Here is a 131,818-nt window from a genome sequence, read left to right as displayed (position 1 = left end):
CTGCGTGTCTTGGTGTTCTGACCCCGAAGGTCAGAGGCAACAGGTATTTATCGCCTGTGCCCCTACGCCATTCCAGCTTCCGGCCTCAGTCTATCCAATCTCTGCCCTCCCCCCTCCTCCGTACCTAATTTGATTGGCACAGGGGCAAGGGACATCTTCTGTATTCCTGGCTTGGGCTGTCAATCTAGCAGTTTTGGTTGTGGGGGCAGTATCCCACCCTCACTTGTGAGTTCTGCCTGTTGGCTCAGATGGTCACGAGATAATATTTGACCTGGAGATGGCCGGTATCCCAGGGTCACCTCGGGACACTCATCCATGAATCTGGTAACAAAAACCATGCCATCTGTTCATGAATTGAATGGAGAGATTTATGTTTGACATAAAGGAAGGAGGCCTTGGGGGAGCTGTGCCCCATGGCACCCCACAGCTTGAGGCGTGAGTCAAAGGTTCTACCGAATCCTTTTTGGAGCTATGATGGTCTGCGTGGTCAGTGTCAAGGCTACTACTGCTGGGGCTGCTGTGCTGCACTGGAGCTGCCGTGCTGCACTGCGGATGGGCCCATTTGGCCCCCTGGAAAGTGTGAATGGAACCTGCCGATCAACATGAGCCGATAAATCCGATGACTAGCACCAAAGCCCCAGAAAACCAAACTGGCTCTATTGGATGCTCCAGACTTTGCTTGCTTGATGCAATGTACAGCTAGCTCCATAATAATAATAATAATGATGGCATTTGTTAAGCTGAATAAATGCCATTAATATTATTAAGTGCTTACTATGTGCAAAGCACTGTTCTAAGCACTGAGGAGGATGCAAGGTGATCAGGTTGTCCCACAGGGGGCTCACAGTCTTAATCCCCATTTTACAGATGAGGGAACTGAGGCCCAGAGAAGTGAAGTGACTTGCCCAAAGTAACATAGCTGACAATTGGTGGAGTCAGAATTTGAACCCATGACGTCTGACTCCGAAGCTCGGGCTCTTTCCATTGAGCCACGCTGCTTCTCTCCATGAGCTTCCTTTCCCTCTAGAGTGACAGAAGGGGGATGTCCAAACAGGGTGAGCCTCTCCCAACTCGTCCCTGCCCTTCCTCGACCTGTCTGTCTCCTCCCGCACAGAGAGCATGGGCACCTCTGGCTCTTCCCGCAAGGGAGGCCCGAATGCTCCACCGGCCTTTGCTAAGAGAACCGTCACCCACACTGCCCGGTATGGTAGTGCATGGTTCACTTGGCAGCCTTCCAGAACCTGGAAGAATTGGTCCTGGGAAGCAAGGGCTGGGTGGTGGAGGCCTAGCTAGTTTTTTATTTTTTTAAAAAAATTGTACTGTTAAGCACTTACTATATGCAAAGCACTGCACTAAGCTCTTTGATAGTTACAAGGCAATCAGGTTGGACATAGTCCCTGTCCCTAACAGAGTTCATAATCTAAGTAGGAGGCAATAGGGTTTAATCTCCATTTTATAGATGATGAAATGGAGGCACAGAGAAGTTCATTGCTGTGCCCAAGGTCACACGGCAAACAAGTAGCAGAGTGGAATTAAAACCCAGGTCTTCTGACCCCCAGGCCCCTGCTCTTTCCACTAGGCCATGCTGCTTCTCAGGTTTTTTATAAAAATGATACATGGTGAGTATCTGAGCCCACTGTTGAGTTGGAACCGTCTCTATATGTTGCCAACTTGTACTTCCCAAGCGCTCAATAAATACGATTGAATGAATGAATTAATGAATGAATTAATATATTTATATATATATATATATTAAGCTTACTGTGTGCCAGGAACTGTACTACGTACTAGGATAGATTCAAGTTAATCAGCAGGTTGGACACAGTTCCTGTCCCTCGTGGGGTTCACAGTGCTCATCACCATTTTACAGATGAGGTAACTCAGGCACAGAGAAGATCCTACAGTAACTTCTGGCTGGAGCCCCTGCAGTTGGGGTGGTCGCCTCTACTATGACATTCTTCTCTGCAGCTGGGCTGGGAACAATGGGAATTGACTCTTCGAGGCCCAGGGACTGTCATCAGCCTATCAACCAATCACCCCCAGGAGGTGTCTTCTGGGTCTTAAAAGCCTCGGGTTTTTCGTTAAAGGAAGATATTCAATCAATGAGTGATATTTACTGAGTGCTTACTGTGTGCAGAACAATGTACTGAGCTGTAGGGAGAAGACAGCACAATAGAGTAGGGAAACATGAACCCTCCCTAGAGAGGGAGACAGACCTCAAAATAAATTACAGATGGAGGTGTGCAGAAGTGGGGTGGTGAGGTTGAGGTGAAAATCAAAGTGCTTGAGGAGAACAGGTCCAAGTGCATAGGTGACACAGAAGGGAGGGTTTACAGGGGAAATGAAGGCTTAGTCAGGGAAGGCCTCTTGCAGGAGATATGATTTTAGTAGAGCACCCTCAAAATTCACCCCTCATTGTGCCACCACCACTCTCCCAAAAGGAATCATTCCAGATCCAACCTGCAGTTCTGCTTGAGGGAGACTGAGAGCTTGGAAAGGTTACCCTCCCTCTCCCTCTAGTCACAACCTACCCCCTCCTCCTCCCCGGCTCATAAGGGCCTCAGCTCTCCCATTATCAGCCTCATCACCTCATCAGCCACCACTAGCACTGATATAGTACTTTTTTGCCTAAACCTTCCCTCAGTACTTCCATACATATGGGTGATTGGTGGTACAGTCAACTTATTTATTCTGTTGGGAAATAGGTTCTGAACTCTGTCTCCCCTTTTAAAGTGGAAGCTCCTGGTTGGCTGAGGAATTAGTCTTGAGCTGTAGCGGTATTTTCCCAAGAGCATAGTACAGTGAATTTGCACCCAGTGGGCGCTCAGTAAATACCTTCTCAGAGACCCCAGCTGACTGGGGAGAGAGCCTCGCCCCCTGAGGTCCTAAGCTCTGAACCCCCAAAATGGAGCTATCTTCTCCAGTTTCCTATCCAAGAGTCACTTGACCTCGAATCCTCTTACTTCTCCAGCTAGCTGACTCACTCCCCTCACTTGGCTTCAACTCTCCCTCTGATGGGCCCTGCTCCAGGTGGAGCCATCAGACAAGTAATTGGTCCTAGGGTGCATTAGTGTTCTCTTGTGGAGGAGGGACCTAGGAGTAGGTCGCTCCCTTTTCCAGAAATGCACTGCCTTCCTCGCTGAGTCAAAGTCTCTGTTTTTTTTTAAATTTATACTCTAATAGGATCGCTACTACTACTTGTTGTTCTAATTTACACCCACATCCAAACAGGCTCTGTTTACATTTTGCTATTGTATTTTTTATTTACTATTTTCTATTAATGCTTTACCGTTAACACTAAAGCAGGAAACAGTACTCTCTTCTGGGACTCACCATGCCAACTGCTCATCGGGGCACCAGTTGGTATTAGGTACCATGAACATGCGTCACGTGCAGAGTCCTGCATCAGGGACTTACTGTGGGCAGAGCACTGTCCTGGGTGCCTGTGGTGTGCAAACTACTCTCCTGGTTGCCTGCAGTGTGCAGAGCACTGCCCTGTGTGCCTGTAGCGTACAAAGCACTCTTACAGGCCTGCAGTATGCAGAGCACTGTCCTGGGTGCCTGTAGTGTGCACAGATAGCACTGTCCTGGGTGCCCGGTTTTGAACAGAGCTATTATCTTTAGGAGTTCAGGAGGGGGTACATATTGGGGGGGTGGGAGAGAGAGAGAGAGAGAGAGAGAGAGAGAGAGAGAGAGAGAGAGAGAGAGAGAGAGAGAGAGAATGAATGTGAGAAAAGACAAGATACAGTGAGTAGTAATAGACCAGTGGAACCAATCAGCAGAGAAATAGGTTCTGGCAGGGCTGTGGAGTATCCAGGAAGATAAGGGGTGGATCAAGGGAGGGGTGACCAGGATCTGAAGGAAGAAGGCGGGGTTTGGGTCTGTGAAAATAATAATAATAATAATAATAATAATAATAATAATAATAATAATAATAATAATAATAATAATAGTATTTGTTAAGCGCTTACCATGTGTCAAGCACAATTCTTAGCGCTGGGGTAGATACAACCTAATCAGGTTGGACACAGTTCCAGTCCCATATGGGGCTCACAGTCTGAATCCTCATTTTGCAGATGAGGTAGTTTAGGCATAGAGAAGTTAAGTGCCTTGCCCAAGGTAGTGTAGCAGACAAGTGGCAGAGCCGGGATTAGAACCCAGGTCCCTCTGACTCCCAGGCCCGTGTTCCATCCACTAGGTCATTCATTCATTCATTCATTCAATCGTATTTATTGACCTAAAAAGCAGCATGTTGGCAGAGCTCACCCAAGGGTTTTACATGCAAAACCCCTTGTGGCCCAAGTACCCGCAGCACAGTGCCTTCCCTGTGCCATAGCACTGGAGCACAGATAGTGTGGCCTTTTAAGTACTTGAGGGCAGGGAGTGTGTCATGCTAGGTCATGCTAGGTCATTACGAATCAAGCAAAAACTACTCACTCTAGGCTTCAAAGCTCTCCATCACCTTATCCCCTCCTACCTCACCTCCCTTCTCTCCTTCTACAGCCCAGCCCGCATCCTTCGCTCCTCTGCCACTAACCTCCTCACTGGGCCTGGTTCTCACCTGTCCTGCCGTTGGCCCCCAGCCCATGTCCTTCCCCTGGCCTGGAATGCCCTCCCTCCACACATCCACCGAGCTAGCTCTCCTCCTCCCTTCAAAGTCCTACTGAGAGCTTACTTTCCCCAGGAGCCCTTCCCACACTGAGCCCCCTTTTTCCTCTCCTCCTCCCCACCACCCCCCGCCCTACCTCCTTCCCCTCCCAACAGCACCTTTATATATATTTGTACAGATTTTTTACTCTATTTTACTAGTAGATATTTATTATTCTATTTATTTTGTTAATGATGTGCATAGAGCTTTAATTGATGATGATGGTGATGATGGCATTTATTAAGTGCTTACTATATGCAGGGCACTGTTCTAAGTGCTGGGGAGGTTACAAGGTGATCAAGCCATCCCGGGGGGGCTCACAGTCTTAATCCCCATTTAATTCTATTTGTTCTGATGATTTTGACATCTGTCTACCTGTTTTGTTTTGTTGTCTGTCTCCCCCTTCTAGACTGTGAGCCCGTTGTTGGGTAGGGACCGTCTCTATGTGTTGCCGACTTGTACTTCCCAAAAGCTTAGTACAGTGCGCTGCACACAGTAAGTCCTCAATAAATATGATTGAATGAATGAATGAATGCTGCTTTTCCATTTGGATCTGGGTAATACCATGCACAGTTGGTCATGGCTGGGGAAGTCCAGAAAGTGAGAGGGTCAGGAGTTCACAGTAGGAGGAACAAAGAGCTCGGTCGGAGCAAGAGACAATCAGGAGGCCAGTGTGGGAAGACTCTGGCTCCAACAGTGCTGACCCAGGACATGGCCCGTGTAGCTTCCCAGTCAATCCTGTTTACTATGTGCTTACTGTGTGCAGAGCATTGTACTAAGTGCTTGGTAAAGTACAATATAACAATAAAACAGACACATTCCCTGCCCATGATGAGTATTCCCTGCCCACAGTGAGTTTACAGTCTATATGGTGAGACAGATATTAATACAAATAAATTACAGTCAACACCATTGTCCCCAGCAGGTGCATGGAAGTGGTCACTGATGGATCTCCCTGCCACCCCCACCCCTCGGTCTCCATGGAAGTGATGAAGGAGTTTCCCAGCCGGGCAACAGAGGAACTGCAGCCCAGTGCTGAGACGTTGGGACGGAGACCCTGCACGGGGGAACTGGCGATGGTGCTGGTGGTTTGCGCAGCACCTCATGCCCTCCACCCAGCCCTCTGTGTTCCCACTGGGACCCAGGGTGAGGTGAGGGACTCGTGGGTGGTGGGCAGGGGAGCAGCATATTGGCAGAGTTCACCCAAGGGTTTTACATGCAAAACTTGTGGCCCAAGTACCCACAGCACAGTGCCTACCCTCTGCCATAGCACTGGAACACAGATAGTGTGGCCTTTTAAGTACCTGAGGGCAGGGAGTGTGTCTACTCAATGTACTCTATTGTACTCTACTCCCCTAAGTACTAAGTACAGTGCTTTGCACATAGTAGGTGCTCAGCAGATACTATTGATTGAATGATTTAGTACCCCCTGCAATCTTTACCACCCATGTTGGCTTGCTATTTTCAGGATTCCTGCAGGGCCTGTCACGGAGTGGGCTAGGTGGCTCTTTGGTCAGACACCTTCATCCCCAATGGCCCAGCCCCAGCAGACAATCTTGCATTTTGACTGGCTCATCCCCACCACTGAGGGGAAGGATGGGTCAGATCTTTGGGCCAATATGAACCTCCAGGATTCCAGGACTCCGAACATCTAAGCCTCCAGGCCTCCGGGCCTCTGGAGCTCTGGGCCTAGTTCTTCCCTCCCCAAAAGCTACCACCAGAGGACATTGGGGAAGAGTCTTTGGTGAAATTGCACCTGAGGTTTTGCACCTGAAATCATATCTGGGAATGCTCTTGGCTGGCTTTCCTCAGTACCACCACCCTCTACCCTCACTCATAATCATAATAACAGTAATAATTCATTCATTCAATCATATTTATTGAGTGCTTACTGTGTGCAGAGCACTGTACTAAGCGCTTGGGAAGTACAAGTTGGTAACATATAGAGACGGTCCCTATCCAATAGCGGGCTCACAGTCTAGAAGTGGGAGACAGACAACAAAACAAAACATATTAACAAAATAAAATAAATAGAATAGTAAATATGTACAAGTAAAATAGAGTAATAAGTATGTACAAACATATATACAGGTGCTGTGGGGAGCAGAAGGAGGTAGGGCAGGGGGGATGGGGAGGGGGAGAGGAAGGAGGGGGCTCAGTCCGGAAGGCCTCCTGGAGGAGGTGAGCTCTCAGTAGGGCTTCAATCATCATCATAATAATAATCATAATAATGATGGTGGCATTTGTTAAAAACTTACTCTGTGACAAGCACTGTACTAATCACTTGGGCTAGAGCCAAGTAATTAGTTGACATAGGCCATGTTCTTCATCAGGCTCACTGTCTAAACAGGAGGGAGAACAGGTATCAAATCCCCATTTTATAGGTGATAAACTAGACCCAGAGAAGTGAAGTGACTAATCAATCAATCATATTGATTGAGTGCTTACTGTGTGCAGAGTTTGGGAAAGTACAATATAATGAAGTTGGTAGACACCTTCCCTATCTACAACAAGTTTACATTCTAGAGGGAGCTGACTTGCCCAAGATCACACAGCAGGCAAGTGGTAGAGCCCGCATAAGAAGCCAGGTCCTTTGACTCCCAGGCCTGGGTCCTTTTTTTTTTCTTAATGGTATTTGTTGAGGGGTTATTATGTGTCAAATGCTGTTCTAAGCACTGGGATAGGTAGGAATTAACCAGGCTGGATACAGTCCTTGATCCCCCATAGGGTTCAGAGTCTAAGTCGAAAGGAGAATGGGTATAGGATCCCCATTTTGCAGTTGAAGAAACTGAGGCACAGAGAAATTAAGTGACTTGCCCAAGGTCACACAGGTGTTGGAGCCAGGATTAGAACTCAGATACTCTGACTCTCAGGCCAATGTTTTATCCACTAGGCCACACTGCTTTCCTTCTCTTTCCACTAGGCTACAAAACTCTGACTTCCAGGACAACATGGAGCTCTTAGTGTCCTTTCTTCCCCCTCTCCCGACCCCTGAGCCTGAGGAAGATGGGGAGATGTGGCAAAAACCAAGAACCATGCAGCCATGAAGGTAGCACCCCATTATTTTGACAGGCCCCTGGCATCAACCCTGCCAGTTGAACTCCCAGCAAGGGCATTTTCACATGAAATACTTCTTCCAAGGAATATCCACTTTTCCAATAGGCCATGAAAGGCTGTCAGGGATTAAACTGGCTCTTAGGTGGTGGAAATTGGTGGTCCCAGCTGGAATCTTCCTCCTAGGCAACAGTGCCACCTTTTGGAGGCAGTGGCAGTGGCGGCAGCAGCAGTGCCCACTCTGCAGATGCTTCTCCAGTGGGATCACCCCAAGCCCTGGTCAGATGTTGACTGGGCAGCATCCAGAACTTGGGCAGGGCTGTTCCTTGCGGTCCAAGGGAGAGGTCCAAATGGCATGTGTGTGTGCAATCAATCAATCAATCAATCAATCGTATTTATTGAGTGCTTACTGTGTGCAGAGCACTGTACTAAGCGCTTGGGAAGTACAAGTTGGCAACATATAGAGACAGTCCCTACCCAACAGTGGGCTCACAGTCTAGAAGGGGGAGACAGAGAACAAAACCAAACATACTAACAAAATAAAATAAATAGAATAGATATGTACAAGTAAAATAAATGAATAAATAAATAGAGTAATAAATATGTATAAACATATGTACATATATACAGGTGCTGTGAGGAAGGGAACGAGGTAAGATGGGGGGATGGAGAGGGAGATGAGGGGGAGAGGAAGGAGGGGGCTCAGTCTGGGAAGGCCTTCTGGAGGAGGTGAGCTCTCAGTAGGGCTTTGAAGGGAGGAAGAGAGCTAGCTTGGCGAATGGGCAGAGGGAGGGCATTCCAGGCCAGGGGGATGACGTGGGCCGGGGGTTGATGGTGGGACAGGCAAGAACAAGGCACAGTGAGGAGATTAGTGGTAGAGGAGTGGAGGGTGCGGGGTGGGCTGCAGAAGGAGAGAAGGGAGGTGAGGTAGGAGGGGGCGAGGTGATGGAGAGCCTTGAAGCCGAGGGTGAGGAGTTTCTGCCTGATGCGCAGATTGATTGGTAGCCACTGGAGATTTTTGAGGAGGGGAGTAACATGCCGAGAGCATTTCTGGGCAAAGACAATCCAGGCAGCAGCATGAAGTATGGATTGAAGTGGGGAGAGACACGAGGATGGGAGATCAGAGAGAAGGCTGATGCAGTAGTCCAGACGGGATAGGATGAGAGCTTAATCGAGCAGGGTAGCGGTTTGGATGGAGAGGAAAGGGCGGATCTTGGCAATGTTGCGGAGCTGAGACGAGCAAGTTTTGGTGACGGCTTGGATGTGAGGGGTGAATGAGAAAGCGGAGTCGAGGATGACACCAAGGTTGCGGGCTTGTGAGATGGGAAGGATGGTAGTGCCGTCAACAGAGATGGGAAAGCCAGGGAGAGGGCAAGGTTTGGGAGGGAAGACAAGGAGTTCAGTCTTGGACATGTTGAGTTTTAGGTGGCGGGCAGACATCCAGATGGATATGTCCTGAAGGCAGGAGGGGATGCGAGCCTGGAGAGAGGGGGAGAGAGCAGGGGCAGAGATGTAGATCTGGGTGTCATCAGCGTAGAGATGATAGTTGAAGCCATGGGAACGAATGAGGTCACCAAGGGAGTGAGTATAGATCGAGAACAGAAGGGGACCAAGCACTGAACCTTGGGGAACCCCTACAGTAAGGGGATGGGAGGGGGAGGAGGAACCTGCAAAAGAGACTGAGAATGAACGACTGGAGAGATAAGAGGAGAACCAGGAGAGCACGGAGTCTGTGAAGCCAAGGTTGGATAGCGAGTTGAGGAGAAGGGGGTGGTCCACAGTGTCGAAGGCAGCCGAGAGGTCGAGGAGGATTAGGATAGAGTAGGAGCTGCTGGATTTGGCAAGCAGGAGGTCATTGGTGACCTTTGAGAGGGCAGTTTCCGTGGAATGTAGGGGACTGAAGCCAGACTGGAGGGAGTCGAGGAGAGAGCTGGTGTTGAGGAATTCACGGCAGCGTGTGTAGACAACTCGTTCAAGGAGTTTGGAAAGGAATGGTAAGAGGGATATGGGCCGATAACTAGAAGGTGAGGTGGGGTCGAGAGAGGGTTTCTTTAGGATGGGAGAGACATGGGCATGTTTGAAGGCAGAGGGGAAGGAACCAGTGGAGAGTGAGAGGTTGAAGATGGAAGTTAAGGAGGGGAGAAGGGATGGAGCAAGAGATTTCATGAGATGAGAGGGAATGGGGTCAGAAGCACAGGTAGCCGGAGTAGCACTTGAGAGGAGGGAGGAGAACTCCTCTGAGGATACTGCTGGGAAGGATGGGAGAGAAGCAGAGAGTGTTGAGAGAAGGGGGGGAGAAGGGGGGGAGTGACTTTGGGGAGGTCGGACCTGATGGATTTAATTTTGTTAATGAAGTAGGAGGCCAGATCGTTGGGGGTGAGGGAAGGAGGAGGGGGAGGAATGGGGATGGCATTTGTTAATGTTAACCTTGCTCTAGGCACTACTAAGCGCTGGGGTACATGCAAGCTAGTCAGGTTGGACACAGTCTATGTCCCACAGACAAGTGCCTTCAGATATCTTCAGATACAGAGGACTGAAAGCCCATGGTGGGCAGGGAAGGTATCTACCAACTCTGTTGTATTTAACTTTCCCAATTGATTAGCCCTGTGCTCCTCACACATAGTACAAGCTCAATAAATACCATTGATGATAATGATGATGATGATAACTTCAGCTATCTTGTCTTATGCTGTCGAGTCATCTCCGACCCATAGCAGTGCCATGGACACATCTCTCCCAGAACACCCCACCTCCATCTGCAATCATTCTGGTAGTGTTTCCATAGAGTTTTCTGGTAAAAATACAGAAGTAGTTTACCATTGCCTCCTTCCACACAGTAAACTTTAGTCTCCACCCTCGACTCTCTCCCATGCCGCTCCTGCTGAACACATGGGAGTTTTGACTTGTAGCAGATTTCCTTCCATTTGCTAGCCACTGCCCAAACTAGGAATGGAATGGATTTGCAAGTGAGGGAACTGAGTCACTGAGATCTTATGCACACAGCAGGTAAATGGCAGAGCCAGGATTGGAACACAGGCCTCTGATTCCAAGGCCCATGATTTTCCCACAGGGCCAAATTGCAGGGTGAAGTAGCCATGATTCTTGTATCATTGGCCATAGTAGCAACAAATTCTATTACCATTTGCCTCTTCTTGGGTAATGCTTCTCCTCTAGTTGATCTCTTCATGTGGAGGAGAAGACGGTGGTGGAGGCAGCAGTTGTAGATGTTTTTCAACCTTCTCTTGCTGCTGTTTCTCAATTTCTTGTTGGACTTCCCAAAAGCTCTCACCTCTTCCAAGAGCTGAGCAAGAAGTGGAGTAGCAGTGGCAGGAGTTGGTAGGAAAATAAACTGCTTCTTCCACTGCCGGCACCATTGAGGCTGCCATTACAAGGTAATGTACCTTTTTTAGGGCCTGGAAGGGAATGCACTCCGCATACTGGGTGGTCCTGTTTCATATATATTTGCATCCAGAAGTAGGAAGCAGCATGCCCTAGTGGATAGAGCATGGGCCTGGGGGTCAGAAGGTCATGGGTTCTAATCCTGGATCTACCACTAGTCTGCTGTGTGACCTTGGGTAAGTCACTTAACTTTTCTGTACCTCAGTTACCTCATCTGTAAAATGGGGATTAGGACTGTGAACCCCATGTAGAATATGGGCTGTGTCCAACCAGATTAGCTTGTGTCTATCCCAGAACCTTGTATGGTGCCTGGCACTTAGTAAGCACTTAACAAATACCATAAAAAAGGGAGCATATATGGATTTATTAAAAGAATGGACCTGATAAATTGGATTTTAGATTATTTGATCTGGCTAGGGAAGGTGAGACTAGTCTCGGAAGACTTTGTGAAGGAGGTGAGTTTTATTGATGATAACGATGATGGTATTTGTTAAGTGCTTACTCTGTGCCAAGTACTGTTTTAAGCACTGGGGTAGATAAAAGGTAATCATGTTGGACACAGTCCCTGTCCCTCATGGGGCTCACAGTCTTAATCTCCCTTTTATAGATGAGGTAACTGAGGCACAGAGAAGATGTGACTTGCCCAAGATCACACAGCGGACAAGTGGCAGAGCTGGGACCAGAACCTAGGTCCTTCTAACTCCCAGGCCCGTGCTCTATCTACTAGTCCACACTGCTTCCCTAAGTAGAGACTTGAGTAGAGACTGAAGGAGTTGAGAGTTATAATTTAGTGATGAGGACAAGAGAGGTGTACCAGAAGTTAGGTGCAATAGTGGGAAGCAGCATGGCTTAGGGGCAAGAGCAGAGGCTTAGGAGTCAGAAGTCGTGGGTTCTAATCCCAGCTCCGCCACTTGACAGCTGTGTGACTTTGGACAAGTCACTTAATTTCTCTGTGCCTGTTACCTCATCGATAAAATGGAGATTAAGACTGTGAACCCCACGTGGGACAGCCTTATAACCTTGTATTTACCCCAGTACTTAGAACAGCACTGGGCACATAGTAAGTGCTTAACAAATACCATTATTATTATAACTGGTTATGAGGACCAGAAAATACTTTGCTCAGATAGATTGGACTGAATAGAGAGGGGCAGGGATGGAGGGCTAGATTTTGCAGAAGTGGTCTAATTTATAGCAAAACCCTCTGGCATCTTCACCAATGTGAGAGTGCGGCTTGAGAACCCCATTCATCTCCACGATTAGTCCCATGCTCAAAACTGACGGTGACACACCAGCAGTGAGTAGCCTGAAAAGGCCAATGCAAGACACACCATCCCACCTATACCACGAGCCTATAAAGACTGTTCCTGGTTGTGCCGTTCTGTTGATGTTTTGCAACACCTGGCACCATTTATCTTCGTCTCATTCTTATGATATTTCTGCTTGAAAAAAGCCACTTCTTTCTTAATCGCCGGGCATCATGCTGGTTCCTCTGTGGCACTGACGCCCAGATCTAAGATGGAATGATGATGATGGCATTTGTTAAGCACTTACTATGTGCAAGGCACTGTTCTATGCACTGGGGAGGATACAAGGTGATCAGGTTATCCCACGTGGGGCTCACAGTCTTAATCCCCATTCTACAGATGTGGTAACTGAGACACAGAGAAATTAAGTGACTTGCCCAAAGTCACAGCTGACAAGCGGTGGAGCAGGGATTAGAACCCATGACCTCTGACTCCCAAGCCTGTGCTCTTTCCATTGAGCCACGCTGCATTGTCTGAGGCTCTGTTTGACTTTTTGCTGGAGAAGCAGCGTGGCTTAGTGGAAAGAGCCCAGGCTTGGGAGTCAGAGGTTATGGGTTCTAATCCCACTTCTGCCACTTGTCAGCAGGCAAGTCACTTAACTTCTCTGGGCCTAAAATGGGATGAAGTCTGTGAGCCCTATACGGGACACCCTGATTACCTTGTACCTACCCCAGAGCTTAGAACAGTACTTTGCTCATAGTAAGTGCTTAACAAATGCCATCATCATTATTATTATATGCCTCTGCTTGACTCTCCCTCCCATAGTTGAGACTGGTAGAGTCCTGGAATCTCCAGGTGCTACCCTTAGAACAGCATTGTTCTCTGTCCAGAGAACTGAAATGTTGTCTGCAACTCCAAGATTTGGTAACAGAACAACATATTCATGATTTGCTTCTAGCTCTTTGAGGTCAGAGATCATGTCCACTTACTCTATTGTACTCTCCCAAGTGCTCAGTAAAGTGCTCTGTCCACAGCACTCGATAAATACCATTGAACAATTATTGTGAAACCAGATGGGTGGGGGCTAAAACATAGAGAGTTGTATATGAATATATTGATGGCTAGAACTGTTTATTTCTAGTGGCAATGTATGGATCTGAAAGCTGGACAGTGAAAAAACAGGATAGAAAGAACATTGATTCTTTTGAAATGTAATGTTGGAGAAGGTTTTTGCGAATACAGTGGACTGCTCATAAGATAAACAAATGGATTCTAGAGCAAATTAGACCAAAGTGGTCTTTGGAAGGCCAAATGACTCGACTTAGATCAGCATATTTTGGACATATAATCAGGAGGACTAATTCTCTGGAGAAGATACTAATGCTAGGAAAAGTCCAGGGAAAATGTGGAAGAGATAGACCAGTGGCTAGATGGTTAGAGATCATAACAATGATAATGGAAGAACCATTAGAAAGGTTACGGATTATGGCAGAGGACAGGATGTTCCAGAGAAACTATATCATGGAATCGCTATGAATTGGAAATGACTCGACAGCACTTAATAATAATTGTTTATAGACATATATAGATATATGTCATTCAATCAATGATATTTATTGAGTACTTACTGTGTTCAGAGCACTATAATGAGCTCCTGGGAGAATGCAATATAATAGAGTTGGTAAACGCACTTCCTGCCCCTTGGGAACTTATGGTTTAATGGATGGACAGCTATGGATGTACATCTATGTGAATTGATCCGTATGCTGGGGCTCAAACCTGTTTCTGACTGGTCTCCAGGAGAGGTTGAAATTATTCCTGGAATTGATGCTGATGGAATCTCCTCTTTCCTTGTTTCCCCTCCCTGTGCCCCTGACCCCCAGTCAATTATCCACATTGTAACACGTAACTATGATGGGAAACCAGGCAAAACATTGAATTGGCTTTCGAAAGAAAGTTTATGTTGGAAAATATTTGAGCTCTATCCATCGTTGTGGGTTTCTTTTGTCTAATTCAAACATTCCTTTAAAATTTGTTCTTCCCAATATGCCATTACTCAAAAAGCACTTAACAGCATTGTTCTCTGTCCAGAGAACTGAAATGTTGCCTGCAACTCCAAGGTTTGGTAACAAAAAAACATATTCATGATTTGCTTCTAGCTCCTTGAGGTCAGAGATCATGTCCACTTACACTATTGTACTCTCTCAAGTGCTCAGTACACTGCTTTGTCCACAGCACTTGATAAATACAACTGAACGATTATTGTGGAAGCAGCTGGGTGGGGGCTAAAACCTGACTTTCTCTTGCCTGAATGAGGGGTCTCTTCCCTTCCTGCAGTGTCAGTGCTGGTTATAACCCAGGAACTGTTTGTCTTATTCTTTGTCCATTGGGGGCAAAGTGAGAATGAGGGAGGAGGAGGGGAAGGAGGAAGAGGAGACAGTGCGAGGATCTCTGCACCCTCTGTGAGTCTGCACCTCCCAAAATAGGACCCTGTGATCGGATGGCACTCAGTCTGTCTGTCTGTCTGTCTCTCTCCCTCCTCAGCCCCTGGGCCAGTCTGCTGGGGCACTGGGCACAGTGTCTGAACAGTCCTGACAACCCTGGAAGGTTGTGAGCACTTGTCTTGAGGTTAAAGCCTGGTCTTTCCCTATGGATGGGGAGGGACCTCTACTATGCCCCCCGCCCCCCACTCCCACTAGCTAGACACCCTCTCCTGGAGAGGACATTAAGGAGGAGGCAGTGGTCACTCCTGGCTGCATCCTGGTCGGAGGCCCTGGACAGGCCCAGGAGAGGGACCTACTCCTTGAATCTCTACAAGGGGAGGAAGCCACACTTCTGAAGCCTGGCTGGTGCTTCAGGGTCAAAGCCTCTGCCAGCTCTGTCTGGCCTACACTTCACTTGCATTTGGGGACTCATTTTCCAGGAACAGATTTTAAAGCTTAGTCCTTGGACAAGTCACCTCACTTCTCTGTGCCTCAATTACTTTATCTGCAAAATGGGGATAAGAGTATGAGTCCCATGTGGGACAGGGACTGTGTTAAACCTGATTAACTTGTATCTACTCCAGTGCTTAGAACAGTGCTTGGCACAGGGTAAGTGCTTAACAAGTACCATTATTATTATTATATTTGTTTTTGGAGGGTCTATTTGCTATTCTGTGAACTCTGCATCCAGAGGTGTGGCCTTGGAATGTTTGGTCATGGTAGAGACAGATGGGAAACTCTCACCATACATTGCTAAACAAACTGGCGCTCGTGCGCATACCGCCTGGCCGCTGTGGTCGCGGCCATCTTCGTGGTTTTCACAGTCACTGTTATTGTGATAATTGTTGTCTCATGTTGTGGTTGTAGTCACGGTCGTCATGGTCACGGTTTTTATGGTTGCAGTCATTAGGATCGTTGTGGTTTTACAATCTGGTCGTCATGGTTGTGGTATTCGTCATCATGATTTTTGTGATCACAGATGTTGTGATCATTGTAGCCATATTACCTGGTCATCGTGGTTGTGGTCATCATGATCACAGTCATCATTATCACGGTTTTCACTGTCACAGTCATCACGACCGTTGTAGTCAAAGTACCGGTTGTTGTGGTCATTGTTGTCACGGTTTTCAAGGTCATAGCCATTTCAATCATTATGGTCCTACTACCTGGTCATCATGGTCACTACCTGGTCATCATGGTGGCGGTCGTCGTCATGGTTTTCACGGTTGCAGTCATCATGGTCACTGTGGTCGAAGTTTTGATCATTGTCACAGTCATCATTGGGGTCACTGTTGTTGCTCCACTGTGAATAGCCCCTAGCCGCAGGGGTGGGGGTGGTTGTCTTAATCATCATTGTCGTTTTTGTGGTCAGTGCTGCTGTTTAGTGAGCACCTACTAGGACAGAGCACTGGACTGAGTGCTGGGGAGAGAATGCAATGGAAAGAAGAGAACGGGCTCTGCCTTCAGGGGGCCTGCAATCTAATGAAGGAACAGGTAGAAAAAAATAATTTACCAACAGCTGGAACAGGAGGAAGCAAGAGAGATCCAGTTGATAAAGATCAAAGTTTGGAAAGATACTATGTGCTTGACACACAGTAGCGCTTAACTAATACCATTAAAAAAGAAGTAATTGATTAAATAAGTGATTTAAATTCAGAGTCCGTGGATTGCTACGTGTGAAAGTGCTAAGGTTGGATGTCGGATGGAGCTGATCTGGGGTGTGGGGAAATAATTAGGGAGGACGTGCCAGACAAGGTGGGTCCTTGTGGTCTGATGGCATTCTTTGGCTTCATGTGATCATTCAGCAGAGATCAAAGTCACTGTGCCACACTGCGCTGGCCCCCATCCCCTATTGACTGCCCAGGCGGCCCATATCCCTACTGCACTGGGCTGCCCCGGTCCCTATCCCCACTGTGCTGACTGCCCCAGGACCCTTCCCTGTGGCACTGGGCTGCCCCAACTCCTATCCATCCCACCCCAATGCCAAGCTGCCCTGACCCCTATTGCCGCCGCTCCGGGCTGCCCTGGCCCCCATCTCAGCAGTGCCCCCCCATCACTCCCATGCCAGGCTGCCCTGGTCCCCATCCCCGCTACACTAGGATGCCCCGGCCCCTACCTGCACTGTGTTGGCTCTCCTGGCCCTAGGCCTGGATGGAGCTGGGCAGGTGGATGAATTCTGGCTCAATCCCGGCTTGCTCCAGAAAATGAGGCTTTCCTCCAGCTGCACCTAGGTACCTGAATGGTGGGTGCACCTGTTCAGCAGCAGCACACACGGGTGCACCAATAATAATAATAATAATAAGAGCATTTGTTAAGCACTTACTACATCCCAAGCACTGTTGTAAGTGCTGGAGTAGATACAAGGTAATCAGGTTGCCCCAGGTAGGGCTCCCAGTGTTAATCCCCATTTTACAGATGAGGGAACCAAGGCACAGAGACGTTAAGTGGCTTGTCCAAGTTCACACAACAGACAAGTGGAGGAGCAGAATTAGAACGCACGTCCTCTGACACCCAAGCCCATGCCCTTTCCGCTAAGCACCCCCACAATCATACATGTGAAGGTGAGCACACACACAGTCCAGTTTTCCAGGACCCGTGAAAACTTACTCCTTTAGGGTCTTCTGGTTGCATCGCTGCCTGCAAGCCCCTCCCCTCGGGGGGGAATGACTCCACCTCTAGGTGCATTTGGACACAGTGAATTGTTCCGAGGAGAACTATCTCCTGGAGTGGGAGCAGGAATTTGTAAAGTGTTTACTAGATACAGAGTACCTGGTTAAGCATTGGGAAAAAAATATACAGTTGAAAATTAAACATGGCCTCTGGCCCCAAAGGAGCCACCATCCCAGGAAAGCTCCCCTCCCCGGCTGGCCAGTGTGAGTAGACTGGCTGCAGGCTCTCGCAGCCGCTGCTCTCTCATCCTCTGGCTGGAGAACATTTGGCCATCCTGGTGGCCTAGAAGCTGTAGATCAATGCCACGGCTGCCAAGATACTGTAGCAGCCTGCACCTGGAAAGACAGATCCCCATCCAAAATTGCACCCTGAGCTTCATGCTGTTCCAGAAGTCTGTGTGACCAAAGCAGTACCTAACCAATGATGTCATGATAGCTCTCAGAGAAGCAGCATGGCTTAGTGGAGAGAGCATGGGCTTGGGAGTAAGAGGTTGTGGGTTCTAATCATGGCTCTGCTATTTATCAGCTGCGTGACTTTGGGCAAGTCACTTAATTTTTCTGTGCCTCAGTTACCTTATCTGTAAAATGAGGATTAAGACTGAGCCCTACATGGGACAACTTGATGACCTTGTATCTTGTACCCAGTGCTTAGAACAGTGCTTTGCACATAGTAAGTGCTAAACAAATACCATCATTATTATCATTATTGTAGGAGGAAACCGAGTCCAGAAGGCCAGCATATCCTGTGGGAGCTGGTCAGAGGGTCTGACAGTCAGGCAGAGTGTGGCATAAGGCCCTGGGCCAAAGTGCAGGTGTGTAAAGTGGTGGTGGCACTTTCTGACCTCCTCCCTGGTGCTCAAACCTGGTCCCACCTTGGGGACCATGTCCGGCTCCTCCAGCAGCTTTGTCAGCATCACATGCGGGCTGGATTTAACATCAGATGGCCGGGGGAGGGAAGGTGGCTCTCAGGGTCAGGGACTTCATTCCTCGCCTGGGGATGGGGGTCCAGCCCCATTGCAGGGAGGATGAGGGGAGGGAATGAAGTGGACTGACTCTTTCCCTACCGTGCCCCGAGCCCTGCCCCCACCTGGCTGCAGAACGGTACAGGCCGGGCCAGACCAGGCCAGGCCAGGCAGTGGTCAGAATCCAAGGGGAAAATTCTAGGGGGCTTTCCTCAGTCTTCTGCTCCAACCCACCTGCTCTCTGCTCAACCGGAGCTTCCAAGCGCCGGAGCCTAAGTGGCCCAGAGAGGAACGCAAATGTGACCTTACATGGGGCCCAGTCCCCATTTAATGCTCCACATTGGCCACAGATCCTGCCCCTGTGAACCCCCCCCCCCCCAACTCTCCCTCCCCTGACAGTAGCCCCCCAACCTGGCGGTAGCCGCCCTTCCCCCAGCTCCACCCCACCCTCTGGTGGCAGTTCCCCTCGTGCCCCCCATCTGGGTCCTTTCTGGGCTTGTTCATAGTCGCTCTCTTCCCCACCCTGCTCAGCCCCTGCATGATGGAGCTGGAGGCAGCAGCAGAGATGCTGGGTGGTAGGGGTTGAACTTACAGCAGGTTTTGCTGTTTGTTCCACCAGCCCCCATCCCCCCTTACCCCAACTCCACTCTGGGCTCCAGTTGCACCTAGTCTCTGCCTATGGCCAGCCCCCTCCTGTGCCCTGTCCCCACTCATGACTGGCACCCACCCACACCCTGCCCCTGCCCCTTCCTGTGCCCGGCCCCTGCCCTCGGGGTTCACCCTCGGACAGTGGACCTACTGCAGTCATGCTTGTTGCTGAAGAACTGCCTCATCAGTGACCTGGGCCCTTGCCCTTGAAGAAGCAGTGTTGCCTAGAGGAAAGAGCCCTGGGGGTAGTCAGAGGACCTGGGGTCTAATCCTGGATCTGCCACTTGCCTGCTGAGTGTGACACTGGGTAAATCACTTACTTTCTCAGTGCCTCAGTTTCCTCATCCATAAAATGAGGATTCAATACCTGTTCTTCCAGCCCCTTAAACTGTGAGATTCATGTGGCACAGGGACTGTGTCCAACCTGATTGTCTCATATCTACCCTAATAGTACAGTTTTTGACTTATAGCAAACATGTAACAAGTACCATTATTATTATTATCATTGTCAATATTATTATTCCTTAACTATAAGCTCATTGTGAGCAGGGAGCATGTCTGCTGATTCTATTGTAATGTACTCTCCCAAGCACTTAGTACAGTACTCTGCACATAAGCGCTAAAAAAAACCCCATTGTTTGTTAGTATTAGTATTATCATTATAGACTGTAAGCTCATTATGGGCAGGGAACATGTCTGCTAATTATCTTGTACTTTCCTAAAGGCTTAGTACAGTGCTCTGCACATAATAAACACTCAATAAATATGACTGATTATCATGACAATTCCTCTCTCCACCTTCACAGCCTTATTGAAGGCATATCTCCTCCAAGAGGCCTGCCCTGACAAAGCCCTCATGTTTTTGTTTTCCAGTCTCTTCCGCATCACCCTGACCTTGCTCTCTTTATTCATCTTCCCCATCCCAGCCCCATAGCACTAAGGTCCATTTGTAATGTATTCATTTATATTAATGTCTATCTCCCCCTCCTCATTGTAGTCACACAGTCTGCTGTGAGACCTTGGGCAAGTCACTTAACTTCTCTGAGCCTCAGTGACCTCATCTGTAAAAATGGGGATTAAGACTGTGAGCCCCACGTGGGACAACTTGATCACACTGTATCCCCCCCAGCGCTTAGAACAGTGCTTTGCACATAGAAAGCGCTTAATAAATGCCATTATTATTATTATTATTATTATTATTATTGTAAGCCCGTTGTGGGCAGGGAATGTGTCCATTACATTGTTGTGTTGTACTCTCCCTAGCATTTAGTACTGTGCCTTGCAAATAGTAAGCACTCAATAAATACGATTGATTGATTGATTATAACACACTCTAAGTTTGGAGACCGGACCCCTTGGCAGAGGCAGGAAGTCCACTGGCATGCTGTCCTGGGGCTGTTTACTGGCCACTGAGCCCAGAGGGTTTTATGGCAGGTGAAGGGCCTTCATCTTTGGGGAACCGACGGGGTGACTGATTCCCGACACTGCCGTGAGCCAAGATGCAGCCCTGGGCTCTCCTGGGAGTGAGCAGCTCTCTTCCCTCCCTGCCCCAGCTCCCTTCCTGGGGCTCTGCCTTCCCCTTTATCGTCCCTTTGTAGAAGGGGAGGGAGCAGGAGCAGTCCTCCTCCTCCCCCTCATAGCAGGGGAAGGAGCAGGGGCAGGCACAGGGCCTGAGATGTCTCCCCACTATAGCAGCGAAAGGTGCAGGCACAGGTGCTGGGCCTGGGACTGCCAGACTGCTGGGCTGGAGCTTGGACATATGAGAGTTAGGTGACCGTTGGCTGTGGTTCCAGGTCTGGTTCTGGTTTGCAGAGTCGAGATATCAGGATCTTGTCCGATTTGAGGTGGGCTGAGACGGCAGACCTGGGGCCCAGGGAGGAGAGTCCACCCTTCCTTTCCCAAAGGCCAGAGTCTGACCATGCCCAGGAGGCTCTCCAGTGAGTTTCATTCACACAGGCCTGGGCAGCCATAGAAAGATTGAAATGATGGGTCTGAGCAATGACTCTGCAGGAAGTGGTTCTTGGGAATCCAGATTATTCATTTGTCCTTGGCTGGCTGGATGCTATCTTGTCTATGGCTGAAATTGCCAAAGAGCCAACGTCAACCTTCAATGCAGAGTGGGGCTTCCTTGTTGGTGGTAAACGGTGACTCACTTTCCCGTGCCCCGAGGGTGAGGGGTAAAGCTCGAGGCTATCGGGTGACTATTGAAGCCGGAGCCACTCTGGTCCCTTGGGTACTCCAGACAGACGGAACTGTCCTCCCCGCCCCTGTACCCCAGGCTCCCAGGGCAGTCCCGCTGGAGACAGTGGTCTGCACAGTCCCCAGCCCCCCACCCCCACCTCTGGCACTCCTTCTGCAGGACTGAGACAGGCAGGCAGGAGGACAACTGGATCAGTGGCAGAACTGAGGGTCTTTCCTGGCAACAGACATGTGGCTCACCATGAAACTCCCCAGTGCTTCAGCAAGTTTTTATTGGTGCAAAATGTGGAATTAACAAATGATAAAACCCTTTACAAACGTGATTGGGCCCCTTACAAAAAGGCTTCTTGATAAGAAATGGACACAAACGGCTCATGTAAACAGTTCTAAGGTCCCCCCAAACTCCAGTGAACCTAGAAAAAACAGGTCACACCCAAACTGCCCCCCTGCTCTGCACTAGACAACAGCCCTCATGTGATCTAGACTGCAGCCCCTCTCCTTTCTAGTCCCCTACCTCTTTTGGATATAGACATCCTCACTTCTGCTCTAGATCCCTGTCCCCTGTTTTGCTCCAGCCCCCAGCCCCCCAACTCTGGATCCCTAATCTGCCCCCATCCCTTTCTGCCCCGTGCTCCAGACTCCCTGCCTCCTCCTCCAGAGCTCCAACCTCCCCCAGCTCTAGATCCTAGCTCACCCCCACCACTTCTGACCCCCCAGCCCCAGCTGCTCCTAGAAGAAAGAAGCAGGGCCCACCCCCAACCCCATCGTGGTGTTTCTAGCTCTCCACTCCCTCTCAGGGTGAGATCAGCAGCTTAGGCCTCCCTGGGTTGCAGGGAAGGGGGGTAAGGGAGAGAGGCACTTCAGGGAGCAAATGCCCAGCCCTAAACTCAGTGACAGATCACTGCACCTTTGCAAACCACCAACCATGCAGTTCAGTTGACTTGGGCCTCACAGCTTCACCAAGTGCTCATGGATAACACTGGTGGCTGCGTCTGGAGTTTTTTTGCGCAGATTTTCAATCCAGCTCGGGCCATTATGCAGCGTCTTTCCCAGCCCTGATGAGGCAGGCAGCATCGTCACACGCATGTTCTTTCCAGATGTGATCAGTTCCCCGAAGCCCTCTTGGTGTGCAAAAGCATATCCTGACCGCCGGGAGCTAGACCTCCGGGCCTGACCAGCATTCTTCGGACGGGGTCCAGCCCTCTTCCTGGCTCTCTGCAGGCGTCGGACCTGGGATCATAGGTAGGATGGACAGATCAGCAGATGGGCAGGGGGAGCCCCAACCTCACCACCGGAAGGCCTGGAGGGAGAAACTCAGGCTCCCGCCGCCCACCAAACATCCGCAGCTGAAAGACCATTCGTTCCCCATCCACACCAAGCGCTCGGCCAGCACCCTGGATTATAGAGGACTTTGGAAGGCAGACCTCATCATCACCTCTGGGACAGAGACGCCCCTTTCTGGCCCCCCCTCGCCACCCCACCCACCACCTCCTGTCTCCCCGCCAACCCTGGATAAATAGGATCATGTTTGGTGGGAAACAATGGCTCTGACACTCCTCGTCTGCTGTCTGTCAGGTGGGCAGGGCCAGGGGACTACAGGCTGAGCCATTTCAAGGGAGCACCCGAGGGGACAAATAGTCCAAACCCCTACCCTGGGAAGGTGGGTTTGGAACCTTCAGATACAGCTTTAGAGAGAAAGCTCAGAAACACCATTGTTGATTCTTTCCCCTCTGTCCACAGAATGTGCCATGGCAGCAGCAGCCAAAACAACCAATGGATTCCAGCTGCCACCAGGACAGGAGAGAGGGATGCAAGGAGAGGCTTTGTCTGGACCTCATGTGCAAATCTGATGTCCCCACATCTGGAACACTGGATACTGCATGTCCCCTAGTCACTACAGCCCAACAGGGTGATCGATGGGATGTAGAAACTTCTGTATAAAGATAATACTTATGGTACTTGTTAAGCACTTGTGCCATGCGCTGTTCTAAACATTGGGGTAGATACCAGTTAATCAGGTTGGACACATTTTCTGTCTCACATGGGGCTCACACCCTTATCCCCATTTTACAAATGAGGTAACTGAGACACAAATAAGTTAAGTGGTTTGCCCAAGGTCACACAACAGACATGTGGCAGAGCCGGGACTAGAACCCAGGTCCTTCTGATTCCCAGGCCTGTGCTCTGTCCATTAGGCCACGTTGGGGTCAGGGCTCCACAGGCTGAACAGATGCAGGCTGGGAGGGGGCAGGGCTGGAGCTCACAGAGCCAGGAAGTGGGTGGGCAGGACAGACACAGAATTTATTCCCCAAACCCCACCACACCCTGCCCCCAGGGCAGTGGGCCCCCACTGGAGTTGGAAGGCGGCAGGGTGAGAGCACACAGTAGGGGGTGACCATGGGGAATCCATTCCCATGGTGAGCTGTGCACCAGAAACCCCAGCCGGTCCAGAGGGACTTAGACAGCTCTGTGGTTGAGAAGATGATGGTGAGAGAAAGGGGAGAAGGAAGTGGGGGATGTGGCGAGGGAGGATGGGGTCAGGGGTAGCCAAGGCTACAGCTGTGCTGGGTCTTGGAGAAGGACAAGCAGGTCCAGGGGCCAAGGAGTCACCCTGGAGCCATGGTCACGTCTTCAGATGGCCGCGGGACTCACTTGGTCACTCAGTGTTGGATTCAAATCCATCTTCAGAAACCGGAACACCACCACCGGCATTGCCGAGACCACCGTGGTGAGGCCTATGACCAGCCAAACACTCTTCTGGGCCAGGGACTGGCGGGCGTTTCCTGGGGAATTGAACACCAAAGACAGAGGTCAGGGAGAAAGGCTTAATGCTAACCACCAACCCACCAATCAGTTAGTAATTTGGCCCATATCCTCAGGCTCAGCACAGTCCCCTCTGCAGTGTCCTCCCACAAGGAAATCCAGAAGAGTCCTGGGTTCTAGGCCTGGCTCCACCACCTGCCTATTGCATAACTTTGGGCAAGTCATTTAATGTCTCTTTGACTCAGTTTCCTCATCTGTAAAATGGGGATTTAATATGTTCTCCCTCCTTCTTAGACTGTTAGCCCCATAATAATAATAATAATGATAATAATGGCATTTATTAAGCGCTTACTATGTGCAAAGCACTGTGCTAAGCGCTGGGGAGGTTACAAGGTGATCAGGTTGTCCCACAAGGGGCTCACAGTCTTAATCCCCATTTTACAGATGAGGGAACTGAGGCCCAGAGAAGTGAAGTGACTTGCCCAAAGTCACACAGCTGATAATTGGCAGAGCGGGGATTTGAGCCAGCCCCATGTGGGATGCCACTATGTCCGACCTGATTATCTTGTATCTATCGAGAAGCAGCATGGCTCAGTGGACAGAGCACGGCCTTTGGAGTCAGAGATCATGGGTTCAAATCCCCACTCTGCCAATTGTTAGCTGTGTGACTTTGGGCAAGTCACTTCACTTCTCTGGGCCTCAGTTACCCCAATCTGTAAAATGGGGATTAAGACTGTGAGCCCCCTATGGGACAATCTGATCACCTTGTAACCTCCCCAGTGCTTAGAACAGTGCTTTGCACATAGGAAGCGCTTAATAAATGCCATTATTATTATTATTATTATTATCCTAGCATTTAGTACAGTGTTTGGCACATAGTAAGCACTTAACAAATACCACAACTCTTTCTTCTTATTTTTCAGGGCCTCAAATAACCGAGAGGATCAGCACTCTGCAGGCTTGGTGGGGAGGGGGACAAGGACGGGACAGGGTTGGACTTCACAGAGCCAAAAAGCAGGGAGGACAGGTGAACATGGAATTTCTATTCCCCAAACCCACCTCCCTCTCGGGGCAAAGGACCTCCTCTGGAGCTGGAGGGCTGCAAGTTCAGACTAAGTGGCAGGAAACCCATTTTTCCCCGGGTAGCCACCCCCACCCCGCCACCCCTGTCCCTGCCGGCTGAGGACACAGACAGCAAGCCTTCCAGCATAAATCCATCAGAGGATTAAAACTCTTGGACTAAAAGGAATTTTGACCTCTGCAGGTAGTTTTCCCAAGGACGGTAGCAACACCTCAAAAATGCAGCCACTGCTGCTGGTGTTTTAATGTGGTTGTGTAACTCTTGTATTGTGCTCTTCCAAATGCTTAGGACAGTGTTCTGCACACTGTAGGTGTTCAATACATAACTGTCACTGATTGATTTCAGCCTAAAAAGTCTCTATATAAGCCTCAGGCCCTTGATCCTGTTGCTCTGTGGGGGTGGGGTGTCGGGGGGGGTGGGGCAGGGAGGTTGAGGGATCAGTTGCCCTGCCAACAGCCTCAGTGAGGACAAGGACTGTGGTAGGCAGAGAACCGGGGACAGGCCAGAACACCCTGACCCCCACGCTCCACACCCCAGGGGAGGCGGAGGCCCCTCTGGCTTCCTGGAAACTCGCAGACCCGATCGGCTTTCTGGGTTTGGATGTTGATGGGGCAGAGCCCCACCTGACTGAGACACTTCCCTGGCCACTCCCCTGTCCACTCCAAACACTCCAGAAACAGAATCCCATGGCCACCTGGCCCCGGGGCTCAGGTGGGGCAGTGGGGGGCCGGTCCATCTCTCCTGGGAAACCTCCTCTCTGGAGAATCATTCTGCATCCCCCCAGCTGACTCCAGGTGATTCCAGCAGACTCTTCCACACAACCATAAACAAACTGGGCTCAAGGAATCAAATGCTCCTTGAGACTTAGTTAGAGCCTCCAGGTGGGGCCAGGACCGTGAACTGCACTTAAAGCCTATGCTCAGCTTAGCTGCTGGCTGTAGATCCAGTGTTGATCTGGCCTTGGAGAGTCTGGCCAGAACCCGCCCGGGTATCCATGCCTGGATTGGCCTGTGCAACGAAGCCATCTCTGTTGCTTGCCGGTTGCAGCGGCTACAGCAGAAGTGGAGGAGGAAGGGCCTGTGTCCCCGCCTGGAGTTCCAGTCCCACCACGTGGGTTGTCATGGCCCTGGGCCCCAGGCCTCGGGCCAACTCTGTGAACTTTAATCGTTGGCAACAAAGAAGACCAAAAAAAGAAAGAGCTTCGAGTTCAACTTCCCTGTGCGCACGTCCTCGTTTCTAGCCCACAGCCTCACCCAGTTGCAATGTGTGGTTAAACACAAGAGTGTTTCTGTTGCACAAGCAGCACAATTGAGTCATTGAAAGATTTCCTCATCTGTACTCATGGGCTGAGAACCGGCTCTCTGGAACTGCCATCTGGGTTGCCATCGGGTTCCAGTCTGCTGTGCCAACCAGTTGCGGTCTGCGCCTCAGTCCAGCTTGGGGTGGTGGCTGGGGGCTGTGCCTCACTCTAAGCTGCCATACTGGGTGTGCAGGTGCTGCTGCCTGTCTTTAGGCCACTGTGATGGCCATCTGGTGGCTGCTGCCTGTCTCTGGGCTGCTGTACTGGGAGCCTAGGGGTTGCTCCTTGTCTCTAGACCCTGGGCTGGCGCTTGGGGGCTGCTGCCTGTCTTGGGCTGCTGCCTGTCTTTAGGTTGCTGTGCTGGGACCTGGTGGCTGCTGCCTATCTCTGTGCTGCTGTATTGGAAACCTAGGGGTTGCTCCATGTCTCTAGACTCAGTGCTGGGTGCCTGGGGCCTATTGCCTAGCTCTAGGCTGCTGTGCAGGGAGGTTGGGGGCTATGCCTGGCTCCAGACTGTTCTGCTCGGTGGCCAGGGGCTGCCACCTGGCTCTAGGCTGGTGTGCTGCCTAAGGGCTTGGCCTGGGTCTAGGCTGTGTACTGAACATCTGGGGACTGCTGCCTGGCTCTAGGCCAGTGTGCTGACTGGGGGCTGCACCTGGCCTAGGCCAGTGGGTCAACCCGCGCTGCCTCTGGGGTAAGAGGAAACCTAGGTTGTCCCCTTAATGTCAGGCCCCCCTCCCTTGAAGGCAGGAAGGAAGGCACTTCCCTAGGGTCAGAAGAATGTCCCTGGAGTTAGCGAGGCATGGGAGTGAAGGGATAAGACCCCTAGTGATGATGTCATATCTGCCACACCCACCCACGGGAGCTCTGCCCTTTCCTCCCAGTGTTGGCATGGCCTTCAGAGAGGAGGGAGTCCGACTCTGCACCTCTGGTAGCCCTGACCTGTCTGGACCCAGAGTGCACCTGCAGACATTCATAGGTGATTCTGCCAGGAAGCTGGTGGTGTTGTAGCTACCACAGCTGCCTGTGGCAGTCAGCACCCATAGGGGTGGCAGTGGCAGGAACAGTGGCAGCCATGTGGAGGTGGCAGCAGCAGCAGTAGCTTCAGTGGTTGTGGAGTCCTTTAGTCTACAATCCTCTAGACTGTAAGCTAATTGTGGGCAGGAAACATAACTATCAACTCAGTTGTATTAAATGCTCCCAAGTGCTTAGTACAGTGCTCTGTACACAGTAAGTGCTCAACAAATACCACTGATTGATAGATTGGAAGCTACTAGCTAGCCCTTTGCCCTCTGGCAGTACATGGCACATATGGGGGCATCGCTCAGTGAGACCCCTCAGTGCCAGGGCTTTGGGAAAAACAGCCAATGTCACCACCACCCATCCGGCTACTGGGAAGCCCTTTCTTGAGATCTGGACGAGGGAGACGGGGGTGACTGATGAGCCAATACTCACCTACAAACGGGAACTGCTTGGGGAATATTTTGAAGAGGCCAGTGCTCTGCATCGTGAACAGGATAGAGAAATACATTGCAATGCTGCCCCAGATGAACAGGTGATTGATGACCGTCCAGTAGCTTGTATCCAAGACTATCTGTCAGACACAGTGAGAGTGGCCATCAGGCCTCCGAGGAAGGGAGAGAGGGAGGGAGGGAGGAACTGAGGGCACCCCTTTCTATTTGACAAATGGGGAGGGCCAGGGTGGCTGTCATTGAGTCTGGCCATTTTGGGGTGGGGCCCATGTTCTCCCTCGCTGCTGGGGCACATACAGGCCTCCCCGGAGTGTCCAAGTACAATCAGCAGCCTTACCCTCAAAGCCAGTTGAGGGAGTTTGAGGTAGGAAAGCAGCAAGGGTCCTGAGTGAATCCTGGCTCAGGAACTCCCAGACATGCCTTGACAATTCAGCATTATCTTGGTTTAAGTGCCAGCTCTCCTGTCTTCAAAACCCCAAGGTCTGCCGTGTTCACCTTTGCAGGAATTTCCACAGCAGCATAGATAAAAATGAAATTTTCCAGCCCTGCTGTGAATCCAGTGGATGAAGCACAGTTTGGGGAACCAGAAGACATAGGTTCTACTCTTGGTTCTGCCCAGTGCTGGCTAACATGGGCAAAACCTGCCTGGGACCCCTGCCATGCTTCCCCCACACCCCCCGACTCTCTCACTGCCCTCTGGATCCTGGGTGAACACAGTGGGACAGGAGGTGAGAGTGTGCTTGGTGCTGGGCCAACCACCAGCACCCTTGTCAGTTTCCCCATGTGGGGTCTCTGTCCTGTTGTCCCAGACCAAGGAACGTCAGCCATGTCGATGGGACACACCACCCTCAGGACCACAAGGGTCAGGACTGTTCAGTCTTGGAAAAAAGAGAGGCTGAGAGGGGGCAGGATTCAAGGTTGCCAAACTATGAAGGGCAAATGTGGGCGTAATTGATTGACTGACTGATTACTCCTGAGTCTCCCCTGGTTGGTCCTCAGAAGGCCCGCTTTTTCCTGTGCTTTGCTTTTGTCTTTTGTCATTTCTCAGAACTTAATTGATTGATCAATAGACTGATCAGGGTGGAGCGTCCCTTCTGATCCTTTCACTTCTCAAGCTTTGGGAATTCTGGCAGTGGGAGCCAATTGGGTGTGGGGGAGTGGGGGTGGGAAGGTCCCCGACTTTCGGGATTGGTTTCTGAATGGAACAGCAGCAGCCATGCTGAATAGAAGCAGTATGACCTAGTGTATAAAGCAGGGGCCTGGGGGCCAGAAGGACCTGGGTTCTAAACCTAGCGCTGCCACTTGTCTGCTGTGTGACCTTGGGCAAGTTACTTCTTTTCTCTGTGTCTCAGTTACCTCATCTGTAAAATGGGGATTAAGGCTGTGAGCCCCATAGGAGACAAGGGACTGTATCTGGCCTGATTAACTTGTATCTATTCCAGTGCTTAATACAGTACCTGGCATGTAGTAAGAACTTAACTAATACCATTTAAAAAAATGTAGAGTCAAGGGGTGGTTCCTGGGGGTCAGTGGACTTCAGGGGAAATTAAGACGAACCTTGCTTCTCAGAGAAAGCCCAAAGAATTACTTAGAATTTACTTAGAGAGTTTTACCACAGCCAACAATCTTCTTCCTCCTCCCTCCTCTCTCCTCCCTCCTCCCTTCTTCCTCCTCCCTCCATCCTCATGCCCCTTCTACAGTGACGGGTCATTTTAGTTCTAATTTCCCCTAGCTCTCACTGACTCCAACTAAGTCGACTGCTGAATTTCAACCATTGGGATTTTCTTCTCTCTGTGACAACCCATCTAGGACTGGTGTGGTCTGACGATGTGGAGGAGAGGGGATGGAAGGAGGAGGGAGGGTCAGGGGAGAGGAAGGAGGGAGAAGAGAGAGGTGGAGGGAGAAGGAGGGGCAGGAGCAAAGGAACAGGCAGGGACAAGGAGATTTTGTTTGCTTCATCATTCTCACCTGCATGTTCACGACAATGACTAGCGAAGTGGCCACTGTGACAGCGAATGACTGGTAATCTGTGATATGCCTTCCGTCACTGCCCACAGTATCGCAGAAGGTGCAATATGGGATGAAGAAGAGAGCGAGGGAGGTGTAGACTCCATGGGCCATGCAAATGAAAAATTTGCGCTTGTTGAAAAGTAGATTCAGTTGTCCAGGCTCGTAGAGTTTGGGGTAGTCTACACTGCTCTGCTCACTCACATCCTTTCAGCAGTCAGGGAGAGAAAGGAGGGACAGAATGAGAAAGAGCTAAAAGGCTGACTCTTGGCCCCGGTCTGAGGAATAGGATGTCTGGGAAGCAGCATGGCCTAGTGGAAGGAGCCTGGGTCTGGGAGTCAGGGGACCTGGGTTCTAATTCTGACTCCATCACTTGTCTGCTGGGGGACTCTGGGCAAGTCACTTCACTTTTCTGGGCCTCAGTTAGCTCATCTGTAAAATGGTGATTTAAACTGTGAGCCCCATGTGGGACAGGGATTGGGTCTAACCTGATTATTTTGTATCCATCCCAATACTTAGAACAGTGCTTCACACATAGTAAGCACTTAACAAGTCCAAAATTTATTTTTATTCTAATAGCAAGAAGATGTAGCCGTGTCCTGTCGGCCCCTGCCCTCTCCCCTATCGGGGACCAGCCTTCTCTAGACAGTCTCACTCAGGAGTCCAGGACTCTCTTGGGCTTCACTGGGAGGAGCCCAGGAACGTTCGCTGAGGAGGAGCTCAGGACCAGTAGGGTGACTGAAAGTCATCCTCAGCCCCTGGATGGACCGAGCAGGTGGTTATCACTCAATTTGACCTTCTGACACTGGTACTGGAAGGACCTTCCGCTTCCCACGGTGCATTGCACTCATCCTTTCCCTGGCCGGACTTGGGCTGTTCTGATCTCTGGTGGCAGGACTGGGCCCATTACAGAGGCCCCTGGGGACAGCAGGCAGGACTCCAAAGTTTAACAATGGAGCTCCTTTCAGGCCCAGTGAGTGAGCCCATCTCCCAGGGCACAGTGGCCAAATGGGAGCCCACTTGCTGCCCTGACTCTGAGGTGTTGCAGAAGGGCCCTGGAACTGATTTTCAGGGAAGAGATCTCACTCACCCTGTGGAGATTGGCATTTTGGAACACCTGCATCCAGACCCAGAGAAGCCGCAGCAGCTGGACTGAATGCAGACACGGGGAGACTCTGTTCTCCGGACAAACACACAAATCCATTTCCTAACAGGGCACCCTTTACCCTGGAAAAGCTGCTGTCTGGCTCTTTCCCCTGCTGCCCAGGCTGACTACCATCAGAGGCTATTAAGAGGGGAGAACGTACCTGATCAAACAGTCCCATGGCTAATACTGGTAGTGACGTATAGACGATATTGTAAAGAGTGATGAACCACTGGTCATAAACGGTCTGAAAATAAGAACAGAAAGACCATTAACTCTGAGTAATCTCTGAGTCGGGCCTACCACCCATCCACCCTAGGAGTCTGTATTTCTAAAGCCATTAGGTCACTGGAAGGAACCATGTGCTGGCGGTCCTCCTGGGCACCCTCCTTCTTGGTTAGGGATGGGCTGTCCAACACCCCTGACTCTCCTCCAGTGACCCAGCATGGACTATCCAACACCCCTGACTCTGTCTCCCTCCAACTCTAGCTGTCTCCCAGTGAGCCCACATGGACCATCCAACACCCCGACTCTCCCGTCTCCACCCACTGACCCAACATGGACCATTCCGCACCCCTGTCTCTCCTTGGGTTTACCCAGGGATCAATCCAAAACCCTCTTCACCCTGCTGATATTTTTTGCTGCAGAGGGAGCAAATTCCACATGCTCAACCCCTCTGAGGGAAGAAGTATCTCCTGCTGTTGGATCCTAAGCTGGTATCTTCCAGCTCTAGTAGGGGCCCCTCACCCTGGTGGGGGAGGTGGGATTTGGGGAACAGCAATTCCATATTCTCCTTACCCTCCTCATTCCTGGCTCTGAAAAATCTAACCCTGACCCCTCCCAGCCTGCATCTTTTTAGCCTGATGAGCCCTAACCCTTCCCATTTATGCATTTTCAGTCTATCAACAAAATATAATCTGTCACTAAAGTATATAATCTGTACAGTCGTGCTTTGTGCTCATATAAGACATCACTGTCAGTGAGGTTCATCCATGGATGCTTGTGGGGCTAAAAGGCTGATGTGGGAGTAAGGGCCTGGCTTCACTGTGCATACACACACTCACATGAACCTGCTTTTGTCATACTGTTGTGCTGTGGTGTTGCCCATTGGCAGCACCCAGCACAGTTTCTGCTCTAGCCTCCCAGGCCCTTGGCCCTTTGGAAGCCTCTGCTTGGATAGAATTGCTCTTTTGTGGATTTCAGGTACCTTAAGAGGATGTCAGCCCTGAGGATAGAGAGTATTCTGATTGTCCCACTTTCTTGTTTTTTTCTGTTAAGGGTGGGGATAGGGTACAGGGATGAGGCCCAGGATTCCCAGTGAGCCTCAGTGACTTCCTTATCTCTTCGACAATGCATGCCCCTCGTTATAAAGACCTAGGAGCTCCTCATCCTTCTCCTCAGTTAAGAATGATGGTGATAAATAGAAAGGATGGATCCCCATCAGGCAGCAGCCAAGTGCCTCACAACCAGGAGCCCTGCAGCCAATCCCAGTGATGGAGCCGGTGCTGTGATGACAGGGAAGCCATTTGAGAGACAGCAGTGCAGAATGATGTGAATCGGGAGTGCCCGGATTAGCCGCCAGTTGCTTCATAACTGAGGAGAATGAATGATGCGGGTGGGCCAGCAAACATGACTTATCTAGCCCCAGTGTTGTCCTTTCAGGTCTGGCTTGCAGACTGAGGTGAGAAACAGGCTGGAGAAATGGTCGGAGGAGTTGGTGGTTGGTCGGTACTGGGCCGAGAGGATGTCTTCATGACACTGGCCTCTTGAGCAGCTTGGAGTGACTGGGGCGTTCCGTGTGTTGCCAATCCAGAGTCCGTGCCAGACCATTCTGTCCCCTACCATAGTTATTGTTATTACTGGCCCTTTAGGCCACAGTTGGTTTTCAGATCATTAAAATCACCGAATCATCACGGCCCCAAGATAAGTCTAAGAAGATTGTCACATTCCAAAATATTCACTAGGACTTTTTTATGGTGTTTAACATAATTGAAACTTTCCCCTAACAAAGATAACCTTTTCCATATCCTGTCAGAATTAGAAAAATGCTCCAGCTCGCATTTCCTTGGTAGTTGATGAGTCACTCCAGGATGCCTGTCGTAATGAGTCTGACCCTATGTTCTCCCTGGGGAGTCCACCGGCGTCCTAGGGTGGCTCATCCCCTGAAACTTGTCTGTGGGACGATTCTGCCACTGTGGATGTCAGCACGATGTTTTGGAGAGACTTGGCTGTTTGCATTTCCTTAGAAGCCTGCAGAGCTGGGCAGACAGACTCCTTGATGGCTGCCTTCAGACCCCTGGATCAAGTAGGGGCAGAGAACCTCAGCCCTGGGGTTGAGGCTGCATTGCTTTTTCACTTGTTTGAAGACAGCCAGGCTCAGGACCGCCTCTCAGAGGAGAAGGAGAAAGTGGTGAAGAAGCCCAGTGCTTGGCCTGACCTGCCAGCAGTTTTTATTTCAAAATCACCTGCTGGGTGACCTCAGGCAAGTCACCCACCCTCTCTGGGCCTCTGTGAATAGAGACTAGTGATCCCTGCCTCTCTCTGCCTCCTAGAGATGTTGGGGGATAAAATGAGATTTAAGTGAGGTGTGCAAAGAACAACGTGCTATGAGATGTAAATGATGATGATGATGATGACAAATGCACTGGCAGCAGAAATCACCAAGAATGATGACAATATCAATGATGATGACTTTTGACAACGATGATGATTTTGATCATTGTTGCTGAGAACAATCCCCCCAGAAGCCGGGAGTGGCATTTCTGTCACTTGAACTCCAACACATCTCGGCTCGCATATTCAGACTTCCTCTTACTTCCCTCCCCCATTCACTGTGTCATCCTGGGAGTGGGGATGAGAGATTGGGGCACAAGGTGTTTCCAGAGCTCAGGGAACCTTGACAAAGTCAACATGCCCCACTCTGGGGCCCCAGCCCCTTCCCCTGGCATACCTATCACCTCCTCTGGCATGCCTAGCACCCCCACCCCCCACCCCGGCCTGGCCTGGCTAAGCAGAGAGAGAGGTCTGCAGAGGTGGCAGGGCAGAGGTGGGTGCATCTTAGCAAAGTCAGAGAAAAACCAGTACATTACCTGGGCAGAGAATCCACAGAAAAAGCCAAACCAGAAATGCACAAGTGTGAAAGCAAAGTTCTTGTAGAAGAAAAGGCACAAGAACTTGCACATCCGGAAATAGGACCACCGCCCGTGGACTAGCAGGAGTCTCTGCAGGTGTTGGAACTGGGCAAATGAGTAGTCGCTGGCCAGGACGGCCTGCATTCCTTCCTGGCCACTAATGCCAACTCCAATGTGGGCAGCTAGGAAAAAGAAATGGGATAACACAGAACCAACAAAATGGTGCAGTGAGTGAAGGTTTTCTGAAGCTCAGAGGCAACCAGGCAGGGAGGTCGATTAAACCTCTTCTGCAGACCTTGGACCTAAGACCTTCAGCCACACTGTTTCTGGGGCAGCCCACAGCCCATCTAGCCCAGGACTCTATCTTCATCTGGGGCCCAAGATGTCTGAGGGAGCCATGCATTCTGGTTTCCCTCCTGCACATCCACCTTCATGGTCAGAAAGGGACCACCCAACACCCCTGATTCTCTCACTCTTTCTCCTCTTCATCCCTGACTCTCCCCTCATTGACCCTCCCTCGACTCACTTTTGATCATGCTGATATCGTTGGCTCCATCGCCGATGGCCAGGGTCACGGCACTCCTATGCTTCTTGACCAGCTCCACCACCTGGGCTTTCTGGAGGGGGGTCACACGGCAGCACACCACGGTCTTGCACACGCAGGCAACCTCGAGGAATTCTTGCTGCAGGTCAGGCCCCAAGGCATGAGCCTGCAGCAGTGGGAGACACGTTTCAGAAATGGTGGGAGTCACACCCACCATATCTGCCACCAGGCCCTATCCCCTGGGCTCTCCATGCCCCGACTCTCCTCGGCCGACAGCGGCTAGGGAGAGACCATCCCTGGTTGGCCCAGACAGCTCTAAGCTGATGCCCTGTGACTGAGCCCACAGTACCCCTCAGGTGGGAGCTTGGCTGCCCAGCATCACAGGCTCCCTGGAACACCAAGTGGGGCTGGGAAGGGCCCTGAGGGTCAAATCACCTGGCATCCTAGGGAACCCGGGCCAAGTCAGTGTGGTCCTGCTTTGAGGACTCAGTGAGTGTGGGAGTGGAGTGATGGTCTCCAGGGAGGTTCTTTCTGGAACCTTCCAGCAGTCCTGCAGGGACATGGATGTAGGGCAGCCTAGCCAAGGATGGGCAACATGAGTCCCACTGCCGAGCTCTGCTCCCCAACCAGCTCTGCTCACCAAACACCATGTTCTGCTCCCCATTACCAAACTCTCTTCCCTACTCCCAGAATCCACCTCCTCCGCCCCCACCACTGGACTCTCCTTTCTTGGCACTGGACTCTGTTCCCTGCACTGGGCTTTCCTCCCTACCATAGGCATGTTCCCCAGACTAGCTCACTGTCCAAGGGCACACAGCTCGACAAGGTGGCCAAAAACCGAGGCTTGATGTTCTGGGAGACTGCAGGCCTCGTATGGGGCCAATGTGCCATTAAGCCTCAAACCACCCTGGAGGTCTTTAGGGCAACTCTAATAAAGGTCCAACGTTTTAGAGCCCATCCCACAGCCATATCTCCACCCACCACCTCTGGCCGGACTGGGATTCCCCTGACTCTATCCCGCAGGAGACAAGGGGGCTTGGCCATCATTTGGGAAGGGGGACTGAACCCAAGTCCAGAGAGAGCACTAAATGGGGGCCCTGGACCAGTTGGCTTTCAAAGCACAAAAGTCAGTTGGCCACTTCTGTCCCTGAGTCCCAAATCCTGGGGGAGAAGAGAAGTGTTCACCCCATCATGTGCCCACCACCAGCAGAGCATAATAATAATAATAATAATAATGGCATTTATTAAGCACTTACTATGTGCAAAGCACTGTTCTAAGTGCTGCCCAGAGCGGTAAGAGCATGGCCCAGCATTGAGCAGCTCCCCACTACCCCGACCCTTCTTCCTGGTTCCTCTGATCCCTGCACGCTGCCCATCTTCAGTGGTCTCTGACCACACTATGGGACTGAGCCAAAGTCAGCGAGCAGGAGCCCAGCTGTCAGTTTCTAGTGACCTGGGGCAGTTGATGGAGGAGCATCGGCTGGTGGGTGGTGCTGCTCGGATGGCCCCTTCTTGGTTTGGTCCATAGCTGGGCTCATAAGTTTCCATGGTATGGAAGGTAATGGGCCGTTAAATCAGGATAGCGGCCAGAGGAGGCTCCGAAGGCTAAGAGCAAACAGGCGGCCCCTCATGGCAGAAAGAGCAACAGTCTTGCTTCCAACTCCCTCTATCCTCCAAGAAGACAAATGGCTTTCTCAAACCCAAAGATGAAAAGCTATTTAAAGCAGCATGCAGCTGGGAGGTCAGCTCATCCAGGCTCTAAAGGCTCCTTCTCCAGAAGGGCTGGGAGAGCACTCACCCCCTCACAAATGAGCTCCAGGAAGTTTTGCCCTCTCAGTGCTTGGAGCTGGACTGCAGTCAAAGGACAATGCAAGTTTTTTCTGTTAGGACAAGAACCAGATTTCCTAATCAAAGCAAATTGTTTTGACATGATTATGGCCTGCTGCTATTTAGGAATAAGAACTCTGGAGGTATCTAAAGGGTAATACTTTAGAGCAGTAATTATTTTAAGGTTGGGCTGCAAGCCTCAGATAACAACTCTTCGCGAGAAAACTGTGAGTGTGGCATCCCTCGAGTGTCAGGTCGGCCCACCCCCCCACCCCCACACAAACTCTGGAAGAACCCGCCATGGGCTCCCCCTTGCCTCAGCAGCAAGCATGGGGTGTGGGGTTTTGGCCTGCTCCAGGGGCCGCGTTCTCTTACTGGGGTCATTCAAACCAACGGGATGACCCAAGAAGAGGGTTCTTGACTGACAGTAGCACATTCTCCCCTACCTGGATTCTACCAACAACCTCTGTAATCCCAAGCCTCCCAGAATTGCCCTTGCTTCAGGAGGCCTTCCCATCTCCAATCAGTGCCTTCCTCCCAATCTCCACCTCAGCTCCTTAACACCTTGCCAACTGATATCCCACTTTTCTACATATCCATTCCACCTCAATGCTTCTTCCTCCTATCTATAAATTACTGTTTGTAACTCACTTTGTTAGGCTGTTAGCTCCCTGAGGGAGGGGCAGCATCATGGCTTTGACAGGTAGTGAACTCTCCCATGTGCTCAGTGCAGTGCTCCACACAGCGGAGGCAGCAGGTTTGGATGATTTGGTGTGAATTGTGTGTCTGTACCCATGGCAGCCCTATGCCCCTCTCCCATCATCCCTTCTTGATTTAGATCGGGCTTGTTGTGACACCCTCCAGAGGGAGCCATCATTGAGCTGCAGAGGAAAGGGAAAGGCTAGAACCTCACCAAACTGTTCCCACTGATGATTAAAGCGTAGTCTCCTGTGATGGTTTCCTCCACGAGAGAGTTCAGGGCCAGCTCCTGGAATTTTTCCCCACTTGCAAGCCCAACTGGCAGGCTTTGACTGGGTCCAAATAAAGTCTCTCTGGCTTTCCTTAAGAGAAAGAAAACCACAGTGAAGTACTTCGAGCTCCCCAGGAACTTTCCTAAGCCCTGCCCTGGGGTGGAGTCATTGCTGTATTTAGTACAATGCTCTGCACACAGTAAGTGCTTAATAAATACGATTGAATGAATGAATGAAAGAATGCTGCACTCTTTGATTTCAGGAAGCAAGCTGGGGCATTCTGTGACTGGAAGACGATGTGGTGCAAATTTCTAAATTCCAGGTGATGGAGGTACCAATGCAATAAAAAAGGAATCATCCCAAATGGCTGAAATGTCTTAAAACTGAGATTTCCCCTCACGATCTCAGTTTCAGTTGGCAGGGTGTTTGTGGGGTGGTGGGCTGGGGGAGTGGCAGTAGGAAAGAAAGGAAGGAAGGAAGGAAGGAAGGAAGGAAGGAAGGAAGGTAGGAAGGAAGGAAGGAAGGAAGGGAGGGAGGGAGGGAGGGAGGGAAAGGGGAAGGGGAAGGGGAAGGGGAAGGGAAAGGGAAAGAGAAAGGGAAAGAAAGGAAAGAAAAGAATCCTGAGGATACCAGCCCCAAACCCAATCTGGCAGGGATGGTGAGAGACTCCAGAGAAAGGAGAGACTCAAGAAACCTTGTCCTGGAGCAGCTGCTTAAAGAAAGGATGCCCTGAGCCCCAGAAGAGGGAAATGGGATTCTGGGCCAAGATGGCAGGGCACTGGACATTGTATCTTTAAAATCTGATCATTAAAAACAAATGGTGGAATATGCTTATTCGACCCAGTTATGGCAAACCCACAAGGAACAGTTTGGGGGGCAGTTTTAACCATTCCATCCCATCCCAGACAACAGCACTGGCTCCAGGAGGCTTGAAATTTGTTGGATACCGAAATTCTCTCTGAACCAGCTGGAAAACCACTCAGAATTTCCCGTTCTGAACAGTTCCGAAGAAGGATTCAGCGTAGCCATTCCCGCAATGCTGGTAGAGCCCTGGGTGCCTGGGCCTGGAAGGGCCTTTGATCAACATCAATGATGATTGGAAAGGAGATCTCCCAGGCATTTGCTGGCTCAACATCCTCCCTCTTGTGATACTGTGGGAAAAACACCCCCAACCCTACCCACCAGTGTCTGCACCCTGAGCCAGAGCCCCAGGGCCACCTTGAACAGTGCCACTGTGCCTGGTGGGTCAGAGAGCAAGGGAGTGGTGGAATTCGAGGAATCAGGAAGACCTCTCCACCTTGCCCAGATTATTTCTCCGGGAAAGTTTCCTGCCTCTGCTTTCAGCCACTGCAACTCAGGACAGGGGCCACTGGGCCCTGCGCCTTTGACAGGTGAGTTTCGCCTCCCCTGAGTGTGGGTACAAGATACTGAAAAGAAGCTGCTCCCTGGACCCGAACTGCTCCCCAAGCCCATGGGTAGCACTCCCAGCTGTCAGGGCCAGCAAGGGCTTGGTCCTGGCCACCTCCAATAGCAAACATCTCCCCGAGAGTTTTCTGGGGAGCAGAGTTTGGCCAGCGGGGCAATCCTTGGCTCTGCCTAGATTCTCCTGCAGAAGCTCATGGGAGAAAGACTGGGGCCAAGGCCAGGAAGCAAAACAGCATCCCTCCTCTCCCGACATCATGCACATGTGCACAACTACCTTTTCCCTGCTGGGTCTCCTAGTCCAGCCTTGGCCTCGGCCTCACTGCCCTATCTCTGCAGCTTCTCAGGGTCAGATAGAGTGAGAGGGCAATGAGTGGGCAGGGTGCCCTGCTGTGGATGGCAGGGGGAGGGGAAGAGGGCTGCTAGAGGATACAGTGATGATACAGGAACATGTCAGATCTGATGCTCTCAGCACTCCATCTACCCCTCTCCATTGGTTCCCATCAACTCCATCGTGACCCCAATATGAAAAGTCCTGAAACGCAAGGTTCTTCAAGAGCACGCAGGCGGTTCCATGAAAGATTGAAAATCCACAGATCTGCAGATGACAAACAGCCAAACATGCACTCTTTAGAGGCTGAGAGCAGGAAGGGTTTGGAGCGGCACCATGCGAGAGTGACAGAAAATGCTCAAACAGTGTTTTGAGGGTCAAAGCCACCAAATCCATTGCAAACAGCTGAGACAGAGAACATGCAGTTTGGACCCAAGGACCTGACCCCAGCTCTGGGACTCAGACCCACCCAGAGGCCCCAGCATAGAGGAGTTCTGAGCATTACCACATTGCTCACCTGGATCGGGGAGAGACACTCAGGAGAGACACTGGCCACCTTCCTGCCTTCCTCAAAGCAGCTGAGGGCTGGCTTCGACTCCAGGCTTAGGGGAAAGGCCCGCCGGAGGGAAGTCGTTCAAGTGACAGAACCCCCAGGCCAGGGGAGAGTCTGTGGCCCTGGGTGGGTCGGTCCAGAGCACGGAGGGTGGCTGAATCAGCACCTGTGACTGAGCCTAACCGGGCAGGGTCTCATTCAATCGGTCAATTGCATTTATTGAGTGCTTACTGTGTGCAGAGCACTGTACTAAGTGCTTGGTCTCACCTGAGCTCTTGCTGGACAGCACCAGCCGAGACGCCAGACACGATGAAAACCTCATTCATGTTGTCACTTAGCAGTTTGCAGGAGTACCCAATGTTCATGGCAGTTTCTAGAGAGATGAAGCTCAGGTCATCAGCAGCTCTGCCAGCCTCCGGGTAGGGGAGGGTGGCCTCTCCCTACCGCTCTGCAGCCCATCTCCTGGCTGGGCCTGGCCCAGTCTGGCAGCGGGCCATTCTCCCCACCACACTGACTCGTTCAACTCAGACGGACCTTGGGCAAATCCTTCACCTCGGTGGTTTTCAGCTTCCTCGTCAAGATGAAACTGGGGGCTCCAAGCCCATAAACAGAGAGAAGTGGGGTTCTGAACTGGTGAGTAGGGGTGGGGTGAGAGGGACTCTGAGTCGGTGAATGGGGCCCCAGAAGTGCTATCACCTCAATGATCTCATATCCTCACAACAGCCCTAGGGGGCAGCGAGAGTCTCAGGTTATTATCCCCATTTTGTCAAGGAGAAAGCTGAAACCCAGAGATGTTAGGTGATTTGGCTGAGGTCAAACAGCAGGCCAGGGGCAGAGCTGAGCCCAGGACCCAGATCTCCTGGCTCATAGCTGTGCTGTTTCCCCTAATACAGCTGCTGGCCCCGGGGATTGAACATGAGGATTAACAAATGGAGCAGCTGGTGAGGTCCCAAACAAGCCTCCTGCCTCCCCACTCCTCCAATGCCCTGGGCCCTGTTCACCCAACCCTTGTCCATGGCAGCAACAGTCACCTGCGACCTACCCAGTCTCACCTCTGCTGGCATCTGGCCCTGCCCCTGCTGCTGGATTCTTGTTCCCTTTTGCCCACAAAACTTGGCTCATCTGCTCTGGTAAGTCCATGTTTTCAATGATCAAGGTACCTTGCTTGTCGCCCGTGAGGACCCAGATCTTGATGTTGGCGAGTGTTAGGCTGGCGACAGTCTCGATGACTCCCTCCTGTAATTTGTCTTCTATGGCTGTGGCCCCAAGCAGCTGCCCAGAAGAGGGGGTACCTCAGTGCACAGAATGCCAACCTAGCTGCAAGCACACGTGCTGGCAGCAAAATGGGTCAGGTGGACCTCCTAGGACGGCCCAAGGTGGGCAGATGGGACTGGATGCCCAGCAGCGGGCAGACACTTAGGTGGGGGCATGGCAGTAAGGTGTCGAGAACAAGAGGGTTACTTTGGGCAAGGAGTCTTGGGACGAACTAAGCTCGGACTTGTTTGGGGTGGGATGTTGTCTTTGGGGAATCCCAGCCCTGCAGTTTTCCGGCCACCCTGTCCCCAAACTAGCCAAGGGACAGACATCCACTTTTCCCCCAACCAGGCCCCAGCTACAGGACAGATGCCTGCCCTTCCTGGTCCGACCCCGCTAGGCCCCAGCCACCCTGACTTGGCTGCCCCACAGGCACCTACCATGAGGTCCCTCTCGATCTGTTCATAGGCAGCAGCGACGAGCTGGTCCCTGCAGGCAGGGGCACCCCGGGCCTCGGCCAGCATCTGCAGCCATGCCACCAACTGTTCCTCCTCCAGGTCTCGGTAGGCTAGGGCCAGCGTCCGAAGCCCGTCCCCCGCAAACTCCTGTAGGTCAGATGCACAGCTTCCTGCTGCTCTCCTGAGACCCTCCCAAAGCTCAGACTGGGGACTGGCCTGCCCCCGGGGGGAGGGGGAAGAGTTGAAGGAGTGGGATGGGAGGGTGTATTAAAGGTGAGAAGGGAAGGAAGGGTTGGGGGGAGAAGGGAGGGGCAGAAGAAAGGAGGGTTGGGGGGAGAAGGGAGGGGCAGAGGGCTGGGGAGGGTACAATGGAGGTGGGAGAAAGCAGCTACACAACTTCCTGATTGGTTCTCCTCTGCTCCATAGGCCAATTGAGGCCCAGCCCACCTAGGCCTGCCCCTCCCCGGCTGCAGCCTGGCCCAGCCCAGCCCAGCCCAACCCAGCCAGCCTTCACCAGCCTACCCACTGGCCCAGAAGCATCTGCACTGGCACCAAGAGTTTCAGATTCCCCACCAGCAGCACACAGGTCAGGGCAATTTGGGGAGATGTGCCGGGGGACTGGAAGAGCTCTGACCTGTGAGCGGGCAGGGGAGAGAGCCAGGAAGGGAGGGAAAGGAGAGACCTTAGCGATGGGAGGGCTGGGATGCTCTGCACACGGGAAGCACTCAATAAATATCAATGAGTGGTTTATCAATAATAAAAACTGTGTCTTTTGTTAAGTGCTTACTGCATGTCAAGCACTGTACTAAGCGCCAGGGTAGATCCTTCTAGACAGTAAGCTTGTTGTGGGCAGGGAATGTGTCAGTTTAGTGTTATATTGTAAACTAATAATAATGATGGTATTTGTTAAGCACTTACTATGTGCCAAGCACTATTCTGAGTACTGGGGTAGATACACGGTAATCAGGTTGTCCAACGTGGGGCTCACAGTCTTAATCCCCATCTTACAGATGAGCTAACTGAGGAACACAGAAGTTAAGTGACTGGCCCAAAGTCACACAGCTGACAAGTGGAGGAGCCGGAATTAGATCCGTCAAGTGCTTCGTACAGTGCTCTGCATACGGTAAGTGTTCAGTAAATGCAATTGAATGAATGAATCCTGGGTAATCAGGTTGGACACCGTCCCTTTCTCCTGACGGGGCTCCCCGTCTAAGGGGTGGGAGAACTGGGATTCCTCAAGTCCCCATTTTCCAAAAGAGGAAACTAGTGAGGCCAAAACCTGTGGGGCCAGGCCTTGCTCAGCAACTCTCATCGGCTCCTCTCCAGCCATAGGCCTCACCGGTCTCCAGCTTCTGCCTTCCGACCTGGCGGATCTGCTGCCCACCTCCGCCACCCCCCACCACCCCTTGCCTCGTTTTCCTGTAGCTCACGAGTAGGCAGACCCGAGATCTCGGTGTGGGGGTACTTGCTGGGATCAGAGGCACATCTGATTCCAGGGCCATTTCCAGAAAACAGAGTCTTAGCTGGCCTGGCATGGGGAGATTAGTTGAAAGCCCAGAATTCTCCCTTGCAAAGGCACCAACGAGGGTCATGTTTGCCAGCAACGTTGCTAAACCTCCAGGCTGTATCCTGAAAGCCAGGCGGGGTTTCTAGCAGCCTATGGGCTTGGGGGGGTTCCTGGTGTTTTAAATGAAGCCCAGAGTCTGATGGAGAGAACGTGGATTCTCACCAAAAGAAAGAGAAGGAACCCAAGGAAATGAGAGTTTGAATCCATTTCCCTTTGAGTTCAAATTGGGCCAGTAAAGGCCTGGGGAGGTGGAAGAGATTCTGTTTGTCTCATGCAGTCCCCAGCCACCCTCCACTGCCTGTTCCTCACCCCACCATGCCCCAACTCCCTGAGAATCCCCTCCTTCACCTTACCCCATCGGGATGCTCCCTTTAAAAGCCCCAAAGTCAGATTCTTGGGCCGACCTTTTGTGGGTGTTTTTTTCCTTCTTTTTGGTTTTAAAATTCATCTCTTTCTGAGCAGCTTTCAAATGCAGCCAAGGGATGGGCCTGGCCCTGTGGGCTCCATGGAGCTGTTCAGGCATGCACCTGTGAGGCAGGACCGTCTTGTAGCTGCACATCTGTGCAGCCATGCAGTTGTGCGGCCGGGACTTACATTGACGTGCTCTGCAGTCACTGTGGCAAGTGTATCACTGGAAGATCGCAGTCTCTTGAACAGAATGGTGTCAGCTCCCTTGCAGTACAGCTTGATCTGCCCTGCTGGATTTCGAACTATGGAAGATCCAGGGAGAGGACTCAGTCTCCCCTATATCATCCCCGGGGTCAGTGACAGTGGCAGATCTGCCTCTGTCAGCATCACCAATGTCACCAGGCACCAGCTCCTCCAGGTCCCCATGTGCAGAAAGGGCTGCGAGTGGTGGGGGCCCATAGGAACACACCCTCCTCCCTCCTTCCCCCAGCGCTGGGGGTCAGCTCTCCATAACCAGCTGAGCACAGAATTCACTGTGAGGGGCCGCACCTATCACTGACATGCGCTTTCTGACATTGTTGAAATCCAGAAATGCAAGCAGCTGGTAGGTCACATGTGTCCCCATCTCTTCTACCGTGATGGTCTCTGGAGTCCGGGTCTTGAAAGTGAACCCAAAATTCCTGGCAGCAGTGACCAGGGCACCTTCGTCCGGGGACTGCACTCGGTAAGCCAATTCCCCTAAAATGAAGCATCCCCCAAAGACAGATGGGTGAGCACAGAAGCCCACAGTTTTCAGACCGGCCATTTCTCTGCCCTGCCCACCTCTAGTCCCTCCACCAGCCCACCCACCCACCCAAATCCTCTCCCTCCCCACAAACCCTCTAGGGAGATTTCAGGACCGAGGCTGAGGGCCCTCAGCTCGGGTGTGATTCCCTGACCTGTGTCCTTCTCCTCTGGCATCACTGTGTGGCACAAGGACAACAGGCGGAAGAATTCGTGCACTTTGGGATCCCCTTGCTGGATGGCTTCTGTCAGCCTGTGGTCAAAGCACTGGAATTTGCCGTCAGCCTGGGCCTTGGACTGGAGAAATACTGGCTTTGCTTCCTGAGGGAAGAGAGAAAGAAATGTGCCTTCGGCCCAGGAAATTTTTATTCTACTCACTTCTCCAGACATATCTGCTGGTCCACAGCCTCCAGTTCCCAATCTCCAGCTCCCACTCTCAGCTCTCAAGCCCCCAGCTCCCACCCTCAGGTCCCAGCCTCCAGTTCCCAGCCTCAACTCCCACCCTCAGCTATCATCCTCCACTCCACAGCCTCTATCCTGCAGTCTCCAGTCCACAACCTCCTGCTCCAAGTCTACAGCTCTCAATCTGAGTTTCTGACCTCTAGCCCACTGACTCCAGCCTACATTCTCCAACTTGCAGCCTCCACCTTCCCACTTCCAGGTTTCAGTCTGAGATCACAGCCTCCAGTCCACAGCCCCCATCCCACTGCCTCCAGCTCCCAGCCTCTCCTGCCAGCCTCCAGCGCCCACCTGTGGATCCAGGGCTGGAGAGAGAGAGCCTCCACCTGGAAGTGCACTGGACTGGGCCTCCAAAGTGATATCCACCTGGGGCCTGATGCTTCCCACCCCAGGACTTCCAGGACTCCCAGGATGGTCAAGGGCTTCCCCAAGAGTCTGTCTGTGAGTGGCCCCGAGCAGGCTGCAGGACACTTTAACCTAAGCCACCACCCCATGCCCCCAAGTAGACAACCAATAACCAGGTGCCATTCCCATACCCCAGCCAGCTCCATCTTCCTTCCCAGCTCATCGTATGCATCTCCTACAAAAGAGGAAGACCGAGAATGAAAAACAAACAAACAAGCAGGCAGAAATGTGAAGATTGTGCTCCCTCTAGCTGCTGGCAGGGACGCTGACATTCAGACTTGGGACACAGTGATGACCAATAATAATAATGATAACAATGACTATGGTATTTGTTAAGTGCTTACTACGTGCCAGGCACTGTACCAAGCACTGAATACCAGCATGTTTCCGAGCCAGTGTCCGAATCTTTACTTGTGGCCATTGCCCTCTGCTCACATATAGACACACGCAACTATTTTCATATTGAGAGCCTCTGTGAGGATTAGGGACTGTGTCCAATTTCCCCTCCATTGCACTCTCCCAAGCATGCACACCATAAGCACTCAGTCCATTCGATCAAATGAGTGAATGAATGATAATAATAATAAGTAATTTTGGTGTTTATTAAGCCCACACTATGTACCAGGCACTGAACTGAGCACCGGGGTGGATACAAGTAAATCAGGTTGGACACAGTCCCTGTCCTACATGAGGTTCACAGTTTCAATCCCCATTTTACAGATGAGGTAGCTGAGGCCCAGAGAAGTGAAGTGACTTGCCCAAAGCCACATAGCAGACAAGTGGTGGAGCCAAGAATGAATCAATGAATCAATTACTCAGTGAATTCTGTGCCCAAGGCTCCTGGTAATCTGGCTCCAGGACTGGCCAGATCTATTGGTGAATAGATCAGTCAATCAATCAATGACATTTATTGAGCACTTACTGTGTACAGAGTGCTGTCCTAAGCCCTTGGGAGAGTACACTATCCCTCATTTTCCTACCTATTTGTCCTCCCTTCTGTATTACCTATGCCCTTGGGTCTGTACCCCTTAAGCCCTTTGATGTTCACTGCACACTCAGCCCCACAACACTCAGATATGCATCCTTATACCTTGTCATTTCCCCTATGCAATTTATTTTAATGTCTGTCTCTCTCACTAAACTCTAAGCTCCAGTGTTCTAAACACTGGGGTAGATACAAGTTATTCAGATTGGGGATTGTCCATGTCGCACATGGAGATCACAGTCTAAGTAAGATAATAATAATAATAATAATGGCATTTATTAAGCGCTTACTATGTGCAAAGCACTGTTCTAAGCTCTGGGGAGGTTACAAGGTGACCAGGTTGTCCCACGGTTGGCTCACAGTCTTCATCCCTATTTTACAGACGAGGTAACTGAGGCCCAGAGAAGTCAAGTGACTTGCCCAAAGTCACACAGCTGACAAGTGGCGGAGCCGGGATTTGAACCCATGACCTCCGACTCCAAAGCCCGGGCTCTTTTCCACTGAGCCACGCCAAGAATAGGTATTGAATTCCCATTTTACAGATGAGGAAACTGAGGCACAGAGAAGGTAAGCCACTTGCCCAAGGTCACACAGCAGGCAAGAGGTAGAGCTAGGATTAGAACCCAGGTCCTCTGGTTCCCTGGCCCATGCTTCATCCACTAGGCCGTGGACCTTTCCTTGAGAGCAGGAATAATAATAATAATAATAACGATAATGATAGTAATAATGATGGTATTTGTTAAGTGCTTAATACACTCCAAGCACGTTCTAAGCACTGGGGTAGATACGAGGTGATCAGGTTGTCCCACATGGGGTTCACAGTCTTAATCCCCATTTTACAAATGAGGTAACTGAGGCATAGAGGAGGTAAGTTAATTGCCCAAGATCACACAGCAGACTAGTGGCAGGGCAAGGATTAGAACCCACATCCTCTGACTCCCAGGCCTGTGCTCTTGCTATTAGGCCATGATGCTTCTCATCATGTCTACCAAATCCACTGTATTGTATTCTCCCAAGCGCTTAGTACAGATCCCTGCACACAGTAATAGCTTAACAAATAACACTGATTGGCAGACTGATCGATTTAATATGGACACCTTTGAGCTGTGGAGCGAGGGGGATGGCCCCAGCGGTCTCCTCCAAAAGCACCAACCAAAACGATGTCAGGAAAAATTGGCATTGGAGGGCATGGGCATCCAGCTGCGAGGGGCTTCCCACTGGCTGGTGGGAGAAAGGCCCGGTGGGCCCTGGGCACACAGTTAGGGGCAGGATAGGATTGGGCCCCAGTGGCTCCACTCTCTGGAGGAGGCAGGGGTGGCAAAGGGGGGCAGGTGTCATGGCAGGTGAGCTGAGGTGCTCAAAGGTAATCGACCCACCAGGTTAATGGTCAAACGTGGACCAACTTAGAGGGGCTTTACCAAGCAACTGATCCCTTTTTCAAGCCACTGGGGCCCCATGGTAGATACTGAGTGACGCCCCCTGGGAGCAATACTCTGTACCAAGCAGCAGGAAGTACACCAGAACCATGACACATCCCCTCCTCACCAGGGCTTTCCACTCTAGCCCAAACCTTGAGCTGGGCAAGGTTCTTTCCATCTCTCCACCTTCCCTGCCAAGGCCCCCATCCCACTTCTCCCACTTGACAGTCTGCCTGCTGCCCTCAAAAACGCCAGCCAGCTGCGACTTCTCTCCAGAGCACCACAGATCAGTCTCTGGAGCTCTATAGGCCCAAGCTAATTGGTCCTGGTTCCCTCGGGGCTGGGGAAAGCTGTCTCACCAGGGCATGGCTGATTAGATCCTGACTGACAGACAGTATAGGTTGTTAACCTGCAGATCACCAGCAGGAAGCAATGACGAGCATCAGAGCACCCGCAAAAACACTCCATGAACCTCCTGCCCTGGATGCTCTGACAACCCACCTCCCTCCATGACTGCCAGGGGCTGTTGTACTAATGTTCTTGTTTTTACAATTCATTGTTTCCACCTCTACCAATAATTCATTTTATTGTCTGTCTCCCCTGCTAGCCTGGAAGTTCTTTTAGGGAAGGGATGGTGTCTACTACCTCTCTGTACTCCCCCAAGCTTTCAATTCAGTGCTTGGCCCAGGGTAGCCTGGATGCTCCTTGAGGGGTGGGATCATGTCTACTGACTCTACTGAGCTCTCCCCAGGGCTTAGTAAGCACTGTGGATGGTCGAGCCCCTTAGAGAATGCTCCCACCAATGTGGATGAGCTACTTGATAACATGGAGGCTCATTTCCCACTGATCGGTGAGGTTGCCGGTCCAGGTCCTCACTGGAGGGCTGGCTGGCAGAGAAGGAGTGAGCTGCGGGTAGGAGGCAGCTGGACGTACCGCCGTAGGCTCGCCCATTGACGGAGCATTTCTTGAAGGTCATGATATTCTGGGTCAGGGTTCCGGTCTTGTCGGAGAACACGTACTCGATCTGGCCCAGCTCCTCATTGAGTGTCGTGGTGCGAGCCTCGGCTGGTGCCTCCTTGGCGGGGTAATACATTTTCCGGTCCCAGTTTATGAAGTGGCTGTGTCCCAGTCGGAGAACTTCCACACTGGAGGTGAGTCAAATGAACAGAATCTCTGTCAGCTTCGGAAAGCACAGGCCTTTGCCAAACCCAGGCTTCTGCCAGCATCCTCTCAGCTTCAGAGGGACCACGTGGGAAGACATTCAAGCAGACCGGAGCCCTGGGAATTCCCAGGCCACTGACACCGCCCCACCCCTGGACTGGTCCTTCAGGCTGCAAGAGCCCCAGGACTAGAACCCCATCCTTGGCAGGGCAGGGAGTGGGTGGAGGTGAAGACCCCAGGGCCCAGAGACCCCCAGAAACCCAACCAAGACCTGAAGCCCCTTCCCCAGACCATCATCCACACCTCTGGGAGCAAGACTGTCCTCCCAGAGGAGCCTGAATGAGGTTCTGGAGGTGTGGGGGAGGGGCAGGACTGGGATTCTTGTTAACTGAGGACTGTTTGTCCAGGGCTGGGAGGGGACAGAAGGGGCCTGGAGGAGCTGGGAAGAGGCTGAGGGTTCTCTCTTCCCTCCAGAACCTCATTGTGGCAGCATTTTTCTCTTAGTGTCCTTACTATCTGATTATCCATCTGTTACATGCTGTAGCACTGCTACCCCTGTGCCATGCGTCTTCCAAACAGACTCTAAACCATCTTGGAGTTCCATTCACTGGGGAAAAAGGGGTTTAATTGCATTTCCCAAAACGCCCAGGGCTATTTTCTGTTCTAGGCGTGGCTTCTCACAAGGCCTAGAAGGCCCTGTATTTGCTGGGACTGGAGAGATCTCTTCCCACTCTTCTCCCACTCTGCTGGCATCCTGGCCTCACTCTGTTGCTACCTTTGCCCCCAGGATTAGATGTGGCAAGAGCCCCATTACCTGCTTTATCAATAGTTCAGGGGTATTTATTGAGCACTTGCCATTTTTTAAATGGTACTTGGTAAGCACTTTGTGCCAGGTACTGCACTAAGCGCTAATTACCTACTTGCTCAATTGTGGCTGTTCTGTGGGGAAGCCTAGTGTGGGCAGACAGTACCTGGAGCTTCCCTTCTTATTCCTGTGAATTCTCATCTTCCTCTGAGTAAACTCAAAAGTGCAGTCTTTTAAGATGCAACCTGGCTTGTTGAATGTGCCTACAGAGTAACTCTCTGAGTCTCAAAAAGATTATTCCAGCTGCAGTTTCCCTGGGCATGCTCCGTTGTCACACTAGAACAAGATTATAAACTGTGGGGGCAATGGACAGCTATTCTGGAGGTCTGACTTGGCTGCTTAGTGTCATGGCAGTTCATGGGATACATGAACTGTGGCATGAGGCAATTCCTGCCTCCTCTCACTGAGCCTGAAATTGTAGGAATACTGCAGTCTACCTGAACTCTGAAAATCAGCAAATTGGCTGCCCCAAAAACCTAGCAAGATTCTGAGACCACTTCTTGGTGGTGTGGCTGATCAGGTCAGAGCCAGGGCTTTCCTGGTCCGCTCCATTCCCCATCACCAATGGAGCAAAGCGGGGCTCAATCAATCCATCAATGGTATTTATTGAGGGCTTAGTGTGCACATAGCCCTGTACTAAGCACTTGGGAGAGTGCAATATAATAGAGTTGTTGGACATGCTCCTTGCCCACAAGAAGCTTACAGTCTAGAAGGAGCATATTGGATCCAAACCTGCTGTATGTATTCTTCCAAGACACACTGGAAGATGTAACAAATGACCTGGAAGCAGGTGTGAGACTATGCTTCCACACCTTTGGAAAACTCTTCCAACTCAATAGACTTTAAGTATTTAAGTATTAAGTATTTAAGTATTTTTGACTTTAATAGACTCAAAGTCTATTGTTGGAAATTACTTGAGTCATTCGGGGGTCATTGGTTAATGATGAGTCTAAAGAAAACCGGGTGATCTATTTTTCAGCCTGCACCTGGAAAGCCAGATGCATATTTTATATTGGCAACACGGAGCTAACACTACTGTAGATTTCTGTTACCTTGTCAGCCCGTTGTGATGGTAGACAAGAAAACAGAAAATGGACTCGAGAAGGCGGGCCTATCTTTTGAGGGAATGTCGGATCATAATAATAATAATAATGTTGGTATTTGTTAAGCGCTTATGGAATGTGGTAGCTGTGAGGCCTAAGGCTCCAGCCCAAACCAAAGATCTAAAGAGCTGTGCCACAGCTGACTCTCAAAGCAGTTCCCCCAGCCTTACTTGCCGGCCTGATCTGAGGTCCACTGGTAGCATTAGTTCCGGCCCGCTTGGGGCACAAGCCCTTCTCCCTCGGTAGCCATTACTATAGGGATTGCACCCCAGGAACAGGGTTCACGGCAGGGTCCCGGGCATCTTACCTGACATATAAGGAAATGGGGACGACAGTGTTGAGGATGATGATGTAAGACCAAAATGTCAGAAATCCCGAGAACACAGAATCTGTCTCCTCTTCGTCGCCAAAGAGGAAGTGCCTGAATCGGACCCCCACCTGCTGCTCCCACACGGAGTTGCTGATGGCCAGGAAAACCCCCAGGCAGATCAGAAACCCAAAGATCTGAAATGAGAGGCGGCAGGGGAGGTCAGAGGAAGGTTGGGTCCCCCAGGCCAAGCCCCGGGGAGGAGAGGATGGGAGAAGTCCCCCCTGGAAGAACAAAGATGCCCCAGCCCCTGACCCATACTGCCCATCTCTGGGAAGGCAAACATTAATTTACCTCTTTATCTTCCCTGTGAAACTGGAAACTCCTCAAGAGTGGGAATCCTGTCTACCAATTCTACTGTACTCTTCTGAGTGATTAGAACATACAGTGCCCTGTACATAGCAGATGCTCAATTAATAAGGATTGATTGTTTGATCCAAGCCTCCTTGCTGATCTCCAAGCCTCCTGTCTCTCCCCATCCAGTCCATACTTCACTCTGCTGCTAGAATCATTTTTCTACAAAAACGTTCAGGCCATGTTTCCCCTTTCCTCAAGAACTTCCAGTGATTATTCATCTACCTCTGTATCAAAAAGAAACTCCTCACCATTGGCTTTAAAGCATTCAGTCACCTTGCCCCCTCCTACCTTACCTTGCTACTCTCCTACTACAACCCACCCCTCCACTTTGTTTCCCTAATCCTAACCATCTTGCTGTACCTCAGTCTCATCTATCTTGTCACTAACCTCTTGCCCACAACCTGCCTCTGGCCTGGAACACCCTCCCTCCTCATATCTGACAGACAGCTACTCTCCCCACTTCAAATCCTTATTGAAGGCTCGTCTCCTCCAAGAGGCCTTCCCTGACTAAGCTCTCTTTTCCTTTTCTTCAACTTTCTTCTGCATCACTCTGATTTGCTCCCTTTATTCATCTTCATCCTAGCCCCTCAGCACTTATGTACATATCTGTAACTTATTTATTAATATTAATGTCTGTCTCCCCACTAGACTGTAAGCTCATTGTGGGCAAGGAATGTGTCTGTTATATTGTTATATTGTCATCTCCCAAGCTCTTAATACAGTGCTGTGCACACAGTCAACAAATACGACTGAGTGACCAACTAGCTGACCGAGTGAAGGGAGCAGAGGAGGTAGAGGGGAAAGTGGCCACCTGAACCCTGCCTTGGTTCCTGTCCTGGCCCCAGCCCCTGGTACCTGATCTGGCACTCACCCTGGTGCCTGGACTGAGCCCTGCCCCAGGGCCTGCCCTAGCTCCTGTGAGCTTGGCTGTGACTTACCCACAGAACAAGTGTATTCATCAGTCGGTCGATGCTCGTTCTTTTCAGTTTTGTTCTGCCACTGTTCTGCATTAGCTTGGTGTCAGGACCTGTGGACACACATCAGCACAGCACATGTACGTACACAAAGTTTACAATTACCCATGTGTGCACACGCACGCACACACACACACACACACACACACACACACACACACACACTGCTCTGCTGGGTAATGGTTTTCTTTCTCTGAGGGCCGGAGGACAGTCAATTAGTCTTCCTTCCCTATTCCAGGACTCCTGCAAACATCTCCAGTGCCACCTGGCACAGGAATTAGTCTCAGTGGGGCGAAACTGGAGCCCCCACAGAGTTCCAACCTTGGCCAAGTGTCCCACCCTCTGCCAAACAGGGAGGACCTGACTGGCCCAAGGGGGCCCAGGTAGCCAGTGAACCATTCCATGGCAGGACATCATCAGTCAATCAATAGGGATCCACCACCTCATGACCAGTTGCGGCGGCCCCAGGGGCAGGACCAATTTGGCTGGCATAGAGTTCTGGAGGGAAGTAGCTGACGGAGACCAGATCCTTGGGTGGGATGAAATCGGCAGCCTGGGCCTGGGGCCCCAGTTTGGAAAGTCGCACCCTGGGACTGCCACGAAATCCCAAAGTTCCGCCTGCCAACCAGGACCCCTCCCCTCCAGGACCCTTCTCCACTTGGCACCTCTCTACCAGGCCTCCGCCTCAACAGACCTTTTCCCACCAGGCCCCCTTCCCAGAATTCACCTTCACCTGGTCTGGCTAATGCACACTTGTCAAAGGGTGGCCAAAACGGGCGCAGTGGGGAGCACGGTACCTGCAAACACCACCATTCCGAAGCACCAGTCTGTGTTTCTCAGCACACACCCTCTGAGCAGCACGTGGGTGGCATTCAAGGGGAACTGGCCCTCTCCCCATCTCAGCACTCCAGAGAATCTATCCAGGGTGTTGTTTGGTGGCTCACAGGAGACAGTCCCTGCAGGGAAAGGAAAATCCACAGGACATGATGTCGACCAGGCTCACCCCTCCCCAGGGCTCTGAGCCTCCAGGGTGTGTCTGTTCCCCTCCCTCCTGGGGCCAGCACCAATGAATGGGACCCTGTCTCAGAGTTCAATTCTCCACTGTTCTCCCCCATCCCAGAGATCAATCCTTCACCAACTTCCTTCATCCAGAGTCCAATTCTTCAACAATTTCCACCATCCCAGTGTTCAATTTTCCCTGACCATCTCCATTCCAGAGTCCAATTCTCAATCAACTAATCAATCAATGATATTTATTGAGTACTTAATGAGTGCAGAGCACATGGGAGAGTAAAATACAACAGAGTTTGCAAACACATTTCCTGTCCACAATGAGCTTACAGTCTAGAGGGAGAGACAGACATAAATATCAATAAATAATTTATAAACTGACCCTAGCCCTCATCTGGTCCTGGGAGGTGGGATTTGGTAAAAAGCAATTCCATGTTTTCCATCTCAGCTTCCTCTTTCCAGGACAGAATTCCTGGCTCCACTTGGGCCCGGCTCTTGACCGTGGGACTGTGTTGCTCTGGGTTGCTAGACAACCATCTTTTCTCATTTTTCCCAATGGATAGATAAAGGCCCAGAGGGACTACCACAGTGGTTAGTGAGTGGCTGCTAGGTTACTGGCAGAAGGAGCCACTTTCTCAAACTGGTCTTTCCACACACTGCTTCCCTCTCTTTTTACTGGAAATATCAGACTGATTTTCCTGTAAGCCTGGGCCACAGCGATTGTTTCATGCATTCACTGGGGGCAAGTCCAATCAAATCATTTTATAATTTCAGTGTTTGTGCAGAAGGGCCAGTGTTCTATAAATAGAGAGGATTATGAAAGAAAGGCTTTACTCTTCTACATTTCACCTTCACAGCACACTAGGATGAAGAAAGCCCACAAGATCCTGGGTGATTTCTGAAACCCACACCAACCTTTCCTTCAGAGATGAATCAGCATTAACAGTCAGAGTAAGTATGTAAACTTGTCATGAGTTGCAGAAAACAGAGCCTAGGCTCAGTTGCAAACAAAATGGATTCAGAAAAGGTTTCAAGTGCAAACAGATCCCTGATCTGCCAATGAGAATTGGGAGGGGCAAACAGGATCGTTGGATGAAAACTTTAGCATCTCCTAACTTGGAGAAAGGCTTCAGAGCCCATAAATCCATAAGAAAATGAATTCTGGTTCAGCATAAATATTTGCTGCAATATTAGAACAATTTGTAGAAGTTTACCCATTGCATAAATTATTTAGACAAAAACGACTACTCAACTTTCACTGGTTTAAAAGACTTTGAGGGAGTCAGGATGACATTTTTGACCCGTGGAATATACGAGAATATACAACATGGCTGTAGAGTGCACCATGAAATCCTGGTTTATCATTCCAAATTCAGCCTCCTCTGCCAGTTCTGTTCTCCACACGGTGCCAGCCCTGAGATCCCAACCCTCAGGAAGACACTATGAGCTATTTTGGGAGGTTCAGAATTAGAGTCTTTGAACTCAAGGAGAGCCTGGAACCTTAGCAGGGGTGAATTTGTTATGTTTAATAAATCACCCATTTGTCACAAGAGAGTCCTGAAGGAATCAGGTAGTTTGTAGTTAGTATTTTAGAACCAGTTAGTTGGTTACAGTATTCATTAAGTGCTTATTATGTGCTAAGCACTGTGTTATGTACTGGGGAAGAGATAGGGCAGAGTCTTCTCCCCACCCCTTCCCCCAACAGAACTTGGATACATACCTTTAAACTCAGTTGCTTCACCTACCTAGATAGACTTTATTTTAGTGTCTGTTTTCCTACTAGAATGCAAGCTTTTTGAAGGCTGGGATCATATCTACTAATTTTATCATACCCTCTCAAATCCTTAGAAGCATGCTTTTCACAGAGGAAGTGCTCAATAAGTATAATTAATTGAGATCCTGCTTTGTCCAGAGAAAGTCCTGTGCTCTTGGTGGTAATGGTGGTAGTAATCAGTCAGTGGTATTTATTGAGGGCTTACTGTGCATACAGAACTGCACCTGGCCCTTGGGAAAGTACAATACAATAAGAGTAGGTAGACTCCCTCCCTACCCAGAAGGAGCTTATAGACGAGAGGGGGAGACAGACATTGAAATAAATTACACCTGGGAAGTAGAGGGCCTAGTGGAAAGAGCAAGGGCCTGGAAGTCAGAAGACGTGGGTTCTAATCCCTGCTCTGTGACTTTGGGCCAGTCACTTAACTTCTTCTTGCTTCAGTTTCCCCATCTGTAAAAAGGGGATTAAATCCTACTCCCCACAACACTCCGTGTCAGAGCCCCATGTTGGACAGGGACAGTGTCAAGGGTATCAAGGCTGCGAACCCCATGTGGGACATGGGCTGCATCCAACCTGAGTAGCTTGTATCTACTCCATTGATTAGTACAGTGCTTGGCACAAAGTAAGTGATTAACTAGGAATATAATTCTTATGAATTGTTATATGTACATAAGTGCTGGGGAGAGGTGGTGGAAATCAAAGTGTTTAAGGTAGACTTTAAGTTCCTTGTAGGCAAGAATCACCTTTATCAACTCTGTCGTAATGTACTTTCCCAAGAGCTTAGCATAGTGCTCTGTATACGGTAAGTGCTCCATAAAATATCATTGATTGACTAAGGAGTACCGACCCAAGTACTTTAGGTGATGCAGAATAGAGGGCAAATACGGGACGTGAAGTCTTTTTCAGGAAGGCCTCTTGGAGGAGATGTGCTTTCAGTGGGGCTGTGAAGGTTGGGAGAGGGGTGGCCTGCCAGCTATGAAGTGGGAGGGAGTTCCAGCCCAGTGGGAGGATTTAGGCAAAGGGTCAGAGTTGGGATAGATGAGATTGAGGAAAAGTGAGTAGGGTGGTGATAGAGGGGTGAAGTATGTGGACTGGGTTGTAGTAAGAAATCAGCAAGGTAAAGGGAGGAGGGATAGAGCTGATTGAGTGTCTTAAAACTGAAGAGGAAGAGGGAGAGAGAGTGCTCCACAGTAATTTACAGAAAGAAGAAGAGAAAGGAAAAACTGGAATGGGGATGTGAAAAACAGTCAGGTATGTAAGTCGACCACTCCAGACAGTGTAGAAGTGCAAACAGGGACATTTTCCACTGACCTGTAAAGAAAACATTTCCTTTCCAGGTGCTGTTCAGGTCTGGGACCAAGGAAGAAATCCCTAGAACATCATGGGTCCTAGGATTTTTTTTATGTTATTTGTTAAGCGCTTACTATGTGCCAGGCACTGCACTAATCAATGGGGTAGATACAAGTTACTCAGGTTGGATGCAGCCCATGTCGCACATGGGGTTCGCAGCCTTGATACCCATTTTACCAATAAAGTAACTGAGGCACAGAGAAGTGAAGTGACTTGCTCAAGGTCACACAGAAGACAAATGGCAAAGCTGGGAATAGAACCCAGGTCCTTCTCATTCCTGGGCCTGTGCTCTATCCAGTAGGCCATGCTGCTTCTCAGTCTCAGAGGGGAAACATAGGTAATGGTGATTCTCAAACCAAACAATCATGAAATCCCTTCCAGACTGTGATTCACCAAAAAAGAGCTTAAAAAGGACAAAAAGGGGAATGTTAATAAAGGAATGACCAAAGGGATGATTTAAAGGCAGGAGACGAGTGACAGACAGGCCGTGGAGTGGAGAAAGGTGAATGGAAACAGGTTATTCTGAAAGGGAGGATTTTAGAGGTCACGTTCAATCTAGGGTTACCTTAGTTTTGAACATAAGAACATACAAATATGTCAGAGTGTCCATCCCAGGGCTCTGATTCTGATGGGGGCACCTGGAGGAACCATGTGCTGGTGGCCCTTTTGGACACCTATCTGTATAGTTAGGAATGGTCTGTCCAACAACCCTATCCATCCATGACTCCCCTGGAGACCCAGCGTGATCCATCCAATACCCCCTACTCTCTCCTATCCATCGCTGCCTATCCCCCAGTGACCCACCATGGTCTGCTCAACACTCCCTCTCCACTCCTGATTCTCATCATTATGCCCCAGCACAGACATTCAGCCGTGGATGTGCCCAAACTCCTTCAGAACCTGCTGCTGTTCCCAGCAGTAAAGCTACCTGTGGTAACTGATTCTATGTGAAGCAATATAGTGCTAGGACTTTAGTTAGAAAAGGAAAAATACAAAAATGTATTCTGTAGAAAAAAAATGTCATTCATTTTAACCTTAGGAATTTCCTGGCTTTCCTGCTTTAAATCATGCAAATCCTTTTGAATCTGAAAGAATTCAGTTGGTGCTGTGGACCCTCAAGTTCCAACCTTCTTGGTACTGAAGTTACTGCAAATCTTAACTGTTTCCAGAAGGAAAAGACTTGGCACAACACAAACTACTCGTTGCACATGTGAAAAGAGGCAGAGCAGAAGTGGGTCTGTAACTTGAGTTCTAGGATTACCCCAATGCCCTGGCTAATGTTTAAATTTCATGGAAAATGAGGAAAATACATTTGCAGGAAAATGATGAGGAAACCACCAAGCCACACTGAATAATCCCAACAGATTCAGAGCGGGTAAGCAGGCAGGCAGGGGGATGGGCTGTGGCTGCCTGGGTGGGTAGGAGGAAGGGTGTCTGGGTAGATGGGTGGGTGGATGCTGCCTGGGCTGGTGGGCTTGGGGATGGGAGTATGGGCAGGTAAGAGAGTGGGCAGGTGAACCAGTGCCTGGACAGGTCTGGCTTGTGGATGGTGCCTTGGCTGGCAGGAAGGTAGACAAGTGGGCTGAACCATTCGTGGGAAGGTTCAGCTGCTGCAGCCAGAGAATTGGGGCCCAGGGTGTGGGTCAGCTTGGCCCCGATGCCTTGGCCAGGGACACCACGCATGAACAGAGCCTGTCCAGGGGCTCCAGGAAGGCCTGGGTCTCCTGGGAGGCTTTCTCAGCCCTGGGTGCTGCAGAATACCAGACCAGGATGGGGGGCGGTGGGGGGATTCACAGAGGAGGAATGGTGTCTCGAGAATGCTGGGACCCCATCCTAAAGGGGACTACCAACCCAAGAGTGAGCATCTCAGTGCAGGGAGATTCTCTGCCTTTCTCCTAGAGCCAACAAAACATCAGTAGCTTCCCGAAACACACTCTTCCCCACTTACCATCAAACTCCGCCAGCAGGTGGGCATCTGAGCCGAGTAGTGATGTGACTGGCAGGGCATGACGGACCTTCAGGTTGGTCTCCCTGCAGAAACAATGAAAAGTCTCCCTGGGCTTCGGTTGTGCCCAGGATGGCCGGGGGCTTCCACCCTGTATGCATTTTGGGCTGGCCCAGGACTCGGAAGACCCCAGATCCAAACGAGGAGCCACAGAGGGAGTGAGCCAACAGTAATGCTGGCCAGGCAGCATTAATGGAGATGTAGCTTGCTCCTGGTGGATGAGAGTGTTAGGGGGGCGGGATGGTCATTTCAGAGGTTTGGGGGAGGTGGCGAGCATAGGAGATGGAGGGGGGAAGCCAGCATCCCATTCAACCACTCGAGATTACTGGCTCCTTGATTGTAAAATAAAGCCTCGATTTTGAGAACAGCAAAAAGAATGACACCCGCCTCCCCACAATCCCAGAGCCTTCTGTTTTCCTAGCTGGGAGCCAATTGGGAGTAATGAATAATTGCATTTCTACAAACAACATACCCATCCAGTTCTGCCGTCTCTACGTAGCAAAGGCCATGGGGCTCACTGCTCGAGAGGAGGAGTAAGTCAGCCTGGCAAACAGGAAAAAAAATCAAGTCAGGAAATTAATGCCCTTATGGCTGGAAGAGGATTGGTCCAAGCCCCCCATCAGGTCAGTCGTCTGGGCTCCCATTCAGGCCAGTGGTCTGAGTTTTCAGTCAGGTCTCCCTGACTTGCTCTCTTTAGTCATCCTCCCTCCCAGCCTACAGCACTTATGTACATATCTATAATTTATTTATTTATATTAATGTCTGTCTCATCCTCTAGATTGTAAGCTCGTTGTGGGCCGGGAATGTGCCTGTTTATTGTTATATTGTATTCTCCCAAGTGCTTAGTACAGTGCTCAGCACTTAATAAGTATGATTGAATGAATGAATGAATGAATAAAAGTCAGGTCAATGGTCCAAGCTTCCAGTAAGTCAATTGTCCAAGCTCCAGTAAATCAGTGGTCCAAGCTCAATCAATCAATCAAACAATCATATTTATTGAGCACTTCCTGTATGCAGAGTACCATACTAAGTGCTTGGAAGAGTACAATAAAACAAAATTAGCCTAATGGCAATGTACTCTAATGGAAAGAGCAAGGAGCTAGGGGTCAGGAGTCTCAAGTTTAAGTACCAGTTCTACCACTGGTCTGTTATGTGACCTTGGGTAAGTGGCTGAACCTCTCTAGGCCTCAGTTTCCACCTCTGTAAAATAAGTGTAATCAATCAATTTTTTGGGGGGTGATTATGGTTTGCAGAGCACTGTAGTAAGCACTTGGGAGAGTACAACACAACAGAGCAAGTATAGAAGGCCCCTGTCCACAAGGAGCTTACAGACCAGAGAGGGGGAGACTGACATTAAAACACATTGCAAACAGATCAGTCTGTAAGTGCTGTGGGGCTGGGGGAAGGGTGAATATCGAGTGCTTAAGGAAAACAGACCCAAGTACATAGGGCACATAGAAGGGAGGGCTAAGACAGGGAAGTTAGGGCTTATCTATCAATCATTCAATCAATCACTCATATTTATTTAGCACTTACTGTATGTAGAGCGCTGTACTAAGTGCTTGGGAGAGTAAAATACCACAGCGTTGGTAGACAAATTCCCTGCTCACAACAAACTCATAGTCTAGAGGGGGAGATAGACATTAATATAAATAAATAAATTATGGATATGTGCTGAGGGGCTGAGGGAGGGGTGAGAAAACAGAGCAAATCAGGGCAAACTAGAAGGGAGTGGGAAAAGAGGAGAAGAGGGCATCTCTTGGAGGAGATGTGCCTTCAATAAGGCTTTGAAAGTGGGGAGAATATTTGTCTGCGGGTATGAAGGGGGAGGACAGAGGCAGGATGGAGGCAAGATAGATGAAACTGAGGAACAGTGAGTAGGTTGGCATTTGAAGAGTTGAGAGTGTGGGCTGGGTTGACATAGGAAAGTAGCAAGGTGAGGTAGGAGGGAGCAAGGTGATTGAGTACTTTAAAAGGGAAAGCCTCTCAGAGGAGATGTGATTATAGTAGGGCTTAGAAGCTGGGGAGAGGTGGTCTGTTAGATATTGAAGGGGGAGGGAGATCCAAGCCAGAGGGAGAACATGAGCTAGGGGTCGATGGCAAGAAAGAAAGATGGAGGTACAGAGAGATTAACATTAAAGCAGCACGGACTGTGCCAGTTGGATTGCAGTAGGAGAAGATGCCCTATTTCCCTGCCTCTTAGAATGTGAGTACCACAGGGCACAGGGATCAAGTCTGATCTGATTATCCTGTATCTACCCCAAAGCTTAGCTCAGAGTATGAGCTTAATAAATAGAACTACATGCAGCTATTTTTAAAGGAAAACTAAAATCCCCACTTTAATGATTGACAGCCAACCCCTATAAAGGTAGCACGTAAATTGTGGACTGAATGTATTTCTATGCTTAAAGCAACTTCTCCCTTTCTTTCTTTTTTTTATAATGGCATTTGTTAAGGACTTATTGCCTCTCAGGATCACACCTGGAGAATTTACAGTACTATACCAGTCTCTGCTAAGGGAGGGAGAGTCAAGCAGAGGCATACCCATTCCGTTCCTAGCTTGGGCAGTGGGTAGCAAGTAGAAGGCAATCTTCTACAAGTCAGAACTTACTTGCACTGGGCAGCACTGGCATGGAAGAGAGTCGAGGGCAGAGACTCAAATTTACTGTGCTGAAGAAGGCAATAGAAAACCTCTTTTACCAGGAAAACTCTATGGGTACACTACCAGAATGATTGCAGATGTAGGTTGGATGTTCAGGGAGAGATGTATCCAAAGAGTCACTATGGGTTGGCGGTGACTCAACAGCATAAAACAAGACAAAGGCTTACTATGTGCTGGACACTGTTCTAAGTGCTTGGGTAGTTTCAAGCTAATCAGGTTGAACACAGTCCATATCCCACATAGGGCTTACAGTCTTAATCCCCATTTTTCAGATGAGGTAGCTAAGGCACAGAGACATTAAATGACTTGCTTATGGTCACACAGCAGACTGGTGGTGGAGTCAGGATTAGAACCCAGGCCCTCCTGACTCCCAGGCCCATGCTGTATCCACTATCCACACTGCTTCAAATGGCTCTTTCCGTTAGTCCTCTCTGTTTTGTGTCTCCCCAAGAATCTGTTTTGAGCTGAGCAGAGCCCAGGGAAAGAGAGGACTCACATGGAGGCAGTTGGCTGTTGCCAGCAGAGATTTTGACATCTTGACTCTATGAGTTCCTCAACTTCCTAAGCAGTCTGCAGCTGATTCCTGGGGTTTCCCAGAGTAGCTACGTGGCTGGCCCTGCCCCAGAATAGGCAGAAGGGCATTTGTGCCAGAGAGGGGAACTCAGAAGCCCCTCCAGAGCCATCAGCTATGGTGGCAGGGAATGCATCTGTTTTTTGTTATATTGTACTCTCCCAAGTGCTGAGTACCGTGCTCTGCACATAGTAAGTGCTCATTAAATGCGATTGAATGATGAATGAATACTGACGACTGTAGACTGGAATCTCCTTATGGGCAGGGATCATGTTTTCTGACTCCATTGTAATGTACTCTTCCAAGCGTATAGTGCAGTGCTCTGCTCACAGTAATCACTCAGTACCTGCATGATTAATTGATTGATTGCTGAACCCTTGAGACTGGGCAGGGGACAGACCATCTGCTAACCACTTGAACAGCCACTCTATCCTCACCACCCTTTCCTCCCCAGTGTAGCTGCGGTTCCTGCCCAGCCTTGGAAAGAGAGAAATAGGACAGAGGGTGGAAGGGCGGGGGAGGGTGGAGCTCCAGAGAGTAGACACTGTTTGCTCAATTCTCCAGCCAGGCCACCATGGTGCCTGGGAACAGTCATTTTAAGGTAACTCTTAACTGTATATTAACATGTGAACAGAAAACGATTGCTACTGTTTATTCAATGTTTTAATATATTAGACATTATTGTGGCAGTGTGAAGCAGAGGTCAATACCAAATTGAAATGCACCAACCAGCAACACAGTGCTCCCTGGAGGATCAGTTCTATACTGCTTACCACTGCCTCTCATCACCACAGTTCCCGTGTCACCTCCAGAGCTTGTTCAGACACCTAATGTTCTATGGTTTCCTAGCTGTTCTGGATGCCATGACAGACATAAACCCAGAGAACCAAGGGAAATGGGAAAAAATAGAAGGAGAGAAAAGGAGTGAGGGAGAGAAAAGAGACGGGGTAGAGAGGGAGATGGAGGGAAGAGGGAGAGAGGAGTGGAAAGGAAGAAAGACAAGGGGGAGAGAGGGAGAGAAGAAAGGGAGGAGAGAGGGAGAAAAAAGAGAGGAAGGGAGAGAAGGAAAATGAGGGCCTCACTGGCCCAGCGGCATCCACCCAATTTGCCAGCAGTGATCCCGGGGCTCAACCAAGGATGGACTTGCTGGGTCAGTCCCAAGGCTGCAGCCACTTGTCGGCAGAGGTTGGGGGTAGCAGGTCTGCCCCTGAGCCTCTCAGGGTGTGGGGAGCCTCAGGACCTTCCATACTAGCTCTTGGTCTTGGACCCCACAGGGCCCAACTTGCACATGGTATCCTCCATCCCGTGCTCCCAGCGGCACTCTGCTCCTCTCCTCCTCCCACTCCTTCCACCCCCACTCTGCCTTCCCTTCACCCTTTCCCCTGCACCCCTTATCCCACCTCCCCTTCCATTCCACCCTCTCCTTTCCTGCCCTATCTCCCCCTCCTTCCCTTTCTCCCCACTCTCTTTATGAGAAGTGAAATTTTGAAGTCCTGTCACTGAAAAATGTCTTTGTTTCAAAACAAAACTTTCACAGGCAATAAATACATCTGTAATGGGAAAAGTTCATTCCAAAAGCCAAAGAGAAGCAGCGTGGCTCAGTGGAAAGAGCACGGGCTTTGGAGTCAGAGGTCATGAGTTCAAACCCCGGCTCTGCCAATTGTCAGCTGTGTGACTTTGTGCAAGTCACTTAACTTCTCTGTGCCTCAGTTAGCTCATCTGTAAAATGGGGATTAACACTGTGAGCACCCCGAGGGACAACCTGATCACCTTGTAACCTTCCCAGCGCTTAGAACAGTGCTTTGCACATAGTAAGCGCTTAATAAATGCCATCATTATTATTATTATATAAAGAAAAAGCCTTGATGTCTAAGTTTTTTTATTTTAAGACTATCTTCCTGTGCTGGAAGGTGAGTTTAAAATATGTCCTGACAGAAAGCTGGTCTGACTAGGTTGGCTAAGTCTCCGGCTATCCCACTGGAAAGACACCCTGGCCCCACTCACCGGACCCCATCCAGCAGGACCCCATCCACCAGGACCCCACTAACATAGCCCTCCAGAAATCCTTGCAGTCACTGTTCCAAGCTAACAGGTCTTGAACCAGAGTTTCCAATGCTGGGTGCCCAAAATATCATGAAAGCCTGTATCTTTAATACAAATTCTGAATTTCCTTGTACTGTCAGATTTGAAGTGTCTTAGTTTAGCTCCAGTCATTTGGGATCATATTTGCTACCTTTCAGTGGAGCCAAGAAGTCCCCAATAAGGTGGCAGCAATAACTTGGGTTAATAGCCCCAGGGTGATGGGCTGAACTTTTGACCCAGGCCCAGGAACAAACCCTGGCTGGAACAAAGCCATCCTCTGCTAGAGATGCCTGCAAGTGTCATTTCATTCCATGATACAGATTCTTCTGGGGAAATAACCTTAATAATTACTCACAGCAACAAATTGATTATTTCTTAATTTAATGATGTCTCCTGCCTTCACATTCATCCATTTTTCCTTCTGCAGCCTGTAAGCAAAAACAGAATTAAGAGTTTTCCAAGAAATGTGGAGAGGGTCAGCCCGGCTTTAAACAGCAACATGTTTAGGAGAAAATATCATATTACAATAGCGGTACTCATGAAAAAAAGAATTGGACTTTTCTAAGTCAAATGACTTTTATAACTAAAGCTGTGAAATGAGGCCCAGGGTCTGGGCTCTGGACTCTGGGCTCTGGAAGCACACGCACATGCACACAAGTTCAAACACACATAAACACAAACACACGAGAATGAATTGCTTTTCAGACAGCAAAGCCCTAAAATGCAAAAGTAACTGAAAGGAGACCAGTGGTATCCACCACTACGGAAACCCTTCAAACAAATAAAGATTTTCAAACAAAATCATGTGACTGGGAAAGTAAAACCATATACTGTTGCAAAGAAAAAAACAACCAAACTACTGACATTATCTACTGTGTGCAGAGCAATGTAATGATGGTATTTGTTAAGCACTTAGTATGTGCCAAGCATTGTTCTAAGTGCTTGAATGAGTATGAAAGAAGAAAAATCATGGTTTCTTCCTAAAGGAGCTTACAACCTAACAAGGAGGCAGCTAGACCAAAATGAGTTATAAATAGCAGTACAGCAAAAAAGAGTAAAGGACCCAGAACTGAGCCAGTGGGACTGAGAGAGTGGTCTTAGCGACAGGAGGAGAACCAGGCCAGGAGGGGATCCACAAACCCAAAGCTTGGTCCTGTTTCCAAAGAGGAAGGAGTGGCCCACAGTGACCAAGTTGGCTGAGAAGTCAAGGAGCATTAGGAAAGAGTACAGCCCATTGAGGAGTGATGGGGGCAGAAGGCAGAGCATCCAGGAGAGACTGGTTGGAGAGAAAACAAGCAGCAAGTGTAAGACGAGTCACTTGAAGAGACTGAAGAGTCCTAGGAGATGGTGGCTGCAATTCCCTAAACCAAGGTCTCAGGAAAGTATGTTAGAAACATGACACCTCTTTCACTTACACCCAATTTAGCATTTATTTTTTAATGGTATTTATTAAGTGCTTACTATGTAGCAGGCACTGTTCTAAATTCTGGGATCTATGCAAGTTAATTATGTGGGATACAGCCCATGTCCCACATGAGGCTCACAGTCTTCATCCCCATTTTACAGGTAAGGTAAATGAGGCACAGAGAAATGAAGTGATTTGCCCAAGGTCATATAGCAGACAGGTGGCGGAGCAGGTCCTTCCAATTCCCAGGCCCATGCTCTATCCACTAGGTCACCCTGCTTCACTGTATCTGTGTCTGCTAAATGTATCGTGGGTTCTTATCACAACTCCACCACTTGTCAGCTGTGTGACTTTGGGCAAATCACTTCACTTTTCTGTGCCTCAGTTACCTCATCTGTAAAATGGGGATTAAGACTGTGAGCCCTACATAGGACAACCTGATTACCTTGTGTCTACCCCAGGGTTTAGAACAGTGCTTGGCACTTAGTAAGCGCTTAACAAATACCATCGTTATCATCATTATTATTATTATTTTGCTAGAGATGTAAAGATTTTTATGTTGGTTTGCCTGCTAGAGTGTAAACTTTCCTTGTGGCCTGGAACATGTCCTTCCCAAGCACCTATTATAGTGCATGGCACCAAGTAGGTGCTCTATAAATTCTACTACTGCTAGTACTACTGCTACTGCACTAAAAGGAGCTGACAGCCTGACAGGGAAGATAGAACATGACACTCTTCATAAATAAGGTAATTAGAATAAATAAACTGACTGTACAACTGACAACATTCATGCACCGAGCTTCTTGTGGGCAGAGAACTTGTCTACCAACTCTGCTGCACTGAACTCTCCCAAGCATTTAGTACAGTGGTCTGCTCACTAATCCTATCCTATTAGGATCTATCCTAATCCTCCTCCACCTCTCAGCTGCCTTCGACACTGTGGACCACCCCCTTCTCCTCAACACGCTATCCAACCTTGGCTTCACAGACTCCGTCCTCTCCTGGTTCTCCTCTTATCTCTCCGGTCATTCATTCTCAGTCCCTTTTGCAGGCTTCTCCTCCCCCTCCTATCCCCTTACTGTAGGGGTTCCTCAAGGTTCAGTTCTTGGTCCCCTTCTTTTCTCGATTTACACTCACTCCCTTGGTGAACTCATTCGCTCTCATGGCTTCAACTATCATCTCTACGCTGGTGACACCCAAATCTACATCTCTGCCCCTGCTCTCTCTCCCTCCCTCCAGGCTCGCATCTCCTCCTGCCTTCAGGACATCTCCATCTGGATGTCTGCCCGCCACCTAAAACTCAACATGTCCAAGACTGAACTCCTTGTCTTCCCTCCCAAACCCTGCCTTCTCCCTGACTTTCCCATCACTGTTGACGGCACTACCATCCTTCCCGTCTCACAAGCCCGCAACCTTGGTGTCATCCTCGACTCCGCTCTCTCGTTCAGCCTCCACATCCAAGCCGTCACCAAAACCTGCCGGTCTCAGCTCCGCAACATTGCCAAGATCCGCCCTTTCCTCTCCATCCAAACTGCTACCCTGCTCATTCAAGCTCTCATCCTATCCCGTCTGGATTACTGTATCAGCCTCCTCTCTGATCTCCCATCCTCCTGTCTCTCCCCACTTCAATCCATACTTCACGCCGCTGCCTGGATTGTGTTTGTCCAGAAACGCTCTGGGCATGTTACTCCCCTCCTCAAAAATCTCCAGTGGCTACCGATCAACCTACGCATCAGGCAGAAACTCCTCACCCTGGGCTTCAAGGCTGTCCATCACCTCACCCCCTCCTACCTCACTTCCCTTCTTTCCTTCTGCAGCCCAGCCCGCACCCTCCACTCCTCTACTGCTAATCTCCTCACCGTGCCTCGTATTTGCCTGTCCCGCTGTCAACCCCCGGCCCACATCCGCCAAGCTAGCTCTCTTCCTCCCTTCAAGGCCCTACTGAGAGCTCACCTCCTCCAGGAGGCCTTCCCAGACTGAGCCCCCTCCTTTCTTTCCCCCATCCCCCCCACTTTACCTCCTTCCCTTCCCCACAGCACCTGCATATATGTATGTATGTTTGTGTGTATTTATTACTCTATTTATTTATTTATTTTACTTGTACATATTTATTCTATTTATTTTATTTTGTTTATATGTTTTGTTTCATTCTCTGTCTCCCCCTTCTAGACTGTGAGCCCACTGTTGGGTAGGGACCGTCTCTATATGTTGCCAACTTGTACTTCCCAAGCGCTTAGTACAGTGCTCTGCACACAGTAAGCGCTCAATAAATACGACTGAATGAATGAATGAATGCTCACAGTAAGCACTCAATAAATTCTAGACTGTGAGCCCGTAGTCGGGTAGGGACCATCTCTATATGTTGCCGACTTGTACTTGCCAAGCACTTAGTACAGTGCTCTGCACACAGTAAGTGCTCAATAAATACGATTGAATGAATAAATACCACTGATTGCGTGATTGATTGTTGTTCAATAATGTTTGTAACTACTTCCTGTCATCATACTATGCTCACTATTTGTACATCAATTTTTGCCTGTCTGCCTCCTTCATTAGACTGAGAGTTCCTTGAGGACCCAAAATGTGTATCTTGCTTCTGTTGTTCTCTCCCAAGTGCTTAGTACAGTGCTCTGCACAGAATGAATGCTTGATTAATAGCTTTGATTGATTGGTTTCAATTCTATCACGATGAAATACAGTAAATTACCCAATATTTCAATGAACATACAATTATTAAAGCCATATGAATATGTGCAGTGCAGAGAGGAATGGAATATGTAAGTCCTAAAAGTTGCAGTTTGGTTGATCCCACTAGTTGTTAAGCACTTAGTACAGTGCTCTGCACACAGCAAAGCCCTCATAAATACCGTTGAATGATTGATTGAATCATTTGGGGACTGCTTCCTGGAGGAGGTGGGATGTTTGGAGGACTTTGAAGATGGGGAAAGCTGTGGTCAGGTGGATCTGGAAGGGAAGGAAGTACCAGGCTGGGGCAAGCATGAGCAAGAGGAAGAAGGTCGGGGAGGTGAGAACAAAGTGTGGTTAGGTGGGGGGCTTAGGAATGGAGAGGGCAAGCTGGGAAGGAGCAGATATGTAGGATGAGGAGGGAAATGATGTGATGATGGGAGTAAGGGATGGGGAGGAGGAAGGAAGCACACATTTTACAAGGTGTGTGTGAGGGAGGAGGAGGTCTAAGACCCAGGTAGAAGGGATTGAGTGTTACAGAACAGGCAAGAGACTACCTCTCGAGAAGCAGTTGGGAAGGAGGAGGAAGGGGAGGAAGGGGGGTAGTCAAGTGGTATGAAGGCAGGGAAAGGACTTTATTTTTCTAGATAGTATTTGTTGAACATTTACTGTGTGCCAAACAGTGTTCTAAGTACTGTGGAAGACACAAGACAACCAGGTAGGACACAGTTCCACATGGGGGTCAGAGTCTAAGGGACTTGAGGAAAGTCATGCCTGATTGTTTCTATTTTACCCAAAATTCACTGGCAAGGCTCCGAGGGTGACAAAACAGGTGGAGGGAGTGTGAAGGCTTTGGAAGGGAGGTGAAGGTTTGGAGGAGTCAGAGAAGGCTGTGGGTGTGGGATCAGTGGGAGAGGAATGGAGGCATTGCTGAGCTGAAGAGAGAGCAGGGTTAGTAGGCTGGGGAGAAGTTGGCCCAGGGCCCAGATTGCTGCAGGCTGCATCTGGCTGCACCTTTCAGGGTCGAAGATGTGGAATGTGGGGATGATCCAGGGCTGGGGTTCAGGGAGGGGAGCCCAGTGTGTCCCATACTTTCAGCCCATCCCCCCAAATGGTTGTGAGGGAATGACTGGGGCAGAGCCAGGGCAATCCAGGTTTCAGGGATCTCTGGGAGGAATCTACAAGTCCATCATCCATCCCAGGCTTTCCCATCACTATAGACGGCACCACCATACTTCCCATCTCATAAGCCCATAACCTTGGCGTTATCCTTGACTCCACTTTCTTATTCAGTCTACATATTCAGTCTGTCACCAAATCCTTCACCTTCACAACATCACTAACATCTGCCCTTTCCTCTCCATCCAAACTGCTACCACGTTAATATAGTCACTCATCCTAACCCACCTAGATTACTGCATCAGCCTCCTTTCTGACCTCCCAACCTCTTGCCTCTCCCCACTCCAGTTCATACTTTGCTCCGCTGCCCAGATCATCTTTCTGCAGAAACGTTCAGGACATGTCAACCCCCTCCTCAAAAATCTCCAGGGGTTGCCTATCCACCTCCGTATCAAACAAAAACTCCTAACCATTGGCTTTAAATCACCTCCAACACCTCTCCCCCTCCAACCTCATCTTGCTTCTCTCTTTCTACAACCCAGCGCACACACATTGCTCCTCTGGTGCTAACCTTCTCACTGTGTCTCCATCTCTCCTGTCTCACTGCCAACCCCTGGCTCATGTCCTACCTCTGGCCTGGAATGCCCTACCTCCTCAAATCCACCAGACAATTACTCTGCTTCAAAGACTTACTGAGGGCACATCTCCTCCAAAAGGCCTTCCCAGACTAAGCCCCACTTTTCCTCATCTCCCACTCCCTTCTGTGTCTCCCTGACTTGCCCCCTTTTATTTTTTTTGATGGCATTTGTTAAGCGCTTACTATGTGCAAAGCACTGTTCTAAGCACTGGGGAGGTTACAAGGTGATCAGGTTGTCCCCTGGGGGGCTCACAGTCTTCATCCCCATTTTACAGATGAGGGAACTGAGGCCCAGAGAAGTGAAGTGACTTGCCCAAAGCCACACAGCTGGCAATTGGTGGAGCTGGGATTTGAACCCATGACCTCTGACTCCAAAGCCCAGGCTCTTTCCACTGAGCCACATTGCTTTTCTCTTCTCCCCCTCCCTGCCCCACAGTATTTATGCATAAACCTGTAATTTTATTTATTTATTTTGATGTCTGTTTATTTGTATTGATGTCTGTCTCCCCCCCTCTAGACTGTGAGCTTGTTGTGAGCAGGGATTGTTACTCTTTGTTGCTATATTGTACTTTCCCAAGTGCTTAATACTACAGTCATTTGGGATCATATTTGCTACCTCTGCACACAGTAAAGCGCTCAAGAAATATGATTGAATGAATGAATGAATGAAGCGTGGTGCTATGAAATTGGGGTCTCACTATGCTGAGGCTGCCGATCACACATAGGACAGAGGACGGTCTGATTTTGTGGGTGCCTGGGGAAGGCCAGATTGCTTGTCCTACCTAAGCCAGCATTGCCCATTTCCCTTCTCCCCCAGCTGCGGAGTCTCCGCCCTGTCCAAAAGATAAGTACCAATGATTTCCAGGGTGCCCACATGCTCTTGCGATGTCAGCAACCAGGCCACTGTGGATGATCAGATGGCAAATCAAGAAATGAACCCACTGGGAGCCTGGAGCTGTGGATGGACCAGCCCACCAGATGGTGACTGGTAGAAGGGCTGCTCTCCCCCAGCAGAGGCTGCCACAGACCAGGATGCCGAGATGCTGGGTGGATAGGGAGGGCCCATCAGAGCTGATGCCGGTCTGCTCTGCCCCTTGGCCATGGGGCTGGGATGTTGCCTTCAGTCATGGCAAGCGTGCTGACCAGAAAGGCGAATGGGTTAAAGTCCTGACATGCTCCATGTGCTCACCTGTCAATGGGAGCCTGTGCAGGCCTGGAGGAATGATCAGGGGCCTTTGGTTTGGGGCTTGAAGGCTGCAGTGGACTTGTTGCGTGACCCACAGACGGCTCCCATATTTACAGGCGGTGAAATGTGGCCAGTGCAATGAGCCGGCTGGGCCGGCTGGCTCCATCCCCGGGGGACTTTCCTTTCATGCCCATCCAAGGACATGTTGTTCTGGACAGCTTTCAACTGCAGCGTTTTCATCTGCGGCCAGAGGGAGGGGATCACCCATCTGCCCCATCCCTCCCACCCCATACTGCCCAGCCTGTCATGCCCACCCTATCATTCATTCATTCCTTCATTCATTCAATCGTATTTATTGAGCACTTCCTGTGTGCAGAGCACTGTACTAAGTGCTTGGGTAGTACAAGTCAGCAACATATAGAGATGGTCCCTACCCTGCAACAGGCTCACAGTCTAGAAGGGGGAGACAAACAACAAAACAAAACACATGGACAGGTGTCAAGTCATCAGAATAAATAGAATTAAAGCTAAATGCACATCATTAACAAAATAAATAGAATAGTAAATATGTACAAGTAAAATAAATAGAGTAATAAATCTGTACAAACATATAATCAGGTGCTTTGGGGTGGGGAAGGAGGTGGGCAGGGTGGATGGGGAGGAGGAGAGGAAAAAGGGGGCTCAGTCTGGGAAGGCCTCTTGGAGGAGGTGAGTTCTCAGTAGGGCTTTGAAGGGAGGAAGAGAGCTAGCTTGGCGGTTGTGTGGAGGGAGGGCATTACAGGCCAGGGGGAGGACGTGGGCTAGGGGTCAATGGTGGGACAGGAGAAAATGAGGTACAGTGAGGAGGTTAGCAGTGGCAGATGAGCAGAGGGTGTGGGCTGAGTTGTAGAAGGAGAGAAGGGAGGTGAAGTAGGAGGGGGCGAGGTGATGGAGAGCCTTGAAGCCTAGAGTGAGTTTTTGCTTGATGCGTAGGTTGACAGGCAGCCACTGGAGATGGATGTTTCCCTTCTCTCAAAGAAGACTGTAAAGTTTGTTGTGGGCAGTGAATGTGTCTGGTATATTGTTATAAAGTACTCTCCCAAGCACATAATACAGTGCTCTGCATACAGTAAGTGTTCAATACAATTGACTGCCTGGGCCAAGGAGAGCCCAAAGAGCCAGGTGGGAGGAGCAGAACTGACTTCTAGAAGGCTCCCACTTAGGGGCTTAGGGGTTGGGAAGGAGTCCCACCACTTTCCTCCCTCCCCATCTAGCTCACCCTAACCCACTCATCCCATCCCTTTCACCTCATCTCATCCACTCTGTCCTGTGCACCCCACTCCTCCCACCACATCCCTCCTGCCCCATCCCTCCCCCATCCCTCCCGCCCCATCTCCCCAACCTTATCTCTCCTGCCCCACCCTTCTCTCACCATCCCACCCACCCAATTCTTCCAGCCCCATCCCTTCTTCCCCACCCCTCCCACCCTGCCCTTCCCTCCGCATTCTGCTCACCCCGGCCATCCATTCCATCCCAACCAAACTGTCCCTCCTGCCCACTCCTCCAGCCATATCCCTCTTTTCCTGTCTTGCTCAACCTGACCCACTCGTCCCTTCCCTCTTGCCTCAGCCTTCCCACCCTATCCTGTCCACCCCACTCCTCCTGCTCCATTCCTCCCTCACCATACTGCTCAACCTATCCCATTCCTTCCTCCCTCTTGATTCATCTAGCCTGCCTCATCCTGTACTGCTCACCCATCCTTCCTAACCCATCCTGCCTTCTCAGTCTTGTCCCATACCACCCACCCTGTCTTCCCTGCCCCCTCACCCTATCCCACCCACCCCATTTCTTTCACCCCATCCTGCTCTCCCCATCCTTCCCACCTTGTCCTTCCCACCCCATCCCTCCTTCCCCATCCTACCCCCCCTGACCTTGTGCCTCCTGCCTCAGCCTTCCCATCCCACTCCTCTTGCCCAATCCTGGCAATGCCATCCCTCTGAGTTTCAGAGTTTACAGACTACTCATGGACTGGCTTTCTAATACAGATAAAATGGAACTTTTCACAAACAAGGAGAAGAAATGTACAGCTGATTGATTGCTGCATGGAGTGGATTCCTAAATAAAATACCCTTTAAGTAGTATTTTTTAAATTATTATTATTACTACTGCTACTACTACTGCTACTTCTAATAATAATAATTGTTCAGTGTATATGTACCAAGCATTGTACTAAGTGCTAGGGTAAACTCCCTGCAATCAGGGATTCTGTCTTCCAACTCTATTGTAGTGTACTCTCCCAAGTGCTTAGTACGGTGTTCTGCGCACAGTAAGTGCTCATTAAATACCATTACATGATTGACTGATTGGTAGATACAAGACAATCAGGTCAGACACAGTCCCTGTCCCTCTTAGGGCTCACAGTCTGGTGGGGAGGGAGTTCAAGTATTTAATCCCCATTTTACAGATGAGGACACTAAAGCACAGAGAAATTAAGTGACTTGCCCAAGGTCACATATCTGGAAAATGGCAGAGCTAGAACTACAAACCATGTTCTAGAGAAGCAGCGTGGCTAGAAAGGCAGTGTGGCTCAGTGGAAGGAGCAAGGGCTTTGGAGTCAGAGGTCATGGGTTCAAATCCTGGCTCCACCAATTATCAGCTGTGTGACTTTGGGCAAGTCACTTAACTTCTCTGTGCTTCAGTTACCTCATCTGTAAAATGGGGATTAAGACTGTGAGCCCCCCGTGGGACAAACTCATCACCTTGTAACCTCCCCAAGCACTTAGAACAGTGCTTTGCACATAGTAAGCACTTAATAAATACCATTATTATTACTATTATTATGTCTTCTGACCTCCAGGCCCATGCTCTTTCCATGAGGCTACGCTGTTTCTCATCAAATCACAAAACTTGAACCTAATCTATTTTAAATAATCGTCCTCATAAAATCAGTCAGCAACAATACTACGCATTGGTTCGAAATTCATTCCAAAGCTCTTGGCAGTAGAAGCAGAAAAAAGTGTCAAGAGGCTAAGCCCAAGAGTGAAGACATGTTCAGCAAAGCCATAAATTAGATTAGGAACGAGTAAATACACTTTGAATAGATTTGACCCACAGACAAAGCCAGAGGACACCGGGTCACCTGGAAAGCCGGCTGGCCCCCCAGCCCTCAAATAAACCCCCGAGGGGGAAAGTAGCTGGAGAAAGATCCCTTACTTGCCAGCAATGAGCACCTCTGACTGCCGATTGTTCACCTGGTCGTCGCTCTTGTGACGAAACTGCAAAACCAAACAAGAGAGGCATTAGGCAGGGAAATGGTTGGTCAGCTGGAATTACCCCTGTTCTGCCCAGCTCATAGGTCATCAGCCCTGCCAGCAGAGGCTGCAACCCTTCCTCTGGGGAGTGGGAGCAGAGAAGGGGCAAAGAGCTTCCAGAGGCCTGGGGCTGGGAGGCAGTGGACTGAACAGAGCTTGCCGGTCAGAAAGGCCCAAGGTGGTGACCTGGAAAATGTCCAGGTGGTGGGATATGGAGGTGAGTCAGGCTGCGGGGGTCCAGCTCACACATCCCACCAGTCGGCCCACTCATGCATGGCCTGACCATCCTCAGTGCCCCACAAAATGGGGCCCCTGCCCCCACTTCAGCAGGTGCCAACGCCAAAGCCAGCCAGGTCCTTCCTCCCCAAAGGGCATTCTGCTGATGCCAGCTGAACGAGTGAGGGTCCCCCAGCCCCCTTCAAGCAGCCCATGTTCACAGTTCTCCCTTGGCTCTGAGGGTTGCTTCTGGGATAACTGCCCCATTCAGTTAGCGCTCATTACTCAGGACTGAGTCCCTAGACCCCACCCCCCTGTACTCAAACCAGCCTGTTACAGCCTCACTTGTTTTGATTTATGGCTACTTTGCAGTGGAGAAATCACTTGTTAGGACATGTATTTTTAGATTCCCATTTAGATCTCATTTTTGTCAGTGGGTTCACAGGATGTTGATGTTCGAAAAATCAAAACAAACACCAGGGCGAGCATCACTAAATAACCCAAGAGATAACTTTCTGGCTCTCTTCTTGCTGTGATTTAAAGGTGTGAATGCTGTTCAAGGCTTAGAACCACAGAAACCCTGAAGGCGTGTGATGCTCGGGCAGGGTCACCCTGCCATTGTGCCCAGTAGAACTTTCAACTGACAGATGGACAGGTTGGGATACCAGACTCAGGGAGAAAGCATGTGTTCATCCCTGAAGACTAGCCTGGTTTCCTCAGAGACACACCAGGCAGACAACCGGGTGTGCTAGGAAGTGACCTTGTGTCCTCAGTTCCAACCTGGGGCACAGAGAGTGGGGGGAGCAGGGTTCCCAAACAGCAGCCAGAGAATGATCCGAAATGGAGCAGGGCAGCATTTTGAAAATGCTTTGCTAGACTCTTCCACTGGAAAGCAGCACTTTCCAATTTAGATTTGGCATCTGCTAGGTGAGAATGTTAATTTCAAGCATGGAGTAGGAATTTGTAAAAGGAACAGCTGCCATCAAATTTGTCATTAATGATTCAGTGACAAACAGACCATTGCAAGACGGTCATAAATCAACAAACGGGTGCAGTCACTCACAGGACAAGTAATAAGCACAGAGGAATTTCTCCTTCACTCTATTAAAGAGTAAAATGAGAGCAACACTGTTCATTAAATGCCTTTTTCAGGGGAGGAGAGGGTGGTGGGTGGGAGAAGGGGAGCTGGAGAGGTGGTGGGAGAGACTGGTGAGAGATGGGAGGGTGGCAGGAAAAGGGAGGTCAGAGGAGGGAGGGAGGAGAAGGGGAGCAGAAGAGGTGGCAGTGACAAGAGGGACTCGTGATAGGTGTGGGGGAGGGAGACGGGAGTTGGAAAAATACAGGAGAATGCGGGAACTGGGAAAGGGGAGTCGAGGGAAGAGGGGTCTGTGGCAGGCAGGAGGCAGGCGGGAGGCCAGTAGAGGAAGGCAGGAGGAGAGAGGCCAGTTAAGGGAGGTTGAGGAGAGCAGGGGTGCGGAGGTGAAGCATCTCTGAACTCTGTAAGAGAGCCCGGGATCATGGGGAAGGTGAAACCAGCAAGCAGAGGAGAGCATCCTGCCCCACAGCTCTCCAGAACCTGGAACCAGGGGACAATGCTCACTGGCTGGCAGGTACCGGGCGGGAGGATAAGCCCGTCGGGAACTCTCGAACATGGTACTCTTATTCTTGTAGGCATGGCAACTCTTGTATACAGGGCTCCTGGAGTCAGGATAGAACCTGGGCCCCCCTAATATAGCAAGTGATCCTGAAAGGGGAAACTGGGTGGTGGCAGCAGATAGAGAAACTTGGGCCTGGCAGGGACTGTGAAGTCTCTGCTGAGAGAATGGAGAGCCAGGAATCTCCCAGAAATCTCCAGAGAAAACTGTGCCATTTCCCTTATCCACATATTCCAGAACCCCCTCACTTAAAGCCACAGAGGTCTTCCTCATGTCCATCCTAAATCCCTCTTAACTGCTACCTAATACTCTCGGCCTGAGGCCTGTGCTTAATTCATTCCCTCAGTGACTCTCTGAAAGGCTCCCCGCTGTTGTCCATGTCTTTTCCTGGCTAAACAACTGCAAAGGAGAGGCGTTGCCCCACCCCCATGCCACTGGGACTCCCATCAGCCCCTACTCCAGCCCTGTGAGCCTCCATAAGCAGCAGTGGGAGGTCTCCTTATTTTCACAATGAGTAGATCGCCACCGCGGCTGTGCCTTCTGGGACTGACTGAGTCATAAGGAGCCCAAAACCAAACAGCGTCTTCCCTGTTTAGCACCCTCCTCATTTTCTATATGCTTTGACTGCCACCAAATCCTTTCCCCACTTGCTCTTAGACTGTGAATTGTTTGGGGGCCAGGGACTGGGTCTCCATTCCTTCTGTCGGTTCTTCGCCAGCACTTAGTACAGTGATTTAATAATAGTAATAATGATGGCATTTGTTAAGTGCTTACTATGTGCAAAGCACTGTTCTAGGTGCAGAGGAGGTTACAAGGTGATCAGGTTGTCCCACTGGGGGCTCACAGTCTTGATCCCCATTTTACAGATGAGGTAACTGAGGCACAGAGAGGTTAAGTTACTTGCCCAAAGTCACACAGCTGACAATTGACGGAGCTGGGATTTGAACTCATGACCTCTGACTCCAAAGCCCGTGCTCTTTCCACTGAGCCATGCTGCTTCTCATAGCAAGCTCTTAATACATATGATTAACTCCTTCCCCTCCTTTTCCTCCCCAACCCATCCTCCTTCTCCACCCGCTCTTTGTCATTCATTAATTCAATCATATTTATTGAGCGCTTACTGTTTGCAGAGCACTGTACTAAGCTCTTGGGAAGTACAAGTCGGCAACACATAGATACGGTCCCTACCCAACAATGGGCTCACAGTCTAGAAGGGGGAGATAGACAACAAAACAAAACATGTAGACAGGTGTCAAAAGCATCAGAACAAATAGAATTATAGCTATATGCACATCATTAACAAAATAGTAGAATAGTAAATATGTACAAGTAAAATAAATAGAGTAATAAATTTGTACAAATGTACTGTCCTCTTTCTCCTATCCCTTTTGTCCTAGAGTTCATCCTCCTCCTCTTCCCAGTCCTGTATAACCACAACTACTCACATAGTCGTCGGTGGCATCTTTGACAGCTGTGATAGCCAACACCAGCACGAGCGGCACAATCGTGGTGAACCATGGCAAGGAGGAGATTTCTGGAATCAGCTACAGGAGACATTTAGAAATGGTTTGAATGTGGACATGCCAGATAAAACCCTTTTCAGGAGGCCAATTCTGTCACAGTTTTCTGAGAACACAATTGGACAATCTTATAATTTCAGGCAGATACCAAGAAGTGGAAATGAGGGCAAATATGGATTTTTGAACACTTTGATCCCATGTTGCCCTTCCAGGGGCAGAGGACTAGATCGCGGTGCAGTCTGCCATGAGGCACATTAGGCCTGGAAGAGTTCCACAGCACTTGGCCCTGTTTTACAGTTTGTGAAGCAGAGCCCCTGGGAGGCCTCGTGGGGTGTCTTGGGAAAGGAGGGAGGTGGCACAGGAAGGGACAGGTTGTGAAAACTGGAGGGACCAGATGCCCTATGGGATCAGAGGGTTTGCCAGGCAGTCCAGGGGTCTTGGACAGCCCACTGTCATGGCTGGAGGTGTCTCCAGGGCAAGACCCCAGGCCCAAATGCCAGTCCTGACCAGACCAGCAAGACCCAGGCTCAGCAATGGACACGCGCATTACTTCTGACAGGAGTGAGCCCTCCTACAGGCCTGGGGAAACACTCCCCAGGGGAGTGCCGATGGCCTGGTGGGTGTTCCTTAGCTACTGGGGTAAGGCCTTGCCTGAGCAATTCCCCCTCACTGCCGTGCCCATGAGCTACAGCCTCAAACTCGTGACTGAAATGCTGTAGATTTCGGGACCCTTGATGAAGTGGGTTTTCCATCATTTTCTGGATACATCTTTTTTCCCCACTGATTTTCTGCTTTAACACTGGACTATTGAATCCATTTTCATTTCAGAGACAGGACTGGGTAGGATCCACTGCTTATGGAAAACAAGTAATCAATAGTACCTATTGAGTGCCTCCTCGGGGCAGAGCACCCCACAGTGCCCTGGAGAGAGTCCAGTGGTGTTAGTAGCCATGATCTTAACACTATCATGGTCAATGACCCAAGTCCACAATCTTCTCGCACTTTGTTCAGTGTTTTAGCTTGTCTACCTGTGATGGAATAACTTCGGACACTTATAGCCTCAATGTTTGGCCGGACACCCAGTGAATGGTGCCAGACTTTGTCCTGATCAGTCCAATTTCTTTTTGCTGTGATCTTTGCCTACTGTGAAATCAGCCTGTTGCTCAGACGGGGACAGTTCTGGGTGGAGGTTTTATGGGAATCCCCCAACCTGGTGGAGCTCGACTCAAGGGCTGCACTGGTTTGAGAGCTTCCTCCTGCTCTGAATGATGAGAATGATGCTCTAGTGTCTTCCTGGCACCCAGAGGAAGAACTGAAGCTGCCCCACGACCATGCTGTTGGGGTCTTCCAAGTGACCTTTGGGCAATGCAGCTCATCAGGTTTCCAAAGAGAAAGGCATTTTAGTCATCCTGTGGTGGAGAAAGGAAAGGAAGCTCCTTACCTGTAAAATCAGCAGGAAAAGGAAATAGGCATTTGCCACCCGCTGGAACTGTTCAAATAAATTAACAGGCAAGAAGGTCAGGATGTTGTACTTGGAGGTCTGGATGCGATTGTTCTGGAAAAGAGAAGCATCGTAATGCCGTTAAGCCTTGTCAATACTGGTTGGCAGGGACTGGCCTTGTTGGCCCAGAGAAATAGCCAGTCAACATGCACCCTGGGATGCAGTCCCCAACTTCTGCCCACGCTGTGAAGCCTGTGGCCTGATGTGTGACCTTGAGCCAGTCACTGAACTTCCCTGGGCCTCTGTTTCCACCTCAGAAAAATGGGGATCAGATCCCTGCTCTCCCTCAGACTGGGAACCCTGAGAGGGCTGGGAACAGTGACAATTCTGATTATCCTGTAACAACCCCAGTTCTTAGCATAGTAATAATAATAATAATGATGGCATTTATTAAGTGCTTACTATGTGCAAAGCACTGTTCTAAGTACTGGGGAGGTTACAAGGTGAACAGGTTGTCCCACGGGGGGGCTCACAGTCTTAATCCCCATTTTACAGATGAGGTAACAAGTACAGAGAAGTTAAGTGACTTGCCCAAAGTCACACAGCTCACAATTGGCAGAGCTGGGATTTGAACCCATGACCTCTGACTCCAAAGCCCGTGCTCTTTCCATTGAGCCACACTGCTTCTCTAACAGTAGTTGGTGCCGAGTATGCACTTGGCAAATCACTTTCCTCACCTCGCCCCAGTTCTTTCTGTGAGACCACCCACCCTGGACCTTAGCATGGACATGGCTGGCTTTCCAAGGGTTGCCCCAACCACTCCAAGGGTGACAGATGGGAAAATCCCCAGTCTGCCTCTCCGGAGTGACCAAGCCTCCGTCGTCTCTTTAGGCCATAGTTTAAACGGTGATGGTTTAAAGTGGCATCCGGGCCCATCTAAACAGCCCTGGGGCAGCTGCGGCTATGTGGACTCAGCTCTGGTGGTGATGGAAGTGTTGGAAGCGGGGCCCGTGGGGGTATGATTTGGGGCCACGGGTAGGGGCCCACAGATAGAGGCCAGGGGCAGAGATAGCCAGGAATGTTAAGTGACATATTTACACATTCTGATTCAGTTTTCTTGCTTTGTTTTCTTGTAATGTTATTTGTTAAGCACTTCCTATGTGCCAGATACTGTTCTAAGCACTGGGGTAGATACAAGGTAATCCAGTTGGACACAGTCCCTGTCCCACATGGGGCTTACAGTCTTAATCCCCATTTTACAGATGAGGGAACTGAGGCACAAGCAGTTAAGTGACTGGCTGAAGCTCATATAGCAGACAAGTGACAGAGTCAGGATTATAACCCAGGTCCTTCTGACTCACAGACCCATGCTTTAACCACTAGGCCATGCTGCTTTGTTTTGGATCCCTCACTCACCCTGCACCCACGATAGAGCTGCAATTCCATTTTGGCCCCTCCCCCCACCTGCCTGGTCAGTCCAGCAGGAAGCATTTGGCAGTTGGGATGGGGCAGAAGGGACTTCAGGTCTCATAGGGAGGCAGAGACATGGCTCTGTGGACTGTTACTCAACAATGAAGATTTCAAACATGCTCATTTTGTGCCTGTTACCTCCCCGAAAAGAAGAAACTCAGAAACTCCTTTGCAGAGATTCCTTGCAAATTTAAAAGCTCACATACTGAAAGCAATGTTTCAAAAATAAACAAATCTAAACTCTAGTGGCTTAAAGCATAGCATAATTACAAGACTTTACCATGGTGACTGAGAATGGAACTCAAACAGGACACAAACAGAGCTGCAAAAGGACACCCTTGGGTGGAATTAGCCCATTAACAACTGCCCTCATTTGATAAGTTGGAAGGTCATTTTCTTCCAGTTTACACAAAAGGCAGCAACCCACGAGACTCAGATATAAGCCTTGTCATTTCTGGGCCTGATCCCGGTCCATCCAGCACAGTCTCTTTCCTAACTCTGCTTGCCAGCTTGTAAGACCCTAATCAACGACCCACTGGCTCATCCCCATGATCCAGGCAGCCCAAGGCTCTGTCTCTGAGAGCAGTTCCAGGACAATGGAAGAACTGTGTATTGCTTGCATTTCTGGACACCCCACTCATTTAGAGCAATGGATTGTCCCTACTTCTCCCCTCTCTGTCACTGACTTTCTCCCCAGTGATCTAGCGTAGACCATTCAACAGCCCTGACTCTTCCATCTCAGCCCTAACTCTCCCTCAGTGGCCCAGCATGAATGCTTCAACATTCCTGGTTCTCCCCTGTTCATCCCTGACTCTCCCTGAAGTGATCCAAAACAGACCATCCAACACCTCTGACTCTCCCCTCTCCATCCTTGACTCTTCCACAGTGACCCAGCATGGACAATCCAACAACCCCCCGACTTTTCCCTGTCCATTCCTGATCCTCCCTGCACTGACCCAGCATGAACCATCCAAAACTTCTGACTCTCCCCTCTCCCTCACTGACTCCCCTAGGGACCCAGCACAGACCATCCACCACCCCATACTCTCCCCCCTCCATCCTTGATTCTTCCCCCCATTACTCAGCACGAACCATCTTAAGCCATTCATCCCCAGTAAATCCACCTTTATTTTGGCCTTGGAAGGCAGTGGGCAGTAGTTAGTCCTCAGAGAAAACAGGGCTTGTAAGGAATCCCGATGGCCATCTAACTCACCCTGAGCCTGAGACATTTTGCCTTAGCCAGTGAGACCCAGGCTCCTTCAGTGTTGATGCCGGCTGGGTGGGCAGGTTCACTGGCCCAGGAGAGACCAGTGGGCCCAGAAGGCAGGTGGCAACTCCCTGCCTACGGTTTCACCTTGTCCAAGAGCCTCCCCTTCCTCCTCACACTGTCCAAACACATCCCGGGCCTGTTGAGTGAGTTCATGGAGGTCAGTTGTTAGGCACCTGGATGAATCATCAGTCCATCAGAGGTATTGAATCAATCCAGTTGGCATAAAAAGTTTGATTGTAAGGCAGGGGCAGGGACTGGGTGTACCACCTCCATTCTACTGTTCTCTCCTGAGTGCATAGATTTTTTTGTTTTTCTTTCTGTGATATTTGTTAAGCACTTACTTTTTGCCAGGCAATGTACTAACCACTGGGCTAAATACAGGCTAATCAGGTTGGACCCAGTCTACGTCCCACATGGAGCTCACAGTCTTAACCCTCATTTTACAGATGAGGTAACTGAGGCACAGAGAAGTTAAGTGACTTACCCAAGGTCACACAGCAGACAAGTGGTATAGCCGGGATTAGAACCCAGGTCCTTCTGACTCCCAGGCCCAAGTTCTATCCACTAGGTCATACTACTTCTCCTGAAGTGCATAGAACATTGATCTGCATGCAGTAATTGCTCATTAATGATTAAATGATCGACTGATTATAAATCTTGATCTGGGATGTTATGCAAGTCAGACACAAAATGGTATTCAAATGCGAAAGACTAGTGCGATCATTGTCCAACTAAAGCTGAAATGTTAAAGCATCCCTCAAAATGGAGTTCCCTGAAATGAATTAAATGTGGACCTGCGGCATGGTTCATGCCTGGATATCATGAACCCAGATGGTGACGCCCTGCACCAACTGAGGTAATGTTTTCAATGAATCAATCAGTGTTCTATTGTATTCTCCCAAGCACTTAGCACAGTGCTCTGCATATAGTAAGCACTCAATAAATACCACTGATGATTGATTGAATGGTACTTTGTGCCAAATCAATCAATCATTCAATGGTATTTATTGAGCATTTCCTATGTGCAGAGCACTATACTGAGCCCTTGGTAGAGTATAATACAACAGACTAAGCAGACGCATTCCCTGCCCATAACCAGCTTACAGTGCCAAAACACTGAATTCAGTGCTTTGGAGAGGCCAAAAGAGTTATCAGACAGACATGGTTGTTGTCTGGACAGACACGGGACTGCCTGGGTAACTCTACCCATTACTTCCTGTTACTCCTCTGGCTGGGAGTCTCCAGAAGAGGGAAGGGAAATGACATCCTTCCCTGCTGGACATCCCCTGGTCTAGGGCAGGCAGTGTGGCATATGGGCAGTCCCCTCCCTATTCACCTCACCCCTCCACCTCCTCCACTTCCTCCTTCTGCCCAGAGAGAGCTTTGGCACATGACTAGACTGTATAGGAAGTACTCAGGGCTAAAAGCTCCATTCTTCTTGAGCAGGAAGAGTTGTTCTTCTAACTCTTTACACTCCATTTCCAATGATGAGGCCTGTGGTTGCAGCCTGAAATTTCCAGCAACCACAAAGGGGAAATCTGGAGGAAAGAGTAGGCATTGAGACATGCTGTCTCAGTCCCTCTCTCCAAAGGCAAGCACTGGTCACGGCTCTTGTCTCCAACCCTGGACTCCTCTTGGGATCAGGGGAGGAATTTAGAAAGAGAGTTGAAGTAGGGCCTCTGATCACCTTCGTGGTTCCTTTTCAGAGTATTTGCCCTGAGACAATATCTGCTGTGTGCCATCCTGGGGCATCGACCCATCTTGCCTCACCTCACCATGGCAGAAAGACTCAAGCAGTAGTGGTGGCGGCAGTGGCAATGGAAGCAACAGCTGTGGCAGTAGTAGCAGTGGCTCCAACCAGCCAGAGACAGCATGGCCTAGTGGAAAAGGCTCAGGACTGGGGGTCTGAGGGCCTCAGTCCTAATCTCATGATCTTGGGCAAGTCACTTAACAACTCTGAGCCTCTAGACTGTAAGCTCATTCTCTAGACTATAAGCTCACTTCACGCAGGGAATGTATTTGTTATATTGTTTTATTGGACCCTCCCAAGCACTTAGTATAGTGCTCTGCACACAGTAAGTGCTCAGTAAATTCGATTGACTGATTGATTGGTGGCAGTAGCAGTGGTGGTAGCAGTAGCAGTGGCGGCAGCAGTTGCAGTGGAGCACCTGGTTCCTCTCCACAATGTAGGACACTGTGATGACCCTTACTAAGCGCTTAATACAGTGTTCTGCACACAGTAAGCACTCAATAAATACAGTTGGTTGAATGAATGAATGACCCTGGTGACTGCTGCAGCTACTGCTCCCGCTGTGACCGCTGGACTCTGAGCTGTGAGAAGCCCAAAACTCTGCTCCTTCTGTTAACAGACCCTGGTGCTTGTTTGTTTTTTACTTTGTGCATTTGTCCTCACCTTTTATTGTTTAGAGTTTTTATTGTTTCATCTTTCCTTATGTGTCTATTGCTAGTCCCTCTCCCCACTCTTTAACTGTGAGCCCCTTGAGGGCCAGGAACCATGTTCAATTCCTACTCCTCACCTCCAGGGATTGCCCATCCACCTCTGAATCAAACAGAAACCCCTTAGCATTGGCTTTAAAGCACTCAAGCACCATGCCTCCTCCTATCTTATCCCCTGATTCCCTCCTACAACCCAGCCTGAACTTCTCATGCCTCTTACACCAACCTACTCACTGTAACTACATCTCATCAATATCGTCACTGACCCCCTTGCCCACATCCTGCCTCTGGCCTGAAACTCCCTTCCCTTTCATATTTGACAGACCATCACTCTCCTCACTTTCAACGCCTTGCTAAAATCACATCTCTTCCAGGAAGCCTTCTCTGACTAATCCCTCATTCACCCTATTCCCTCTCCCTTCTGTGTCACCCTTGCATTTAGATCTGTGCTCTTTAATAGTAATGATTATGGTATTTGTTAAGTGCTTACTATGTGCAAGGCACTGTAATAAGCCCTGGGGTGTATATAAGGAACTTGGGTTGGACACAGCCCCTGTCCCACATGGGGCTCACAGTCTCATGATGATGTAACTGAGGTAACTGAGGTCCAGAAAAGGGAAGCAACTTGTGCAAGGTCATACCGCAGACAAGTGGCAGAGACGGGGTTAGAACCCAGGTCCTTCTGACACCCAGGTCATGCTCAATCCACTATGTCATGCTGCTCCTTGACAGTCACCCTACCCTCAGCCCCACAGCATTTATGTACATGGTAATTTATTTTATATCTATCTCCCACCTCTAGGCTGTAAGCTCCTTGTGGGCAGGGAATGTGTCTACCAACTCTGTTATGTTGTACTTTCCTAAGTACTTAGTACCATGCTCTGCACACAGGAAGTGCTCAAGCAATATGATTAATTGATTGATTAGTTCAGTGCTCTGCCCACAGTAGGTGTTTAATAAATACTATTACTACTACTAAGAGGCTCTAAGGGGCTGCAGAAGTCCAGGAAATGGTGGGTGCCAGGTCCATGGGTGGGGCCAGCTGAAGAATGGTGCAATTTAAGGAAGTTAGGCTGAAAAAAGAAACTGTGTTCCTTGCTTTTGCAACATTGGACCAAAGAAACGGTGGATTGGACATGCTGAGGTCTGTTTAGCAGATGTCTAAAGAGGTTTCTGAATCCTATACATCAGTGATTGAAGAATTTTCAACCTGGACAGCTTGGAAAAATATTCCTAAACCCTGACAGCATAAATAGCCGGAAGCATTTCCGCAGAGCGTGTGAAAGCTGTCCACTCCAGGGTTACCATGGTGCCCGCCCAAACAGGAGAGGAAGCACTAGCCCGAGTCACATGCCAGTCAAGTCCTGACCCTTTCTCTGACCCCCCTTAACAGCTGACCTTCTGGTCACCCCCTGACTGCTCAGTTGGGCTCAGCATTCTCACTTTTGTTTGCCAATGCTGACGACGGTCAGCCTCACGACCACAAAGCCACCCTGCTAAAAATAAAAGGAGAGAACAGAAACCCAAAATAGCCATCGGACTTGAGCCTGGGGTGAGTCACTACATTTTGACATCCTTATGTCCAATGATAAAATGACTTCAGTTTTTGCATTTCTGACATTTTCTCGATGGGAAATTCTCTGAAGGCCTCCACAAATATTAATAACTCCATTTCTTTTAATAATAATAATAATAATAATGGTATTTGTTAAGCACTTACTATGTGCCAAGCACTGTTCTAAGCACTGGGGTAGATACAAGGTAATCAGGTTGTCCCACTTGGGGCTCACAGTCTTAATATCCATTTTACAGATGAGGTAACTGAGGCACAGAGAAGTAAAGTGACTTGCCCAAAGGCACACAGCTGACAAGTGGCGGAGCCGGGATTGGAACCCTGACCCCTGACTCCCAAGCCTGGACTCTTTCCACTACGCCACGCTGCTTCTTAGGGAATTAACCTCAGTATCCAAGTGACTACACAACATTTCTAGAATCCACTTCTTCCTCTCCATTCAAATGGCTCACCAACTTGTCCAGGCACAATTACTGCATCAGCATCCTCCTTGCTGACCTCCCTGCCTCCAGCCTTTCCCCTCTGCAGTCCAAGTTAAGTGACTTGGCTAAGGTCACATAGCAGCCAAGTGGCAGAGCCAGGATTTGAACCCAGGTGCTTCTGACTCCCAGGCCTATGCTCTGTCCACTAAGTCACACTGATTCTCACTCCACTCTGCTACTTGGATCAGTTTTCTAAACCATCGACTACACACATCTCCCCACTTCTCAGAAACCACCAAAAATTGCCCATTCCTCTCTGTCTCAAGCTGTGTGCCTCTCAGGTTTAAGGCACTCTGCCAGCACTCTCCTCATCCAGCTTACTCACTCTCTGGTCCCACAATGCCCCAGCTCACACTCTTCAGTCCTTTGAAGCTAACCTACCCCTGTCCCTTGTTTTCATTGCTCCTGCTGCTGACCTCCCACTCCCGCACTTTCTCCCTGCCTGAAATTTTCTCCCCCTTCAAATCCACTGAGCCACAGCTCTTACCATCCTCAAAGCCCTCAGGGAAGCACACCTCCTCTTGTCATTCTTCCCTGTTTAATTTCTAATCTCCCCAGTTTCTATCTCCTCCACAACCACTTCTATGCCACCTAAACATCTGTGAACTCACAACCTCCCATAGCACTCTATTGTTTAAGTAATAACGCCTCTTTCCTTTCTTCCTCCTACTTGTCATTCATTTTAGCATCTGCTTCCCCTGAAAGATTGCAAATTTCCTGAGGGCACAGATCATGTCTCCAACCTAGTTTGGAATAGTGTTCTGCACGTATTAGACACTCAGTAAATCCTGAAGATGGCTTGGCCGAGCAGATGTAAATGCAGTGCAGCGGGCAGGAAAATCCTTATTTGTGGGAACAGCAATGGCAGCAATAGCTGAGGCAGCAGCATATGGAGCAGCAGCAGGGACAGAGGTACCGGGGCATACAGCAGCAGCAGCATTGGCACTGCCCTCCGGATCAGCACCCTCCCACCCCATCTGCAGAGATGACCTTGAAAGTCATAGATCATTGAGGCTCATTTCTGCTCTTGGCAAATCAGTCTGATTCATACCTGGGTTCAGCGTTAGTGGCCCCTGGACAGAGGAAGCTGTCTGGGGAAGGCCACTTGAAGGTTTCTAAAAGGGGGAATGCTGTCTTGTTCAGTGTGGCTCAGTGGAAAGAGCACGGGCTTTGGAGTAAGAGGTCATGGATTAAAATCCCATCTCTGCCAACTGTCAGCTGTGTGACTTTGAGGAAGTCACTTATGTTCTCTGTGCCTCAGTTACCTCATCTGTCAAATAGGGATTAAGACTGTGAGCCCCCCGTGGGACAACCTGATCACCTTGTAACCTCCCCAGTACTTAGAACAGTGCTTTGCACGTAGTAAGCGCTTAACAAATGCCATCATTATTATTATTATAATCATCATCATCATCATCATTAGGCTGGAGGTCTCAGAAGCCAGCAGCAAGCGTTCAGACAGGTGAATCAGGGAACGCGAACCCCGACATCCAACTGTCCCAGTGCAGAAGAAATGGCAAAAATAAGGCAGGCCTGTTCCACACAAGTGTGGGAAGGTAACGGGGAGTGAGTCCCACTTTGACCATCTGTGATGGACATGGCTCTGCAGAAACTACAGAGTCATGGGGTGACCCGTCAAAGCATTGGTCCAGCAGACGGAAGCTGCAGCAGCCCAAAATGTCACCAGAACTCTTAGTATTTAATTTAGTATCATTAAGCTGGAAGCAGGGCTCTATACCAAGTGTTTGAGAGGGTGGTAGATGTGATCCCTGCCCTGGAGGGATCAAGGCCTCAATTCTAGGGACAGAAAAACCAGACCAAACGCCGAGTCCTACCCTAAGCTTGGGGCCCTATCTGCGGTTCTGGTGGGTGAATCTTAGAAAAGACAGATCAGAGCTGGAGAAAGGACAGAAAAGGGAAATGCAGATCATCAGAGAATGGAAAAGTTTCCCTGGAAGGTGCCTTCATGAGGCCCAGGCTGAACAGGGGCAGGATGGAAGTTTACAAAACCACGAGGGTGTGGACAGAGAAAGCACGGAGTTGATGTTCACCAAATCCCACACACCAAGATGAGGGGATTGAAAGAGGTGGATTAAAAACAAACGAAAGGAAAATTTTCTTCAGCGTCGGAGAAGACATATGGAATTCATTGCTCAGAACATTATGAGGTAGAAAACATCAACAGGTTCAAGAAGGGGTTGAATAAATTCATTTTTAAGAAGTCTGAACTTCTCAAAACACTGGAAATACTCTGGGATGTGGAGGAAAATGTTGGGAATATTGGATGGTCTGTCCCTAACCATGAGGTCGGAGGTCCAGACCCTTCTGGAGACCGAATACTGAATAGGTGGAGGGTTACTTGGATGCAGTAAGGCTTTGCTTCTTCTCCTTTGGGTGCCCTCAAATGAACTGCTACAATACAATGATTGTTAGAACACTGAGTGCAGGAATTGGGCCCACTAATTCTACTATGCTCTCCCAAGTGCTCAGTGGCGGGCTCTGTCCACAGTAGGCACTCAATAAGTGCTTTTAATTAATTAATTGAATATCTAGTATGCCATCATTAAGTCAGATCATACTCCATACAGCTTGCCATTGTCCCCAACAGTGGCCCCAGGGCTCGTGGTAGAACCATGAACTGGTTGTTCTTTGGGTCATCCATTCTCATGGTTAAGTATAGACTGATAAATCTATCCATCAGTTGAATTTCCTAAGCACCTACTGTGTGCAAAGTGCTGACCTAAATACTTAGGATAATTCCATGAAATTGGCATACATGATCCCTGCCCTCAAGGAGCTTGCAGCTTGGCTTGGATATGGACACTAAAATTAGTTACAGATAGGAGGAAGCCATACAGAATACAAATCAGGACATCAGAGCTTCCTGAAGGTGTAAATCCATCCAGCCCCCCTTGACTTGTTCTTGTACATGGGCAGACATTTCTGAGAACCAACCAGCTTCCCTGTAGAATTCTTGTAGCTGGGAGAAGGAAAAGGAAAGGAGGGAGGAAGGGAAGAGGGAAGGAGAGAAGGGAGGCAGAGTCTTTGCTGGTTTCAAGCTGTGCTGGGAAGAGGGCTTGCTGTTCAGGGGCTGAGCAGGCTGCACGGCTGCTTTCTACAGCCTGCTGGAGCAGTAGAGCATCAGCTTTGGGAGAAACAGGGGCTGGGAGACCAGGATACAGAGCCCACCAGTCCCTGGAGGTTCTCATTTCTTACTCTGGGTTCCAATTGGCAGCTTCAATTTCATTCCCTTGATCAATCAATCAATTAATCAGTCAATGGTATTTACTGATACTGTAAGCTCATTATGGGCAGGGAACATGTCTACCAACACTGTTATAATGTACTCTCCCAAGCTCTTACTACAATGCTCTGCACACAGTAAGCAATCAATAATTTGGTATTTATTGATTGCTTGATTGATAGAGCACTTTCTGCATGCAAAACATTATACTGAGTGCTCAGGAAAGCACAATATAACAGTCATTAGAAACATTCCCTGATCATAAGGCACTTACAGTCTAGAGGGGAGACAGGCAATAATATAAATAAATAAATAAATAAATAACAGATATAGATATCAGTGCTGTGGGTCTGAGGGTGCGGTGAATAAAGAGTGAAAAACCAAGTGCAAATCCCTTGAGGTTCACTAGAGCTGGTTTCTCTCTGCTCTTGGAAGTGATGGATTTCTGTTCTCCCCTGGTTCCATCCCACTGTGTGACAGCCTAGCACTCGTGTCCTTGCAACCACTGTGTGAAGAGTCATGTGTGCACACAAACTTTGACTTAAGCAGTCAACTCATCTACAGACCCACTTTCTTTCTTCCTCCTATGTGCAATTCATTCTGTCTCCCTTACAAGATTGCAAGCTCCTCGAAGGCAGGGAACATGTCTCTTCAATCTATTGAATTCTCCCAAGTGCTCAGTAGAGCTCTGCATACAATATGCTCGCAGTAGAAACTATTGCTTGATTGGTTAATTGATTGGCAGATCCAGGAGCTGACTGGTGGCCCTGAAAGGGGTTCAGCGAAGATCAGGGGAAGAGGAATTCTGATGGCACTCACTCTAATCAGTGAATTAGATTGAGATGGATCAAGGGATTTGTCCTGCAGAATCTTCCCCCAAGCCAGTGTCACCAGGGACAGAACCAGTTTTGATTTACTTAATGAGGTATTTGAAGTAATGAGGAATGAACTTTAGATCTTGTCTCTCAGGAATCCCTGTTTAGAATTTTTCAGTTGAAAGGATGAATTTTAAGTAGAGCAAAACAGTTCTCATCTGTGGCAAGCCCTGCACAGTAAAAACCTGGATTTTCCAGCTCAGGCAAACCAGAAAACTGAAAATTCCCCCAGATGGAAAGATTTATGTTGCAGCACAGGTGGAAGGTTTATTGGCTCCTGTCTGCTTTTCCTTTCTGAGGCTCCTGATGTCACATTTCATTAGATTACAAGCTATGGGCGGCCACTACTGTGACTTTATTTTTGTAGAACATTTGCAGATGCCCAGTCCAGCGCTCTGTAGACAGTAGGGGCTCAATACAATTCTCTGTACAAAGGACTCATCCAGTACAGCATTCTGGACACAGAAGGTACCCAGTACAGCACACTGCATACAGCAGACCCCTGATATAGAGTTCTGAACCCAGTCGTTACCCAGTCTGGTGTTCTGCACACCATAAGTACACAGTTCAGTGCTTTTCACACAGCAGATGCCCAGCCAAGTGCTGTGCACGCAGTGGATGCCGAGTAGAGCACTGTGAACACAAGTGAAATAACCCCTGCTTCTGTCATAGTACCATCTAATAATAATAATAATAAAATTATTATGGTACTTGTTAAGCACTTACTATACATCAAGCACTGTTCTAAGTGCTGGGGTGGATACAAGTTAAATAGGTTGAACACAGTCCCTGTCTCACACACTCTTAATCCCCATTTTACAGATGAGTTAATTGAGGCACAGAGAAATAAATGACTTGCCCAAGGTCACACAGCAGACAAATGGGGCAGAATTAGAACCCAGGTCCTTCTAACTCCCAGGCCCGGGAAGTATGACCAGTGAGGGCGACACACACATGGATGACCATTACTTACGGCATATTGAAACTTCTCATTGTATTCTCGGTCATTGGCCTTCACTCTGCGCTCCGCCTCTGCAGAAGGAAAGAGGCAAATGACAGATGAAACGAGGCATCAGAACAATAAACCAGGAAACAAACACCATATCAGTTCCATAGTAGCAATCAAGGTTGAAGGAGGTTTATTTTCCTTCTTCAACATCCCCTGGAGGCTCGCTTGCTGTTTTTCAGCCTGAAGTTTGGAACACACTAACTGCTCCCCTGTTGGAAAGTCCCAAATTGGAAACTGTAAATTTCTCATGTTTCTGAGGCCCAATGGATTGACCTTGACTCCACTAGGGCCTTGCTCTGAGCAGAGATGGTTCTGCAGGCTGGACCCCGGGGAGTTCCCGAGCAGGGTGTCCAGCCAGTCCAGGCAGTGGGATCGAGTGGAAAAGCCAGAGCTTGAGCTGGGAGTCAGGAAAATTGCTTTCTAAACCCAGTGCTTCCATGGCCCTGCTGTGTGACCTTAGGCCTGCCACCTAACCTCTCCGGGCTTCAGGTCCTCATCTGTAAAATGGGGATGAGAATCGCTGCCTCTCCCTACCTCACTAGGAGGTTGTGAGGGCTTAAAAATGAGAATGCATAGAATTAAGGCGACCCAGCCTGTCTGACTTGGAGCTGCGGAAGTGGGTGGCAGTGGCAGTGCCAATGGATGCAGCAGAAGCCTGGAACAGCACGGCAGAGCCATAGCACATATTTTTCCCACATTCCCTGCTGGAGATGATTGGGCAAGCAGCATGGCCTAGTGGAAAGAGCACAGGCCTAGGAGTCAGAGAACCTGAGTTCTAATCACCTGCTGTATGACCCTGGGCAACTCACTTAACTTCTCTGTGCCTCAATTTCTTCATTTGAAAAATGGGGATTCAATACCTGTTCTCTCTATGACTCCTTGTGGGCAGGGAATGTGTCTGTCAACTCTATTACATTGTACTCTCCCAAGCACGTAATACAGTGCTTTGCGTTGTTGGGTAGGGACTGTCTCTATATGTTGCCAAATTGCACTTTCCAAGTGCTTAGTACAGTGCTCTGCATATAATATGCACTCAATAAATATGATTGAATGAATGAATGCACACAATAAACAGTCAACAAATACGACAGATTGATTGATTTGGACTGTGAGCTTGGTGTGGGATCGGGACTGTGTCTGACCTGATTATCTTGAATCTATCCCAGTGCATAGTACAAGTGCTTGATACATAGTAAGCATTTAACAAATACCATTTTTTTAAATTGGCATGGACACCAGTACCAGTTAATACATGACTCCCTGCAGCTCTGGGTGTCTTTCAGAGGATTTAGAATAATTCTTCTTTTGATCACTCACCCCTCCCCCCAAACCCAACACTAAGCAGTTAGAGAGATTGAGGGCAGGTAGGTGCTGGGTTTGGGGCTTCCCAGAGCAGGCAGAAGGTCAGTCCACAGATAGGTCCAGTGGGACCTACCCCACCATCCCTATTGGGGGCTCCTGGTGGGAGCTCCTTGTGACCATGGAATGTGTCTGTTATATTGTTATATTGTACTCTCCCAAATGCTTAGTAGAGTGCTCTACACACAGTAAGTGCTCAATAAATATGATTGACTGGGAAATATTTGCTCCAGTCAATTGTTAGAACTGACCGAGCACCTACTGAACACAGAGCCATGTCTTAAGCATTTAGGACAGTACATACATTGAGCAGTCATTTTCCCTGCCCTCAGTGAGCTAACAATCTAGCAGAGGAGACAGACACTTAAGTAAATTTCAGGTAGGGGTGGAATAATGATAATAATAATAATGACTATGATGATGGTATTTGTTAAGCACTTACTATGTGCCAAGCACTGTTCTAAGTGCTGGGGTAGATACAAGGTAATCAGGTTATCCCTATTTTACAGATGAGGTAACTGAGGCACAGAGAAGTTAAGTGGCTTGCCCAAAGTCACATAGCTGATAAGTGGTGGAGCCAGGATTAGAATCCACGATCTCTAACTCCCAAACCTTTACTATTTCCACTAAGCCATGCTGCTTCTCAAGAAATAGAGTGCATGGACAAGGTCTGGACATAGGTACTACTGGGGATTGTGAGTACTTTAGTGATTCGGTGATGCAATAGTGCTATTTCTGTGCTGTGTTGGGAGACATAAGACGGGGAGACGAGAAGTGAATAGAGGAAGGTCTCCTGAAAAAGATGTGATTTCAGAAGGACATGGAAGATAGGGAGAGCTTTGTCTATCTAATATGAAGCAGGAGGGTTTCCAGGTGGGAGGGAGAGAGAGCACAGGCAAGAGGTTGGCAGTGGGAGTGGTGAGAATTAGACACATTGAATAGATTAGTTGGGGAGGAATGAATGACGTGAGCTGGGTTGTAGTGGGAGGAGAGAGTGGATACATAGAAGGGAGAGGTAACTGAGTATATTAAAGCCAGTGGTCAGGAATATGTTTAAGACAGAAAGGAATGAGCAACTGTTGGAAGTTTTTGAGGAAGGGGAAGATGTGTTTAGGACAATGTTTCAGAATGATCTGAACAGCAGACTGAAGCTTGGGGTTTAGCAAGGAGGCTGAAACAATAGTCAAGCCAGGATATGACAAGTGCTTGGATCAGTGTAGTAGCTATTCAGGTGGAAAAAAAGGGCAGATTCCATAACTGACAGGACATAGTGACAATAGAAATATGGTGTTTGGAAGAGGGAGGAGTCAAGGATAAAGTCAAAGCCACAGGCTTGAAAGACAGGTAGGGTGATGGTGTTGTCAAGTGAGTTGGTAAGGGAACCTGGATTCTGTAAGGTAATATCAGGCCAGATAAATCTACTGGAGTTCTCTGGAAGAATCCTTTATTGAGTGGAAAGATTAAACCCACTGAACATAATTCATAATTTGGAAGATTTTTTCAGGGCATCGCACCAAGGGATGAGGAAGAAGAGAGTTTGCAGGATAGGAGAGAATGTCCTGTCCTGGATAGAAAGCTGTCCCCCCATCCTCTCCCACCACTGGGGGACAATATGCCAACTGTGGGACCATGTCTCCCTCCAGTGGGAAGGACAACATGGAATTCTCCAGTGGGGGTAAAATAGGAGAGCATCCCAGTGTGTTACATCCCCTCCCCCTGCTGGCAAATACACTAAGAGACAGGACAAGGAGGTGGTGGGGAGTAGGAGGAAGAAATAGGAGGAGGAGTCACAGGGAAGAAGATTAGGGAAGGAGGGAGGAGAAGGAGGAGAGGGTCTGGAGCTCCCAACTCAAAGAATGAACTCTGTAGAACATTCCCAGCAGCATTTCACTTTACTCGCAGTCATCAAAGGGTATCTCGACATTTCTTCATCGCAGAGCTCCTGGTGCCCTTAGTCCGCTCCCCTTCCGGGCAGACCCAACCCCTCTCTTGTTCTTGGTCTCGTGGGGCCTCTCCCAAGAACACAACAATCTAGCTCCCAGGCACCTCCAGTCCCAAAGGGTAATCCTGGTTATCTAAATTGTTGTTTGATTAATTTGCTCTTGACCAGTTAATTCAGCACCAAAGTTCCCGGTGTCATTCTCCACAGTGGCAGGCAGCTCAGTCAGATCAGGACAGAGATGGTCTGAGAAGAATAGTCAGGGGCCTGCTGGGGGGCTCCGCCCCTCCGAGAACACAGCACCCCTGCAAAGACTGGAACTTGTCTTGCCTCTCCCCACTGCAGTCTGTACTTCACTTTTCTACAAAAACATTCAGGACATGTCACCCCACTCCTCAAAAAACGCCAGTGGTTCCCTATACAACTCCGCATCAAAAAAAAAATCCTCACCATTGGTTTTAAAACACTCCATCCCCTTTTCCATTCTTACCTCACCTCACTACTCTCCTTCTACAACTCAACAAGCACACTTCGCTCCTCTAATGCTAACCTTCTCACTGTGCCTCCATTTCACCTATCTCACTGCTCACCCCTCACCTACATCCTGTCTCTGGCCTGGAACACCCTCACTCCTCAAATCTGATAGACAATTACCCTTCCCCCTTCAAAGCCTTATTAAAGGCACTTCTCCTCCAAGAGGCCTTCCTTGAGGAAGTCCACCTTTCCTCTTCTCCCACTCCCTTCAGCATTACCCTGACTTGCTCCCTTTATTCTTCCCCCCTCCCCACCCTAAAGCACTAAGTACATATCTGTAATGTATTTATTTATATTAATGTCTGTCTCTCTATCTCTAATATGTAAGCTCGTTGTGGGCAAAGAATGTGTCTGTTTATTGTTGTATTGTACTCTCCCAAGTGCTTAGTACAATGCTCTGCACACAGTAAGCACTCAGTAAATATGATAGAATGAATAAGTGAATGAATGAATGAACTTCCCAGTCCTTCAGCCCTCCGGGATTTTCAGAAAGGTGGTCTTACTTCCCAGGATGTAATTTGGTGAGCTGCCTTCTGGACCTATCCCTGAAGTCACCTCTAGAGCAATGGGAGATGCCTGAGCAACAATTGACTGAACTGACAGCTTCCTCAATTGGGCTACGTTTTTCTCCAAAGAGTCAGCTTAGCTGGGAGCCATCTTTCTCCCCTCAAGACCAAACCTCTATCAGCACCCCATCCCCTACGTAGACCACTCTTCTCCTAAGACCTTCCTCACTCTCCCAACATCCCCCCACCGCCTCCCCACACCAATTCATGAAAGCATTTGTTCCCCATCCAGGTGCACACCTGCACCCCACCCACACCCTCACCCCTTCTCAGAAAGTTGGTTTCCCTGCTTTTGAGAGGGAGAGCCATTTCTGCTTCCAGTGCAAGGTTTCTCTCTCTTCATGCTCTCCCTCTCTCTGTCATAATAATAATAATAATAATAATAATGATAACAACAATAATAATTATTATTGTATTACTTGTTAAGCACTTACTGTGTGCTAAACACTATTCTAAACTCTGGGGTAGATACAAGTTAATTGTGTTGGACATAGTCCTTGTCCCACATGAGGCTCACAGTCTTAATTCCCATTATACAGATGAGGTAACTGAGGCCCAGAGAAGTGAGTGACTTGCCCAAGGTCACAAAGCAAACAAGTGGCAAAGCCAATATTAGAACCTAGATCCTTCTGACTTCCAGGCCTGTGCTCTATCCACTAAATTATGCTCCTCCTCTCCTCCCCTAACAAGCATGAAGAGATCTTCCCCACTCCCATAACTGAATTAAAAATTTGGCTGAGAACTGGATTTAGAGGGCTTTGAACTAGGCTGACAGTCTCTCCCCTCCACTTCTTCTCCTCCGCCCCCACCCTCCCCATCTACCCCACTCATACTTCACCTCCTCCCAATCATTCAAGCAGTCAGTGGTGTTTATTGAGCATTTACTATTTGCAGAGTACCATACTAAGCACCTGGAAGAGTACAAGACAATAGAGTTGATGGACATGATGCTTATCCACAAGGAACTGACAGTCTCCAGGTCCCAGACTTTAGCTGGCCCTGCCCTTGTCCTGACCAGAGCATGCCCAGGGCAGTTTAGTGTGTTGTCTTTCCAAGGCTCCTGGGTTCCCCCGGGGGCAGATCCAGGTGGGGGGACAGATTTGGGACCTCTGACTCCATGGTTCTTTTCTCGGGCATCTGGGGCCGGGAAAGAGAAGGTGGGGGTCAAAGAAGGACAGTCTGAAATGACAAATGGCAAGGAGCAGATACAAGGTAATTAAGAGACTGCTCTCTGAAACCTAGCACAACAAATCCAGTGGGGAGATGAAGAATCAGCAAGCTTGGCTTTGGAGGTGAGTCTGCAGTCCAGTACAACTGAACTGGGCAGGAGTCGAAGCATTAATCATTTTATTATCTATTACTGGCTGGGTCAGTCCTGACATCAGATTGTAATTCATTTATAGATTTTTAATAGATTGTATTTCTCTTCTCTGGCAAGAAAACACATGGTCTTTAAAAGCTCTCCCAGTGCCCACCGCCAGCTCAAGTTTTGAGTGATGCCAATCAAATGAGCGCTTGAGTCCGACCTGGGACCCTCTCAGGCAGCATATTCTGGACCCATTCTGGAATGAGGTAAGTGAGGAGAAGGAACAGTGATGTCCCAAACGGAAAGCAGTGCTCTCACACACCCACACTCCCATTTGTCCAACTGGAACTAAAATGCAGAGCACAACCAAAGCAGGCTCACCTTGGGGAATCAGGGTACAGACAGTCTGGATACATTCAGGGACAAAGCCACAAGGAAGTGTGGCTTAGTGGAGAGAGCGTGGGCCTGGGAGTCAGAAGGACTTGCGTTCTAATTCTGGCTACACCATTATCTGCTCTGTGACCTTGGGCCAGTCACTTCACTTCTCTGTGACTTAGTTACCTCATCTGTAAAATGGGGATTAAAACTGTGAGCCCCATGTGGGACATGGACTGTGCCCAACCTAATTAGCTTGTATCTATCCCAGTGTTTAGTACAGTCCATGGCAAAAAGTAAGTGTTTAACAAGTGCTATTTTTTTTTAAAAAATAATCTCACGTCAAACTAGAAGCAGTGGTCTTAGTCTCCTCCCAGTCTCTATGTTGTTCCAGAGCTACTCCCTGGCGCAGTTTATCTAGAGAGTTACCCTTCATTTTTTAAGATGAAGCGCCCAATGGTGAAATTCACCTGAAGGTGGGTGTGGGACTGAGAATGCTGATGTGGGACCCAGAGTTCCAACTGCAATGGACACATGCGTGTGCATGCTCATGAACACACACACACACACACACACACACACACCACACCACACCACACCACACCACACACACACTCACTCACACAGACACACACATACTCCCTTGTTGTGTTGTCAGTACTGTTTTCACTTTTGCCTTACTGTTTCTCAATCCTTTCAAAGGTTCCACTTGAACAGAGCTGCTCCTCTCTGGATCGCAGTGCACTGGGGTGGTCTGTCTCTGGAAACTGACTCCCAGTTTCCTGACTTCCATGAAGCAGCATTGCTTGAGGATATGTTCTACTTTGTGCAAACTGTGTACGGCAGTTCCTGAACCCCAGTCTCGAAGACTTTTGATGTTCAGAACCTATTGAGCTGGAGGAGTTTCCCAGTGGATTGAAAGTGCATTCTGACTCCAGCTTGTGGATCTCTCCCTTCATCTTCAAGCATGGTGGCATGGGAGAGATGGTGGGTACTGGACCCACCACACAGCCCCGCTTCACCCTGACAGTCAAGGGGAAAGGATTAGTCAGAGCATCAACAGTGCTGACTCAACTGACCTTCCCACTGGTGAATAGCTGGGGGAATCTGCATAAATTTCTCAGGGCAGCTGGATTTGTTTCCAGAGCTCTAGTCTATTGTAGAGGTCAAATGTTTCTGTAGGGTGAATGAACACAGCATAGAGGTCTTGGTGTTGCTCTCTACACTTGTCATGAATCCAACACACTGCACAGATCATATCTGCTGTGCTCTGTTTTGGTCTGAAGCCACATTGTGATTCGGTAGCACACAGTTGACTATGTTCTTTATTTTATGTTGGCAAAGGTTATGTTGTGGTGCAAAGAAGAAAATCAAAGCTTAGACAGAAAATAATATCTCATCAAGGAACAACAGGTGCTAGCAAGTGATGCTGGCAGTCATCACCCCCAAAGATGGCCGACGCTCATACCATCCTCAAAGATGGTTGATGCCTGTTGCCCGTGAGCTGGCCAGGTACAGACCAGTATCGTAGTACTGAGGGATGTCAGACTGTCTGGTTGAGGGTCAGTTCAAGAAGATGGGAGCAAGTACCCAAGCTTCAGAAGAGGCCTCCCCTGTTCTGAGAGACATCACGTGTATCAGTTTGGGGAGCAGGTGGTCCTCAGTCTCCCTCACCCCATATCTGCCCTGAGGCCTGAGTGATCTCATGGCCCCCAAGCAAAGATAAAACATTAGCACAAATGCCCCAGTGAAGACAGAGAGAAATGAAGTAAAAGGAAAAAAGGAAAACCTCTATGAGGACCTGGATAGGCTTGCTATATTGACTCCGAAAGTTGACTAGCTCACAGTCTCGGGAGATTTCAACACAGGGATGGGCAGGAGTTGACGAGGCATGGAAAAAAGCAACCAGAACCCACTTGATGGGAAAGCTAAAGCACTTATGTCCTTAACTGTAATTTATTTATTTTGATGTATTTCTCCCTCTCTAGACTATAAGCTCATTGTCAGCAGGGAATGTGTCTGTTTTATTCTTATATTATACTCTCCCAAGCACTTTATACAGTGCTCTGCACAACAGTATGTGCTCAATAAATACGATTGACTGACTGACTAAAGAGCAACAGGCTTCTCCTGGCCTGTGAACATGCCAAACATCAGGTAGTAATGATTGGTACCATCCTCTGCCTCCCAGAGAAGAGAAAGGCATCACGGATGTGCCCAAGGTCCAAGCAGGGGCTCCTCCTAGACCATATCATTGTCCGGCAGTGAGATTTGAAAGGTGCCTGGGTCACAGCAGCTCCCAAATCACACTAGTAGGTGCTACTTAACATCATCCTAGACCTGTAATAATAAGAACCAGAATGGTGGAAGACCTGCAGAGCCTCAGATCAGGGTAAAAATGCCATTGCACCTAATGGTTCTATAAAAACAAACCATATGCAGGGAACTGTAGTGGAGCTCAAGGCTCAAGCCCCATGGAGGAGGGGCTGGACATGATCCCCTGCACACTGCTCCCAGCTCATGACCCCATGCACTTAGCCTTCCACCTCACAACCCCCTGAATCGGCTTCCAATTCACAACTTCCTGCAGTTAGCTTCCAGCTCATGACCCCCTGAACTTGGCTACCAGCTCTTGAACCCTTGCAGATGGGACTGTGCACAACTGTCTTGCTGATCACCTCCTATGAACACCACAATCACCCCTCAGCAGAAAAAAATACTTGTCTTTTTGACATTTTCAAATTTCATGTAGCTTCAAGCATTCGAAAGCATCAGCTGAGTGGATTACTTACCCAACAATTTCTTTTCTGCACAGAGCATCCTAGCATCAGCTCATATTTCTCTGGGCCCCAGAAGATTTCCTATACAAAAGGAAAAGTGCATGAGGGATCTGGGACTGGAAAAGATCAAGTCACTTGGGGCCATTCGGAGCCATCCATCAGAAGCCTTTATTGAGTAGCCACTGTGTGAGAGCACTGTAGTGAGTGCTGCAGACAGGGAATGCCATGGCACTGAGCTGCCCTCCTCATAGCCTGCTCACTCTGACTTCAGGGGTCTCGCCAGGCAGTTCTAGGAAAGAGTCACAGGGCATCTTTTGAAGCTGCTTTGCCTCTTATCGTAATAATGTCAGTTGTGTTATTTGTTCAGCACTTTCTATTAGCCAATCACTGAACTACTAAGAGCTGAGGTAGATACAAGACAATCAGCTCAGGCACAAACCCTGTCCAACTTGAGGCTCACAATTTGGGGGAGGAGCTGTTCCCGGAGGCCGGTGAGCAGGCGAGTGTCCCTCGGGGACTTTGTTCTATGCTCCCAGATCCTGGCGTGATCACAGCCCAGCAGTGGGCCCAATGAGGTGGCTGACGGACATCAGGTCTGTGCTCTGTCGGACAGTGCGACGTCTCTCCTCACCACACCTGGTCACCGAAGGACTGTGCCTCAGCTGGCCCTCAGCTGCCAACCAGGGCATAAAAGCCTCAGGGTCTCAACTCCCCCCTGCCCCAAACTTGGAGCCCTGGGCAGAGGTGATCATCTACCCTAGCCAGCCAAACTCTAGATGCTGCCCTGGTACTGGGCCACAGCCCCTAAGGCAGGGCTCCCAGACCAGAGCCCAGCATGGACAGAGCTCATGAATCCTCAGCTGTGAGACCAGATCAGCTATCTGCCAGTCAGGGGTGCTTATTACTGAAACCCCAATTTTGGGTTGCTCGGATTGTCCCTTGGGCTGTAACCCTGGCTTTACTCACCCTACCCCTACCCCTATAACTTCCCCTACCTGGAATATATTTTAATGTTTGTCTCCCCAGTTAGGCTGTAAGCTCCTTGTGAGCAGGGATGATGTCAACAAACTCTATTGTACTATACTCACTCAAGCACTTGGGACAGTGCTCTGTATACAGCATGCATTCAATAAATGCCATTGCTCGCTTGCTTGATTGGTTGTTCTACTTCCAGAGCCAGAAAGAAGAGGGATGAGGGATGTGCTAGATCAAGGCCATCTGGAGCCTCTCCCTCTAGACTGTAAGCTTGTTTGGAGCAGGGAACATATCTCCCACCTCTGTTCTATTGTACTCCGCCAAGCCCTTACTACATTGCTATTTACACAGTAAGCACTCAAGTAATACGAATGATTGATTGGTTGATTGAGCAGGATTCTGAGTCCATTCCAAATGGCATTCTCTCAGCTATCCCCTAGGAAGGGTGGGCTTGTCCACCCTACTGAGAGGTGGGTGTCATCATCCCTGACCACAAGGAGCTTACAGACTAGTTAGGGAGACAAACATTAAAATAAATTCCAGATAGGGGAAGCCGGTCCAAAGGACACTTCCAGAGGGGGCATCATCGTCAGTGGCCCACTGACTTAAGGGTTACTTCCAGAGGGGTGGCAGTGGTCAGCGTCCTGTTGGCCCAAGGGGTGTTCCCAGAGGGGTGGTTGTCACTGGTGTCTGCCTAGAGGGAGGATACCGGCACCAAATCTCATAAACATTCTGATTAATGACCCAGATGAAGTAAACTACTCCAACTTATATTTGCTCCCCCATTGGTTTAGCCTCTCAGAAACAGAGTTAAATGTTGTGGTGGCCCTCTACCAATATGGTTAATCCTTCTTGTCTCAGGGCAGGGAGCTGGGCCTAGCAGCAGGGACTTGCTGGGGGATTCCAGGCTCAATTGCTTCCTCCCCTCCAGAAGCCTCATTTCTGGTCCCACCTGACTAGCGCAAGTGTTCCAAATCAGGGAGTCTGTGGACCCAGCTGCCACTTCCCTCGAGCCATGGCCCGTACAGGCTCCCTCTGCTCCTCTGCTGCCAATCAGCTGCCCCTCAACTGCCCCCCAACAGCCACAGTTTCACCCACTCTTTTTGCCTGGAGAAAGGCCCCAGCACCTGCTCACTTTCCATAGCCTGAAAAGCTTTGAGTCATTCCCAGGCTTCAAGATTGGGTGGTGTCCCTCCTCTCAGCCCTTGATGGAGCAAGTGAAAAGAAATAGGTTTGAGCAGAGAGTCCAGTCCACGGACTTCACCGCTCTCCCTCTGGGTGGGATTGGGAAGCCACCTGTCTGGTTTCCGGGTTCCCTCAGAGCCTTTGTCCTAGAACCGGACCAGATTTTGGCAAATCTAAGACACAAACATGTCGTCGGCCAGTTCCCCTATTGACCAGGTGGGCTGAGCCGGGTCCCAGCTCACCGATCCCACCCTCCTGTCCCATTCCTCCAGTTTTCCAAGTGTAGGAGCGAGACTCACCGGCAAGCGATTCCCCGACCCCCTCCTGGCCTGCGTCCCTGGAGCTAGGCTGGGGGCCCCTGGCCCCGGCCCCTGCCTGCAGCTGTTTGGATAGAAGAGTTACCCCGCCCTGCCGGGAGGCCTGCAACTCCCCTTCCAGCTCCTTAGCAACATGACGGTGTGGTTTCCTGTGTGGTTTCCGCGACCAGTTTCAGTTCCTCTCCCACTCCCATCTGCATCACCTTTGCAATAGGATTCACACCCTTTATTCACCCCTCCCTCAGCCCCATAGCACTTAGGTTTATAGTCATAATTTAACATATTTATTTAGATTAATGTCTGTCCCTCCACCTCATGTTGTGGTCAGGAAATATGTCTACTAACTCAGTGGCAAGAGCCCAGGCTTGGGAGTCAGAGGTCATGGGTTTGAAACCTGGCTCCACTACTTATTATTTTCAAGTGCTTAGTACAGCGCTCTGCACACAGTAAGTGCTCAATAAATACGATTGAATTATACTGCTCTCTCCCAAGAACAAGTCCAAATGCAGTGCTCTGGACACAGTAAGCGCTCAGTGAAAATGAACGATGAGTGACCAATTGACTGATTCCTGTCATCTGACAGCTACAGAGTCCATGGGGCCATGGGGGCATGGCCCAGATTCTCCTGCAGGAAGGTTGAGCCACGATCCCCACCTCCTTTATACAGCAAAGGAGGAAGATAGGGTGAGGGCCTGTTTCATTGGCTTTCAGGGCCTCCTCGCCCTTCCCTTGCCTGCCCCAAGTGGCCCCCACTTGCGGGTCCCCCACTCCTCACAGACCCATCGAAGGTCCCCTGGCAAAAGGTCTCCATGAGCAGTCTTACAGTAGCAGCCAAGGGAGCATCGTTGGAGCATGTGTGAAAACCGGATCAAGGGCTACAGCTGAATCAAGTGGGGGGGTGGAGAATTGGAATGAAGAGGCTTCCCACAGATACAGAAGTTCACACAGGATTGAGTCAATTCACCGGGAATACCACATCATGTTTGCTGTTCATTTCTTGATTCAAGATGCCTAGGCTTGGTACAGTGCTCTGCATGCAATGATTGCTCGATAAATTCTGCTCAATAAATTCCATTAATTGATTTGGCCACTAAGTAATGTTTGGCTGAGCAGAACTTGAGAACAATCAAAATAATTCAAGAGGAGCGGGAATTGCCAATCCCAATTAAGTAAAAATGGTTTGTAAAATGGAGAAATTATCATTTGCAGAGCAGTGGACACTTTGGGAAAGGGTCAATTGTAAAACAAAGTTATTTCATTTTAAAGTAGAATCTGGGTAATCCAGCCTGTTTTTTTACTTTTAACCAGCATATTTTATTTTAGCTACAACTTTTTTTTTTAATTGGTATTTGTCAAGTGCTAAATTTGTGCCAGGCACTATATTAAGCACTGAGTAGATATAAGCTAATCAGGTTGGATATAGTCCATATCCCTTATGGAGTTCATAGTCTTAATTCCCATTTCACAGATAAGGTAACTGAGGCATAGAGAAGTTAAATGACTTGCCCAAGGTCACACAGCAGACAAGTGGTGGAGCCAGAATTAGTTGAGAAGCAAAGTGGTTTAGTGGATAGAGCACGGGCTGGGAGTCAAAAGGACCTGAGTTCTAATTCTGGCTCTGCCACTTTTATGCTGTGTGACTTTGGACAACTCGATTAACTTCCCTGTGCCTCAGTTACTTCACCTGTAAAATGGGGATTGAAGACTGTGAGCCCCAAGTGGGCCAGGGACTATGTCCAACCCTATTTGCTTGTACTCACCCCAGCACTTAGTAGAGTGCCTGGCATGTAGTAAGTGCTTAACAAAACCGCAATTATTATTATTATGCCCTTCTAACTCCCAGGCCCATGCTGTTTCCACTAGGCCACGCTGCTTCCCGTTACATTTCTCAGCATACATAAGAAACCTGAATGCCCCAGAAATTATTCTACAATTTTTTTAAAAAAAGTTTTGGTTATAAAGGGCAATAAATAAGGTGACTAGCTATAAGGGAATATTTTAAAAGGGCAAGAGAAAAAGTGAGCATCTCCTAGTAGACTGTGTGTTCCTGGGGAACTGATCACAGTTAAGATCCTGTGAGCAAATCATTCTGAGGCCTTAACAATGCCATAGCCCCCAAAGACTTTCATGCTGAAGGGATGAGCCAGAGCCAGAGTTTTTGCTAAAGTGGAACTGGCTTTGGATGACATGCCCGGAGGGACTGAACACTCTTTTTTTTGAGGGTCAGATGTCACCTGCGTTAAACCTGGGAATGTGAACAGAGTCCTTCTGGTTTGGCAAGTTTCCCAGAGGCCCCAGCTGGCTCTCCTGCTTTGTCTTTCATTCGGGGTAAAAAAGAAAACCATCTTTCATTGAGTTACTGGTTCACAGATGGTCGAAGAGGAACAAAAGAGTAAACAGGGGCCTACAGTCAATGGGGCTTCCCAGGCAGGTGGAGGCACATTTTTTGGGAGTTTTTAAAAGGCTGAAGGCAGCAACCACATTCAGGCCTTGACCACAGCAGTGACTTTGGGGTCTCCTGTCAGGAGCAGCAGCAGAACCTTGGCCTTAGGACTGAGACCGTATAAGGGGGATTCAGTGAACAACAGGGGGCTCACCCAACTCCCCTCACATTCCCTCATTTGTGTCTGCCATGTTCCCACTGGGGCCCCAACTCACAATGAGTGAGTTGCCCGGCAGGGATGCAGCCCATGGGAAAAGGCAGGTGTGGTCTTTACCCCATTCATTCATTCAATCGTATTTATTGAGCACTTACTATGTGCAGAGAACTGTGCTAAGCGCTTGGGAAGTACAAGTTGGCAACATATGGAGGCGGTCCCTACCCGACAATGGGGATGAAGACTGTTAGCCCCCCGTGGGACAACCTGATCACCTTGTAACCTCCCCAGAGCTTAGAACAGTGCTTTGCACATGGTAAGTGCTTAATAAATGCCATTTAAAAAAAGCGGGTGACGGGCAAGAACGTGCAGGTGTGCGCCTGCCTCTGGGCCCGAGTGCGGGGCCGGGTTTGCAGCAGGAGTTACGGCGCGCTGTACCTCAGCCAGCTCCAGGCAAAGTGGGGATTGGAACCCAGCTCTCTTGGTTTCCAGAGCAGCGCTCTGTCTCTTGGACCAAAAGCAGGACTGCCCAAGAGCGATTTGTATTTCAAATCTCTCCTGGTCATTCTGCTCTCATAGGAGCTATGCCGAGTCGTTTCTTGGTGGCTATAAATGTGTTAACTGGCCATGATCACATATTTCCATTAAAAGTCTTTGATTGGTTCGATTTTGACTAGGGAGACAGACTCAGGCTCAACCATTCTAAGCCAATGAGTCTGTGTGACCTTGGTCAGAGGCAAATGAAAGCCAGTCATCTCTCCCAGCGGAAATAGCCTGGGCCTAGGAGTCAATGAGCCAGGGTTCTAATCCCAGCTTTGTCACTTGTCTGCTGTGTGACCTTGGGCAAATCACTTCACTTCTCTGGGCCTCAGTGATCTCATCTGTAAAATGGGGATTAATAGTGTGAGCCCTATGTGGGACAAGGATTTTGTCCAACCTGACTAACTTGTATCTAATCCAGTGCTTAGAACAGTGCTTGGCACATGGTAAGCACTTAACAAATACCATCATCATTATTATTATTATTTTCCCCTAATTACCATTCAAGATGCAAGGGAACCAGTTGAAATTTAGTTGAGGAAATGGCAGCAAACACATTTTAATTCTTCATTAGAGATTTGGTTTCCCAGAAAATAAAATCATTTCGACTTGTCCAGTGACAGGAAATAAAAAGATTGGTGATGGGCTGAGGCTCACATTTCCTTCTTTTGGGCCTTAATTTAGAAGACTTGGTGGTCCTCAGAAGTTCAATAATAAATAATAATAATAATAATAATAATATTATTTATTAAGCACTTACTATGTTCAAAACACTGTTCTAAGCCCTGTTCTAAAAATACAAGCTAGGCAAACTGCAGAATATAAGCAATGCTCTAAGGTTACAGTCCCATGGAAAATTGTCTGAGCAAATAGTCATTTTTCTGGCCACTGTTGTTGTCATAGCAATGGATGATTTCCCCCCCCCACCACCATTTGCGGTCCCCTGGAAATTGCTTGCTCACCCTAATTCCCATCCTGAGCTTTGAAGTAGGTCAGTGTGAACCAGGCACCTGCCCTGAGCATGTCTTTCAACACCAGCAGATTCCATACAATTGCCTGTGTATGTTGAATATGAATATCTCTCTATATAAAGATATACATATATATATATATATATATACACATATATTTTGAAATGGCATTGTTACATATTTAATAGTTCTATTTAGTATAGCTAAATATTAACATTGTAATTGATGTCCTCCTAGATTCAAAGCTTTAATATCACAAGACCAAGTTCAGCGGAAGGTGAACAAGAAGAGCCTGTATTCCAAGCAATGTAAGAACCTTCTTATTCTCAAATGACCCGAGGCTGCAGCTGCAGAAGTTCACCAACCCATCTAGAGAAGCAGTGTGGCTCAGTGGAAAGAGCACGGGCTTTGGAGTCAGAGGTCATGGGTTCAAACCCTGGCTCTGCCAATTGTCATCTGTGTGACTTTGGACAAGTCACTTAACTTCTCTGTGCCTCAGTTACCTCATCTTTAAAATGGGGATTAAGACTGTGAGCACCCCGAGGGACAACCTGATCACTTTGTAACCTCCCCAGTGCTTAGAACTGTGCTTTGCACATAGTAGGTGCTAAATAAATGCCATTGTTGTTATTGTTATTATTATCTATTTGCTTCACAGCTAATGCAGCCCTTCCTTCCCACAGATGAGTTTGGCCAACCTAATCGTCCCAAACCAGATCCATCCCACTCCCTCCCCCTACTCAAAGACCCAGGAAATGTCTGGCTTGGACCTCAATCTGTAACCTTTCTGCCACAATGAGCCTGGGTTGGTCTTTAGGCCTCAGCTGATGATCAGATAGGAGCAGGTCCCAAAGGGTGGATCCCCTGGAAACATCTGGGACCCTTCACCATTGTGGAGGTGGTTGGTCACTGTCCCTCAGAGAGCAGAGACAGGACTGGCCGGGGAACTAAACTCTAGATTGAGAGCTGCGGAACCCCAAAAGGTTAAATGTACCCATTACAGGGACAACAGGTCCCACCAGTGCTGATATGGGAGACAGAGGGAGGAGAAGTGGAACTGTAATGTCCTGGGGAAGCCTCCAGCCAGGGCATGATAGGTATCAGCAGGAGCCTCTGCTCTAACTCGGGCCAGGGGAGGAGTCCTGCCCTAAGGAGCAGCTAACTTTAACTCCCCAGAACTCCTGGGAGTGAACAGCTCTAGACCCACTGCCCCCAAAGCAGGGAGCTAGGCTGATTTTACATGCTGTCAATGGAAATGTTCTCGCACTAACATAGCATGGAGGTTGAGGCAGTTGCAGCAGTGGCAGTAACCGTCAGTCAGTCTGTCAGTCAGTCAATTGTATTCATCGAGCACTTACTGTGTACAGAGCGCTGTACCAAACCCTTGGAAAGTACAATATACCAATATAGCAGACACATTCCTTGAAGATAGAGGGCTTACAGTCTAGGAAGGAAACAGACATTAATATAAATGGATAAATTACAGATAGGTACAGAAGTGCTGTGGGACTGGGAGGGGAGTTAGGAGAACCAGGAAAGGATTGTATCGGGCGGTTGGGAGAATTAGGTGAGGATTGTTTCAGAGAAACCAAGGTTGGCTAGTGTTTCCAGGAGAAGGGGGGTGCTACCTACGGTCTAAAACATCTGAAAGGTCAAGGAGAATTAGGATGAAGTTGAATCTATCGGATTTGGCAGGGAGAAAGTCATTGGTGACTTTATATAGTCATATATATATATATATGCCTAGATTCTAAAATGGAATTGTTGCATATTTAATAATTCTATTTATTGTAGCCAAATATTAACATTGTAATTAATGTCCTCCTAGATTCAAAGCTAAGCTTTAATATCACAAGACCAAGCTCAGCAGAAGGCAAACACCCTGAAGAGCCTGTAATCCAAGCAATTGCAGAACTTCCTCACTCTCAAATGCCCCCAGGCTGCAGCTGCAGAAGGTAACCAACCTATCTATTTGCTTCATGGCTAACGTTGCCCTTCCTTTCCACAGATGAGTTTGGCCAACTCAATCATCCCAAACCAGCCCCATCCCACACCCTTCCCCTCCTCAAAGACCCAGGAACTATCTGGCCGGGGCCTCAACCTGTTACCTTTCCGCCACAGTGAGCCTGGGTTGGTCCACAGGCCTCGGCTGATGATCAAGTGGGAGCAGGTCCCGAGGGTGGATCCCCTGGAAACAACTTGGACCCCTCACCATTGTAGAGGTGAGTGGTCACTGTCCCTCAGAGAGCAGAGGCAGGACTGGCCAGGAAACTAACCTCTAGCTTGAGAGCTGTGGAAATGGATGAAACAGCTTGCGGTACTCCTCCACCTCCTGCAGCAACTGCTGCTCCTGCTGCTGCAAGTCAGCCTTGCTTTATCTTGCAGCAACAAAGGAAACTCCCAAGAGAACTTTAGAACACCAAGAGGATTCCCACTGTGGAACTGGTGACCTGAGGGAAGAAGCACAGTCTCCTTAGCAGGGACACAGGGAAACCACGGTATCCAACATTTTGTTGAAATCAAACTGAAAGATGTAAATTAGTGATCCCAGTGTTTTCACCTGATGGCAGCATCATTCGAGAAAAGATCACTCCGCGGAAAGCTGGATGAGCCCTCTGATAAAGAAAGGTGCAGCGATATTGCCTTCCACCCACCGGAGACCATCCGCTTCCTCTACCCTCCCCCCTTGCCCTCAGACCCCTTTTCTGAAGAGGGGAGGCCCCTTTGAAAGTTGGCGTATCTGACACCTTCCCCTGGGAGCTGCCCTTCATCAGGCCATCTGGTCTCGCTGATAGCAGCGATATATCAACTCCAAAGCTGTCCGGGTCAGATCCTCTTAGAGTCTAATGATGGAGGATGAAAAATAAGTGATTCGAGTAATATCATACCAGTGCTAATGGCCAAGTTTTCATCTCTCTGATGGCTTTGGGTTCAAGAATCTTGTTTTGTTCAAACATGTAAGATCATACAGAGATGTCCTGACTCTTCCAGAATTCGAAGATCAGGATCAGGGCAGGTTAGGGACCACAGAGGTTCTCCCCTGAGCCAAAATCGGTGCCTCCAGTGGGTTAAATTTGCCCTTTACCGGGGCAGCAAGTCCCACCTGTGTTAATCTGGGAGACGGAGGGAATAGAAGCATCCTGGGAAAGACTAAGGCCCCCTTTTCCTCAGCGCCCCCCTTCAGCGTTACCTCGACTCATTCCCTTTGTTCTTCCTCCCCTCTCCCCGCCCCACAGTACTTATGTATATAAGAGTGTCAACCTACACTCTTCATTATCATTCATCTCAAATCTAATCAAGCGTTAAAGTCTCCTGCTAATGTGTTTCACCCATTTAAATGGCCAAGTACTTGTATCATTCCTATTAAATTACTGTTCCAGTGTCCCTTCAGATCTCCGTGCTTCTAGGCTAGCTGCACTGCCCAAACTCCACTGAGTGCATACTTTATTCTGGTGCACAGATCATCTTTACCGAACACTTTATGGAGAAGAAGCATGGCATAGTGGATAGAGCACATGTCTGGCAGTCAGGAGGTCATGGGTTCTAATCCTGTCCCCACCATTTGTCTGCTCCATGACCTTGGGAAAGACACTTCACTGCTCTTCATTCATTCATTCATTCAATCGTATTTATTGAGTGCTTACTGTGTGCAGAGCACTGTACTAAGCACTTGAGAAGTACAACATATAGAAACATAGGAAACAACATATAGTGCAATATATAGAAGAGGTCGTTACCCAACAACGGGCTCACAGTCTAGAAGGGAGAGGCACAGTCTCTGTGCCTCAATCACCTCGTCTGTAAAATGGGAACGAGACTGTGAGCCCCAAATGGGACAGGGACTGTATCCAACACTATTTGCTTATATCTACCCCAGCGCTTAGTACAGTGCCTGTCACATAGTGTTTAACAAATACCACAATTATTATTGTTATTATTATTATTATTATTGTTATTATTATTATTATTATTATCACTGTCCAGCACACGTTTCTCCTCCCCTCAAAACTCTCCAATAGTTAAGGATCTCTCTTTACATCAATAAAACTTCTGATTCCTGGAGTAGGTTCCTTCACCGTTGGCCCCGGGCGATAGCTCGGAACTAATGTGATGCTGTAATCCATTGTTCTTCCCCTCCGCTGTGGCCTCCTTCTCCATCCCCCCCCTTACCTCCTTCCCTTCCCCACAACACCTGTATATATGTATATATGTTTGTACGTATTTATTACTCTATTTATTTACTCATTTTACTTGTACATATCCTATTTATTTTATTTTGTTAATATGTTTTGTTTTGTTCTCTGTCTCCCCCTTCTAGACTGTGAGCCCACTGTTGGGTAGGGACCGTCTCTATATGTTGCCAACTTGTACTTCCCAAGCGCTTAGTACAGTGCTCTGCACACAGTAAGCGCTCAATAAATTCGATTGATGGATTGATTCTGTCAGGGCCAGAGATTGTCTCTACTGTCTCCTGGTGGACGAATGCATTCACTGTATGAGACGCTGAACGTCCTCTCTATCGCCACCTGGTGGACACAGGTCTAAAAGACGGATTGCCTCTCCCGCCTACCGCAACTTGGTGGTGAGTTTCGCTTGCTGTGTGCTAAACATTGAGGCTGACTCAAGCTAATTAGATAATAATAACAATAATAATAATAATAATGGAATTTATTAAGAGCTTACTGTGTGCCAAGCACTGTTCTAAACGCTGGGGAGGTTACTCAGACACAGTCCCTGACCTACATAGGGCTTAGTTTGAGAGGGTGGAAAATAAGGTATTTTATTTTCATTTTACAGATGAGGACACTGAGATACAGAGAAGTTATTATTATTATAATATATAATAATATATTAATATATAATAATAATTGTGGTGTGAAGTAGTGGGGTAGATAAAATCAGATCGAACACAGTTCCTTTCCCACAAAAGATTCACAGTCCAAGGGGGAAGGAAATCAGGATTTCCTATCTCCTATCTTACTCCTCCCAACCGCCTCACCCTCACTGATTTCCTACTTCAACCCAGCCCACAGACTTGGCCAACCTATTCACTCTACCTCCATCTTGTCTAACTAGCCACCAACTCCTTTCCCACATTATCCATCTAGCATGGAACTCCTTCCCCTTTCCTATATGACAGACCACCACTCTTCCCACCTTTATTAAAGTCATATCTCCACCAAGAGATCGTCCTTGACCAAACCCTCAATTCCTTTTTTTATGGTATTTGTTAAGTGCTTACTATATGTCAGGCACGGTACTAAGCTCTGGGGTAGCTACAAACGAATCCATTTGTATACTGTCCATGTGCCAAATGGGACCGCAGTTTTTATCCCCATTTTACAGACAAGGTAACTGAGTCACAGAGAAGTTGAGTGACTTGTCCAAGGTCCAAGGTCACACTGAAGATTAGTGGAGGAGCAGGATTAGAACCCAGGTCCTTCTGTCTCTAAGGTCAGTGCTCTCTCCATTAGGCCACTCTGCTTCTCCTCTTCTCCCACTCCCTTCTGCATCACTGCATCACCCTTGCACTTGGATTTGCACACTTCATTCATTCAATCATACGTATTGAGTGCTTACTGTGTGCAGAGCACTGTACTAAGTGCTTAGAGAGTACAATTCTGCAATAGAGACAATCCCTGCCCACACCAGGCTTACAGTCTTGAATTCACCCCACCCTCAACCCCACAGTGCTTATGTACACCTGTCATTTATTTAGCTTCGTCAATGTCTGTCTCCCTCTCTAGAGTTTAAGCTCCTTGTGGGCAGGGAATGTGTCTACCAGTTTTATTGTATTGTATGCTCCCAAGCACCTAGTACAGTGCTAAAAATGCTTAAAGTGTACAAATTCAAGTGTAAGGACAATACAGAAGGGAGAGAGATCATGGGAATTGAGTAGGCCTCTTGGAGAAGATTTGATTTTCATGAGGCTTTGAAGGAGGGGAGAGTGATGATCCATTGGTTTTGAAAGGGGAGGGAGTACCAAGCCAGAAGCAGAGCGAGGAGGTAGGCAGTGAGATAGATGAGATTGAGATACAGTGAGTAGATTGCATTAGAGGAGGAAAGTGAGCATGCTGGGTTGTAGTAGGAAATCGGTGAGGTAAGACAGGAAGGGGCAAAGTAATTGAGTACCTTAAAACCTATAGTGAGGAGTTTCTGTTTGATGCAGAGGTGGACAGACAACCACTGGAGATTTTTGAGGAATGGGAAAGCATGGACTGAACTTTTTAAAACAAATGATCCAGGCAGCAGAGTGAAATAAGGACTGGAGTTGGGGAGGCAGGAGGCAGGGAGGTCAGCAAGGAGGGACAGGAGAGATAGGATAAGCACTTGGATCAGCATGGTGACAGTTTGGAGGGAGAGGAAACAGTGGATTTTAGCAATGCTGTGAAGGTAGACCCGATAGGATTTGTGATACAGAGAATATGTTGTGGTTGTCACTATTAATGGCAAGTTGCTGGGGGAGCGGGTTTGAGTGGGAAAATGAGGAGTTCAATTTTGGACATATTGAGTTTTAGGTATTGATGTACCATCCTGGGATGTCTTGAGGGAAGGAGGAAATGTGAGATTGCACAGGAGGAGAGTAAGCTCAAGTTTAGACTTTAAGCTTGTCTCTGGACTGTCAGTTCGTTGTAGTCAGGGAATGTGTCACAATGTACTGTTATATTGTACTTTCCCAGGTGCTTAGTACAGTACTCTGCACACAGTAAGTGCTCAATAAATACAATTGAATGACTGAATGGAGAGGTAGATTTTTGAATCATCTTCGTGGGAGTCAATAAATTTCCCTATAGGGCTGGGTGTAAATGGGGAATAGAAGAGGACCCAAACAGAGCCTTGAGGGACTCCCCACAGTTAAGGGTGAGAGGCAGAGGAGGAGCCTATGAAAGTGACTAAGAAGGAGTGCCTATCAACCTTCGAATCAAGCAAAAACTCCTCACTCTCAGCTTCAAGGCTCTCCATCACCTCGCCCTCTCCTACCTCACCTCCCTTCTTTCCTTCTACAGCCCAGCCCCCACCCTCCGCTCCTCTGCCGCTAACCTCCTCACTGAGCCTCATTCTCTGTCCCTCTGTCGACCCCTGGCCCACGTCCTACCTCTGGCCTGAAATGCCCTCCCTCCACACATCCGTCAAACTAGCTCTCTTCCTCCCTGCAAAGCCCTACTGAGAGCTCACCTCCTCCAGGAGGCCTTCCCAGACTGAGCACCCCCTTTTCCTCTCCTCCTCCTTCTCCCCTCCCCATCACCCCCTTCCCTCCCTATGCCCTACCCCCATCCCCTACCCACAACACTTATGTATATTTGTACATATAGTAATAATAATAATGACATTTGTTAAAGCGCTTACTATGTGCAAAGCACTGTTCTAAACGCTGGGGAAGATACAAGGTGATCAGGTTGTCCCACGGGGGGCTCACAGTCTTAACCCCCATGTTACAGATGAGGTAACCGAGGCACAGAGAAGCTAAGTGACTTGTCCAAGGTCACACAGCTGACCATTGGTGGAGCCGGGATTTGAACCCATGACCTTACTCTATTTTATTTGTACATATTAATTACTGTATTTTATTAATGATATATATGTATATAGCTATAGTTCTATTTATTCTGGTGGTATTAACAACTGTTTTGACACTTGTTTTGTTTTGTTGTCTGTCTCCCCTTTCTAGACTGTGAGCCCATTGTTGGGTAGGAACTGTCTCTGTCTCTGTCTCTTTCTCTGAGAAGCAGCGTGGCTCAGTGGAAAGAGCACAGGCTTTGGAGTCAGAGGTCATGGGTTCAACTCCGGGCTCCGCCAATTGTCAGCTGTGTGACTTTGGGCAAGTCACTTAACTTCTCTGTGCCTCAGTTGCCTCATCTGTAAAATGGGGATTAAGACTGTGAGCCCCCCAGTGGGACAACCCGATCGCCTTGTAACCTCCCCAGCACTTAGAACAATGCTTTGCACATAGTAAGTGCTTAATAAATGCCATTATTATTATTATTATATGTTGCCAATTTGTACTTCCCAAGTGCTTAGTATAGTGCTCTGCACACAGTAAATGCCCAATAAATACGATTGAATGAAAGAATGAATGAAGTAAAAACGAAGAAGTGACATGCTCCCTGCATAAAAAGAGCTTCCATGCTAATCGGGAAGACAGACATCAAAACATTTACAAGTTATGGAGCTAAACATTAATGCACAGTTGGATAAACACATATGCAAAAGAGTTGGATCAAGCTCCCCAGATTCTGGGCTTCCAGAACATATCATAAGGAGTGTAATCTAGGGGCAGAGCACATTTGATTTTAAAACTTTGGTTTAGGCAGTATGACCAAGTGGGAAGAGTCCAGGCCTGGAAGTCAGAGGAATTGGGTTTGAATCCCAATTTTGTCCTTTGCCTGCTGTGTGAACTAACTCCGACCTTAACCCTTGCACTTGGATTTGGACCCTTTATTCACCAGACTCTCACCCCTACAACATTTACGGACACATTCCATAACCCTAATCCTAATTCTAACCCTAACCTGCCTTCCAAGGGAAGGGGACCTGCCTTCCAATTCTAGCTCTGTTCCTTGCCGGCCATGTGACCTAACCCTAACCGCAGATTAAACTCCCTTTTGAGATCCTCATGGCCCAGGCATAGGAAAGGACAATAAAAATGTGGGTGCTGGTAAACGGGGGACTGCTTTCAAGTCCTTTAGGGTCTTCACGGTCCAGGTGCTGGGAGAGTGATAAATATAAATATGCTAGCAAAATGTTGAGCTGACTTTATGCTACGACTGCAGATTTGAGTCTCTGTTTTTGGGTTTTCACGGCTTAGTCTTAGGGAATGAACAATAAAAAATATGGCTTCTGACAAAATGGGGGCAGGTCTCAAACCTTAAACCCCATGTTGCAGTCTTCCCAGTTGGGTGTTCATGGCCCAGGCACCGGGAAGAAAAATAAAAATACGGCTGTCGACAAACGGACAGGACTGACTTGGTGTCACGAACTTTGGATTTGAATATGCTCCTTTGGGTCTCTGTGTCCCAGGCACCCAGAAGAACAGTAAAAAAGCAGGGATGCCGGCAAAAGGGGGGTGGGCGTCTTCACGCCATGAACCTCGGGTCTTGATTCTCACAGTTGGGTCTTCTTGAACCATGCTCAGGGGAAAGTGAATGTGTCTTTGGCTTCAACACTTTCCCCTTAATTTGACTCTACCTTTAGGTTTTGAAAGCCCAAAAGGTTGAAGAGCTTCCTGCTAATTCAGGCAAGTATCATCTGAAGAGTTGGTTCTTTTCCACTTACCCACTCTACTGTCTTTACAGTGGATAGATGGGCCAAGCTTCTCAGACTCCAAGTCTCCCGAACAGATCAGGAGTGTGATCTTTGGGAAGGGTGCATTTTATCATTTCTTAAAGCTTTAGTCTGAATGGGAAGAGTCTAATGGGGAGAGTAATGCTACTGCTACTACTAATAGTGTGGTATTTGTTAAGTGCTTGCTGTATACAAAGTGCTGAGTTAGATACAAGGCCAATAGGTCCAAAATGGGGTTCATAGTCTAAACAGGAAGAAGAACACGGATTGAGTTCCCATTTTGCAGATTAGGAAATTAAGGCGCAGAAAGTGAAATGATTTGTCCAAGCTCACATAGCAGACAAGTGGTGGAGTTGGGACTTAGAACCCAGGTCCTCTGTCTCCCAATCTGGGCTCTTTCCATTAGGCCGCACTGCTTCTCTAAGAGAAGTGAAGGGACCTGCCCCTGGCCTGGAATGCCCTCCCTCCGCACATCCGCCAAGCTAGCTCTCTTCCTCCCTTCAAGGCCCTACTGAGAGCTCACCTCCTCCAGGAGCCTTCTCAGACTGAGCCCCCTCCTTCGTCTCCCCCTCCTCCCCCTCCCCATCCCCCCACCTTACCTCCTTCCCCTCCCCATAGTACCTGTATATATGTTTGAACGTATTTATTACTCTATTTATTTATTTATTTTATTTGCACATGTTTATTCTATTTATTTTATTTTGTTAATATGTTTTGTTTTGTTCTCTGTCTCCCCCTTCTAGATTGTGATCCCACTGTTGGGTAGGAACCATCTCTATATGTTGCCATCTTGTACTTCCCAACCACTTAGTACAGTGCTCTTCACACAGTAAGTGCTCAATAAATATGATTGAATGAATGAATGAATGAATGAACGTCACCCAGTAAACAAAAGGTGGGGCTGGGATTGGAACTCAGGTCCTCTGACTCCCAGCCATGGTCTCTTTCTGCTTGGACATGCTGCTTCTCAGTGGAAGCCACAATGAAATCTTCCGCTTCCTCTCTCCACAGTGGAACTGTCTACTCCCCACTTTTTTATGGTATTTATTAAGTGTTTGCTATGTACCAGGCACCTATGTGCCATCCATTTAATTTTTATGACCAAGGTATTTGTTAAGCAGTGGCATAGGTATAAGATAATCAGCTAGGACACAGCCCCGTCCCACATGGGGCTTAAAGTCTAAGTAGAAGGGAGAATTCCCATTTTTCATCCTTTATATCCTCATTTACAGATGAGGAAACTGAGGCACAGAGAAATGAAGTGAGTCACCCAAGATCATGCAGCAGACAAGTGGTAGAGCCAGGATAAGAATGCAGGTCCTCTGATTCCCAGCTTTGGGCTCTTTCCACTAGGCTTTGCTGCTTCTCCAGGAGATGTGAAGTGACTTGTCCAGGGTCACATGGCAGACATGTGGCTGACCTGGGATGAGAACCCAGATCCTCAGACTCCCAGTACTGAACTCCTTTCACTAGGCCACACTGTGCCTTAGATAGAGAGGAAGGGTTGGATTCTGGAAATACTGGGTAGCAAGAACTGACAAACTAACCATGAGAGTTGAAAGAGAAAGAGGAGTCAAGGATAATGCCAAGGTTGTGGGCTTGTGGGACAGGGAAAATGATTGTGCTGCCTAAATCATCTGTCCCACAAGCCCATAACCTTGGCATTATCCTCAACTCATCTCACTCATTCAGTCATCATCATTGTCATCATTATCATCATCAGTGGTATTTATTAAACACCTTCTGTGGAAAGAGCACTATACTAAGCGCTCGAGAGAGTACAATATAACAGAATTGGTAGACAAGAACCCTACCCACAATGAACCTAGTCTAGAGGGGTAGACAGACACTAATATAAATAAATCATCTATCATTTAATGCACCTACTCAATCTGTCATCAGATCCTGTTGGTTCAGTCTCCACGACATGGCTAAAATCCACCCTTTCTTCTCTATCTAACATGCTTAACATGCTTATCCAACCCCTTAGCCTATCCCACCTTGACTACCGCTTTAACCTCCTCACTTACCTCCCTACCTCCTGCCTCTCCCCACTCTAGTCCATACTTCACTCTGCTGCCTGGATCATTGTTCTAAAATAAGCATTCAGTCTATGTCTCCCCACTCCTCCAGTGGTTGCCCATCCACTTCTGCTTCTATCAATCAATCAATAGTAATTATTGAGCACCTACTGTGTTCACAGCACTGGACTTGGAGAGGCTATGTGGCTTAGTGGAAGGAGCATGGGCTTAAGAGTCAGAGGTCATGGGTTCTAATCCTGGTTCTGCCACTTATCAGCTGTGTGACTTTGGGCAAGTCACTTAACTTCTCTGTGCCTCAGTTACCTCATCTGTAAAATGGGGATTAAGACCGTGAACCCCACGTGGGATAACCTGATTACTTTGTATCTACCCCAGTGCTCAGAACTGTGCTTGGCACATAGTAAGCAGCAGCACAGAAGCAGTGTGGCTCAGTGGAAAGAGCCCGGGCTTTGTAGTCATTCATTCAGTCATATTTAGTGAGTGCTTACTGTGTGCAGAGCACTGTACTAAGCGCTTGGGAAGTACAAGTTGGCAACATATAGAGACGGTCCCTACCCAACAGTGGGCTCACAGTCTAGAAGGGGGAGACAGAAAAAACAAAACATATTAACAAAATAAAATAAACAGAATAGTAAATATGTACAAGTAAAATAAATAGAGTAATAAATATGCACAAACATATATACAGGTGCTGTGGGGAGGGGAAGGAGGTAAGGTAAGGGGGATGGGGAGAAGGAGGAGGGGGAGAGGAAAGAGGAGGCTCAGTCTGAGAAGGCCTCCTGGAGAAGACGAGCCCTCAGTAGGGCTTTGAAGGGAGGAAGAGAGCTAGCTTGGCGGATTTGCAGAGGGAGGGCATTCCAGGCCCGCGGGATGACGTGGGCCGGGGATCGATGGCGGGACAGGCGAGAACAAGGCACAGTGAGAAGGTTAGCGGCAGAGGAGCGGAGGGTGCGGGCTGGGCTGTAGAAGGAAAGAAGAGAGGTGAGAAAAGAGGGGGCGAGGTGATGGACAGCCTTGAAGCTGAGGTCATGAGTTCAAATCCTGGATCTGCCACTTGTCAGCTGTGTGACTTTGGGCAAGTCACTTAACTTCTCTGGGCCTCAGTTACCTCATCTGTAAAATGGGGATTAAGACTGTGAGCCCCTCGTGGGACAACCTTATCACCTTGTAACCTCCCCAGGGCTTAGAATAGTGCTTTGCACATAGTAAGCGCTTAATAAATGCGATCATTTTTATTATTAGTAGTAGTAGTGGTAGTAGTAAGTGCTTAACAAATTCCATTATTATTATTATTACTCCATGTTTGGAAGAGTACAATGCAACAGAATTGGTAGAGACGGTCCCTACCCACAATGAGCTTACAGTTTGCATCAAATAGAAACTTCTTATCACTGGCTTTAAAGCCCTCGGTTGGTTTGGCCTCTCCTTCTTTGCCTCGCTGACCTCCTATTATAACCCAGATCCTCACCTTCAAAGTCTTATTAAAAGCACATTCATTCATTCAGTTGTATTTATTGAGCACTTACTGTGTGAAGAGCACTGTACTAAGTGCTTGGAGAGTACACTATAGCAATAAGCAGACACGTTCCCTGCCCACATCAAGCTTACAGACTAGAGGGGGAGACAGGCATTAATATAAATAAATGACAGATATGTGCATAGGTGTTGTGGGGTTGCCGGGGCGGGGGGGGGGGGGGGATAAATAAAGGGAGCAAGAAGAAGGGGAGAATAATTGTCTGTCAGATTTGAGGATGGAGGGCATTCCAGGCCAGACACAGGAGGTGGGCAAGGGGTGGAGGCAAAATAGACGAGATCAAGATCCAGTTGAGAAGGTTAGCATTAGAGGAGTGAAGTGTAAGGGCTTGGTTGTAGTAGGAGAGTAGCGAGGCGAGTTAGGAGGGAGCAAGGTGATTGAGTGCTTTACAGCCATCTCCAAGAAGCCTTCCCTGACCTAAACCTCAATTCCTCTTCTCCCACTCCATTCTGCCTCACCCTTGTACTTGAATTAGCATAGTTTTTATTCCCCTCACCCTCAGACCCACCGTGCTTACATATATATATTACATATATATATATGTAAGCACTGTAAGCATATATATTGTATATATATATATATATATATATATCTCCATATCCCACCCCCCCACTTTACCTCCTCCACATGTATATATATATATCCATAATTTTTTAATAGTAAAATCTGTCTCCCCTCCAGACTGTAAGCTCATCGTGGACAGGGAAGGTGCCTACCAATTCTGATAATAATAAAATAATAATAATAATAATAGTATTTGTTAAGTGATTACTATGTGCTAGGCACTGTATTAAGTGCAGGAGTAGGTACAAGCAAATTAGGTTGGACACAGTCCCTGTTCCATGAGGGGCTCACAGCCTCAATCCCCATTTTGCAGATAAGGTAACTGAGGCACAGAGAAATCAAGTGATTTGCCCAAGGATTAGAATCCATGACCTTCTGACTCCCAGGCCCATGCTCTATCTGCTTCACCATGCTGCTTCTCACATTGCTCCTCAAGCTGTTGTACTGGACTCTCCCAAGCAGTTAGTACAGTGCAGTGCTCTGCACCCAATAAGTGCAAAAATAAATACCACTGATTGATTAGGAGGCCTTCCCAGACTGAGCCCCCTCCTTCCTCTCCCCCTCCTCCCCCTCTCCATCCCCCCTGCCCTACCTCCTTCCCTTCCCCACAGCACCTGTATATATGTATATATGTTTGTACGTATTTATTACTCTATTTATTTATTTTACTTGTACATATTCTATTTATTTTATTTTGTTAATATGTTTTGTTTTGTTCTCTGTCTCCCCCTTCTAGACTGTGAGCCCACTGTTGGGTAGGGACCGTCTCTATATGTTGCCAACTTGTACTTCCCAAGCGCTTAGTCCAGTGCTCTGCACACAGTAAGCGCTCAATAAATACGATTGAATGAATGAATGAATGATTGAATGAATAATCTCTCTCCCCCTTTTAGACTCCAAGCTTGTGGTGCGCAGGGAAGGTGTCTACCAACTCACTTACATCATACTTTCTCAAGCGCTTAGTACAGTGCTCTGCACACAGTAAGAGCTCAATAAATATGTTTGAATGATTGATTGATTGATTGATTGATTGATTGATTGACTGATTGATCAACCCCACCTCCGCAAGGAGCTCCCTCGGGGCAGAGCCCTCTGCTGGCCTGGAGTTAAAGAACAGAGCGGAGCTCAGGAGGTTTCAACGTTGTAGGGCAGCCCCGCCCCCAGCCCCAATCAACCCAGGTGCTTCTAATTGAGTTGAGGCGGTCCTGCCCCTTTACGGCCAATGGGACCCTTCCCTGCCCTGTATAAGGCTCCTGAGCCGGCCCCACCCCAGTTTGCAAGAGGATAGGAGACAGAGCGTGGCCCGCCGTGGGTCCAGGTAAGGAGGGGGGCTCTAGCTGGTCCAGCTACACCCCCTCACCCTTTTTTTAGGGTGGGTGTGGGACTGAGATTGCTGGGATTGCCGATGACTACAGTATTGTTGATGATGATGATGATGAAAGTGGGGGAGGGCGGGCTTTTAGAGTTGGGCTGGTGGGGTGGAGGGAGGGCTGGGGAGAGGTTGATTTCAGGGTTTCAGAAATGACTTAAATATACATGTTGGGGCAAGGGAGGGATTTTGGGGTGCCTAATGGGTTGTGACATTTCTAATGATGTGCATATGATGTGTATTGCCTGGGGTGGGGGAGGATTTGGGAAATTTGGGAGGGAATGTGGGGGGATGATTTTTTTTATTGGTTTAGGCCTGGGGGGACGGTCCGAGGAGGGAGGGTCTGGAGGCTGAGAGTTGCCCCTACTGGCTTGGGGGTGGTGGTTGGGGGAAGGTTTTGGGATCAGATAGCCTTGGTCTTGGGAAAAGTCTGGCCTGGTTTTGGGGTGACTGCTGGGTCTCCGGTCGAGGGTCCCGAAGGGCTGGGACAGAGGACCCCTTACTGACGGACGCATGGGGCATATGGGCTGAGTGTCAGGTGATGCATGCTCACTGTCTGTCTGTCTCTGTCCATTTGTCTACACCACTGTGTGTCTGAATGTTGGCCTGTCTGCTCCACTCCCTCTGATAATAATAATAATAATGATGATGATGATGGTATTTGTTAAGCCCTTACTATGTACCAAGCACTATTCTAAGCACTAAGGTAGATACAAGGTCAAGTTGTCCAATGTGGGGCTCACAGTCTTCATCCCCATTTTACAGATAAAGTAATTGAGGCACAGAGAAGTTAAGTGACTTCCCCAAAGTCACACAGCTGATAAGTGGTAGTGCAGGGATTAGAACCCACAACCTCTGACTCCCCAGCCCGAGCTCTTTCCACTAAGCCACGTGGCTTCTCTCGTAAGAGGGTTGGGGCACTGTCCTTTCCGTCCATGAGAAGCAGCATGGCCTAGTGGGTGGAGCACGGGCCTGGGAGGCAGAAAGACCTGTATTCTAATCCCATATCTGCCACTTGTCTGCTGTGTGATCTTGGGTAAGTCATTTCACTTCTCTGTGCCTGTTACCTCATCTGTAAAATGGGGATTAAGATCGGGAGTCCCATGTGGGACATGATCTAATAACAACAATAATACAATATAATAATATAATAATTATAATAGTTACATTATTATAGCAACTATATAATATATAATATATTATATAATATGTTACACACATCATATTACATAATTATATAATCTATAATCTACAATTATACTATCATAATTATAATATAATCATAACCATAGATTATACCTTGTATAAATACATTATATAATATATTGCATTATATATTATATAATCACACAATATATAATCTATAATTATATTATATTATGTGATTATGATATCATAATTTTAGATTATATTGTATAATTATATTATATAATATGTGTAAGTATATTATATATTACATCGTATGTTATATAATCAATAACATTATAATCACACACAATACAGTCTATAATTATAATATAATTATAATAGTTAATGATGATAATAATAATAATGATCTAATAGTAATAGAATGTGTCAAGCACTGTTTTAAGCTCTAGGGTAGATACAAGGTAATCAGGTTGGATACAGTCCAGTAAGCTTGTATCTATCCTTATGCTTAGAGTGCCTGGCACATAGGAAACATTTAACAGATACCATAAACAAAGAACCCACAACTCAAAATGATTCCCGATGCCCAGTATGTACTGGTCGAGGGCAGAGAGGGGCCTCCCCTGCCGTGGCTGCGGTACAGGGCTCGGTGGTCCCACCCCTGCGGGGTTGTGGGCGAGGAACCCGTGCCTCTGGGGAGAGACCATGTCTCTTCCTTGGGTCTGGGAGTGGGGGGTTAGGGGGTGGGGGTGGGGGCTGCTTCCTGTTTTATCTCTGTTTTTACTCTTTTCTCTTCCAGCCAGTTGTAAGGAACTACAGGCAACAGAGAAGTAGGGTAGCCTAGTGGATAGAACTTGGACCCGGAAGTCAGAAGGACCTGGATTCTAATCCCAACTCTGCCATGTGTTTACTGCATCACTTTGGGCAAGGCTGCTCTCCGCCTCAGTTGCATCACCTGTAAAACTGGTATTAACACCGTGAGCCCCCTGTGGCACAGGGATTGTATCCAAAGTGATAAATTATGCCTATAATAATAATGATGGCATTTGCTAAGCGCCTATCTCAGCACCTAGTACAGTGCCTGGTAAATAGTAAGCACTTAACAAATGCTGTAAAAAAAAATTATAATGCTTGTGTCACTTAAAGCAGTCAATGGTATTTAAGCATTTTATATGTGCAGGGCACTGAACTAAGCATGTGGGAGAGTACAATACAATGAATCCATGGTATTTATTGCACACGTGCTGGGTGCCGAGTATTTGTAAACTCCTGAAGCAGTGGTGGGGTGTGTTTGTGCTGAATCCTCCCAAAAGTTTAGCACGCAACTGCACTTGTTAAATGCCTTTAATGTAAAATTGTGCTTACTCTAGTGTTCTAGGCTCTCTGTCGCACACAGTGAGCCCCCTTAAGGGCGGACCACCCCAACCTGGGACCCGTCGGACATGGTGAACCCACTGAGGGCAGGGTGGCCGGCCATGATCTGTGGCTGTCGGCCCCTTTTCCACCTTCTAGGGCAAGGCTGCCACAACTGTGGAGTGGTCTGAAGCTGTGAGCCCCTCCGGGGCAGAGGCGCCATGATATTGTGCCTGGGTAACACCGGGAGCCCACCAAAGGCAGGGCCACCTCAATGTTGGACCTGTAAGATACTGTGAGTTCCTTCCCCCACCTAAAGGCAGGGCCACAAAAATGCTCCGACCATGTCGTACCCGTGTGACACTGTGAACCCTCGAGGGCAGGGCCGCCGCAACATTGGACCCGTCGGATACCGTGAGCGACCCCCGAGGGCAGGGCCACAAAAATGTTCTACCCATGTGACTCTGTGAGCCTATCCAAAGCAGAGCCCCCTTGACGTTGTGCCTGTGTGACACTGTGAACCCTTGAGTGCAGGGCCATAGCAATGTTGTGCCTGTGTAACACTGTAAGCCTTTAGGGCCTGGGTGCTGGGAAGAATGATTAAAAATATGGGTGGTGGCAAAAGGGGGCTGGCCTTAGTCTTCCCATTTGGATCTTTTTGTCCGGAACACTGGGAAGAACAAACAGAAACCTGGATGTCAGAAAAAGGGGTTGGTTTGATATCATGAGCCCCAGATTTAGGTCTTCCCAGCTTGGGTCCCAGGAAGAAGGACAACATGGGTGCCCTCAAAAATGGGGACTGACTTCAGGTCCCAAACCTCACATTTAAGTCTTCCTACTTTGGGTCTTCAAGGCCCAGGCGCTGGGAAGAACAATGAAAATATGGGTGCCGGCAAAAGTGGGGAGTGGCTTCATGCCATGAACCCCAGATTTCATTGTTCCCATTTGGGTCTTCATGGCCCAGGTGCCGGGAAGAACGCTGAAAATATGGGTGCTAGCAAAAGAGGGGGACTGGCTTCATGCCAAGAACCCCAGATTTCAATGTTCCCATTTGGGTCTTCATGGCCTGGGTGCCGGGGTGAGTAATGAAAAATATGGGTGCCAGCAAAGTGGGGACTGGCTTCAAGCCAAGAACCCCAGATTTGAGTCTTCCCATTTGGGTCTTCATGGCCCGGGCACTGGGAACGACAATAAAGATAAGGGTGCCGGCAAAACGGGGGACAGGCTTCATGCTACAAACCCCAGATTTGAGTCTTCCCATTTGGGTCTTCATGGCCAGTGCACCGGGGAAAATAAAAAAAATTTGGTGCCGGCAACAAGGGGTAGTGGCTTCATGCCGTGAACCCCAGATCTGAGTCTTCCCATTTGGGTCTTCATGGTCTGGGCACTGGGGAGAATAATTTAAAAACTTGGGTGCCGGCAAAAGGGGCTAGTGGCTTCATGCCACGAACCCCAGATTTGACTCTTCCCCATTTGGGTCTTCATGGCCCAGGCACCGGGAACAACAATAAAGATAGGGTTGCTGGCAAAAGAGGGTAGTGGCTTCATGCCATGAACCCCAGATTTGAGTCTTGCCATTTGGATCTATGTGACCCAGACAAAAGGAAGAACAATAATAACATGAGTGGTGGCAAAAGGCAAGACTACCTCCATGCCATATACCCAAGTTTTGACAGTATCCATTTGTATCTTCCTGGCCCAGGTGCCAGGAAGCACACTAAAAATACTAGTTGGCAAAAGGAGGCTGGCTTCATGCCTCAGACCCATGCGCCTCTCTGACACTGAGCCCCGCCGTGACGTTGTGCCTGTATGACACTGTGAGCCGCCACCCCCACTGCCCCCACAAAACCCCTGGCACCTTACCACGGGGCAGGGCTGCTGCGGTTGACAATGGGCCTGTCTGAGCCCCCTGGAGGCAGGGCTGCTGTGATGTTGTGCCTGTCTGACACTCTGAGCAACCACCTGGGGCAGGGTTGCCAGGCCGATAGACCTGACTGGCACTGTAAGCTTATCTGTAGACTAAACTCGTGGGCAGAGAATGTGTCTGCTTATTGTTATATTGTACTCCCCCAAGTGCTTAGTACAGTGATCTGTGCCCAAAAATTGCGATTGAATGAATATCTGACATTGTGAGCCCCCTGGGGGCAGGGTTAGGACACCGTGACTGTGTGCCCGTGTGACACCGTGAGCCCCCCACAACCCCACCACCACACCGAGGGACAGGGCCGCCTCCACTGACAATGGGCCTGTCTAATATTCTGAGCCCGTTGAGGGCAGGGCTGCCATGATGTTGTGCCCATCTGACACTCGGAGCACCCAACTGGGGCAGGGCTGCTGCAGTGTTGTGCCTGTGTGACATTGTGAGCCCCTCGCACCACACCGAGGGGCGGGGCCACCATGACCGACAATGGGCTTGTCTGACATTCTGCACTCCCTGGGGCAGGGCTGCCATGATGTTGTGCCCGTGACACTCTGAGCGCCTCCCTGGGGCAGGGCCGCAGCAATTTTGTGTGTGTGGGTGACACTCTGACCCCCTCGCACCGCACCGAGGGGCAGGGCCACCGCGACTGACAGTGGGTTTGTGTGACATTCTGCGCTCCTTGGGGGCAGAGCTGCCATGATGTTGTGCCCGTGTGACACTCTGAGCACCCCCCTGGGGCAGGGCTGCTGCAGTGTTGTGCCTGTGTGACACTGTGAGCCCCTCGCACCACACCGAGGGGCAGGGCCACCATGACCGACAATGGGCTTGTCTGACATTCTGCGCTCCCTGGGGCCAGGGCTGCCATGATGTTGTGCCCCTGTGACACTCTGAGCACCCCCCTGGGCAGGGCCGCGGCACTGTTGTGCCTGTGTGACCCTGTAACCACCTCGGACCGCATGGAGGGGCAGGGTCACCGTGACCGACGATGGGCTTGTCTGACATTCTGTGCTCCCTGGGGTCAGGGCTGCCATGATGTTGTGCCCATGTGACACTCTGAGCGCCTCCCCGGGGCAGGGCCGCAGCAATGTTGTGCCTATGTGACACTGCGACCTCCCCCGGCACCGCACCGAGGGGCAGGGCCACCACAACTGACAATGGGCTTGTCTGTCACTCTGAGCTCCCTGGGGGCAGGGCTGCTATGATGTTGTGCCCATCTGACACTCTGAGCACCCCCCTGGGGCAGGGCTGCCACAATGCTGTGCCTGTGTGACACTGTGCCCCCCACCCACCCCGCACCGCACCGAGGGGCAGGGCTACAGCAACCAACAGTGGGCTTGTTTGTCACTCTGAGCTCCCTGGGGGCAGGGCTGCCATGATGTTGTGCCCATCTGACACTCTGAGTGCCCCCCTGGGGCAGGGCCACGGTAACATTGTGCCTGTCTGACATTGTGAGCCCCCTGCACTGCACTGAGGCGGCAGGGCCACCACAACCGACAGTGGGCTTGTCAGACACTCTGAGCTCCCTGGAGGCAGGGCTGCTATGATGTTGTGCCCATCTGACACTCTGAGCACCCTGCCTGGGGCAGGGCCACTGTAACATTGTGCCTGTCTGGCATTGTGAGCCCCCTGCACCGCACTGAGGTGGCAGGGCCACCACAACTGACAATGGGCTTGTGTGACATTCTGAGCTCCCTGAGGGCAGGGCTGCTATGATGTTGTGCCCATCTGACACTCTGAGTGCCTCCCCCGGGGCAGGGCTGCCATAACGTTGTGCCTGTCTGGCATTGTGAGCCCCCTGTACCGCACCGATGCGGCAGGGCCACCACAACTGACAATGGGTTTGTCAGACACTCTGAGCTCCCTGGGGGCAGGGCTGCCATGATGTTGTGCCCACCTGACACTCTGAGCGCCTTCCTGGGGCAGGGCCGCCGTAACGTTGTGCCTGTCTGGCATTGTGAGCCCCCTGCACCGCACCGATGCGGCAGGGCCACCACAACTGACAATGGGTCTGTCAGACACTCTGAGCTCCCTGGAGGCAGGGCTGCCATGATGTTATGCCCATCTGACACTCTGAGTGCCCCGCCCCCCCCCCCCCCCGGGGCAGGGCTGCCGTAACGTTGTGCCTATCTGGCATTGTGATACCCCTGCACCGCACCGAGGCGGCAGGGCCACCACAACTGACAATGGGTTTGTCAGACACTCTGAGCTCCCTGGAGGCAGGGCTGCCATGATGTTGTGCCTTGTGCCCATCTGACACTCTGAGCACCCCCTCGGGGCAGGACTGCCGTAACGTTGTGCCTGTCTGGCATTGTGAGCCCCCTGCACCACACCGATGTGGCAGGACCACCACAACTGACAACTGCTTTGTCAGATACTCTGAGCTCCCTTGGGGCAGGACTGCCATGATGTTGTGCCCATCTGATACTCTGAGCACCCCCCCGGGGTAGGGCTGCTGTAACCTTGTGCCTTTCTGGCATTGTGAGCCCCCTGTACCGCACCAAAGTGACAGGTCCACCACAACTGACAATGGGTTTGTCAGACACTCTGAGCTCCCTGGGGGCAGGGCTGCTATGATGTTGTGCCCACCTGACACTCTGAGCACCCCCCTGGGGCAGGGCCACCATAACGTTGTGCCTATCTGGCATTGTGAGCCCCCTGCACCGCACCGATGTGGCAGGGCCACCACAACTGACAGTGGGCTTGTCAGACACTCTGAGCTCCCTGGAGGCAGGGCTGCTATGATGTTGTGCCCATCTGACACTCTGAGCACCCTGCCTGGGGCAGGGCCACTGTAACATTGTGCCTGTCTGGCATTGTGAGCCCCCTGCACCGCACTGAGGTGGCAGGGCCACCACAACTGACAATGGGCTTGTGTGACATTCTGAGCTCCCTGAGGGCAGGGCTGCTATGATGTTGTGCCCATCTGACACTCTGAGTGCCTCCCCCGGGGCAGGGCTGCCATAACGTTGTGCCTGTCTGGCATTGTGAGCCCCCTGCACCGCACCGATGCGGCAGGGCCACCACAACTGACAATGGGTTTGTCAGACACTCTGAGCTCCCTGGGCACAGGGCTGCCATGATGTTGTGCCCATCTGACGTTCTGAGTGCCCCACCCCCCGCCACCGGGGCAGGGCTGCCATAACGTTGTGCCTGTCTGGCACTGTGAGCCCCCTGTACCGCCCCGAGGTGTCAGGGCCGCCACAACTGACAATGGGTTTGTCAGACACTCTGAGCTCCCTGGGGGCAGGGCTGCCATGATGTTGTGCTCATCTGACGCTCTGAGCGCCTCCCCGGGGCAGGGCCGCCATAACGTTGTGCCTGTCTGGCATTGTGAGCTCCCTGCACCGCACCGAGGCGGCAGGGCCACCACAACTGACAATGGGTTTGTCAGACACTCTGAGCTCCCTGGAGGCAGGGCAGCTGTGATGTTGTGATCGTCTGACACTCTGAGAGGCCCCTGGGGCAGGGCTGCCATGATGTTTTACCTGTGTGACACTGCGAGTGCCCCCCTGGGGCAGAGCCACCCAATGTTGTTCCTGTCTGACCCTTGAGCCCCCACACTGCACCGAGGGGCAGGGCTGTCGTGACAGATAATGGACCCGTCTGACCCTGTGAGGCTTCAGGGTCTGCTCATTGGGCCGAATGACTGAAAAAAGGGGGCTGGCTTTATGCCACAAACCCCAGATTAGTCTTCCCATTTGGGTCTTTGTGGCCCGTTGCCTGGAAGAACAATTAAAATCTAGGTGCTGGAAAAAGGGAGAGCTGGCTTCATGCATCAAATCCCAGATTTGATTTCCCCTTTTGGGTCTTCATGGCCCAGGCTCTGGGAAGAGTGAAAAAGGTATGGGTGCTGAGAAAAGGGCATTGGCTTCATGCAACAAACCCCAGATTTGAATCTTCCCATTTGGGTCTTCATGGCCCAGGTGCAAGGCGGAACACCAAAAATATGGATGCCAGAAAAAGGGGTACTAGCTTCATGCTGCAAACCCCACAATTGAGTCTTCCCATTTAGGCCTTCATGGCCCAGGCATTGGGAAGAGTAATGGCAAATATGGGTGCTGGCAAAAGGGGAAACTGGCTTCATGCCACAAACCCTATATTTGAGTCTTCCTATTTGGGCCTTCATGGCCCAGGCACTGGGAAGAAGAATAATGATATGTGTCCTGGCAAAAGGGGGTACTGGCTTCATGCCACACACCCCAGATATGAGTCTTCCCATTTAGGTCTTCATGGCCCAGGCATTGGGAAGAGTAATTACAAATATGCGTGCTGGCAAAAGAGGGTACTGGCTTCATGCCACAAACTCCAGATTTGAGTCTTCCCATTTGGGTCTTCATGACCTAGGCACTAGGAAGAGTAATTACAAATATGGGTGCTGGCTAAAGGGGAATCTGGCTTCATGCCACAAACCCCAGATTTGAGTCTTCCCATTAGGGTCTTCATGGCCCAGGTGCTGAGAAGAGTAATTACAAATATGGGTGCTGGCTAAAGGGGAATATGGCTTCATGCCACAAATCCTATATTTGAGTCTTCCCATTTTGTTCTTCATGGCCCAGGTGCTGGGAAGAACAATAGTGACATGTATCCTGGCCAAAGCAGGTGCTGCCTTTATCCCACAAACCCTATATTTGAGTCTTCCCATTTGGGTCTTCATGGCCCAGGCACTGGGAAGAACAATAATGACATGTATCCTGGCAAAAGGGGGTACTGGCTTCATGCCACACACCCCAGTTATGAGTCTTCCCATTTAGGTCTTCATGGCCCAGGCATTGGGAAGAGTAATTACAAATATGCGTGCTGGCAAAAGAGGGTACTGGTTTCATGCCACAAACTCCAGATTTGAGTCTTCCCATTTGGGTCTTCATGACCTAGGCACTGGGAAGAGTAATTACAAATATGGGTGCTGGCTAAAGGGGAATCTGGCTTCATGCCACAAACCTCAGATTTGAGTCTTCCCATTTGGGTCTTCATGGCCCAGGTGCCGGGAAGAACAATAGTGACATGTATCCGGGCCAAAGCAGGTGCTGGCTTTATCCCACAAACCCTATATTTGAGTCTTCCCATTTGGGTCTTCATGGCCCAGGCACTGGGAAGAACAATAATGACATGTATCCTGGCAAAAGGGGGTACTGGCTTCATGCCACACACCCCAGATATGAGTCTTCCCATTTAGGTCTTCATGGCCCAGGCATTGGGAAGAGTAATTACAAATATGCGTGCTGGCAAAAGAGGGTACTGGCTTCATGCCACAAACTCCAGATTTGAGTCTTCCCATTTGGGTCTTCATGACCTAGGCACTAGGAAGAGTAATTACAAATATGGGTGCTGGCTAAAGGGGAATCTGGCTTCATGCCACAAACCCCAGATTTGAGTCTTCCCATTAGGGTCTTCATGGCCCAGGTGCTGAGAAGAGTAATTACAAATATGGGTGCTGGCTAAAGGGGAATCTGGCTTCATGCCACAAATCCTATATTTGAGTCTTCCCATTTTGTTCTTCATGGCCCAGGTGCTGGGAAGAACAATAGTGACATGTATCCTGGCCAAAGCAGGTGCTGCCTTTATCCCACAAACCCCATATTTGAGTCTTCCCATTTGGGTCTTCATGGCCCAGGCACTGGGAAGAACAATAATGACATGTATCCTGGCAAAAGGGGGTACTGGCTTCATGCCACACACCCCAGATATGAGTCTTCCCATTTAGGTCTTCATGGCCCAGGCATTGGGAAGAGTAATTACAAATATGTGTGCTGGC

At 49.1% G+C, this 131,818-nt stretch overlaps 1 protein-coding gene and 1 pseudogene across 1 annotated transcript; one reads left to right on the top strand and one right to left on the bottom strand.

Moving 5' to 3' along the window:
• Nucleotides 1-22,068: 22,068 nt before the first annotated feature.
• On the bottom strand, nucleotides 22,069-100,344 carry ATP8B4 (ATPase phospholipid transporting 8B4 (putative)). Its single transcript, XM_038750365.1, has 27 exons — nucleotides 100,280-100,344; nucleotides 91,373-91,431; nucleotides 79,029-79,142; nucleotides 77,513-77,611; nucleotides 74,099-74,160; nucleotides 64,230-64,302; nucleotides 59,032-59,102; nucleotides 58,503-58,585; nucleotides 53,217-53,375; nucleotides 52,384-52,472; nucleotides 51,029-51,225; nucleotides 48,526-48,737; nucleotides 45,321-45,364; nucleotides 44,481-44,646; nucleotides 44,092-44,280; nucleotides 43,729-43,844; nucleotides 41,550-41,714; nucleotides 41,016-41,127; nucleotides 40,123-40,228; nucleotides 37,492-37,639; nucleotides 34,734-34,917; nucleotides 34,166-34,389; nucleotides 31,240-31,323; nucleotides 29,894-30,139; nucleotides 27,909-28,047; nucleotides 23,962-24,092; nucleotides 22,069-22,539 (listed from the first exon to the last, which is right to left on the bottom strand). The coding sequence occupies exons 1-27, from the start codon at nucleotides 100,305-100,307 to the stop codon at nucleotides 22,258-22,260; spliced, it is 3,582 nt and encodes a 1,193-aa protein (XP_038606293.1). The 5' UTR covers nucleotides 100,308-100,344; the 3' UTR covers nucleotides 22,069-22,257.
• Nucleotides 100,345-124,489: 24,145 nt separating this feature from the next.
• LOC119931766 overlaps nucleotides 124,490-131,818 on the top strand; it is a 12,767-nt pseudogene continuing 5,438 nt past the window's right edge.

Source organism: Tachyglossus aculeatus, chromosome 8, assembly GCF_015852505.1.
Source record: "Tachyglossus aculeatus isolate mTacAcu1 chromosome 8, mTacAcu1.pri, whole genome shotgun sequence".
Taxonomy (NCBI): domain Eukaryota; kingdom Metazoa; phylum Chordata; class Mammalia; order Monotremata; family Tachyglossidae; genus Tachyglossus; species Tachyglossus aculeatus.
Note: the sequence above shows the minus strand (reverse complement) of the source record. Positions and strands in the feature narration are given on the sequence as shown.

Coding starts and splice junctions, on each gene's coding strand:
- ATP8B4 (XM_038750365.1), bottom strand. CDS start 100,307: ATGCTCTGTGCAGAAAAGAAATTGTTGG. Junction 59,103..64,229: donor GAAATAATCAATTTGTTGCT/GTGAGTAATTAT, acceptor CCTGTTTGCCAG/GCTGACTTACTCCTCCTCTC. Junction 37,640..40,122: donor GCTGTCCAGCAAGAGCTCAG/GTGAGACCAAGC, acceptor CTTTCTCTTAAG/GAAAGCCAGAGAGACTTTAT.